The sequence below is a fragment of the Dromiciops gliroides genome, chromosome 1, assembly GCF_019393635.1.
Source record: "Dromiciops gliroides isolate mDroGli1 chromosome 1, mDroGli1.pri, whole genome shotgun sequence".
In the NCBI taxonomy this organism is placed as follows: Eukaryota; Metazoa; Chordata; class Mammalia; order Microbiotheria; family Microbiotheriidae; genus Dromiciops; species Dromiciops gliroides.
The window spans coordinates 537,086,969-537,231,147 of record NC_057861.1 but is presented as its reverse complement, the minus strand read 5'-3'; the positions used below and the strand labels follow the sequence as shown (position 1 = coordinate 537,231,147).

Here is a 144,179-nt window from a genome sequence, read left to right as displayed (position 1 = left end):
GTCAGTCATTCTAAATTTCCATTTGCTTTGAAGGAGCCACTCTCTACAAACCAGGACCTGACTAGAGATTGGTTCCCTTCAGCTAAACCTTCATATCCAGCCATCAGGATTGAAGAGATTACATGAAAGGTATACCCCTTTGTTTTTCATAAACGTTCCTGGATAATAGTATGTTAAGATATTAAATGATTTGAAAATATTGTATTTGCATATGGCAGAGAATCACTGCCAGATGGAAGCTGTTGTAGATTTCAGGGTTTGGGAGAAACATTCAAAAAAAAAAAGATGTGTAGGCCTTCCAGCTAAGTTAATATCATTCACCTGGTTTAATGGAACACAAAAGGGTGAGAGAGAAGAAAAACATATTAGACACAGATGGATTCCTAATCCGCACAGATATCCAGTCCAGGAAGTAAGGCAGTCAGTCATCTTTTGGAAATCACCTGAAATATTTACTATACAATCAGTATCTTTTGATCTATACCCTCTCTCAGAAAGTGTTGAGAACCCAACAATACCCGGGCTATTTTATCTAATGTGTTCATAATATATTTCTTCTGTAACTGACAACAAACTCATTTCCCTCACTGATTATAATCTAAGAATAATGGTCAAAGGAACAACAACAAAAAAGTCTCATCTCACAAACTATGAGCAACTAGAAGTCTGGGCCTGAACAAATAAGAATCTGTGTCATTTGTCTGAGAAATGACACCCTAGCAGAAGGTGTGCTGGAGTTGCTCAAACCAACAAGCTGATTATTACATTTTCACCTTAAGCACTCACATCTCAGACATAGGTAAATGCTACAAATCAGGGTTTGTCTCATTGTTTTGTTGATTGTCTGGACTTAAGAAAGTGAAGGAGAAAATGTTAATTTTGCAAATTAAGCTTAAAAGTGTGCTGAAGAGCTTGTTGATAAATGTTTGCTAACAGGCCACTGCCTTTGAAGCTTTTCCCTTAAGTAGCATGGTATGATGAAAAAGGGGCAACTAGGTGGCATGGTACTGGGCCTGGATTCAGGAAGACCCGAGTTCAAATTTGAACTCATACACATACTAGCTGTGTGACCCTGGGCAAGTCACTTCACCATTTACCTCAGTTTCCTCATCTGTGAAACAACCCGGAGAAGGAAATGACAAACCACTCCAGTTTCTTTGCCAAGAAAACCCCAAACGAAGTCATGAAGAGTCGGGAATGACTGAAAAACAACTAAACAGTGATGACTATAGAAAGAGCACTGGCTCTGGAGTAAGAGTGCCTGGGTTCGAATTCCTCCTCTTATTTCTACTACCCATGGCCAAGTAACCTAATGTACAGGACCTTAGCTTCCTGTAAATCCATAAAATAAGATTCTATTACATGGCTAGGTGGTGCAGGTGAAGTCAGGAAATCTTGAGTTCAAATCCAGCCTCAGACACTTACTACCTGTGTGACCCTGAGAAAGTCATTTAACCCTTATTTGCCTCAGTTCCTTATCTGTAAAATGGGGACACACTGGAGAAGAAAATGGCAAACCATTCCAGTATCTTTGCCAAGGAAAACATGGCTCCCAAAGTCCCTTCCAGCTCCAGAGCAGGATCCTATGTTTTTTTGTTTTGTTTGCAGGGCAATGAGGGTTAAGTGACTTGCCCAGGGTCACACAGCTAGTAAGTGTCAAGTGTCTGAGGCCAGATTTGAATCCAGGTCCTCCTGAATCCAAGGCTGGTGCTTTATCCACTGCGCCACCTAGCTGCCTCCAAGAGCAGGATCCTATGAAACTGACAGATACAAACTATGGAATCTGGGGGGGGGGTAATAAATTCATTACTTACCAGTTTATCATTTATTAAAAAGAAAAAAATTCTACTCCTCCATGTCTGATCATAGGACCATGCCTCTAAAGCTGCTTAGTATTTTAGCTTGTTTGGCTTCTATTATGCCCATCTATGCTATACCTAAGGAAATCCAGTCTTAGGAGTAATCCAATTAGAGCTGTCATAAATTGTACTTATTTTTTTTAAGCTACAGACCTAATAATCTATAAATTCTATGTAAATTTCACAAGTCTATACAATTAGTAAACACCTGCCCTGCCCACAAGTTTTGACTTTATCTTTTAAAATTGTTCTTTTTTTCTTTAAATGTACATTAACTATTCCCAGTAATTCAATTGCAAAACTAGCCTTTACATTTTAAATCCGTATGCTGCCAAATCATTCTGTCTGAAATCAGACAAAACAAATAAGGAGTCATAAGATCTGTGAACCTGCTTCATGAATCTTACTGAAATCTTAGCCATGGAATAGGCACCAGACATTGTCAGGCCTGGGTGATAGAGGCACCTGGTTTGATGGGGCTCTTTTTTTTCTTTAAATGCCCCTAAGTAAAAATTAAGTGAAGACTGTTCAATCAGTAAATTCTCTCAGCCAAAAAAAAAAACCTTCAAAATGTAGACAGATTTGAATTCTAAGGAATTAATTTAACTGTTATAATTTTGCCAATCAGAGAAATTTTACTTTCCAACCAGCAGGCAAGAGCTAGTTTCCTAGTCTTAGCTTTGCCATTGATTGACTGGGTGACCTTGGGCATGCCTCTCTGGGCCTCAGTTTCCTTATCTGTAAAATGAAAGAACTAGACTATTAGTTCGCTATGGTTCCTTCTGGCTCTAATTATTTGTATCTGTCCAGATTACCATAAAGGGTTGGGAGGATTAAGAATGTAAAATGCTATATACATAGGAGGATTCATTATTTGGAGGGTGTGAGAGCCTTCCCTTTTGTAGCTGTATTAATAAGAATTCACATTTATATAGTACTGTTGTTTTTATAAGGCCCCTTATATATACAGTCTCATTTGATCCTCACAACAACACTGTGAGGTAAGTAGTTCAACTCTTTACTTTTTTAAAATTTGGGCTTTACCCATAAAATTACTTCTTTCTTTTTTCTTTCTTGGTGAGGCAATTGGGGTTAAGTGACTTGCCCAGGGTCACACAGCTAGTAAGTGTCAAGTGTCTGAGGCCGCATTTGAACTCAGGTACTCCTGAATCCAGGGCTGGTGCTCTATCCACTGCGCCATCTAGTTGCCCCTCCAATACAAATTAATATCCACATTAGAGCCCACCGAGTTGAAGGGTTTTTTGCCTAAGGTTCCATAGATCACATAAGCAACTGAGACAGGATTCAATACTAGGTTTTCTGTTTCTAAATACAGTGATCTTTCTGCTAGACCACATTGGCTCAGCATAGCATTGCCCCCCAGATTGGCTCCTCTGCCTCCATTTCAGATGAGGAATTCCAGATACCTTGATATGAGCCCACCCTACCCATAAGGCTTCCCACTCACAAGGGCATTTTCAACAACTGAAATGTGAGATGGTGAAAAGAGATGATGAGGGCCAGTCTGGATAGGGCTTATGAGCCACAATCATACCATAATCAAACACAAGGCATAGCTGAAAAAGACAGAAGCCTGCCTGTGACTGAAACCAGCTAGACAAAGAGATGCTCATCCTATCCAATTTTTTTTTATAAAAACAAAAGAACCGGAGGCCAGTTTTTCCACAGGACAGAGCTAGAAGTGACCTTAGGGATCACTTTGTCCAATTCCCTCATTTCACAGTTGAGGTAAATGAGCCACAGAACAGATTAAGTGGCTTGCTAAATGTGGCAGATTCTGGTCTAGCATTTACTTGGATTTCCTGACTCCTAATCCAATGTTCTTTCAGCCAGGCTGATTCAAGTTTTCTTCCCTCAACCCCTCCTCCTTTGTTTAAAATCCAGTGGGGGAAAAAAGAAACTCCTTTTTACAATCTAAATCTCCTAATATCATTGTTCTTCAAATTAGTTCCTAGAATGGGAAAATATGGGGCGCCCACTGCTCTGCTTAGCTTTTCTTCCTCCCCTCCTGCATACACATACACACACACACACACACACAACTAACCAGAAAAAAACAAGATCATTATCTCCCCAGCAGGGACAAAGTGAGACAAATAAGTGAAAGCAGCATTCTTTACCATTTGACGTCATTTGATACGCACATTGGGTGAATGTGAGCAGCTGTTGCCTAGGCTACGGGACCTGTGGTTCGTTCTCTAGATAAGGGCATCTATCCAATCTAAGCCTCCTGAGACAATTGAAAGTCAGTAGCACTAAATATTCACATCTGATCATCCTGCCTTGCTGGTAGGATTTTTAAAAGAGGGCTAAAAGCTGGGGGGAAATAAGGTTTCTTTTCTCAGCCTATTATCACATCATTCAAATACTGACCAACACCTGCTTCATTCCGGATCTGTCAAGATTTGAGGATTAAAGGTTTTGCAACCAGTAAGGAGAGGATGAAATGTATGTACAAAACAAATTTCCTGGCATAAAAATGAAGCCCAGCTTGGAACAAACTGTGGCGGAAAACAAGCCACTTAGGTGCATTCTTAGTCATCACTGAAATAATCATAAGATTGAAAACAGGAACAGTGACAGGTTTCTGAATAGTGCCAGAAGGGCTTTTGTAATGTTAAATTAAAATCTCCAAGGTGGATTAGTTGTTAACACAGTTGTTTTTCACTCCCCAAAGGTCTAATTAAATGCCAGTTTGAAGATAAGGTGAAATTGACAAATCCTCTCCAAATTAAACTGATTCTCCCATACTGCATTTTAAAAAAATAACTATAAAAGTTAACTGCACCGAATCATGTGATTTGGGGAAAAAGATTAGGAAATTGGAAGGGCAGGGGCAAACCTGAAAGGAGTGAGGAGAGAGATGGTTCCAAGGCATTGACATTTAGATGGCAGCAAAAATTTAACATATCCACTCTTTTAAATCATTTAAGTTCAGTACCAAATAAGCAAGAATAATTAGTTTAAAAAGAAACTATCAGATCGAATGCTTTGCTCAAATACCCATAAGTGAGCCACTCAGGTAACTAATCCCTCCTTCTACTCAATTGAATTTGTCACAATCACCTTGCATTAATTTCCCAAAGATGTTCTGAAGGGACCTAGCAGCTAGCTCTCAGGAACATTTTGTGCTATTCTCCAGATGCCAAAATTACTCATTACAACTCTAGGCAAGGGTTAACACATCTACTTCCTTGAGCTGAGGGACTGGCTTTTGCCTCTTCTGGTATTCCCAGTGCAAAGCATAGTGCCTAGCATACCATTTATCAACTGAATACCAGGCATATACATTCATATATTTTTCCAGATGATTTACAGAGCACCTGTCTCTATGGAGCCTAGAATTCTTTCCACCTAGTCATTATACAAAAATATTAATTCATCAATTTTCCTTGCACACAGAAATGGTGGAGTCTCAGATCAAAATTAAATCTGCTTCTTTTCCTTGAGTCCCTTTAAATTTAGCAAGTGGCAATGGATGAAAAGTGGGGTGTATCTGCTTTACTTTTTAAATGAAGGATAGGAGGGAAGTAGAATAGAGAATGTTGTCGATGGCAATAGCAATTGATTAATAAGCTCCTAGAAACAGAGATTACACTAGCTATAAAATGAAGACCAAAATTGTTTTAAGGTAAAAAGCTTCTGGAATATTCCCACATTAAGAATCTCCAATGAAAGGGGACTTTATGAAGGTTTTGCCATGTGAGGGAAGTTCAATTAAAGGGATAAATGATTATTTGTTTTATGTGGTAAATTTAATCTTACAAGTAGATTCTTATGGATCAAGGGTTCCTAACTTATTTTTGTGTTATAAATCCCTTTGTAAGTCTGCTGGACTTCTATCTTGGAATAATAATGTTGCAGGGGAGGGGGAAGGTTTAAAATTCATAATTGAAAGAAATTCTAAATTTCAGTTAGAGGCTGGTAAAAAAAAAATGTAATTATTTTTCCCATTCAACTTCAAAGCCCCCTTGAAATCTATCCACAGATGCCACATTAAGAATCCCCATTATACTGTTTTCTTGTTGGAAACAAGTAATGAAGGAATTTGGAGGCCATTTTATAAAGATCTTGCAAATAACTAAAATATAAAAGTCAGGTTAACACCAAGAGATCCCCCATATCCTTGTGTAGTAATCCAAAAAGTGATTTTTTTTTTTTTGGTCTTGTCCACTATTAAAATTGTCTCTCTCCCCCCGACAACCTCTCTTGTAGCCTTTTCTTGTGATTTCTGGAAGCTTCCGAAAGGAGGCTATCCAATCTCTGTGCCTGTGACATCATGGAAAACCAATCAGATTGTGCCTGAACTAGAACTGGGTGGTCCTTTTCCTCCTCAAACTGCCCTGACTGTATATGTTCTGGGTCTGGTGTGGAGGTGGAGCCCTGCTACAGTTATGTAGTTCCTTGGCTGCTCCTGCTCCTAAATTTATATCTCTATGTTCAGCCTTTAAACGTCCCCTTATGCAAATTATTATAGACCCATAATAAGAGCCTATTGCTTTAATCATTTAAAGGACGGATTCTTTTGCAAAACTTCCTTTCAATCTCAAAATGGTTGGAAAGAACTGTGACTTCTTGATGGAAGAGACTGCCTTTTCTCTATTTTCCCCAAATAATTCCAAATTATTCTCCAAATTACTTTCTTTTCTATTTTCCCCAAATGTTCTGAATCCAGTTTTACCATTCCTGGGAGGAATAGTATTCTTTAGGGTCAGGATAGGATCCAGACCTGTAATTTCAGTGATAAAGGGGATTCCTGAAGGAAGAAATTCTCTCTACAAATACAGGTACAAATAGCTTCTTTACAATTTATAGTCTTAGGGGCAGCTGGATGGCGCAGTTCAAATCTGACCTCAGACACTTGACAATTACCAGCTATGTGACCCTGAGCAAGTCACTTAACTCCAATTGCCTCACCAAAGAAAAAAATAGTCTTAAGAGGGGTTGCCTAGAACACTGAAAACTTAAATGACTTGCCTAGGGCCACAGAGCCAATCATCATGAGAGGTTTTCCTGATTATGGGACCAGTTCTATACCACAAAGGCCTCAAATTCCACTTGGCATCTACTTCAAAAAGCCATAACAAGTCACTTAACCCCAATTGCCTCACTTAAAAAAAATTAAGGTACAGGGGGCAGCTAGGTGGCACAGTGGATAAAGCACCGGACCTGGATTCAGGAGGGCCTGAGTTCAAATTCAGCCTCAGACCCTTGACACTTAACTAGCTGTGTGACCCTGGGCAAGTCACTTAACCCTCACTGCCCCACAAAAAAATAAAATAAAGAGGTGGTAAAAAAAAATTAAGGTACAAAAGTTATCTTTTGGCTTTTCGGGAATCTCAAACCTTTTTCATCTAAAAATTGCTTTTGCTGACCATGTGTCTGTTAAAACAAATCTTAATATAGGTCCCAGAAAAAGAAGGAATTCTAAATATAGCATTTGTCCCAACATTTAATACTAAATAGCTCCTGAATCATACCATGAGCAAAGTCATTTTCAAAACTCCTTTCATGATTAAGTTATATACAAGCAAGCTGAGAAAGGGGGAGAAAGAATGATAATATGCTAGCCAAACAACTGAATAAGAGGGATCTCCTCTCCAAATTGAACAAATCCTCATGAAAATTTTTCTAAAGATTCATTTCTTTGGAAAGATCATTTTTCTACTACATGTAAAATGTTGACTAGCTGAGCATAAGAAGAGTATGGGGAGATCCTAAAGGAAGGTTTTCATTCAACTTAATCTAGTATCTCCATGTTTCACGGAAGAACAATTAGCATTTATATAGCAATTTAAGGTTTTCAAAGCACTGTACATGTGACCTCATTTAATCCCCACAACAACTCTGTCTAGTATGCTATTATTACCCTCATTTTACACATAAAGAGACTGAGGCTGAGGAAGACCAAGTAACTTGCCCAAGGTTACAGAGATCTTGAATCTACCACCACTCTGTCAGAAGGTAGGTAAGTAGTATGCTTCATCATTGGTCCTTTGGAATTGCGGTTGTGGTAGTTATTAAATTGATCAGTTCTTAAGCCTTTTTTTTTCTTCTTAAGCCTTTTGTTTTGTTTGGGTTTTTTTTTTAGTGAGGCAATTGGGGTTAAGTGACTTGCCCAGGGTCACACAGCTAGTAAGTGTTAAGTGTCTGAGGCCAGATTTGAACCCAGGTACTCCTGACCCCAGGGCCGGTGCTCTATCCACTGCGCCACCTAGCTGCCCCTGTCTTCTTAAGCCTTTTAAAGTTGATTTGTGTCTCCCATGGATTTTTTCAAACCTCCCAATAAGCATCTTCCTCACTCCAAGGTCAGTATTCATACCTATTGAGGCACCTAGATAGACAGTTGCTTAAAATTTTTAATAAAGCTATTCCTAGAATGTTGTCTTTTTAGAAAACTGATAGTAGGGGCATAACAGATTATCATCAAGGAAACAAATAATTATGGACATATAGCTACAACTGATAGAAATAAATAAAAATGAGGTGGCCAAATAAAGATGTAAGAACAAAGAACAGATGGACAGCCGGAGTGCTACACTGTTGGAGTGCTACACTGTTACCTATAAATTTTTAGGAAAAAGATCTCGTAGAAGGCTTTGACAACCACTGGGCAGATCTTCTATGAAAAAGCTATGGGAGACACAACTTTGAAAGGCTTAAGAACTCTGATTGATATAATAACCAAGCATGATTCTTTTTTTTTTTTTTTTTTGGTGAGGCAATTGGGGTTAAGTGACTTGCCCAGGGTCACACAGCTAGTAAGTGTTAAGTGTCTGAGACCGGATTTGAACTCAGGTACTCCTGACTCCAGGGCCAGTGCTTTATCCACTGCGCCACCTAGCCACCCCCAAGCATGATTCTTAAAGTACCAATGATGAAGCATACTAGCTACCATTTTCTAACAGAGCAGTAATAGATTCAAGAAGCAAAACAAAGCATGGCTGATGAGAGAATTTGTTTTGCTTAACTATGCATATTTATTAGGAGGATTTTATTTTCTTTTTCAATGGGAGGAAAGTAGGAGATAGAGAAAACACTTGCTAAATACTTGTTCATGGAAAAAAATATTTCTTAAATCTGTGGGAAAATATGGACAAGTATCAGTCATACAGAATGAGAAGACATGAATGGATTGTCATCTACCCAAATGGAGAGAATACACAAATCAATGGGATCAGAGAAAAATTACATCAATTCATCAACTAATTCATACACAGCTACACTTTCATTAATGAAGCAGTTCTAATTAGAAACTGGTTGCCATCAGTGAAGTGAGTTTCTCCAAGAAGATGCTTACCTGAGTGAAGAACAGCCAACCAAATAATCTTCTTAAAAAAAAAAAAAGCAAAATCCTTTCCCTATGAATTAGTTAGGGTAAATTATCCAATATAATTTGTCATTTTCTGACTGTCACTTGTAAAGGTATATTCAACACCAATCATTAGAAAACCCACACATGCAACACTGGCCATTGATATAGTATAGGGCTCCATGTCTAACCAAGAACCTTTCAAAAATGGCCTTGGTTCTTGGAACAGCATAGTATTTTTATAAAAATCTATCCATTTGAGGCGTGGGGTTGCACTTCATTAGGATGGATGCAAGGAGGCATATTCATGCCACAAAATCAGCAAATAGTCATGCAACTGGTCAGATTGGAAAATCACACTGAAACAAAGAACTGATAGAATGAGATCTACAATCTTCTCAAAGACAAATCTCAATAGGAAAAATTGCCTTTGTCCCTAGTCATGTTATTAGGTCCCAACAAATGACTAATGCAACAGTCTCAACCATTTCCATTTAGAAGACTAGCCAAAAGCTAGTTACCTTCATCTAGCTTCGGTTCATATAAATTTGACAGAAATGAAGTGTTCCAACTGAGTCTCCCAAAAGTCTTCCCTACTGCACCTTCTACCTTGGTTTTACAAGCAGTTATCCTAGTCTCTAAAGGAAAAAAAAAATCCCAACTCACCCATTTGTGTGCCACTGCCCCACCATTAATATAACTCCTCTGACCAAAGCTAAATAGTTTTCATAAACCTTAACTCTTACCATTAGGGTACTTCTTAAGAAGTCTTCTTCACGGCAGGCAAAGTATGACTGATAAGACTACTCTACTCTGCTATGGTTACATGCCTTACCCATGAAACCTGACACCGGCTCTAAAATGGACTCGAAAGTAGGTAAACTTTTCCTGATTCTAATACAGCAAATGTTTCATATATCCACTTTAGAATATAGTACACAGATTTCAATATGTAAATAATGGAATTCTTTAAGGACCTTAATGATCTCCTAGTTCAAGTCAGGCAGTGAATACATAACAGAACATTATGCAAAGCTAATTTAATTAGTATTGGGGTTTATGCATAAATCAGTTTAATGAACTTCAATCTCTGTGCTATTGTGATTTGAGATGGGAAATGCTTAATGGTGATAGGCTTGTAACATTACCTACCTGTCTCTCCTTTTCTGGTTCTGCAGGGCATGACAACATACCATACAAAAACCTAGAGTGGAAAAACGCCTTCTTCCATTCACCTTCTTGACTAGATTTCAGAAGAGAATCTTTGAGCCACAGCTAGCTCCATATACACAGCAGCTTGCAGATTTGGTTTTAAATATAAGCAGTCACCTACCTGGTGTGATTTACAGAGTCATTGGAAAGCCCTCCCACCCCCATTCCAAAATATCTCCTCCAATGGCTCACCAAAAAGGCTGAAAGTATTTCATTCTTCATTTAACTCAAAGCATTTTTTGTTAAGTCTAGAGACAAAAAATGAAAATACTAACAAAACAGTCAATGACCTTGATTAACAGTTAGGACTGGATCTATTTATCAGATAGACTAGAAAGGCTTCTGAGGCCCTAAGAGCATGGAACCTAGAACAAATTTTTATGGTAGGATGTAAAGGAAAAGAGGAATTTGGACCATGGGCTCTGCCTGGGAAAAGGTTTGGGACCGTAGTAGGGGACCCTAACAACTAGGGGATTATGAGAACACTATGTAATGAGGCCTGGCTGCCTATCATCATACTTGTAAGTGAAGAGTATATAAGTGACTGAGTAAAGACGTTGAGGGCACATTCTTCATTCCCAAAAAAGAATGCCTAGGGATATATAGTTCCTTCATCACTTCCCACCCACTATGAATTGAGGGGGCAGGATCCTCATTCTCCTGGAGAAAGAGGGAAATCCTGGGGGGATTCAAGTAGGGTATGAACCTAGAGTAGGCACCCTTAACTTCTACTGCATACATATGCAAGGGATTCAATTCACTAGGCATTTATTAGCCAATTGCAGTTTGCTAACAAACAAGATAGATAAGATAGAGCATAAATACAATGATAAGCATATAAGATGTGTTCTGAAAGATCCTTTTTAAAATTTCAACTTTATGTATTTAAAGAATTACTTTCTTCTATTTATTTATGCAACCTTTGTCTTGATGAAGACTCAGACTCCATGTACCTAAAACCATGTTTGGGACTAGGGAAAAGAAAGAGGAGTATTCAAATCAATTTTCTTGAACAAAAAGATTTCTTGCTGTATCAATGGCCACAAATTCCTAAAGGACTGAAATCCAGCCATTTTAACAACACACTTGCATGAACCACTAGCTGTCTCTGAAAATGGCTGAAAGAAAAAAATCCAAAGGTAATGAACCAAATAATGGTCAATTCAACAGCCATTGTGGCCATTGCTTTAAAATGCATGATGGTTTGTCAAAGTTCTGCACTTAATTGTCCAGCTTCCTCATGGAACCATTGAAAATTCACAAACAAAAAAAATAAATCTTTGGGCATTTAAAGCTAAATACCACTTGAACTGCAGAATGGAAAGAAAGGTTAACTCAATATTTTATATGAGTACATTTGTAAATGGAAAATAACAGTCAGTTCAGGCTACTGACCTTTTCTAATTTTTCAAAATGCTCCCGAAGAAATTTCATGGGACGGTCAGGTTTGGAGATGCAAAGGTTTACAATGCACTCTTTCAGAAGCTGTTGAATGTTATGCTTCTGGACATAGAGTTCACATCCTTTCAGACTCTCATCTTCTTCTAGGTTATAGGAGGAAGAAGAAGCCATCTTCAAACCTTGATGAAAGAAAAAAAAAGGAAAGGAAAGAGGGAGGAAGGCAGAAAGTAAGGGAAGGAGGGGAAAAAGAAGGAAAGGAGGCAGTGAGGGAGAGGGGAAGGTAGGGAGAGAAACAGGGAGGGAGGAAAAGAGGAGAGGGAGGAAAGAAAGGAATGATGGAGGAAGGGAAAAGGAAGGAAATGATAAGAAGGGGGAAGAAAGAGAAGGAAGGAAAGGAGAAAGGGAGGAAAGGGAGGGAGTCAGTTAATGAGGGAGGGAAGGAAGGAGGGAGGGGAAAAGAAATGGTACAAGATATGCTTTTTGAATTTTCTACTTGGGGATTTGACACTGCATTTAAAATATTTTAAACAATTGTTTTTAACAGCTGTGGTCATTAGAAATAGATACCATCAAAATCAAACAGCATTTTCTTCCAAATAATTTAGCATTTAGTAATTCCCAAGAGGTTAATATTAATGATTTCTGTGGACTCAAAAATAACTTGCTTTTTCTTACCTCTAATCAGATTCCTATGGGAAGACAAGAGATTATTATATTCTCGTTAGTTCCTAAATCAGATAAATAGAAGGAATATTCTTTCGAACCAAAAAGAAAATGTTGAGGTTGCGATAGAAGGAAGCAGTGATACCTCCAATGGACTATGGCAGATGCAACGAAGATCACACAAATACTTGCTTTGCACATATGCAACCCTTAGTTTTTAAAAGGACTGTTGTGAGAGATGATTAAATATAGTCACAACCCACAGCTTATTGTATCAAGCTGTGACAATTCTAAGGAGGAGAAAAGAGGGAGGTCTGAGATTTCTTTTTTAATTTTTTAATGCTCAATAGTAACCTATTGAATAAACAGACATGTCTTCTTTGTGTAATAATCTACATTGTACACTGTGAATAATGAGGACAAAGGGATCTGTGGGGAGGTCATTTTATCCATCCCCCTGCCAGAGAACAGGAAGAAATTAAGACGCTATCTTATTTTTTTCAAACGTTCCAGAATTCGATTTAACAAGCTTCCATTCCAATGTTTAACAACTCTCCGTGAGGTTTCAGAAAACTCTAGTTTCCCACCAACATAGCTTCAGGTTATGAAGACTGAGAGAAATTTGGCTCCCTGTGGGCAATATACAAGGATTAAACCTTAACGCTGCAAGAATTCCCAGCAAAAAATCATTTCCATTTCCATCTGTTTCAACATCAAGACTAGTCCCCTACACTCCTTATAATATCCGCCGGGGAAGGTACAGAGAGAGAGCAAAAGACACTCTCATTAAGAACTGTATAGTGGCTCACTTCCTCCCCGAGGGACAAAATGGGGAAAGCCTTCAGTGGCCTTTAGGTCCCACAAGGATTGAAATATCCTGTTAAATGTCTCATCCGCTGAGTGTGGGGGGTGGGGGTGATCTGAAAGGTATGTTTTCATACGTCCACAAAAGATCTCCAGCATTTGTTTTATCTCTTATATTGGGGGGAGGGGGGAAGGCGGAGAGGAAAAGGGAGCTTCTTCGTGGCCTGGAGCAAACTGAATTCCCCACTCCTTAGGGCATCCCTCAAACTGGAAGTGGAGGGGGTGGGGGGGAAGCAAGAGACTCAAGTCCAGTCTGGGGAAGCGCCTAGGACAGCAGCTCCCCACGCCTGGGAAGGTGGGGGGGGGGGAAGAGCTGCGGGGCAAGGACTGCGGTTTCTGTCCGAATCCAACGTCCTATCCGCAGTGATGAGGCTGGGATTGGGGGCGGGGAGGGGGGGGTGCAGTGGGCGGTGGTGAGAAAGCAAGCAAAAGGGATGGGAGTGGGGGGCTGGGGGGATCAGATTCCCCAGCTTCGATGGGCAGCCGTGAGGCGGAGGGGCAGAAAGCCGGGTTAAGGGGCTGTCAGAGGGGCAAAGAGAGCAGCCCCAGGGAAAATACCTGGATGCGATGCAGCGAGAGGGTGAGCTCAGCGGCGGCAGCAGCAACCAGAGGAGCAGTAGCGACGACAGCAGCAGCAGCAGCAGCGACGGCAGCGGCGGCAGCTCCTGAGCTTCGGGTCTCCGCACTGCAGCCGGCTTCCAGCCCCTCCTCCCTACAGCCGCAGAGGTTGTAAGGCGGACAGCAGGGCGGGCTCCAGCAGACTGTCCGCAATGGGAGGCCCCCTCTCTCGCTCCCTCCCCGCCCACGGCCCCCACCCCCGCTCCGCCCCTCCCCTCCTGGCTGCAGGTTAACGGCCCCTGCGACGTACCCCAGTCACCCCCCCCAATTAATCGCCCCGAAAGTCTCGGGCAAGTCATTCACCAAGGCAAGCCCTCCTTCCCATTGTCCCCCCCTTTCATCACAGCCATTTCGATACCACCCACCCACCCAGAAAATGTCGCATCCAATTATTCCCCTTTTCTCTGCCTCTGAACCAAAGAATCGTGCTGAAGCCATTTCCCTAGACACTGAGAGGGACTGATGGCCAGGGACGGGCATAGACCCAAGGGCTGCGTTCTGACTGTCACCCATCCCATTCCACATCTTTTAGACAGATACACCTGTGGCCAGCTTAGGCCAGGTTCTGCCCATCTTTCTTTCAGACAACATCCTCACCTTCGAGTTTAAGATTGAAAGGAAGAGTACTAGGCTGTGAACTGAGAAACCAAGAACCTAGAACAGGTTTCAACACCAATGACCAAGTCTTTAGAACTCTCGGGGGTCTCAATTTCCTCAGCTCTAAAACAAGAGGATGAGGCTAGAAGATCCATGAAGATACTTTCCAACTCCACCATTCTAGGAGTTGAGTCGTTGACCCTAGGTCTTAGCTCCGACTACTCCACCCTCCTCCATCTTTTAGAAAGAGACGGAACTGTAACATCTAAAAGCACCCACACCCACACAAATGCTGGCCCTGGGCTACATTGTGAAATGGGTAGTCTGTGTTCTCAGAAAACGCTACCAACAACCCCTTTTAGCATCTCCCTGTCCACTCGTGCTGTCTAGGTTTCTTCTGTCATAGAAGAAATAAATCTCATAAATTCATCAAAGGCCATCTCTGAACCTTACTATGTGACTACTGACAAAGTCATAGAAAAATAATTATAGGGGCAGCTAGATGGCGCAGTGGATAGAGCACCAGCCCTGGATTCAGGAGGACCTGAGTTCAAATCCGACCTCAGGCACTTGACACTTACTAGCTGTGTGACCCTGGGCAAGTCACTTAACCCCAATTGCCTCACTAAAAATAAAAAATAAAAAAAATAATTATAGCTAGCATTTATATAGCACTAAAGTGCTATCAAATATAATAAATAATAGTAAAATATAATAATAAAAATAAATATATAATAAATATGTAAAATATAACTATAAAGCTATATAAACTTTGCAAAATGCTTTACCAAATATTACCTCATTTGATCACCACCTTGGGAGATAGCTATTATTGTCCACCTTTTACTGACAAGGATGAAACCTATACAGAAGGAGATTAAGTGACTTGCCCAGGGTCATACAGCTAGTAAGTGTCCAAAGTCAAATTTGAATTTGGGACTTCCTGGTCTAGCTTTCCATTCACTATATCACCTAGCTGTCTCAGAATTTAAAGATGCCAGTGGTCACCTGGTACCTCTGCACCATGTCTGAAAAATGACAGTGAAGTCTCTGCTTGAAAACCTCAGATGGAGAACTCACCAGTCCTAATTTTCTCATCTGCAGAATAAAGAAAATAAGACCAGTGATCAACCTAGGGGTTATTTGGGGAATTTCAATCTCCCTCCAGACCCCCACCCCTAGCTGCTAAGGCCTTCCCCTTTCAGATTACCCTTAGGACAGCCTTTGTATTGTCAGTTTTTCCATTTAAATATACATTCCTGGGGGCAGGTAGGTAGCACAGAGATAAAGCACAGGCCCTGGATTCAGGGAGAACTGAGTTCAAATCCAACCTCAGGCACTTGACACTTACTAGTTGTGTGACCCTGGGCAAGTCACTTAACTCTCAGTTGCTCTGCTTTAAAAAAAAAAAAAAAAACGGGGGGGGGGGGGACGGGAAGCAAGATGGTGCAGTGGATAGAGCACCGGCCTTGGATTCTGGAATACCTGAGTTCAAATCTGGCATCAGACACTTAATACTTACTAGCTGTGTGACCCTGGACAAGCCGCTTAACCCTAATTGCCTCACTAAAAAAAAAAAAAAGAAAAAAAAACTTGATGGCAGGGACTTTTTTTGCCTTTGTTTCTGTCCCCAGTCTTTAGTACGATCCCTGGCAAATGATGTTGTTTAGTCATTTTTTCAGTGGTGTCCAACTCTTTATGACCCAATTTGGGGTTTTCTTGGCTAAGATATTGGAGTGGTTTGCCATTTCCTTCTCAAGCTCATTTTATGGATGAGGAAACTGAGGCATGCAGGGTTAAGTGACTTGCCCGAAGTCACACAGCTAGTTAGAGTCTAAGGCCAGTTTGGAATTCAGGAAGAAGAAAGAGGCTTCCTGACTCTAGGCTGGGCACTCCATTCACTTTACCAACCAGCTGCCTGGGCCGTAGCTAGTGATGCAGACATCATCAGAGGCAGTATATCTGAAAACTCAGATTATCATGAGATATCAATGAAAATATTGTACAGTCTCAATCTAAACATGTATCTTGGGTGAATATCCTCAAAACCCCATACAACCCTCACTCCGGATTGTAAAGAATGTGACTATTTGTTCTTCCTTATTTATGTTTCTTTCAATGTTTCTTATTCAAGGACATAAAAAATCCCTGAACTGGTTACATATATCAGATATGTCTTAGACTGTTAACCCCTGGTGAGCTGGAATTCAATTCAACATTTATTGAGGCCTCCTCCCAGCTTCAAAATACAACACTTGGGGTGCTCAAGGAGATAAAGTGATGAGTATGTCCTTGTCCTTGAGAATCTTCTGAAAACTGCCATCCCAGCTGACTCCTTTTACTGGCTATCCCAGATCCTTGTCTAGGCCATAGGACCCTAAATTTAGACTTAAAAGTCCACAGTTGTTTCCTTGTGGTCTCACCATTAGAATGTGAGCTCCCAATTTGGAATTATGCCCAAAGGGCAATAAAGCTGTGCATACCCTTTGACCCAGCAATACCACTTTTGGGTCTTTTTCCCAAACAGATCATGGAAGGGGGAAAGGGACCCATATGTACAAAAATATTTATAGCTGCTCTTTAAGTGGTGGCAAAGAATTGGAAGTTGAGGGGGTGCCCATCAATTGGGGAATGGCTGGACAAGTTGTGGTATATGAATACAATGGAATACTATTGTGCTATAAGAAACGATGAGCAGGAGGAGTTCAGAGAAACCTGGAGGGTCTTGCGTGGGCTGATGATGAGTGAGATGAGCAGAACTAGAAGAACATTGTACACAGTAACATCAACATTGAGTGTTGATCTACTGTGATGGACTATATTCTTCTCACCAATGCAATGGCACAGAAGAGTTCCAGGGAACTCGTGATGGAAGAGGATCTCCAAATCCAGGAAAAAAAAAAAAAGAACTGCGTAGTATAGATGCTAAATGAACCATACTATTTCTTTTGTTTTTGATGCTGTTGTTTTTTTTTCTATTTTGAGGTTTTCCATCATTGCTCTGATTTTTTTCTCTTATAACATGACTAATGCAGAAATAGGATTAATGTTATTATGTGTGTGTGTGTGTGTATATATATATATATATAACCTATATCAGATTACCTGCTGTCTAGGGGAGGGGGGAGGGAGGGGAGGGAGGGAGAAAAATCTGAAATTGTAAAGCTTGTATAAACAAAGGTTGAGAACTATCTTTACATGTAACGGAAAAAAAATAAAATACTTTATTAATTAAAAAAAAAAAAGAATGTTAGCTCCCTGAGGTAAGGGAACTGTTTGTGCCTTTCTTTGTATCCCCAGCACTTGGTACAATGCCTGTAAGTGATTAATAAATTATTGTAACTTGGAAAGGTATTTAGAGGTCATCTAGTCAAAACCCTCATTTAACAGATGAGAAAACTGAGGTCCAGAGACATCATTTGTCAGTCCAAGGCCACATAGGTAATGGTAGAGCCTGGATATAAACTTGAATCCTGGAGCAGCTAGGTGGCTCAGTGGATAAAGCACCAGCCCTGGATTCAGGAGAACCTGAGTTCAAGTCTGGCCTCAGACACAACACTTACTTAGCTGTGTGACCTTGGGCAAGTCACTTAACCCTCATTGACCCATAAAATAAAATAAACAATTGGGTTTAAAAAAAAAAAACTTGCATCCTGTGACTCCAAAGCCAGCACCCATTAATTAAGAGTAATTCTTCTCCCACCCCTGGCTTGGCCTTAATAGTATTTTCCCCCAATTACATGTAAAGGTAGTTTTCAACATTCATTTTTGTAAGATTTTGAGTTCCAAATTTTTCCCTTGCTTTCCCTTTCTTCCCCTCTCCCCAAGACAGCATGCAATCTGATATCCATTATACATTACAATTGTGTTAAACTTCTTTCCACATTAGGCATGTTGTAAAAATGATGTGGGATGGAATTAAGGTGATCAAATTGACTGTGAGTCGTCCCAAAAGAATTACAAGATTCAGTGACTCAGTTTTCCTAAGTTTTATTGAAAGACTGCTGACCACAGGGATAGTACCAGAAAAATAAAAAGGTATCTCTCAAATAGGGGGGGAAAAGACACATATTTATTGTATTGATAAATTGATTATGAGTCTCATTATAATAATCTCCAGTTTAGGGAGGTACAGGGGAGAGCCTATCCTAATTTGGATAAGCCAAAGGTACCCTGAGGGGGGTACCTTTTACAGAGGAGGTGTGTTTTGGGGGTTTATGTGTCATAAAGTGAGCTGGGGACAAATTTGGCCTTTTCTGCACATGATACCTCAACTTGCCAAGGCCAGAGTGTCCTTTTGTTTTTCATTCCCAGGCCTAGTTTCTAGGTATTAACATTTATCAGTTAGGATTTCTATAGCCTGTCTCTGTTTTTGTTGTAGTTAGGGTCTCTGTGACCTGCCTCTTTATGTTCTTGTTATGAGTGTTGATTAATGGGGATAATTAATAGGACCCAGATCTCCAGGTACTAGTTAACAAGAACCTAGGCCCTGACTTTGATGAGGGCCCAAGTCTTAAATTATCCATTAATCCCTTTCAGAACTGGGGTCTGAATCCCTCTTAGAGCTCGGGTCTTAGCTTTGTCTGTTAACCCCTTCTTTACCTCATACATCAAAAGGACAATCAGAACAAAAGAGAAAAACCATGAGAAAGAAAAAGCAAAAGATGAAACAAGAAAAGTGAAAATAGTATCCCTCCATCTGCATTCAGACTCTATATTTCATTCTGTGGATGTGGAGAGCATTTTCCTTTATAAGTCTTTTGGAATTTTCTTGGATCATTATATTGCTGAGAGGAGCCAAGCCTATCATACTTAATCATCACACCATGTTGTTGATACTGTGTACAATGTTTTTGTGGTTCTGCTCACTTCACTCAGCTTCAGTTCATGTAAGTCTTTCCAGATTTTTCTGAAATCCACCTGCTCAATCATAAAATTTATTCCTCAGTTTTCTGCTTTCCTTCTAATATGGGTTGCATTGGTTTTAGTTATGAGATGTTGGTTTATGCCCAGTTTCTCACATACTATTTTCCAATTTTCCCAGAAATTTTTGTCAAATAGTAAGTTCTTCTTCCAGAAGCTGGAGTCTGGGTTTATCAAATAGTAGATTACTATAGTCATTTACTGCTGTCTTGTGTACCTAATCTATTCCACTGATCCACCACTCTATTTCTTAGCCAGTATCAAATAGTTTTGATGATTGCTGCTTCATAATATAGTTTTAGATCTGATACAGCTTAGGATACCTTCCTTTTTTCATTAATTCCCTTGATATTCTTGACCTTTTGTTCTTCCAGATAAATTTTGTTATTCTTTTTCTAGCTCAAGAAAACATTTTTTGGTAGTTTGGTATGGCACTGAATAAGTAAATTAATTTAGGTAGAATTGTCATTCTTATTATATTATCATGGCCTACACATGAACAATTATTATTTTTCCAATTGTTTAGATAAGAGTTATTCTTTTTTTTTCTTTTTTTCTTTTTTTTGGTGGGGCAATGGGGGGTTAAGTGACTTGCCCAGGGTCACACAACTAGTGAGTGTCAAGTGTCTGAGGCCGGATTTGAACTCAGGTACTCCTGCATCCAGGGCCAGTGCTCTATCCTCTGCGCCACCTAGCTGCCCCCAAGAGTTATTCTTAATAAGTATTTGAGGATGCAATTATGATTAGGAGCAGAAGTAAGGAAGACCTGAATTCAAATTCAGCTTCAGACACTTAAAAGTTGTATGACTCTGGACAAGTCGATTAACTCTCTAGTTTCTCACTCTTAAAAGAAGATAATAATATCACTGTACTCTCAGGGTTATTGGGAGGATCAAATGAATAATATTTATAAAGTTCTTTGCCAACTTTAAAGTGCTTTATGAATGCTAGGTATTACTTGTGTGTGTATGTGTGTGTGTGTGTGTGTGTGTGTGTGTGTGTGTGTGTGTGTTTTGGTAAGGCAATTGGGGTTAAGTGACTTGCCTAGGGTCACAGAGCTAGTAAGTGTTAAGTATCTGAGGTCAGATTAGGGCCGGTGCTCTATCCACTGCACCACCTAGCTGCCCCAGGTATTACTTTTAAAATACAGATTTGTTTCTGTCAATAGTCCTCAAAGAACTGTTTATAAATTAATAGTGGATAAATAGATAGAACAGGAAGATATCCCTCTCAAAGGAAAATGGCTTTTCAGACTTCTTGTTCCCTAGAGAACTCTTTTACCTCTACTCCAATGGCCTTCTCATATTGGAGATGTCCTCAAAGTTGTGGCCTTTTCCTTCAGTTGGTGAGTTCCTCTCCCCAAACACCATTCGAGAAAGTACCTACACCAACCATGCTCATTTCTAAATAGGTTTATCCCTGTGATTCTCTGTATTATTTTTCCACTTTGCCCCCTGAGAATGCCTTTTCACCTCTCCCCTTACTTTCCATTTCCCTTTTTATGTGTTGCTTTTCCCATTAGAATGTAAGCTTCGGGGGCAGCTAGATGGCACAGTGGTAAAGTGCCAGCCCTGGATTCAGGAGTACCTGAGTTCAAATCCGGCCTCAGGCACTTGACACTTACTAGCTGTGTGACCCTGGGCAAGTCACTTAACCTTCATTGCCCCACCAAAAAAAAAAAAAAAGCAGTCCAGAATGTAAGCTTCTTGAGGGCAGGGATTAGCTTTTGTTTTATTTCTATTTATAGTCCCTACTCTTAAACAATGTATAGCCCACTGTAAGTATTTAATAAATTATATATTTAATATAATTTATTCAATTTATTGGACAACTCCACCTTTCCTTTCTAGAAAAATATAAATAAGCTAATTAGCTCAGTTCCTATCAATCACTATCCATCTCTCCACTCTTCATCTAGAATAGGTATATTACTATTTTATATTATCTTAATTCCTCATATATCTCATAAGGAGAGACAAAAGTACATAACTTTGGTTCCCATCACCTTAACCAGGAACAGACTAATAGGGAAGAACTCCTTAGCCTTTTTTGTTGTTGTTCAGTCATTTCAGTCATGCCCACCCTTCCTGACCCCATTTGGGGTTTTCTTGACAAAGATACTTGAATGGTTTGCCATTTTCTTTTCCAGTGCATTTTTGCAAAAGAGGAAACTTAAGGCAAATAGGGATAAGTGACTTGCCCAGGGTCACACACCTAGTGAGTGTCTAACCCTAGAAGTCTCTTTAAAAGTAAAATTATCCCATACCATATTGGTTAGGAGGTTGGTGGAGCCAGATAGAGAAAGACAATTTGGAACTTAAAATAATAAAAAATGAATGTAAAAAACGGTTTGAGATCAGGTACTGCTAGGCCACCTTCCTTCTCAATGTGTGTGTATGTGTTCATTTTTAAGAATTACAAAGAGCTTTATTCATATGGTCCTATGAGGTAACTGGTATAAATATTAATCCTAGATGAGGAAAATTAATTTTTCATTTTCTAATTTATTTTTTTTTTTTAGGCAATGGGGGTTAAGTGACTTGCCCATGGTCACACAGCTAGTAAGTATCAAGTGTCTGAGGCCGGATTTGAACTCAGGTACTCCTGAATCCAGGGCCAGTGCTTTAACCACTAGGAAAATTAATTTTAACGGTTAAAAAAATAAAGTAGACTTACCCTAGACTAGACACTGAGATTGGGGTTGGGGAAGGGGGAGAGGGGTGGGGAGGGAGGTCAGAAAAACTGACTACTCGGGGCAGCTAAGGTGGCGCAGTGGATAGAGCACTGGCCCTGGAGTCAGGAGGACCTGAGTTCAAATCCGGCCTCAGACACTTGATACTTACTAGCTGTGTGATGTTGGGCAAGTCACTGAACCCCAATTGCCTCACCAAAAAAAAAAAAACCAACAAAAAAACCCCCAAAAAACTGCCTACTCAATCCTTGGTTCTGCCACTAACAAGCTATATGACCTTGGCCACATTGCTTCAATCCATCAACAAGTATTAAGTACTAAACCTTTGAGATTCAAGATAAATGAAAACAATCTTTGACATGAAGATGCTTAAATTTTTTTTTTTAGTGAGGCAATTGGGGTTAAGTGACTTGCCCAGGGGGTGCTTAAATTTTAATGTAGGAAACATCATATACATAAATAGGCACTTACAAGATAGATATCTATAACACCTTCACCCATGTAGTGATTGGCACCCTAAGGAGTTGATGTTACAACATGGTATGTTTTGCATGATTGCACATGTATAATCTATATCGAAGTGCTTTCCTTCTCAAGGAGGGGGGAAAGAAGGGAGAGAAGAAATTTGGAATTCAAAAATTATTTAAAAAAATGTTAAATTTTGTTTTTACATATAACCGAGAAAAATAAAATAAAAACATTCTTTAGTTTTACATTTTTAATTAAAAACATTCTTTAATTAAAAAAAAAAGATGTAGTGCTCCATGTATAAAAGGAGATGACTCCTGATTGATTAAAAGAATTCTGAGCCCTGATACTGAGTAAGTGGGGAAAAATTAATTACTTCCGTTTGTTAAAGATGTCCTACAAAAAAGAACACAGAGATGGATAAAAAGAAACAAGACACAGATTTTTGAATAGAGGGTTGGATCCCTAGAGACACAAATGTGTGGGGGAAACCAGTCCTCTATCATGTCCCTTAACTGCCAATGCTTGAAGCCCTAGAGATTACTGATAGTACTCCTGATTTAAACTGAGATCTTATCTTGCTTTGAGCTAAAGACCACATTTATTCTTGTATGTTTTTTGTATACTCTAATATATATATATACATATATAATTTCTCTGATTTCTGCTTGCTGCTTTCTTTTATAAAAAAGGTACACAAGCTATTCATGAGGGTCTTTTGTATAACCTACATTTGGTAGAAAGGGACTAAGCTGAGGTGGCTAGGTGGCGCAATGGATAAAGCACTGGCCCTGGAGTCAGAAGGACCTGAGTTCAAATACGACCTCAGATACTTGACACTTACTAGCTGTGTGACCCTGGGCAAGTCACTTAACCCTCATTGCCCAGCCCCCCCCCCAAAAAAAAACCCTAAACAGAAAGGGACTAAGATGGCAACAATATGCTAAGGAAGGAGTTGGGGGAGATATCCTCTCCTATGAAAGCAAGCTGAGAAGCAAATTTGGTCTGAAGCCCTTAGAATCATACCCTTAGACTAGATGTAATGGAGAAGTAGCAAACATAAAATTCTGGTCGAAAATCACTCTTGGAGACAGAAGAAAAAATCATCCTCATCAGTCCTGGATCCTGCCCACCCCTCCCTTCCAGCTAGGCTGCTGGAAATTGCAGCACAGCCCTTCTCTTACTCTTTGCAAAAGTAGGCCAGATCCCAGATACATCCCTGTCATCCACCAGCCATGTTTATAAATTAATGAGCAACTATATCTGTGTATGTATGTATTTATGTATGTATGTGTGTATGCGTTGGATTTAACTTTTCACATAGAATAAATGGAAGACAACCTTAGAGGAAGATGTACTAATAGCTAGAAGGGCTGAGAAAGGCTTCCTGCAGAAAATTTCATTTGAGATGAATCTTGGAGGAAGCCAGGGATTGGAAGAGGCAGAAGTGAGGAGAAAAAGCCTTCCAGGCACAGAGCTTAGCCAGTGCAAAAGGACAAAGACAGGAAATGGAGCATTATGTATACATGGATACATATAACTATGCATATATCTATATCTAGACATGCCCATATACACATACAAATACATGTGTTGCACATTCATATATGTGTATATGCACTCCACTTAAGTCTTACTCTGAGCCACATCTTGGCACCAAGGTGATCCTAGGTTGATGAAGACTCTATCAGCCAAGTATGAGCTCTGGCAGATCCTAGAATGCTGAAAAGTCTTTAAAAGTGAACCCAATGCCAGAGTGTATATCTATTAGTAGACTAGCCCAGCTAAGCTTGGTGCAGCCCTTACCACCAGTTAGCTGCACCATAATGATTGTTTTGGCCCGAGCAGTTCTCAAAGACCACTCTCAAAAGTGTAGAGATTGTATACTGCATCTGAAGAAGCAGTACCCACAGAGATGAAATAAATCACAGATCCTGGAAGAATCAAAGCTTATCTAGAGAGACATATAAATTAACATATATTATTAAATTTAGATATATACATATAAATCAACATAATATATAACTTAATACAACATATAAGAATATACAATATGTAAAATGATATATTTATATATCTAAATTAATATAATGTATAAATTAATATAACCTATAATATATAAAGTAATATAATATATAAATAAATAGAAAATAAAATTTTTTTAATCTACTAAAGCTTAAAAGTACACTTAAGGGCAGCTATGTGGCACAGTGGATAAAACACTGCCCCTGGATTCAGGAGGACCTGAGTTCAAATCCGGCCTCAGACACTTGACACCAGCTGTGAGACCCTGGGCAAGTCACTTAACTCCAATTGCTTCACCAAAAAAAAAAAAGTACACTAAGTATACTAAGTATACTAAGATTTTGGAGACACACTATATATACACATATAACTAAATATGTATATATTTAATATATTCCTAAAAAAAAATTATTTTTTGGTCTTTGTTATCCTGATGTGATTAAAAAAAAACCTTAGACACTATTTCCCTTACTTCACAGTTGAGGAATCTGAGGCCCAGAAACACTAAATGACTTTTCCAAGATTGTTCAGGTGGTAAGGGACATAGGTAGGATTCAAACCCAGGTCCTCTGATTCCAAATCCATGGCCACTATCCCAACACCAGTCAACCTTCTCTCAGCACATGATTCTTTACTTTAATAATATCTGGCAGATATATTGCATTTTCAGGTTTTTTAAGTTCCTTTATATACATTATTTTATGTGCTCCTCTCATAAATCCTGAGGGCAGCCTACAGCTATTATTATGCCCATGTTACAAATGAGGACACTAAGACTTAAACAGGGTTAGAGTGACCCAGCTATTAAGTGTCAGAACCAGTATTCAAATCCAACTTTTCCTGATTCCAAAACTAGAGTTCCTTCTACTACCCCACGCTTTCTCTTATGAATTACTTATTTATAACTTAATTATTCTTGTGGAGAAATCAAAAGTAGATCACTTCAATTAAAGCTATTACTATGTCTACTATGAATAATACTACATTTTATTTTAAGAAACTGTAGTAAAGTACTTTTGCCCCTTTCAAGATGCCACATAAGGTGGTACAGTAGATGGAACATCAATCCTGAGGTCAGGAGGACCTGGGGTTCAAATCTGGCCTCAGACACTTAGTATCTGTATGACCCAGGGAAAGTCACTTGATCTTAATTGCCTCTCCCCTGCCCCCCAAAAAAGAGATGCCATTGAAGGTCTATCCATGATTTCTCAAAATACTCTTGTCTATTGCATCAGCAGCCTGAGATGTTGAAATATCTAGAATACGTCTATTAAGGTAGAGGTACTACTATTACCTACTACAAAATAATTCTAGTAAGAGATTTTAAACTCTGCTGTATGGGGCTATACAAAATTTTTTTAGTTTTAGCCAAACATATAAAATTTAAATATCCACAAGAAATAAACATGCCCTCTCCCACCTCTTGCATTCTTCCATGTAAGAAATGCCCTCTTTTCTCACCTTCCTCTTTCAGAATTCTGCTTTTTTCTGGCCTCAGCTCAGGGACTACCAAATCCAAGAAGCCTTCTCTGACCACCCCCACCCTTACCTCCACCACAATCTTTTTTTTTTTTTTTTGTGAGGCAATTGGGATTAAGTGACTTGCCCAGGGTCACACAGCTAGTAAGTGTCAAGTGTCTGATTCTGGATTTGAACTCAAGTCCTCCTGAATCCTGGGCCAGTGCTTTATGCACTGAGCCACCTAGCTTCCTCCAAGACTAACTCTTAAAGGTATGTTTAGTATCCATTTTGATTAAGGTGTAGGTTCATGATCAAGATTAGCAAGTTGGCCTGGCTTTATCTATGGACCAGAGCACAGGCCAGGCAAGTGAACAACCTGCCTCTCCTTAAACTGTACCACCTGGGACTCCCTAAAGCTTGGGACAGTGCAGCCTGGAAATAGTGCCCCATTTTAAGAAGGAATTAAAAGTTAAGTAAAAGATAGGCAAGATGAACAGACAGAGAAAGATGCAGACCATAGAAAGTTTCTTTAGCAACAAAGAAGATCAAGATGTACCCTCAGAAGAGGATAGCAACGTCAGGGCTCCTACATCCAAAGCTTCCAAGAAAAATATGAATTGATCTCAGGCCATAGAGGTGCTCAAAAAGGACTTTGAAGATAAAGTAAGAGAGGTAGAGGAAAAAATGGAAAGAGAAATGAGAGCGATGCAGGAGGGTCATGAAAAAAAAGTCAACAGCTTGAAAAGCCAAATTGGCCAAATGGAAAAAAAGTACAAAAGCTCTCTGAAGAAAATCATTGCTTAAAAATTAGGATTGAGCAAATGGAAGCTAATGACTTTATGAGAAATCAAGGCATAATAAAGGAAATCCCAATGAATAAAAAAATAGAGGGCAATGTGAAATATCTTCTTGGAAAAACAGGTGACCTGGAAAATAGATCCAGGAGAGATAATTTAAAGTATTTTATTATTTTCCAGTTACATATAAGGATAGTTTTCAACATTTGTTTTCATAGGATTTTTAGTTCCAAATTTTTCTCCCACACTTCCTTCCCTCCCCCCTCCCCAAGATGGAAAGCAATCTGATATAGATTATATATTGTACAATCACATTAAACATATTTCTGAATTAGTAATATTGTGAAAGGAGAATCAGAGCACAAGGGAAAAACCTCAAAAAAGATGGGTAAAAACCAGCCCAAAAGTAGAAACAGTATGTTTGCTGTTTTTTAAAAAAAAAAAAACATTTTATTTTACACTATTTTTTAAAGACATGCCTTGTCTTATTACAAACAAGTCCAGCTGAGCAATGGAACAGTTTGTTCAATGCCCTATCTCACAGTGAACTTCATTAGGACTCTCTAGAAATGGGACAACGAGACCCCACAGTTCAGAATCGAGAGTTGCTTTGTCCATGTGTGTTCTCTATGTATCTTTTTTAAAGGATCACAATTCAGGAAGCTTACACTCACAGGCAAGCATATAGCTAGCTCCCTAGCCCAGTGCTCCTGGTAGTACAGGTGCACTGTGGGATGCAGTCCCCTATTAAGAGCCCAGATCTCTGGGTCTCTGCCCTTATTTCCGATTGTTGTTGCTGGACAGACTCACAAGGACCCAGTTTCCCTAATTGTTTGCTACAGTACCATTATACTTTAAAATTGTGCCTACTCTCCTCCCACAGATTCTGTATGGATTTATCGAAGAGAGTACCCCTGGGTTTTGGAATGGACATGCTTAATAACTACTGTTCTTATATGCTCTTTGGATAAATGTCTTTTCTAAAAGTTAATTTAGCACGCTGGTTGATTATTAATGTGAAATACACCAATGAGACCTTGTGAGCAACAGTGTTAGGAGTAGTAATCAATATGGTTACCCCTAGAATCTGAGGTATGAGTTGGCCCTCTGAGGACCCCTGCCATCTACTTCATAACTTCTGAAAAAGTGCATGCTGAAACCTTTAACTCTACAAAAAAGTGAAATATTATCATTTTACTTTCCAAAATGAATGCTGTTAAAATAAAATAAATTTAATTTTTAAAATGTTTAAAAATGAATGTTGTTCAGGGCAGCTAGGTGGCACAGTGGATAAAGAAAGCACCAGCCCTGGATTTAGGAGTACCTGAGTTCAAATCCAGCCTCAGACACTTGACACATACTAGCTGTGTGACCCCGCCAAAAAAAAAAAATGAATGTTGTTCCCTTCAAAATAGATATCCTGGTTCATTATACACTTAATGTAAAAATGCTGCTGTTTCTTTGAACATTTCAGGGAACTACTCTTTGGAATTAATTGCCTTCAGCACCCATAGCACCTAGTTTTGACTATTGAAATAGAGGCAAAGATTCAGTCTTTGAGGAGAGTTTCATTTCTGGAAATACTCAAAAGTAATTCAGAGTCAAGTCTGGTGAATAAGGAGACTAATTAAACTGGGTAATTGTGTTTTGCTTTTTTAAAAAATGAAGTATTGGGGAACTTCCAGAAAGATGGCTAAGTGAAAGCTAGTACCTGGGTTTTGCTTCCCCTCATCACTTCAAAACAGTCAGAAATGCACCAAATAAAGTAAAATAACAATAACAAAAATAAGGAGGAAGAAAAGAAATCCTTACAAGAAAATCACTATGTAAAAACTAGGAGAATGGAGAAATGAGTAAGGTCTTTCCTCTTCCCTCCCCCCCCTTAAAGGGGAAAAAAGCTCCTACTACAATTAAGGAAAATTATTGGGTAAAGAATATGGAGGGGAAATCTCCAGAAGAAGAGAATAATACTTTAATGACTATGACTATGCAGTTGGGGTGAGAAGGGTTAGATTGAAGCAATACCCATAGAAGTAAGCCCTTCCAGCTATAGGGGTGCTTACTCCTTACTAAAGGGTACCTGGGACTGATAAGAGACTCCTGTGTCCAAAATGTTTGGCAAATGGATTATAGAGGGGATAAACTGGAGGAAGCTAGGTGGTATACTGGATAGAGTCCTGAGCTTGAAGTCAGCAAAACTCATCTTCCTGAGTTCAAATCTGGCCTCAGACACTTACTAGCTGTGTGACTCTAGGTAAGTCACTTCACCCTATTTGCCTCAGTTTCCTCATCTGTAAAATGAGCCAGAGAAGGAAATGGTAAACCATTCCAGTATCTCTGCCAAGAAAACCTCAAATGGGGTCATGAAGAATCAGACACCATTAAACAAACTGGAGGCAAGAAGACCAGTTTAGGTGAGAAGAGATGAGGGCCTGAATGTTAGTGTTTACAGTGAGAGGAGAAAATAGAGCACATACTGTAATTAAAAAGAAAAACAAACTGTACAACAGGTTTTCAATTTCATGCACAATCATCTTTTTTTTTTCTTCTGCTCTACTTACAGGCAACTAGTGCCTATAATGATCTAATGAATATAGCAATGAACTTGGAATGAGGAAGACCTTAGAGTTCACAATCTGGCCTCAGGCTCTTACTAGCTATAAGTAGTACAAATCCCTTAAACTCTCTTGCCCTCAGTTTCTTCATCTGTAAAATGGAGATAATAACAACACGTACTTCCCAAGGTTGTTGTGAAAATCAAATGAGATAACATTTATAAAGTACTTTGCAAACGTTAAAGACATATATGCAAACACACACATATACATATTAAAAAATACTCACACATATGCATAGATGTGTATATCTATATATGTGTGTATGTGTATGATATTGTTGTTGTTTGGTTGTTCCAGTCTTCTTGACTCCATTTGGGATTCTCTTTGCAAAGATACTAGAGTAGTTTGCCATTTCTTTCTCCAGTTCCATTTTACATGTGAGGAACTAAGGCAAACAAAGTTAAGTGATTTTCCCAGGGTCACACAGCTAATGTATCTGAGGCCAGATTTGAACTCAGGAAGACTTCAGGGCCAGGCCTCTAGCCAGCATGCCACCTATCTGACCACATACATATATAATAGTCATTATTATTTCTTCCTATATGAAAATGCTCATTTTATTTGGTGTGTCTGTTAAATTGAGCATTTTTTTAGAGAGGCAGAGAGAAGAAGCAAAAGTTATTATTAAATAGAATCAGTAGATTATGGGGAGAAAGAGGAAAAAGTCAGAAACAATTCCAAGTTTTCAGGCCTAGGAAGATGATGATTTGAACAAGAATAGAAAAGTTAGAGGGAGGAGTAAGTTTGGGGGAAATGATAAATAGTGTGGCTTGGATATGCTGAGTCTGTGGAAATAATCTAGTAGGCAGAAGAGAAAACAAGGCCAACACTCTAGGGAGCATTTGTGGTAGAGTTACAGATATGGAAGCCCTCTGTATAGAAGCACTAATTGAAGCCGTGGGAATGGATGAGATCACCAAGGGCAAACAGGCAAGAAGAGGGCCAATGATGGGACCTCTGGGAAATAGCTCAAAATTGAAATTAGCTTTATTGCTCAAGAATTCCTTCATTATACCTGAACCTTGAGAGGCAACTATGGTGTAAAGCAGAAAGAGGTGTCAAACATGAAGCCCACTGGCTGTGCACTGGGGCCTGCAACATTCCCCAGTGCAGGATGAAACAGATTAAAATGTAATTGCAAAATAATTTAACAAAATAAATAAAAATACAACAGAACATAGACAATGTTCATGCAGTTTTCTATGTCAAAAGTGAATTCTCAGGGATTCTTATGTACAACTTCTCTTGTATTCCAGTTTGACATTATTTATACAGTGGATAGAGAAAGGCTTTGATATCAGGAAGACCCAGGCTTAATTATGTCTTAACTATAGGGGGCAGTTAGGTGGCACAGTGGATAAATCACCGCCCTTGGATTCAGGAGGACCTGAGTTCAAATCCAACCTCAGACACTTGACACTGACTAGCTGTGTAATGCCAGGCAAGTCACTTAACCCTCATTGTCCCACAAAAACAAACAAACAAAAAGTCTTAACTATAATACGTAAGATCATAGATTCAAAGCTTGAACCTTGGTCTTCCTACCAAATTTTTTTTTTTTTGGTGAGGCAATTGGGGTTAAGTGACTTGCCCAGGGTCACACAGCTAGTAAGTGTCAAGTGCCTGAGGCTGGATTTGAACTCAGGTCCTCCTGAATCCAGGTCCCCTGCTGTATCCACTCCTCCACCTAGCTGCCCCCTTTCCTACCAAATTTTAAGGTTGTTTTTGCTCTCCAAAACTCAGAAATGTTTCCAAGGTAGTTCTCAAATGAAAATGATGGGATTCTGTTGGGATAATGTCTACATTACAAATTACATATTCTTCCTGATTATATTTTTAGATGATTTACTTTTTCTTTTATCTTTTTTTTTTTTTTTGCAGGGCAATAGGGGTTAAGTGACTTGCCCAGGGTCACACACCTAGTAAGTGTCAAGTGTCTGAGGTCGGATTTGAACCCAGGTACTCCTGACTCCAGGGCCGGTGCTCTATCCACTGCGCCACCTAGCTGCCCCCAATATAACTTTATTTTAAAAGTAAATCATTGGAGCGGCTAAGTGGTGCAGTGGATAGAGCACCGGCCCTGGAGTCAGGAGTACCTGGGTTCAAATCTGGTCTCAGACACTTGACACTTACTAGGTGTGTGACCCTGGGCAAGTCACTTAACCCCTAATTGCCTCACTAAAAATAAATAAATAAATAAATAAATAAAGTTATATTTAATAGTAATTAAAAATAAAATAAAGTTATTTTCTGAAAATCTAAGTAAGCTCAGTTTGGGTCTTGCCCCTTGCTTCTCACTCCCACCTCCTCAACCCAGCCCAGTCATACCACCAAAGCCAGGTAAATACAAGGAGACCACAAAAAACAAAAACAAAAACAAAAAAAAAGTCCGGGCAGCCAGGCAGCACAGTGGATAAAGCACCAACCAGCCCTGGATTCAGGAGGACCTGAGTTCAAATACGGCTTCAGATACTTGACACTTACTAGCTATGTGACCCTGGGCACTTAACCCCCATTGTCCCACAAAAAACCAAACAAACAAAACCCAATAAAGACAAGGAGAACAGGAGCAGCTAAAAGGAAGAAGCCAAACCTGACCGGTATTTTTGAGTGCCAAAGCCAATCAAAGAGCCTGCCCTTCACCACTAAGTTAGTCAGCTAAGTCAATTACCAAATGGCCATCCATACTCCAGTGCTTCCAAGGTGCTTTTTTTTCCTAATCCTCCTAGAAGTTAGTGTTGTTCAAATGGAGAGATACCATCTGCTCTCTAGCTCCTTCATATTAAGACAGGTAGTCTGCACATAACCCAGAACCCCCATGACAAATGGCTTATAGAGGAAGAATAGTCTGCTTTTCCCCTTTGTCTACACCTGACCTGATTCCAAACTATAAGTTATGGTTCTGTCACAGTATCTGACATATTATGTGTTACACAGTAGGCCCTTAGGAGATAATTGGTGAATGAATGACCCAGGTGTTATAAATCTTCAAAAGGTACACGGTTCCATTTTTCTAGCAATTTTTATCTAATAGTGAGTCCTTATTTCAGTAGATATGGTTCTTGCTTGTATCTTGGAAATAGATTCCCAAGTGTTTTACACGTTTTGTAATCATTTTAAATGGAATTTCTATTTCTATCTTTTCCTGCTGATTTGTACTGGTATTATATCAAAATCATCACAGAAATCCCAAAATGAAAACTGATAATGAGAGTATTTAGACCAATACTTCACACCTTATGTAAAGATATTCTCTAAATGGGTATGTGACCTAGATATAAAAGGTCACATCATAAATAAATGAAACATTTGAAAAAATTACATACGAGATCTATAGATTAGAGGAAAGTTTGGGAACAAAGAACAGAGAGGATTACAGAAAATCAAATGGATAATTTTGATTATACAAAGTGAAAATGGTTTTGCATAAACAAATCTAATAATGCTAAGATTGAAAGGGAAACAGTTAACGTGTGGGGGGGGGATCTTTGCAGTTAGTTTCTTTGATAAAGGTCTCATTTCTAAGATATATAAGAAAAGTATTCAAATTTATAAGAAATAGAGCCATTCCCCAGTTATAAATGGTCTAACAATAAAAAGAGAGGGTTCTCAGGGAAGAAACCCAGGCTATGTGTAGCCAAATGAAAAAAATTTTCCAAATCACTGCTCATTAGAGAAATGCAAATTAAAACAATTCTGAGATTCTATTGTATACTATACTATTGTATACAGTCATCAAGGGAATTTTTTTGGCTTCACTATGCATATTTGTTTCAATAAATTTATTTTTCTTCTTTTCCAATGGAGTTGGAACTGAGAGGGAGGAAAAAAGGTTGGGGTTTTTTTTCCTTTTTTTTCTTATTTTTTTTTTTTAGTGAGGCAATTGGGGTTAAGTGACTTGCCCAGGGTCACACACCTAGTAAGTGTTAAGTGTCTGAGGTCAGATTTGAACTCAGGCACTCCTGACTCCAGGGCCAGTGTTCTATCCACTGCGCCACCTAGCTGCCCCTGTTTTTTTTTTTTTAATAGACAAGTGAGGGAGGCATTGTAAATTTAAAATGTTGTATTCCAGATAAAGTCACTGTATTATTAGTTTTACTTTACTGTTTTACATAGTAATGAAACCTGTCGCAAAGTGAGAGTAATCTTTTAATATGTATAATATAAAAACAAAGCACATCAATCAATTTTTTTAAACCCAAAAGGTTCATAGTCTTTGGTTTCTCGAAGATGATTAAAGATGGTTAATCAGTTGGTGTGCTTTGCTTAGCTGTGCTTCTCTCTTACAAGTGAGTGTTCTATTTGGAGTGAAATGGAAGGAGTTGTGGGGAAATAATCGAAATGTTTTTCAAAGATGTCAATAAAACTTATTTTTTTTTAAAGAAGCCATACACTATGTTGTAAACAGTATATATTCTCTTATCATAGGAGCCGTGTTGCTGTTCAGAGGTGAAATGCATTACTCTCTGCTTTCTTCTTAAATGGCTACTACTTAATAATTCCTGCTTCCTTTCGTTGATATATTTTTAACACTGTCACTGTGGTCAGGAGTAAAAATAATTCTGCCTTTCCTGAATATTACTGGTAGGTCTCCCAATTTTTTTAAAGCAATGAAAACTTTTGAAGAAACTTAATTTTGCTGGACTTTTCAAATTAAAAGCCCACAGAATACTTGGTAAATAATACTCCATATCTGTATAACCTATAATAGGTTATTATAAAATTATAAGAGAATATTATCCATAAATTTCATGTTAAAATTATAAATGTTATAAATAGGCTAATTGACATTTATGTTATACAATATAATAAGAGTGAATACTTGATGTGTTTGTTGTTCAGTTGTTTTCATTTGTGTCCAAATCTTCATGATTCCTTTTGGGATTGTGGTAAAAATTATTTGTGGTAAAGATTAATATCACAGTTTTAGCTGAATCATTTGGGAGGGGCCACACCTGGCCCACCCTGAAGTTGCTACTCAGTATGCTACTGAGGTAAGAAGGAGAACTCTCCATAGGCAGCTTTTGAAGGACCTCCCCTTTTGGGGGAGGGAGATTGAACGCTCCCTGAAGGGAGGCAGGATGCTTCCAAAATGCTAGGCATCTTCCGGAACTCGGCCCTTTCCTTCTTGGTCCTTGTGCTGGTGGCATGTTCACTCTCTGTTCTGGCGGCGTGAACAACTGTAGATGTTGAGGTTTAGTGAGTTAATTACGGAAAACCCTAAATTCCTCTGAACTAGCTTAATTGGAAACAGTCTGGGCAGTGAATAGGTTAAGCTTAGAGTTAAGAATATTTATCTGTATTTCTATTTTCCTAGTTCCTTATCTTTGATTTTTATAAGTTTCACCTTTGTTGTCTAATTAATTCCCAAGTAATAAAATCTGATTCTTTTGTGAACTAAAGCTTAGAGGCTCCTTTCTTATTGGCCTGGGAAAAATATCTAAAAAGGGCAGTTCAGAGCAGAGGGAGAACCTAAAAGGTCCCTCAAATTTCCAGGACCCCAGTATTAAGGCAAGTCACTCAAATAATGCTCTGTATATCAAATTTTGGCCCTCACAGGATTTTCTTGGCGAAGATAACGGAATGGTTTGCCATTTCCTTCTCCAGCTCATTTTACAGATAAGGAAACTGAGGCAAGCGGGGTTAGGTGACTTGCCCAGGGTCACACAACTAGTAAGTGTCTGAGGCCATACTTGAAAAATTCAGATTCTTTTTCCACATGGAAGCCTTTCAAAGACAACAATCACATTTTCCCCACCCCACCTCCCAAGTCTCTTCTGTTTCAGGGTAACAACTGAGTATCTTCTAATCATATGCTATGATCTTACCCTCCTCTGGACACTCTCCAGCTTATCAATGTCCTTTCTTTGTGACCCCTAAAGTCACTAAATTGTGTATACCCTTTGACCCCAGTAGGCCACTACTAGTCCTAGATCCCAAAGAGGACAAAGAAATGGGCCTGTATGCAAAAATATCTACAGTGACTCTTTGTAGTGGCAAAGAACTAGTAAGTAGGGGGATGCCTACCTACTGAGCATGGCTAAACAAATTTGTGGTGTATGGATATAAATGGAATATTATTGTGCAATGAAAAATAGTTTCAGAGGAAACTGGCAATGCCTCTGAGAACTGATAGAGAATGAAGTGAGCAGAATTAGAGAAATTTAAACAATGGCAACACCTTTATAAGAAAAATAACTGAAAAACTTTAGAATTCTGATCAATGATAAACTACAATCCTATAGAAGCAAAGATGAAGCAGCCTACCTATCTCCTGACAGAGAGACAGTGGACTCCAAATGAAGAAAGAAACCTACATTTTTGGACATGTACAAGGGGGTAATTTGCTTTGCTCAATTAGACATATTTGTTAAAGGGTTTTCCTTTCTTTTTCTTTTTTTCCTTTCTTATCCCCCCACCTTCCTTCTTTCTTTCCTTTGTTTGGTTCAGCTATGGGGTGGGAAATGGGAAGAAGAGAAAAATAAATGCTTGCTAACTGAATAAAATAAATGTTTAAAAAAATCAATCTTCCTGACAGGTGATATTTGGAACTAAACACAATGCTCTAAAACAGAGGGGTTCTTAATAAAACCCCTGGGATTTAATAAAACCTGGGGTCTTTAAACTTCTTTTTCAGTATTTTGATGGTTTTCAATATAGTTGGTTTCCTATGTATTTTATTTTACACATTTAAAAGCATTCTCCTGAGAAGGGCTCCATAGGCTTCACGAGATTGCCCAAGGGGTCCAGGACACACAAAAAAAGATTAAAAAGCCAGTCAGCCAAAATACATTTATTAAGTACCTACTATGTGCCAGGCACTGTTCTAAGCTCTGGGAACACAGGAGGAGGCAAAAGGTGGTTTTTCCCCTCAGGGAACTCACAATCCAATAGGGGAGACTACAAGTAAACAACTTTGTACAAACAAGCTATTATATGGGAAAAAATTAAGAAAGGAAAGGATCTCAAATGAGGAGAGTTTGGGAAAAGTTTCCTATAGAAAATGGGAAATTCTGTAGAACTCCTATTCTAGATGTAGTCTGACCAAGGAAGACTACAGTGGAACTATTACCTACCTCCTTCTGGATACTATGGAACCTAAGATAGTATCCACCTTTTTTTGATATTTTGTTATGTGGTTGATTCATATTGGATGTGAGGTCCACTCAGACCTCTAGATCTTCTTCTGACATACTACTATGTATTCACACTGTGGGATTTGGGGATTATTTTATCTATTCCTGGGACTAAAAGGGGTTTTATTGAAGAATTCAATGAGCTGTCAAAGCTGAAGGCAATATGTCATTTTATTTAGTATGCTCAATTTAAGACCACAAACTGAAGAGAGGGAGGGAAGAGAAAGGAGACATATCAGGGCAGCCCACCAACTCTCTATTAACAGAAATTAGAATTGATATTTAAAACATGCAACAGAAGAATAAAATAACTAGCATTTTATATAGTGTTAAAAGGTTTGAGTAGTGCTTTACAAATATTATTTCATTTAATCCTCACAATAGTCTTATTTTTTTTTTTGTGGGGCAATGGGGGTTAAGTGACTTACCCAGGGTCACACAGCTAGTAAGTGACTGAGGCCAGATTTGAACTCAGGTACTCCTGGCTCCAGGGCCAGTGCTTTATCCACTGCGCCACCTAGCTGCCCCCTCACAATAGTCTTATAAACTAGGTGCCATAATCATCCCCATTTTAGAGAAGAGGGAACTGGGGGAGTTAGAGGTAAAGTGAGTTGCTCAGCATCACACAATCATAAGTGTCTCTGGCTGGATTTGAGCTCAGGTCTTCCTGACTCCAAGTCCAGTGCTCTATCCACTTCCCCATCTAGCTGCCTGATCCCTCCACATGCCTGGATTAACATCCAAAGAAGGATTGAGGATGATCAGGATGAACATCAAACCTGGGCAGGAAGAGAGAGTTCACACTGGTCTTATAGCCTTGGATTATTCTTACCACCTTTCTTCATGGCAACTGGGACAGCTCCTGGCTCAGGACAACTTCCATGTGGAGAAATCCATGAGTTTTATTTGGAGAGGGGGGCGGTCCCTTGGTTCTGATAGGTTTCTCATCCCAGGAGGTTACAATTCAGGGAAACAGCAATTAACTAGGAAAAGAAAAGTATATCAGAGCAGAAAGAAGCAAGTACCAGGAAAGAAAAAGGAAGTTGGATAAGGCCTAAGTAGCTTGTTGCACCAGTAAGACTAGGCCCTGTAACAATTGGAATGACGCCACCTGCTGGATACTTACTGTAGAAGAGTTCTGCCCATGAAGCAAAGGTCTTTGAGGGCAAGACCAGGCTTCAGGAAGTGACGCGGACTAGTGGGAGGAGGAAGGAAGAGGCTGGCGCTCAGGCTCGCTCTTCTTTCCTCTGGACTCTGGCGGAGAAGGGAGCTAGAAATGCGCTCTCCCTTTAATAGATAGGAATCTAGGCCTTTCTCTCTCTCTTTACCAAATTCTTATTCTCCTTAATAAATGCTTAAAAGTCTAACTCTTGCTAAAGCTTATAATTTATTGGCGACCACTCATTAGATATTTTAGACAGTTTAGCTAGAATTTTAGCCCTTAACAGATGGCTGACCACGAAGAGGAAAGCTGAACCTCACTTCTGATCTTCCGGTTGGGTAAGAAATTTCTCCTACCCTTTAAACTGCTAAGTACTGGCGCACTGACTGTGTTTTCCCTTTAAATTTTTTCGAATGGACCTTTTAAACTCCCTAATTACCCTATTTTTGATTTTAGTCTGTTTAACCAGACAAATGGGAGATAAGATCATGTTAATGCTTTGTTTTTGTGGATTTTCTATTTTTCTTTTTATTTTTGTTAAAAGAGCCAGCAACTTACTCACACAAGGAAATATCTCTCCCTCTCCCAAGCATGCTTTTCAGAAAAAACCTGAAGAGATTCCCACAGCTTTTCCCAGTTCTAACAGTAATTGTTGCTTTAATTTTGCATGCCTGGAGGCAATGACCCACCCTCTAGAAGCTTTTAATCCCCTAGCACCTGGAGGCAAAGTGGGGGAAGAGGAATACAGGCCTGAGTTCAAAATCAAGTCTGATTCAAATTGCTCTGGTCCCTCCCCTCCTCTCCAGACCCCACCCTCTACTCCTATGGCCAAGCCCATAGCTTCCCCTGCCTGGGAAGTCCAGAGATCTGATGCACATGCTCAACTTTCTCTAACTACATTTGCAGCTTCAGGCTCAGCCCTTTCCCAGCCTGGCTGTGCTTTTGAGACAATCTTAGAAAACTCTTTAAATTCCAGATATGCTCGTTTTGTTCATAATTTTGCTAACCTGCTTTTGTCTTTAATTAGTAATCTTATAAAGCATTTGTATGGTGAAAAGCCTGACAGACAATATAGAGGGGTTAAAGAAGAAAAACTTAAGCTGAATAAGAATGACAATCAACATAGTTCAAGACTCTGCTTCTTTTGCCATGGAAGGGTATATATTTTACAGAAATGTAGAAGTAAGCAGCAAGGTATTGATATGAGTATTGGGGATTTTAGATACCGGAATCAAAAGTGTTCTGAATTCACTCAGAGTAATAGTATCAGTTCAGAGGTTACATAGGATTTCTATGCTATTATATATACATTTTGAAATTAATGGTATGGGTTTATTTTCATAGAGATTTTCATACTTTTGAGATTGTGTTTTATACTTAGTTTTTAAAACAAGGAGAATATTTGTAAAAGCTTTTTATAGTCATGTGATCAAGTTTATATTTTATAATACTCTTGTTAATATTAAGTTCATATTCATTTAGATTTCCCTAGTTTGAATTTCATTGTCTTTTATTATTCCACGTGTATTTTCTTCTATTCATTCATCTATCTAATTTTGAAACATGGTTTTGATTTCATAATACAATGTTAATTCTAGGAGTATTGTGCTCCCATATTCTGAGTTATTTGTTTTTGCTATTTTTTCTCAACTGATTATTTGATCAAACTCTTTAAAGCATTTCCTTGGCAAATTGGTTGCCAAGGCAAGTGTAAATTGATTCTAGAAGTATTATTTTTGATAAGCATATTCCAAAAAAAAAAAAAAAAGAGGGGAACATTTGTAAAAGTTGTCTTTGAGATTGTGTTGTGCTTTAACTTGTATTTAAATATGTTCAGATTTTTCAAAAAAGTAATTGTATGCTAAGTAAAAAAAAGGTATTATTTGAAATTGTTGCATAATTATATATTATATTCTGAGTCAAGATGTATTCACATTTTTTGCAATCATTTATTATCCTCAATTTTTAAATCCATATGAGACTTGGATTATGGGAACTTATCATTTAAGACATTAATTGCCTTTATTCTGAGTTATCAGATGCCAGTTGGCCAAGATGCCATCCAATCACAAGAGGAATACATGCAAAGAGCAGACATTGAACTGTTACATGAGGGGAGACATGCACGAAGTTAAGGTATGGCCGAGGGAACGGCTTTTGACAAATGTTGAGGTTGGATTCTCTTGGTTTAATATTTATTTTATTTTTCCCCACAATATTGTACAGATGGCTGGAAGTATTCATCCCACCCATCTCACTTCTACACCTGGCTTCTATGCTCCCTCCTATATGCCTGATGCCATGGACATCTCAATCCCATGCATCTGATTAAGTCTGACTCAGTTTCTTCCAATATGTTCGGTGGCTTGGACATATATTCCATCCACCTATTTTAAGCCTGGCATACTGTATGAGCAGTACATATTGCTCAAGTGTGGGAATGCTCATATCCCATCATTTCTCTGTTCTTTTATGGTAACCCCCATAATTATCTCAGGTGTCATGATAAATACAGTGTTGAATTTGGCCTTGACACCTGTTACCAATTATATTAGATTTTTTAATTTCTCATAATGGCATGAGGATAATTAGGCAGATGATGCAAAAAGTGATGAAACAAAGATAAAAAAAATATTTTTAATAATTAATATCGCAGCAATTATCTTCTCAATTACCCTCCATAAGGGGGGGACTATAGTAATATTATAATTTTAAAGAATGGTTCAATTTTTGTTTTATTATATGTTTCATGTGTAACAACTAAGATTCTGAATTCCCTTAGACATGTTTTTGAGAACTTTCATTGTTTGATTTGATTATTGACAAAGCTATTTTAAAGTTGTGTTAAGCTCAATTTTGTAGGAAATTTCCTGGCTGATTACCAGCATCCATACCTCAACCCCTGAAAAGACTTCCATTCCACGACTACACCTAGAGGACATCTGAGAAAAGACTTTCAGAGACTTTAAATGAACAGTTTTGATTTGTTTTTGTTGTTTTTTTTTCTCTTTCTGTTATAATATACACCATCTGTAACATGTATTCTCTGCAGAGGCCCTCCCTTTGCAAGACCAATGTCAAAGCGTCGGTTCATGAGGACAAAAAAAAAAAAAAATCGCCCCTCTGGACAAAACTTTCCTCTCTTCCTTTTCTATATTGTTGTTCACATATTATTAGTTAGCAATAGTTATTATATTGTTTTTACTGTTCCGTCAAGGAAACATTTTGTTTCTTGAGGAACAACAGGGGGGACTGTAACGATTGGAATGACGCCACCTGCTGGATACTTACTGTAGAAGAGTTCTGCCCATGAAGCAAAGGTCTTTGAGGGCAAGACCAGGCTTCAGGAAGTGACGCGGACTAGTGGGAGGAGGAAGGAAGAGACTGGCGCTCAGGCTCGCTCTTCTTTCCTCTGGACTCTGGCGGAGAAGGGAGCTAGAAATGCGCTCTCCCTTTAATAGATAGGAATCTAGGCCTTTCTCTCTCTCTTTACCAAATTCTTATTCTCCTTAATAAATGCTTAAAAGTCTAACTCTTGCTAAAGCTTATAATTTATTGGCGACCACTCATTAGATATTTTAGACAGTTTAGCTAGAATTTTAGCCCTTAACAGCCCAATAAACCAGATTTTTAAAAATTAATTGTAAAAATTTACATTAGTTCTTATTAAATCTAATCTTATTAAATTTGACTTAATGTCTTACACTGTTGTGACATTTTGGGCTCTTAATTCTATTATACAATAAGTTATCAATGCGTACTACCTGGATCATCTCCAAACTTGATAAGCTTTCCAACTATACTTTTATCTAAGTTATAGCTAAAAATGTTAAACAGCACACACTTCTGGAGCATTCCATTTGAAACCTCTTTCCAAGTACATGCAGAACTCTTTGGATTTAGCCAATCAACCAGCTCTGAATTCATCTAATTGTACTATTATCTGGTCCCTGTCTATTTCTTTTGCCCATAATAATAGCATGAGAGGCAGCTAGGTGGTGAAGTGGATAAAGCACTGGATTCAGGAGGACCTGAATTCAAATCTGGCCTCAGACATTTGACACTAACTGTGTGACCCTAGGCAAGTCACTTAATGCTCATTGCCCTGCAAAAAAAAAAATTTTTTTTTGAAAAGAACAGCATGAGACTGACAGATGCTTGACTGAAAAAAACTATGCAAACTATTGATTGTGGCATCCTCTGACCCACCAAGTCATGCGATCATAAAATCAGTTAGTATCACCATTAAAAGAAATTAGAATAGGGGCAGCTAGGTGGCACAGTGGATAGAGCACCGGCCCTGGAGTCAGGAGTACCTGAGTTCAAATCCAGCCTCAGACACTTAATACTTATCAGCTCTGCGACCCTGGGCAAGTCACTTAACCCCAATTGCCTCACCAAAAAAAAAAAAAAAAAAGAAAGAAAAAGAAATTAGGATAGTCTGTCATGACCTATTCTTAATTATCATTATTTTATTAATATCAATAAGTTGACATCAATATTTAGTGTTTTACTAAATATTAATGTGTTAGTATTACTATGAGTATAATGAACTAACCATGAATAGAATGCATTTGAGGTATGGATTTGCATATACATAGTAGAACCAAAAAAAGGATTGTACATAAAACTGCAGATCTCTGGTATATACAGATTGCTTTTCTTTTTAAGTATATAATAAAATCAATCTATAGTTTTTAGACTCTCCTGCTTATTTGGTCTTCCTTCTGTTCTTTTCTCTACAGTTAAAAAACAAGATGTCTCAGTAATCTTTTCCTTCTTTTCTCTTTGTTATCTTATCTCTATTCCCCTTGCCTTCCCACCTTCCTCATTAAAAAAAAGAAAAGAAAAAGAAAAATGAAGCCCTTGTTAGAAATATTCATATTAAAACAAAACAAATTCTCACATTAATTGTGACCAAAAATGTATGTCTTATTTTTGGATGTGGCCAATATGGGAATTTGTTTTACATGGTTATGTATATTTGCAATGAGGGTTTAAAAATTTTTTTCTTTACTAAATGCACCCCCAGTATATGTATATTTATTTATAAACTACATATTTACTACTATACTAATATATTGTTTACATAATAAAATGGGGAAATTAAAGGTTGAGACAAAGATGAAAAACAATGTTTTAATGATTTTATTTACTAATGATACAAATACTTTTTGGTCTCACTAAAATATTATTGACAATATTTTTTAATGAAAGAAATGTGAATGAATATGCTTTTTAAAAAAAATCCTGGTGTGTGTCCTTAAGGATAGAATAGATTTGTAAATAATAATTTGTTAGTTAATTGTTCATTTAAACTAATAGATGTCTTTAGCCAAGGATGTTAATTCCTTTTTTAAAGCTACTTTTAAAATCAAAAGATAGACAATGCAACAGCCAAATAATCAGTCATAACAGTCAGAGAACATAACAGCTTTTCAGGATGAGTCATGTTTTTTCTGAGTGTAAATATTCAGCAAATGTTTGAAAAACAACAAGCAAGGAATCATCAGATCTCAATGCAGCAGAGGTTTTCAATATAGATCTCTTCTTCTTTCTTCATGCACCTAATTGGCAATATTATAACTTAATTTCCTCTTCATGTTTGGATACTTTAGCTTAGTGAAATGTGAGGGGCAGCTGGAAAGGTCAGTTTGTCTGGACCAGTAGAGTGCAGGAAGAGGACTAAAATATAACAAGGCTGGAAAGGAAGGTTGAGTCAGGTTGTAAAGAGCTTTCTTTCTTCCTTCCTTCCTTCCTTCCTTCCTTCCTTCCTTCCTTCCTTCCTTCCTTCCTTCCTTCCTTCCTTCCTTCCTTCCTTTCTTTCTTTCTTTCTTTCTTTCTTTCTTTCTTCATTCATTCATTTATTTAATTATTTATTTATCTATCTGATTAATTAATTAATTGGGGCGGGGCAATAAGGGTTAAGTGACTTGCCCAGAGTCACACAGCTAGTGTCTAGTGTCTGAGGCCAGATTTGAATTCAGGCCCTCCTGATTCCAAGTCCGATATTTATCCACTGTGCAACCTAGCTGCTCCCTAGTAAAGAGTTTTAAATGTCAAATAGAAGTCTTTATATTTGCTTCTCCAGTTGAAGGGAGCTGTTAGAGTTTATTGAGTAAGGAGGGTGTGGCACAGTCACATTCATGCTTCAAGGGAAAAAAATTGTCACATGTTTGGAAGTTGGATTGGAGGCAGAAAGATCATTTGGAAGCAATCTAGGGGACAATAAGCTGGGATAGGAGCAGGGGCTCCCAAAGGTACCTCCATAAGATGCTCTCAGGTCACAGTTAGTTATATAGGTGTTTAAGGGATGCTTAGGAAGAACTAGCACCTCTGGTATGAGAGTTTGCCAAGCCCTTCTCAGGACTCAGGACCTTTGCTCATCCACCTTTGGTGTCTACCTCTCACCCAACTCTCACCTGTGGCTCTAAGAAGCAGTAGCATGTACAGTGGTCATACCCAAATAACTGTTTCAGCAAATGGCTAAACCAGGTTGAGGGTAACTGAAGGGGTCTCAAACCCTTCAGTGAGGTAGGAAAATGTCTACCCAAGCATGTGAAGGCTCCCTATCCCACCATGGGCAGATTCATTCCAACAGTGGACTGAAGCAGGCACTGTGGAAGCCTTAGAACTTGGTCAGGCCTGAAGATCCCAAGGTCATTTACTTCATTCCAGACGATCATCACACATCTTGACCTTTGTCTTGTCTGTGGACTTTGAGGACCCTTGAAGAGAAGGTGAGGCTGATGACTTTGTGCAATTCTGCCTCATTTAAATCCAATTCATGCAAGTCATCACCCTGTGATGTCACTGTTTCTCTTTGAAAACAAAGGACAAACAACAACAAGGTTAGAACTAGTCTGAAGGGCTAACACCCTGCACGGAAGTGGAGAGGTTGGGAGGATAGGCAATTGGAAAGTCGCTTTGGAGGATAATGGGTGCAGGGGTAGGTGTGATCATTTGTCTGTTATTGCAAAGAAGGTGAGATGTATTCTTACCAAAAAAAGAAGTGTGAAGTTGAGGTTTAACTTGACTCATTGGATAACCTTCACCGTACAGAAGCATTTTTTTTTTAAGATTAGCCATTAATTACAAATTCTGGTCAAGTCAATCTCACAAATATCTATCAAACAAAATTATTCAAGTCAAGTACTAGCATTTGTTAAGCACCTACTATGTTCCAGAAACGGTGGTAATTCCATGTATTTTGTTTATTAAGAATTATTAAAATGAATTTTTATACGAGAATCAGTGTCTGGGCATCTTAGCTTGTTGGCTACCCCCCCCCCCCCCGAAAAATAGTCAATCCTGGATCAATTTACCCATTAGTATCTTTATTATTGTAAAATGACAGCTTTTCTTATGGATTAATCTGCAGTGTTATCATTAAATAGCTTTAAGAGGAAACTTCTGCTCTCCTCTTGACATTGAACAGAGTATAAGTTAGAGTTGTATTACTATAACATGAAAGAATTAAACCGCACTATTTAGTGATTATAAATAATAATAATATGGAGATTATTTGATATGTATAAAACTAGCAGGCACATATTGTTCATTGAGATTGCCTTACTAAAGAATAATGTATATACTAATAGAAGAGATACCCAAAAATATGCAATAAATTGAAAATATACAGTAGTTTGAGCACAGAAAATATCTAGTGGTTTGGCTGCCTACTGGGAAAGGTTGGTGATGGTACATCGCTTGAGTATGGCAGTTCTGAGCTGCAGTAGGGCAAAAGCCCTACAGGGTATTGGTACTGAATCCAGCACAACTGTGGTAAGCTTCAGGACAGAAGACCACCAGACCACCTAAAGACAGGTGAACCAGCCCAGATCAGAGAAACAGAATAGAGAAGATTAAATTTTCCACACTGATGACAGCTAGGTAGAACTGGGCCTGGAGTCAGGAAGACCTGAAATCAAAGCCAGCCTCAGACATCACTAACTCTATGACCTTGGGCAAGTCATTTAACCTCTGCTTGCCTTAAGGCAGGGAAAAAAAATCTTTTGTTGTTACCCACATGGAAAAATAGGGAATGCTATCCAATTTTCCACAATGACCAATATTAGGACTGGGTTCATGAATGAGTCTGGGTGAAATAGGAAGACCTAGTCTCAAAAAAAAAAAAATGGATGGAAAAACCTTAAGCTTTTGAAGTAAGGAATATTACTCTTAAATGCCACATATTTTTAAATGAATTAAATGAATCTCCATAATGATTTTTGACAATTCTGTATTCAAATTCCACATACAGGTTCATTTAAATAGGATTCATCAGAAAGGGCTTAGAGGAATAAATGAGTCTGGTTAGTACATAGCTGACATTTTTCCCTTCAATTTAATAGATTCGGAGCACTATTCACTTGCTAATTCATTATAGAAACTCTACCTCCTGTAGACTGGGAATGTGATTTCTAGCAGCAGCTTGACAGATAATTAGGGCACTGATGTGTGTGTTCTCTTCCCACGTGAGCCAATCAGTTTCAGTCTGTTCAATACTCCCATCTATACACCTAATCCCCATCAACCTTTGAAAAGGCTGGATAAGAAATCATGCTTGCGTCAGTACAAATCCAATCCTGGAAAAATGACTCACGTTCAATTTAACAAATATTTATTAAGGATGTACTAAGGCCCTGTTCTAGAGCTGGGATGAAATGATGAAAGGAGACACAGTCCTTGCTTACAATCTAATAAAGGGGATTAGATGTGTACATGCATATTGCATGAAATGCTAGCAGGCAGATGCTATTGTCTGATGCAAAAAGGCTAACAGAATAAAAACACATATCAAATTGCTTACCTTCTCAGGGAGGGTAGAGGAGGGAGAGAAAGACAGAATATGGAACTCGTAAGTTAAAAAAAACACGGAATGTTAAACATTTTTACATGTAATTGGTGGGGAAATATTTTATTTTATTTTATTTTTGCAGGGCAATGAGGGTTAAGTGACTTGCCCAGTGTCAAACAGGGGAAATATTTTCAAAAAAGAAAAAGAACAAAGGTAACAGCACAACGGGGAAATATGGATTGTTGGAGACACACATGGGCCAATGGGCAGCAGCCAACATCTTTCAAATCCATCTCTTTCTTTCTATCCATACACCACCACCCTGGTTCAGGCTCCTGATTGTATTTACAATCTCTCTCCTCTCCAATCCATCTTGCACACAACTGCCAAATTAACATTCCTAAGGCAGCATCCTGACCCTACCATTGTCTTGCTTAAATAATTTCCAGTGACTTCCTATTTCATCAAGGATAAAACACAAAAAGTCTCAACTTAGTATTTAAGGCCCTTTATGACCTGGTTCCCAACTATCCTGACAAATTTATTTTATATTTTTTCTCTTGCGGAATTGAACTGAATTGAATTCCTACACTCTACTTTGCTGCCAAACTGGCCTATTATCTATTCATCATCATGTTTTTGTTTGTTTTTTTTTTCAGCAGGGCAATGAGGGTTAAGTGACTTGCCCAGGGTCACATAGCTAATAAGTGTCAAATTTGAACTCACATTCTCCTGAATCCAGGGCCGGTGTTTTATCCACTGCGCCACCTAGCTGCCCCTCGTCATGTATTCTTTAGGATATTCTACAGGCTGTCTCTTATCTTTGTATGTTGCTGTTCACTTAAGATCTGAAATAACCTGATTTTCTTTTCTGTGTACATGTTATATTCCTCCAGTAGAATGAGTACTTTTAAAGTAAGGGCTATTTTGGTTTTTGCTTTTGTATCCCGTTACTACCCACCCCTGTTCTACTCCCCTCTAACCACATTGCCTCTCATAAAGCCTCATACAGAATTCAATACTAAATATTGAATATATGCCACGCCCTCAGGTTTATGGAACATTTATTGAATTGAACAAAATACGTATCTGTAATACAAGGATGAATATTAAAAGTGTGAGAGGCCCAAGAAACAGTCCTTAAAATTTTTTAGGAGAGAAAACACATCAAATTGGAAGAATCAGGAAAGACTGCATAAAGGAGATGTCTTCTTAAGGATTTCTTTATTGTTCTTTGCATCCCTACCATATATGAGCCTCAAGAAGTATACAGAAGGCTGACCTTGGAGTCAGAAAAACTTGGGTTCAAGACCTACCCTGAACTCATAATGGTTCTTAACTTACATATGACTCTTTAAGACAAGAAGTCTTAACCTAGGGTCTACTGATTCCTTGAATGACAAATTTCAGTGTTCACAAACTTGGGTAGAAAAAAGTGACATCTTTTTTTCATAAACCCCTAACTGAAATTTAGCATTTCCTCCAATTACTTAAAAAGCTATTATTCTGTGGAATCCAAATGCAGACTGAACCATACTATTTTTATTTTTTTGTTGTTGTTTTTCTTTTTTGAGGTTTTCCCCTTTTGCTCTGATTCTTCTTTCACAGCATGACTAATGCAGAAATACATTTAATGTGATTGTAAATTTATAACCTATAGCAGATTACTTGCTGTCTTGGGGAGGGAGGAGGGAGGGGAGAGAGGGAGAAAAATTTGAAACTAGAAATCTTATGAAAACAAATGTTGAACACTATCTCTACATGTAACTGGAAAATAATAAAATATTTTATGGAAAAAAAGCTATTATTCTGAGAAATGGTTTAGAGGCTTCTCCAGACTGTCAAAGGGGTCCATGACACAAAATAAATTTAAAAGGCCTGCCAGCTAACCAGGGTGGTGCTGGAGCTAGTGCCTGCCCACTCAAGAGAGCCAGTTGTCAAACTTTCGGTGCGAGCATTTGCACCAGGGAAATCAGATACAAATCAGCACTTAATATATTGTTTTGCTGATTATCTAGAGTTAAGAAAGTAGGGGCAGCTAGGTGGCATGGTGGATAAAGCACTGGTCCTGGATTCAGGAGGACCTGAGTTCAAATCCGACCTCAGACTCTTGACACTTACTAGCTGTATGACTCTGGGCAAGTCACTTAACCCTCATTGCCCCACCAAAAAAAAAAATTAATTAATTAATTTTTTAAAAAAACAGTTTGCAAAACACTCTACAAATGTCAGTAGGTAATTGGCTCAGGAAAGCCCACTTCTCTCTATAGAAATCTGGCTTTCTGAACTTTCAAACTCCAGGTTATTCATAAAGTAATCCATGAGATAATCCTCAAGACTGATACAGACCAAGAAATGCCTCTTCTCTGACTAGAAGGCTAGGTTCCAGGACTATGCCATCTAGCTCCTCCAAATAGGAAGTGTTATGGGGAAAATCTCTGGAGGTTTAGGGTAAAGGTTCTTAGGAATTCCTCTTTAAAGAATTACACCCGGGGGCAGCTAGGTGGCGCAGTGGATAGAGCACCGGCCCTGGAGTCAGGAGGACCTGAGTTCAAAATCTGGCCTCAGACACTCTACCACTGCCCTGGCTGCTGCCATCTATGAGACTGGGAAAATCTACTCAGGTCTATAGAACAGGGGGAGGGGTAAGAGTTGGGGGCGGGGAACCAATAGGTAACCAGGAATTCTCCTTTCAGGTTATGGGGGCTTTAGCAAACACATGAGACTTCCATGTTCTTATATCCCAAGGCTTCTAGGGGGTGGAGTTTTGGCTTTATGGCTCCTATGGGGGGGGGGGGCGGCGCAGATTTCATCTCTGCTTCTTCCTGTTCCCACATCTCCGGGAAGATGTCACTTAGACATCCCCCACTAACTTCTCCTTCATCTTTGTTTCACAAGTAGACCCTTTTCTCCTTTCCAAAGGAAAGGGAAGAGAAAATAACAAATATTTAATTTTTTATTTTAAATTTTAAAATTTTAAATCATAAAAGTATTTTATTATTTTCTAGTTACACATGGAGAGCATTTCCATTAGGAGTCCTTTGGAATTATATTGGATCATTGAATTGCTGAAAAGAGTCAAGTCTATCACAGTTGATCATACAATGTTGTTGATACTATGTACAATGTTTTCCTGGCTCTGCTCATTTCACTCAGCATCAATTCATGTAAGTCTTTCCAGGTTTTTCTGAAATCCTCCTGCTCATAATTTTTTACAGCACAATAGTATTCTATCACATTCATATACCACAACTTGTTCAGCCATTCCCCAATTGGTGGGCAACCCCTCAATTTCCAATTCCTTGCTACCATAAAAAGAGCAGCCATGAATATTTTTGTACATGTAGGTCTTTTCCCCTTTTTTATGATCTCTTTGGAGTAAGGTAATAGTGATATTCCTGGGTCAAAGAGTATACACAGCTTTTTATGCCTTTGGGCATTGTTCCAAATTGCTCTTCAGAATGGTTGGATCAATGAACAAATAATTATTGAGCAGCTACTATGTGCCAGGCACATAAAAAGCTAAACATTTTTTACAGACATTATCTCATTCGATCTTCACAACAAACCTGTGAGGTAGGTACTGTTGTGATCCCCATTTTACAGTTGAGGAAACTGAGGCAGACAGAAGGTAAGTGACTTGCTTTGGATCACACAGCTAATGAGTGTATGAAGACACATTTGAATTCAAGTCTTGCAGATCAGTGCTCTATCCATTGCCTCACCTAATTGCAACCCCCTTAACATGCAGCCTTGATTCCAAACATCCAGTTAGATGGCCCCACATCATCCCCACTCTCTCTTCAATCTCTGTCTTCTGACTCTTTCCCTGATGCCTCCACCAACTCATGTCTCCCCCTTAAAAAAAACAAAAACCTACTTAATCCTACCTTCCCTAATAAACTCTGTTCTATATTTCTCTTCTCAGCTAAACTCCTTGAGAAAGCTGACAATACTAGGTGTCTTCACTTCCTCTGCTGTCAATTGCTTCTACATTTTCTGTCATCTAGCTTTCAACCTCATCATTAAACTGAAATTGCCCCCTCCAAAGTTACTAATGATTTAAAAAAATTTTTTTTTGGTGAGGCAATTGGGGCTGAGTGACTTGCCCAGAGTCACACAGCTAGTAAGTGTCAAGTGTCCAAGTCTGGATTTGAGCTCAGGTCCTCCTGACTCCAGGGCTGGTGCTTTATCCACTGCACCACCTAGCTGCCCCCAATGATTTCTTTTTTTCTTTTTTAGTGAGGCAATTGGGGTTAAGTGACTTGCCCAGGGTCACACAGCAAGTAAGTGTTAAGTATCTGAGGTCAGATTTGAACTCAGGTCCTCCTGAATCCAGGGCCAGTGCTCTGTCCACTGTGACACCTAGCTGCCCCTCCAATGATTTCTTAATTGTTGATTCCAATGGCCTTATCCTTTTTGACCTATCCGCAGCCTTTGACACAATACCCTGCTCCTGGATCATCTTTTCTTTTTAAATTATGAAAGTATTTTATTATTTTATTATTTTCCAGTTACATGTAGAGATAGTTTTCAACATTTGTTTTTATAAGATTACTAGTTTCAAATTTTTTTTCCCTCCCTCTTCTCCCTCCTCCCCTCCCCAAGACAGCAAGCAATCTGATATGGGTTATATATGTACAATTACATTAAACATATTTCTGCATTAGTCATGTTATAAGAGAAGAATCAGAGCAAAAAGAAATAATCTCAAAGAAGAAAATCAACACCAAAACCAAAATAAATACTATGGTTCAATCTGCATCTATATTACACAGTTCTTTTTTTCTGGATTTGGAGAGCCTTTTCCATCATGAGTCCTTTGGAACTATCTTGTACCATTGTATTGCTGAGAAGAATCAAGTCTATCACAGTCGATCAACACATAATGCTGATGATACTGTGTACAATGTTCTCCTGGTTCTGCTCAGCTCACTCATTATCAGTTCATGCAAGTCCTTCCAGGTTTCTCTGAACTCCTCCTGCTCATCATTTCTTACAGCACAGTAGAATTACATTCATATACCACAACTTGTTCAGCCATGACCCAATTGATGGGCAACCCCTCAATTTCCAATTCCTTGCCACCACAAAAAGAGCAGCTATGAATATTTTTGTACATGTGGGTCCTTTTCCATTTTTTATGATCTCTTTGGGAAAGAGATCCAATAGTGGTATTGCTGGGTCAAAGGGTATGCACAGCTTTATGGCCCTTTGGGCATAATTCCAAATTGCTCTCCAAGGATAATCTTTTCTAATTGTTTATGATCCTACTTTCTTCCTACTCTCCTTCCATCTGGCTGTTCTTTTTTCTAGTCTCCTTTTCTGGATCTTCATCTGGGTCACACCTACTAACCATGAATGTCTCCAAGTATCTCTTCTCTTCTCCTGCTATGTTAGTTCACTTGGTGATCTCATCAGCTCCAACAGGTTCAATCACCTCTCTGGATGATTCTTAGATTTATAAGTTCAGCCCTTGTCTCTTTCCTGATATCCAGACCTATAGCTGTCTTCCGGATATTTCAAACTAGATATCCTATAAAAATATAGATATCTAAGAGTCAACATGCACAAAACAGAACCCACTATCTTTTCCCCAAAATTATCCCCACTTTCCCATTACGGTCAGAGGCACCATCATGTTTCTAGTTATCCAGGCTTATAACCCATATATTATCTTTGGCTCTTCATTTATACTTACTCTGTATAACCAACCTGTGGCCAAATCCTTGTCATTTCTACTATTTCTAGAATTATCTTAAGAGTCATGACTAAGGGGCAGCTCAGTTGCCCAGAGGATAAAGCACCAGCCCTGGAGTCAGGAGGACCTGAGTTCAAATCCAGACTTGGACACTTGACACTTACTAGCTGTGTGACCCTGGGCAAGTCACTCAGCCCCAGTTGCCTCCCAAAAGCAAACAGAGTCATGACTAGCAACTAAGCCAACACAGGATACAGACATAGGAAAACTGCAGTTTATTCACTCAGAGTGTGATACACTCTACCATTAGAGGATAGACTGTGTGTGATAATTTGCAGATGACATTTACATATTCTTCCCTCCAAAGCTACTAAGCGGAGAGAAAAACCTAAGAGAAGCTGTGCTTATTACAACAAAAGATGCTTACCACTTGTTGCATAGCCATTCACACTAGACCAAGGAACCTCCTTCTTTATAAATCAGTCAATCCAAAAGTATTTGCTAAGTGTCTACTATGTGCTTTATCAGATAAAGGAGACAACTTTCTTGAACTATCAAAGTCCTAAGAATCCTCTTTTGTAGTCATAAAGCATATTAGGAGGGATATAAAGATAGATATAGATATATAGATATAGATATAGATATATTTGGGTTTTTTTTGTCGGGCAATGAGGGTTAAGTGACTTGCCCAGGGTCACATAGCTAGTAAGTGTCAAGTGTCTGAGGCTGGATTTGAATTCAGATCCTCCTGAATCCAGGGCTGGTGCTTTATCCACTGCTCCACCTAGCTGCCACTCCCCCCCAGTACATGTTTTACAGATACATAGTTATTTGCATGTTGTTTCCCTCTTTAGAATGTAAGTTCCTTAAGGGTAGCTTGAAGCTTGTTGTTGTTTGTCTTTCTTTGTATTACCTGTTCTCTGAACATTGCCTGACACAGAATAAGAATTTAATAATCCCTTGCTGGTTGAGTGGTTGATTGAGTGATGATTGCCATTTGTCCTCTTAACTAGCAATCTAATGAGTGTGTCCCTCACAAAATTTAGTATCTTCTAAGATTCAGGTGAATGGAAATACTCTTTTTTAAAAAAAAGTTATTGATTTATTTAGAATTTCATTTTATTTTCCCCCAATTACATGAAAAACAGTTTTAAACACCCATTTTTAAAACTTTGTGCTCCAAATTCTCTTCTTTCCTCTCTCCACCCCCTTAAGAAGGCAAACTATTCAACATAAGTTATACATGTGTCATCATGCAAAACATTTCCATATTAGTCAGGTTGTAAAAGAAAACAGACCCCAAAATCAAGAAAAATAAACTAAAAAATTTTTTTGCTTCAATCTGTATTCAGACACCATCAGTTCTTTCTTTGGAGATGGACCATATTTTTCATCATAAGTCCTTCAGAGTTGTCTTCGATCATTGTATTGCTGATGACATGGCGCTAAATTAGGATATTAAGATAACTCAGAAGTTTCTCCTTTGAGAAGCAAAACCAAGGGTGACCAAATAACAGGACAGACATATCAAAGAATCAAGGAACTATTAAAGTTTAGCTTGGCCAAATAGATATCAGGATAGACAAAGGTAAGAAGTAAGGAGATATAAAATTCTTTTTTTTTTTAGGCAATGGGGGTTAAGTGACTTGCCCAGGGTCACACAGCTAGTAAGTGTCAAGTGTCTGAGGCCGGATTTGAACCCAGGTACTCCTGAATCCAGGGTCGGTGCTTTAACCACTGCGCCATCTAGCTGCCCCCGAGATATAAAATTCTATAGTTGCAATGTCAGTTAGGTGTGGCTACTAGTTGAGCTAGGAGACAGATAACTCTTCTGACCTCTGGGTCAGAACTATCATTCCAAAAGAAAAATCACTCTGACTCTCAGGAATCTTTCCTCATTCCACCCCCAAAAGAACTTTTCATTTGTCAGGTGGTCACCCCATCTATCCTCTATAAAAGCTCAGACCTTCCTTCTGTTCGGGGAAGAGAATGTCTCTAAGCCATCTCCTCCCCTTGACTCCCCTCAGTCACTTTCTCTAATGCCCAATAAAGGACCATTTTAATTCTAATTGGACTATGTGAGAGAGTGTAATTCTTTACAGAGCAATACCTAAGGACCCCCACCACCTTTTCCTGTGACACTGAGAATAGTCAAATCATTTATATCTGATTATCTTACAATATTGCCGTTACTTTCTATGAGTACATTTCACTTCACATCAGCTCATGTAAGTCTTTCCAGGTTTTTCTGAGAGCATCTTGCTCATCATTTCTTATAGCACAATAGTATTCTATCATAATCATATACCACAATTTGTTCAACCATTCCCCAATTGATGGGCATCCCCATAACTTCTAATTCTTTGCCACCAAAAAAGAGCTATATGTTTTTTGTACATGTAGGTCCTTTAACTTTTTGGGTTTTATCTCTTTTTGGATACCGACCTGGTAGTGGTATTACTAGGTTAAAGAGTATGTATGGTTTTATAACCCTTTGACCATAGTTCCAAATTGCTCTACAGAATGTTTGAATCAGTTGAAAATTCCACCAACAGTATGCTAATGTCTCATTTTCCCTATATCACCTACAATATTTGTCATTTTCCTCTGCTGTCCTATTATCTAAACCAATAGGTAGGAGGTAATACCCCCAAATTGTTTTGACTTGCATCTTTCTAATCAGTAGTGAGTTAGAATATTTTTTTCATATTGATGTAGGAGGCAAAAAGGGGTTAATAGAAAAACCTAAGACCCAAGGTCTAATTCAGATGTGAGCTCTAAGAGGGATTCAGACCCCAGTTAATGGATAACTTACAAGTCAGGATGCTAAGTTCTCTTACACACATAAATCAGTACCCATAACAGGAACAGAGAGATAGAGGCCATGAAGACCTTAGAATAAATAACAGACTATAGAAACTCAGACTAGGAATAAATTATAAATGAAGATGTTTTGAAACTAAGCATGGGAACCAGAAAGAGACATGTGCAGAAAAAGCCAAATTTGTCCCCAGATTCACCTTATGATGTGTAAACCCCCAAAAACACACACCTCCACTGAAAAAGGTACCTGCCTCGAGGGTTAGCTAGGACCCCAGGAACTCCAAATTAGGATAAACCCTCCCCTGTACCTCCCAAAGGTGGGGATTATTATAATGAGACTGATAATCAATTTATCCATACTATAAATACAACTGTCTTTTCTTTCACTATTTGAGAGATACCTTTCCACTATTCTGGTTCTCCCCCTGTGATCACTCACAGTATTGCAATAAAACTTGGGAAACTGAGTCACTGAGTCTTGTAATTCTTTTGGGACGACTCACGATCAATTTGACCCCAAATTCCAGCCTAATCAATATAACTATAGATAGCTTTGATTATTTCATCTGAAAACTTCTCATATCTTTTGATCATTTATCAATTGGGGAATGGCTCTTATTTGAATAAATTTGACTCAGTTCCCTATGTTTGAGAAGTGAGGTCTTTGTCAGACAAAGTTGCTTCAAATTTTTTTCACAGTTACTATTGCTAACTGTATTTCCCTCCATCCTATTCCCTCCCCACAACATTTACTCTATTTTCTATTTCCTTTCACCCTGTGCTTCCTCAAAAGTGTTTTGCTTCTGACTATCCCCTCCCCCAATCTGCCCTCCCTTCTTTCACACATATCCCCTCCTACTTTCCTGTAGGGTAAGATAGATTTCCATACCTAATTGAGTGTGTATGTTATTTCTGATGAGAGTAAGGTTCACTCACTTCCCAGTACTTCCCCCATCTTCCCCTCCACTGTATAAGCTTTCTCTTGCTTTTTTTTATGTGAGATACTTTACCCCATTCCAACTCTCCCTTTCCCTTTCTCTCAGTGTATCCCTCTCTTACCCTTGATTTTATTTTTTAAAAGATATCATCCCTTCATATTCAACTCATACCTGTTCCCTCTGTTTAAATATACTCCATCTAGCTGTTCTAATAATAAGAAAGTTCTTATGAGTTACAAGTATCATCTTCCCATGTAAGAATGTGAACAGTTAAACCTTTTAATATGTCTTATTTCTTTTTCCTGTTTACCTTTTCATGCTTCTCTTGAGTCTTGTATTTGAAAGTCAAATTCTCTATTCAGTTCAGGTCTTTTCATCAAGAATGCCTGAAAGTCCTCTCTTTCATTGAATTCCTATTTTTTCCTCTGAAGAATTACGATTAACTCCTTATATTTAAAAATAAATCTGAGTTTTCACTAAGGTGAAAAGTCCATCTAAGCACAGAAGACTTTGGAATGACTTGATCAGTTGGAGTTGAACACTTTTTTTTTTTTTTTTTGGTGAGGCAATTGGGGTTAAGTTACTTGCCCAGGGTCACACAGCTAGTAAGTGTTAAGTGTTTGAGGCCAGATTTGAACTCAGGTACTCCTGACTCCAGGGCGGGTGCTTTATCCACTACACCATCTAGCTGCCCCGAGTTGAACACTTTTTAATATCAAGTGAACATGGGGCTGCTATATGGTGTAATGGAGAGAGTGCTGGGCCTGCATTAAGGAAGACTCAACTTCATGAGTTCAAATTTGGCTTCAGATACTTGCTAGCTGGGTGACTCTGAGCAAGTCACTTAACCTTATTTACCTCAATTTCCTTATCTGTAAAATGAATGAAGGAAATGGCAAACCATTCCAGTATCTTTGCCAAGAAAACCCCAAATGGAGCCATATAGTGTTGGACAGGAGCAAAAATAAATAAACAACAACAATGAATCTGTCTCAGGAAACCAAGGAAAAGGCATATATTTATATATTTGACAGAGAATTCTTTTAAGGATGAGGAATTCCAGTGTCAAAACTGGAAGACCTTAGGCAAATGGGACAGTCACTTACCTCAGTCCACTCCTGTACAAAGTGAAATGTTTAAACCTCAAATTATTGACAATATTTTTATTTGCCGATCATAATAAGTATACTGATAATTTGGCAGTTCATTAAGCACCCATCTGTTTACAGAGAATTGAGCCAGATGGAGGGAGATAGAAATAGCGAAGACAAGACCTTTTGGTATGTAGGAATTATGTATCTGGTGCTGCATAGACATTCAATAAGTAATTTATTCTTTCATTGTTTGATCTGAGAGGTAGGTAAGATAAAATAGGAAAACTTTAGCTAGCAGACACAAGTAGACTAAACTTCAGGTGAAATGCCAATACAGAACACAGTGGAAAGGGGGTATTTAAAAAGCACTGACCTTGGGCAAGTTCCTTTACCTCTTTTAGGTTTTAGTTTCCTTTTTTATAAAATTAGGGCATATAATCTCTAAAATTCCTTCTAGCTCTGTTGATACTAATCAGATTCCTGAGTCAGTCAGTCAGTCAGTCAGTCAACTAGTTTTTATTTAAAGCATGTACTAAGTGCCAGGCATTTTGCTATAAGTACAGAAGATACAGTTCTTTTAATGGTTTAGTTGTTCTCAGATACCTTTGAATCCAAGGCAATTCTTCCCTTTTGTGCATGAGGTGCCACACTCAAATCTCATTCCCACTTATTACCAATCAATCAAAAAGCATTTATTACGCAATGATTTAGTGCACTGTGCTAGGTGCTCAGAATACAAAGACAAAAATAAAAGCTTTATATTTCAAGAACTTATATCCTCTCTAGCACTAGGTGTCAAGAGTAAGACTTTTTCCTTAAGATGTATTGGACATAAAAAACTTACTTATGGCATTTTACAGGCAGCCTTGGGGCAAAGGGTTTTTTTCACCTTTTTTTCTTTTTAAATGTCACAGACCCCTTTGGCTCATACAATGCAATACAATAAATACTTATTAAGTGCCTACTATGTGCCAGGCACAGAGCTAAGTCCTGGTAATACCAAAAAAAAAAAAAAAAAAAAAAGGGCAGTTCCTGCCCTCAAGGAGTTTACAATCTGTGATAATTTGCAGATGACATTTACATGTTCTTCCCTCCAAAGCTACAGAGCCAGAGAGAATAACCTAAGAGAAGCTGTGCTTATTACATCAAAAGATGGTGCTTACCACTTCTTACTTAGCCATTCACACTAGACCAAGGAACCACCTTCTTTATAAATCAATCAACAAGTATTTGTTAAATGCCTACCAAGTACTTTATCAGATAAAGGGGACAACTTTCTTGAACTATCAGTCCTAAGAATCCTCAATTGTAGTCATAAAGGGGAGGAGAACAACATGCAAACAAATATATACAAAATAAGCTCTATACAAGTCAAATAGGAAAAACTAACTAGAGAGAAGAGCATTGGAATCGTTCCCTATGCCCCCCAAATCTATCACCCATAAACTCCTTCTTTCCCCACCTTATACAATTCCCCTCTCCCCCCCACCCCCGCCCCTCCTTTTAAAGAACCCTGGCTTTGGATAATGGTGATGATGGCGATGATGATGACATTTCTATGGCATTTTAAGGTTTGTAAAGCATTGCACAAGCGTTATTTCATTTGCTACCACAGTCAGCCTGCTAATCCCTCCGCCTTCACAGAGCGCTAAATAGGCTCTGGCTGAAGTATCTCAGCTTTGTGTAATGTTCCTTTCAAAAATAAACTCAATAAAGTTTTTTTTGTTCTCGTGTGGTATGTGAAGTTTTTTTCCCCTCGTTACCACCCGTAGTGCCGTATTCCGTCCTGCGGGCCGTCGTAAAAGTTTGGTTCTCCTTAGTAACCAACAACGCTGAAGGCATGGCGGCGTTGGTGACGGAGGCTCATGTGCTGAGGGTCCAGGCGCGCGGGGATAGGCGCCCGGCCCAGGAGTTGAGCCAGGCGGTGAGCCGTCTGCTTCCGGGCCTGGAAGCCGAGAGCAAGCTGAGCCGGCGCCGGGCCTTGGAGGGCCTCCAGCGGGAGCTCGAAGGGGCCCCGCTGCCTCCAAGTGCCGACTTCCAGGAGCTTTTCAGCCGCCTGCTCCTGCCGCGGCTGCTCCGCTGCCTGGGAGACCCCGCCGAGAAATGCCGGGCCCTGGCCGTGCATCTCCTCCGCCTGGGCCTGAGCCACGGGGCCCGACCCCAGGACGCGCTCCCGCAGCTCATACCCGCCCTCACGCAGCGCCTGGCCGGCCTGGGCTCAGGGCAGCTGGTGGAGCCGTGCGAGGAGCTGCGTTCTGGCACTCGTGGAGCTGCTGAGCCTCGTGGTCCAGTTGTGCGGCCGCAGCCTGGCCCCCTACCTGGACGAGATGGTGCGCATCCTACAGAGGACCATCGTGGACCCCTTCCCCCGACGTCAAGAGGGAGAGCTGCAAGCTCGCGGGGGACTACGCGCAGAGCATCCCAGGTAACGGGGGAGCCCCTGGCCGCTTCCGCCAGACAAGGTGGAAGAGTTTTCGCTCAAGCGATTTCTCTATTTTTCTTTGCAGATCATTTCCATATGCAGTCGGAATCCTTAATCGCTCCTCTGATGCAAACGATTTCACACCAGCATTCCAAAGTCCGTGTGGCGGTGATTCAGGCCACAGGGTTGGTAATACAGTTTGGCAATGCCAAGTCAGTGGATGATGTTATTTCTCATTTTGCACAAAGACTGTTTGATGATGTCTCCCAGGTAACTTTCTGCCTTTTTTTTTCCCCTTCGTATTCTATACACTTCATTTTTCTAATGATCAGGACACATACTTAGGTGATGGTAACAATTCACTTTATTGGAAAGGAGGATCTATTTTACAGGTATTGAACTGGACAGTCAGGCGGCTCTCTCCTTCACAAGATAATCCTCAATAAATTGGAAAAAAATAGAAGATAATTGTTCTTCAGAGTCTCTAGGACCCTATAGAGCAGGAGTTCTTAACCTTTTTTTATATCATGGATCCCTTTGACAGTCTTTCACAGTGTAAGACATTAAATTTTTTTTTTTATTTGGACACATTGAGTTGAAGTGCCCGAGGATGCTAGTTTGAAATCCAGTAGGCAATTGGTAATGAGGGACTGGGAGCTCAGGACAGAAACTTGGGATGGATTTAGGAATTTGGAAGTCATCTGTATAGAAACAGTAGTTGGACACCTGAGAACTGATGAGATCATCAAGAGAGATTTAGAGAAGAAGAGGACCCAAGAGAACTCTGTAGGGTGCCCTCCCACATGTATGGGGTGACATTTAGATGATAACCCGGAAAGGAGACTGAAAAACCATTAGTACAGTGAGGAGTATACAAGAAGAGGGCAGTTCCAGAACAACCCAGGGAGTAGAAGAGTATCTAGGAGGTGGGGTTGTCAGTGATGTCAGTGGCCAATAAAGATAGGACTGAGAAGAGGACATTGGATTTGGTATTCGTTGTTGTTCTGAGAGAAGTGATATTAATAACCAATCTATTGGGGAGATCCAGAGTTCTCCCCCTTCTTCCAAAAATCACTATTTTAAAAGTTCAGTCTCTTGAAGGACATTGCCTGATAATGAGATTAGGATTAATATTCTTATTAAAGACCGCACCCTGGTGGAAGCTATTGTGTTCTACTGTGGCAGTGGTGTATACATTGTGGCTGGGTTTACCTTCTTTGAATAGATAGCACAACGCTGTGGTAGTCTGGTATAAAAATAGTTTCTCTGTCCAAAGGTGACTTGATGTCACTCTTAGCCATCATTTTAGTATATCTCACATTCCATTGTGTTATATAAACTGTGAGCCCACCCACCATGATGTCTTTGGCCTAAGAAAGAAGGCCCAGTTGCATCCTTTTATTAATTACTTACTGGCCTTAATAGAATGATTAAATTACCCAGAAACTGTCTCTTGAACCTTTTTAATTGTCACAGTTCAGTTGCCTTTGACCTCATTGGAATTTCTTAGAGTGGTTTCCTGCTCCAGCCCATTTTACAGATTGAAGAAACTGAGTTAAATAGGGTTAAGTGACTTGGCCAGCATTATACAACTAGTGTCTGAGGCCAGATTTGAACTCAGGAAGATGAGTCTTCCTGATTCCAGGTCTGGTACTCTTTCCACTGTGCTACCTGGTTGCCCACAATTTGATACTTAAGATATCACTAATAATCTTGGAGACAGTAGTTTTAGTTGAGTGATGAGGCCAGAAACCATATTAAAAGGAATTGAAGTTAGTGAAAGGAAAAGGAAGTGCATGTAAAATGTATAAACAGATTTGTCTAGAAGTTTAGCTATGAAAGAGAGATGTCTTTTTTTAAAATAATAAACATTTTAGTTTAAAATTTTGAGTTCCAAATTTTATCCCTTCTTCCCTTCCTTTTCTCCCCTGCCTCCCTGAGGTGGTAAGCAATCAGATACAGGTTATACATGTACAATTATGTAAAACATTTACTTATTTGTCATATTGTATAAGAAAACTTGAGTAAAAGAAAAAATGAAAGAAAGTGAAAAAATAGCATGCTTCAGTCTGTTCAGTCAATATCCGTTCTTTCTTTGGAGGTGGATAGTATACTTCATCATTAGTCCTTTGGTATTGTTTTGGATCATGTATTGTTGAGAATAGTTAAGTCATTCATAGTTCTTCATCAAATTGCTGTTTCTGTGTACAGCGTTCTCTTGGTCCTCAATCTTGAAGATTGTAGGATCAAGGGAAAAGATTTTTAAGGATGGGAAGACTTAGGTATGTTTGTAGGGAGTAGGGAAAGTGTTAGTAGATAAGGAGAGATTGAAAATTAGAATGATTGTGGGGGCAAACTAGTAGAGGGGATTTGATAGAATGAATCAAGAATGCAAATATAAAGGGTCTTGGAGAGGAGAAGGACCAGTTTTTTGGAGACTAGATCTGAGGAATGGAAATTGGAGCATGATGTCAAGGTATTTTGAAATAGAGAATAGCGGACACAGTGCCCACGGTAAATAAGGGGATGAAGTGGTGAGGGAAGCTTAAAGAGAGAAGAAAAGGTTAGGAACAGCTCCTCTGAGAAGAATAGGGAAGAAGAATAGAATTGCCTTGCTCCAGTGAAGACTCAGGAAAGATTAGATAGCAAAATTTGTAGTAGATCCAATCAGCACAGTTATGTGACATCCTTCAGCACATTGCTTAGCAGCCTGTGAGGAAAAGCTGAAGAGGCAGATGGGAGGAGTAATCCAAGGCTGGGATTTAGCAAGGCATGAATGAAGACAAGACCAGGTCAGGGATTCTAGAATGGAGGATGATATGTACGTAACTGCACTGGTTAACTATAGGAAGTGAGGAAAATGAAATCTGAATAGGGAGAACAGTGAAAGAGAAATGAGAAGTCATTACTTTAACTGGAATGTTTGGGGAAAAGTGAGAGCAAGATTTGATACTTGCTTCCTTTTTTAAAATCTTTATAGTATTTTCTTTTTTCAAGTTACATGGAAAGATAGTTTTCAACATTTGTTTTTATATGATTTTGAGTTCCAAATTTTTCTCCCTCCCTCCCTTTCTTTCCCCCTCCCCAAGACAGAAAGCAGTCTAATATGATATATATGTACAATCACATTAAATATTTCTGCAGTAGTCATATGAAAAAAGAATCAGAACAAAAAGGAAAAATCTCAAAAAAGAAAAACAGAAAAAGTAGAAGTGGTATGGTTCTGCATTCAGATTCCACAGTTCTTTTTTTCCAAATGTGGAGAGCATTTTCCATTTTGAGTCCTTTGGAATTGTCTTGAATCATTGTATTGCTGAGAGAAGCTAAGTCTATTACAGTTGATCATAGCACAATGTTGCTGTTACTGTGGCACTTGTTTCTTTACATGCATATTGAAACAAATTGGTGGTGGAAGTTCCTTTTTAAAAAAATCTGCCTTTTAGTTTTACTGCCTTAAAACTCTCCCAGATTTTCTTGACAGAAAGTACCAAGTCTGAATTTCAGGAAGAGTAAAACTTTGTCCTACAAAAGCAATGAAACTTGGCCTTTCCTCCCTGCCCCATGCCCCCATTTTCATTTCATTAGAGGGGAAAGAATAAAAAACTGTCTATAAAAAGGTTTTGACCTTGAAAACGTGAGTAGAGTTTTTAGAGTTTATAGCGCCTAAGAGTAGTCTTTGGTTGTATACAACATGGTGATATACTGAATATTCCAGTTATATAATGTAAATGCTAAAAATAAGGATTTCTGAAATTGCTCTCTGTTTTCTGCGTTGGAATAGATACCAAAGGAGATAAACAGAAATTATGAAAACATTTTGGAAGGCATAGTAGATTCAGTTTGTAAAGCATATGAAAACTACCAGGAGGGAACAGTGTAATAGCATCTATGGAAATAATGTTACAAGATTCTGTAACACTTCCAGTATGATGGAAAAGATAGGCCAAAGGAAAAGACAAAGCCAGTGACAACTAGGAAAAATACAACTTGATTTATAGACAGAATCTTTGAGATGACTTCTCATTTAAACTTTTGAACCTAGTTGATGAAAATACTTTGGGACTTATTTGGCAACATAATGATTTATATCCCCAGTATTAAAGGGTGTGTGGAGAAATTGAACTTATTTTATGGCCAAAAATAGGTGGGTTTGCTCTATATGATACTTCTGACACATAATTTAACAATTCACAGTAGATTAGAATTGAAAATGACTTTATATGTAATGGTATATATATCTTTGTACATTTAGTCTCTATACTTTTACACATGTCCTAACTTCTCACCTTCCAATTTGACAAATGAGAAACTGAGGTCTGGAGAGTTTAAGGTGGACCTACTCAAGGCAAATCTCTCACTTGTTCAATAAAAAAGTACTTATAATATAAAAGTACTTATATATAATATAATAATCGAAGACTACATGTTTTAAAAATAGGAAAAACATCTGAGATAAAAATGTCATGAAAATATAAGATTCAAAGAACGCCTTCTCAAGACATAGAAAGGCATGAAGGAATCTAAGTAAATGACATGCTTTTGGAAAATATACTAGCCCTCAGACCATCAGGATTCATTTATTAAATTATTTTTTCCCATTCCTTTCTCACTAATAATATCAGTTGCAGTATTTTGTTTTCTTTAGTAACTAAGTCTTCAAGATGACATAGATTGAAGATATATATGTGCCATTATGCACCACATATATAGTACCATTACCAAAAACCATTCAAGATTACAGCTGTTTTTATCTTTACCCTCTCTTTCCCTACCTCCTTCTATCTACTGTGATGTTTAAAATCTATCTTGTGGTCACATTAAATATAAGCTTCAGCACCAGTCTTTGGGCATTAAACATTTATTAAAGCATACAGGTATTAACATGGAGTTCAGAAAGTTAAGGAAAGGCCTATCTCCAATAGAGTTCTAGCCTGGTTGGGTTCTTCCTCAAGTCCTCCTCCACGAGCCTGCTTTAATCAGGAACTCTTTAGCAAACTGATTGTGGAAGCTTTTTATAGGTCTGGAGCAGAAGCGGTCCTTACATACTGCTTCAAGCTGATTGGTTGGCATCCTCCAAATCCATTAAGGGCTAGCCAGGTGTGATTACAATCCAGTTAACTTTGAAGTAGGCTAATCAGCAGCCAATCACTCTCACTTGATTCAATCAGTTTAGATTAATCTCCAGGTGGGTCTTTGAGTATCTGCTAAAATCCCATTATTTCATCACATTCCCCCCTTTGTTCTTCTAGGAACAGGTGTTCCTTGATGAAACAGTAAAAAATAATTAAGTCTTTGGAAGTCTTTTCTCAGTTCTTTTGTCTTCTTGGAGTGATAAGATGTCATCAGGAGGAAGCTGGATTCTGGTCTGGAAAACGGCTCTGTACTCTGGACTGGAAAGCTGGATTCTCTTCTTTAAACTGTTTCAGTTGCTGGATTTTTTACTAAACTTAGCATAGCATTGTCAATGATCAAATTTAATACAATGAAAGTTCTTAAAAACATGAATTTAGAAGACAAGAATTATGGGGAATCACCGTAAAAGAATAGAGAATGAAGGGATATGAGCATTCCCCACTTGAGCAATATATACAGCCCATGCAGTATGTCAGGCTTAAAATAGGTGTATGGGATATACGTCATGCCACCAAACATATTGGAGGAAACTGAGTCAGGCATAATCAGATGCATGGGATTGAGACGTCCATGCATCAGGCATATTGTAGGGGTATAGAAGCCAGGTGTAGAATGAGATGGGTAGGATGAAAACTTCCAGCCATCTGTGCAGTACCTGGACTTCATAAGTGTCTCCCCTTCTGTGAGAGTTCAATGCCTGCTCTTGTATGTATTCCTCTCATGGGTAAAGGCAATTAATGTCTTAAATGGTAAATTCTCATAATTCAAGTCTCATATGAATTTAAAATTTGAGGATAATAATGCTCGCAAAAAAATGTGAAATGATCACAAAACTGTGAATTTGCTTTGACTCAGAATATAAGTTACAATGTATAATGATTCCAAATAATACTTTTTGTAAAAATAATATCTCTAGAATTAACTTACACTTGTCATGGTAATCAATTTACCAAGGAAATACTTTATATAATTTGATCAAATAATCAGTTGGAAAAACAAAACACAATCTTAAAAGAATGAAAATCTCTATGAAAACAAACTTATACTATTAATTTCAAAATGGAGATACAAAGGCATGAAAAGAATCATTTATGTAACATGGAGTTCAGAAAGTTAAGAAAAGGCCTATCTCCAATGGAGTTCTAGCCTGGTTGGGTTCTTCCTCAAGTCCTCCTCCGAGCCTGCTTTAATCAGGATCTCTTTAGCAAACTGATTGTGGAAGCTTTTTATAGGTCTGGAACAGAGGCGGTCCTTACACACCTGCTCAAGCTGATTGGTTTGGCATCCTCCAAATCCATTAAGGGCTAGCCAGGTGAGATTACAATCTATTAACCTGAAGTGGGCTAATCAGCAGCCAATCACTCTCACTTGATTCAATCAGTTAGATTAACCTCCAGGTGGGTCTTGAGTATCTGCTAAATCCCATTATTTCATCATACTACCAATTTTTAAGATACTTTTGACACTCTAAGAAACATTTTTATGGTGGGTGGTAGGTGAGTTAGGGTTCACTGACCTTTTACTATCAGTGATTTAGACCCTTTCTCACTTTATAGAAGCAGCATATAGTGGACAAAGCAGTGGGTTTAGAGTCAGGAAGACCTGGGTTCAAATCGTTTTTCAGACAATAACTAGCTGTTACCTTGACCCATAGTGACATGCATCTCACAAAGTTCTTGTGAGAATCAACCAATCAGCAAGCATTTATTGAATATCTCCTATGCCCCAGGCACTTTGCTGGTACTAAAAGTACAGAGACAAAAATTTAGCCTTCTCTTCCTGCAGGTAGCTTAAATGATCTCTGGGAAGACAACATGTACTTGTGTGTAACTATTTGCAAAATACAAGGTAATTTTATGAGAGAGAGGCACTAGTGAGGAGAGAGTATATTCTAGGGATGGGGGACAGCCTTTTGCAAAGAACTGATGAGATGGAGTGGTCTGCTTGAGGCCAGTATGTGTGGAGGAGTCAGTCCAGGCTGGCTGGATTGCAGAGGGATACTGTTGATTAATGAGTGAAAAGGCAGGTTAGAGCCAGGTTGTGAAGGGCTTTTTTTTTTTTTTTTTTGCTTGGGGCATTGAAGGTTAAGTGACTTGCCCAGGGTCACACAGCTGGTAAGTGTCAAGTATCTGAGGCTGGATTCGAACTCAGCTACTCCTGAATCCAGGGCCAGTGCTTTATCCACTGTGCCACCTAGCTGCCCCTGTGAAGGGCTTTTAAAGCCAAATTAGAGAAATTCATATTTGACCCCAAAGGCAATTAGAAGGTGCCAGAGTTTATTGAGTAGGGAAATAATATGGTCAGACCTGCACTGTAGGAAAAAATCACTTTAGCAGCCATGTGGAGACCGTAGTAAAATGATGAAAGTTTTTGAGGCAGGGAGAACACTGGGAAGCAAGACTTCAGGTCAGAAGTCCAAGTTAAGAGGTGAGGTGTGTCATATAAAAATTTATGGGGTGCCCTATCTTATGTCCCAAGTTTTAGGAAATTTAGCTGGGGTTTCTAATATATTGCTTACTTATAAATTAGAGGCTTTAGCATCAGTTTGGGGCATTGAGTATTTATTAAAGCATATAAATACTAGTAAAGAGATAGCATGTTCTGAAAGTTAAGATAGGGGAGCTAGTAAAAGCTCCTCTGCTCCCTCCAGCATTTCCAGGCCAAGAGAGCATAAGCTTCCTGTGCTCCGGAGGAGAGGTGGCCCTTCCACACTGCTCAAGCTAATTGGCTAGCATCATTCAAATCTACTGGTTTATTGGACTTGAGGGTGGTCCATCAGCAGAACTTGCTGAGCTCAGAGTTCAAGAACACATCCTCTGAGGCCAGGCTTTCAGGTAGGTGTGGTTTTAATCTCTGATTGTCTCTGTTCACAGTCCAAGGTCCAACTACATTTCCTTTGGAATTCTACTCTGGCTGTCCTTAAGGAAGGTCAGGCAGGCTCTCTGGGTCTCATAGAACCCCATTATTATTTTCTCACAGCGGGCTGGAGCTGGGTGTTGGGAGTGTGAGTCAAGATAAGAGGCTGGTTTTATAAGAGATGTAGTTTAGTATAGGAATAAAATATTTGGCAGCAAATTGATTATGTGGGGTGAGGGAGAGTGAAGAGTTGAAGATGACGTCAAGGTTTGCAAACTTGGGTCACTTTAAGGTACTAGAGGCACTTGACAAATATAGGCAAGTTTGGTAAAGGGTTGAGTTTGTAGGAAACATAATACCTTCTATTTTGATATGTTAAGCTTAGGGTGCCTAGGGGACATCCAGTTTTGAAATGTCTGGTAGGCAACTGAAAATGTGACAGCAAACTAGGGCTGGGTATATATATAGATCTCGGAGTCATCATATAAATGATAATTTAAACCCCAAGAGCAGGCCCTCATCACATCACACTTGGACTTTGGCAGTAGCCTGATGATTGGTCTAGTCTCTTTTTTTTTTAAGTGAGGGTAATTGGGGTTAAGTGACTTGCTCAGGGTCACACCAGCTAGTAAGTGTTAAGTGTCTGAGGCTAGATTTGAACTCAGGTACTCTAACTCCAGGGCCAGTGCTCTCTCCACTGCACCACCTAGCTGACCCATGGTCTAGTCTCTTGTCCACTCCATTCTCCACTCAGCTGTCAAAATGGTCTTACTAAAGTACAGATCTGAACCGTGACATGAACTCAGTAAACTCCACTGGCTCCCTATCATCAAAGGATCAAATATAAATCTTCTGGTATTCCCCTTCATAACATCACCCCCCCCCCCCAAACTCTACATCCCCTCACCTTCCCATGTATTCTGTGATTCCGGTGGCACTAGTCTCCCAGTTCCTTAAACACGGGACACTATCCACCAACTTTGTGCATCTTGCCAGGAATGCTCCCTCTCATCATCCCCATGTCCTTACTCCTTAACGTCCCAGCTAAAAACTTGGTTTTCTACAAGAAGCCATGCCCTATCCCTCTAATTGTACTGCAAGTGCCTTCCCTCTCATGATTATTTCCAATTTATTCTGTCTGTATCTTATTTGCACGTAATTGTATCGTTGCCTTCCCCTTTAGATTGTAAAGCTTCTTGAGAACAGGGACTGTCTTATTACTTTTTGTCTTTATCTCCAGTTCTTAATATAGTCCATTTTATATTGTAAGTTTTCCTTAGGTTATTGGTTGTTTGACTCATTCACAAGGGGAAGTTATCAGAGTTAAAGAAAGAGAGGAAGAATTGGAGATGATATCAAGAGGTATTTGAGATGAAGAGAAGGGGGAAAAGTGGAGCTCACAGCAAATGTCTGTCTTTTTTCATAAAGCATGAGAAGTCCTCAGCTCAGCTTCCTCCCCAGGGGTAATCTTCTGGAGGAGATAAGGGATGGGGGTCAAGGGTACATGTAGAAGGGTTTGACCTTAGTTAGTGAGGAGATGGTATGAGAGGCTTGAAAATATTGGAGAAGGTTGGGGAGTAGCTTCAGTGAGAATTGGCGACAGATCTATTAGAGAGGAGGTAAAAAGACTGCATTGCTCTGAGGGTTTGACTGAGGTTAGATTCACATAAATCAAGGGGCTTGGAGGGAAGGAGCTAGTTTTTGGCCATAGGAAGCAGTATGAGATCAGTAGTAAAGAAGGTAGTTAAATACCCTAGTGGCCAGAGGTATTACTGCATTTCCTAAGGTTAAGGATCATGCTTCCTGGGAACAGTTTGCTTATTATTATTATTATCTATATCAGTGAAGATAGGTGTCCTTATTAAATAAAGATGAAATAGTTGAATGGAAGATGTACATAAAATAGCAGCTCCCCCCCCCCCCTTTTTTTTGGCAGGGCACTTGGGTTAGGTGACTTGCCCAGGGTCACACAGCTAGTGTTTAAGTGGCTGAAGCCTGATTTGAACTCAGGTCCCTCATGAATCCAGGGCCAGTGCTCTATCCACGAGCCACCTAGCTGCCCCTGCAGCTTTCTTATTAAAATTGTTTGGTTCTTTATTTCAACAGAAGCAGACAACAGGTGCTGTTCCATTTGTAAAGATATGAAAAAAGCAACAAGAAATTAATATTTCTGGTTATAGGAATTCTAGCGAACATTTATATCTTAATCATATTATCTACTTGATCGTACTGCTTCCATTGCTGGCCATGCACATATGTTTTCCCAAAATTCAGTTACAGTTACTTTTCCTAAAAGGTTTTGTTTGTTTTTTTCCGTTAACCTGGACTGATTCAAACTTGGGGGATCTTGAATTTCTCTGTTTTAGTAGGGCACACTTTACTTTTCTGTAGCCCCTCTCAGTGTATCTCTATTTTAAAATCTGTGAGAAAATGTTGGCCATTTTGTATAAATTGTTTCATTTAAGTTATTTGGCATGATCTCGTCTGAGCTTGGAAACTAAGCAGAATTGGGCCTGGTTGATCCTGGAATAAGTGACTTCCTTGGGGATGCAGAATATTGTACAGGCTTTGGCTTATAAGAGAGCATGGCAGAAAGCTGTTCCTGGACCTCTCTTCCCTAGAAGCAACATATTTCAGTGGCTAGAGTGCTGGAAGAACAGGGTTCAGCATTTACCTTTGCCACTGACAGCTGTGTGATACTGGTCAAGTCATTGAACCTGGCAGACTAGACCTTTGCTTCCCAATTTGTAAAGTTAAGGGTAATCTCCAAGGCCTCTTATGAGCAGCTAGTTGGGGCAGTGGATGGAGTACTAGACCTGGAATCAGGAAGACCTGAGTTCAAATGTGGCCTTTAACACTTACTGACTGGGTGACCCAGGGCAAGTCACTTCATCCTGTTTGCCTCAGTTTCCTTATCTGCAAAATGAGCTGGAAAAGGAAATGGCAGGTCACTCCAGTGTCTCTGCCAAGAAAACCCCAAATGGGGTCATGAAGAATTGGACATGACTGAAACGACTGAACAACAAGAGGCTCCTTTTCTGATCTGAATCTACAATCATGCCATGATCCTTCTTGGTCCAGAATTTATTTTCCAGTACCTGCAGACAGAAGAGTTTTAGTAGCAATGCAGAAAAAAGTGAGGGCACCTGGTGGCCATAGTAGTGTGTTGAACACATCTCCTCTGAGACTGACTGAAACCAAGAAGACATCCTGAAAGGAGTGAGGCCCAAACCCCGGCCCTGTAGAAATGGAACTTACTCATCATATGAAGTTGGAGAAAGAGAGTAAAGGATAGAAAATAGTTTGATGTGCCCCTAAAGGACTGCAGTTGCTTTGAGATTTTTGGAAGGTGAGATGCTGTATAAATAGGAGCCTCCTTTTAGGTAGAAGGCTGCTTTTTTGGGGGGGAGGGGACAGTGAGGGTTAAGTGACTTGCCCAGGGTCACACAGCTAGTAAGTGTCAAGTATCTGAGGTCCGATTTGAACTCAGGTTCTCCTGAATCCAGGGCCTGTGCTTTATCCACTGTGCTACCTAGCTGCCCCTAAAGCTGCTTTTCTAAGCCAGAAGGGGCATTACATGACTACGTTGTAGGGAAACTTATTGCTGCTATACAAAGAAGGGATACAGTGATTGGTTTATATTTTTTATTATTGCTTATGTAAAGCAGATATCAGAGGTGTCTACTACATTTGTAAATAATACTTAAATTTGGAGTAAGAACATGTTACACAAAAAAGAAAGATACTGCTAGTTCTTAAGCAGTAACACCTGATGAGGCAGGAGCTGCTTTGCCAATTTTCTATATCTGTTTGAATTCATTATAAGAAATTTAAAGGGGCAGCTAGGTGGCACAGTGGATAGAGCACCGGCCCTGGAGTCAGGAGTACCTGAGTTCAAATCTGGCCTCAGACACTTAACACTTACTAGCTGTGTGACCCTGGGCAAGTCACTTAATCCCAATTGCCTCACTAAGAAGAAGGAGGAGGAGGAGGAGGAGAAGAAGGAGAAGAAAAAGAAATAATTAGGGCCGCTAGGTGGCGCAATGGATGAAGCACCAGCCCTGGAGTCAGTCACCCTGGGCAAGTCACTTAACCCTCATTGCCCTGCTGGAAAAAAGAAAAAAAGATTTTAAAATTAGATTTGACAAGTTTTCTGGATGTTGTGTTTGGTAGTATTTTGGCATTTTTTGAATCTCTTTACAAGGCAGTTTTGCTTCGGCTTATTTGGGGCTTTTGTAAAATGTTTAGACTCTGAGCAACACAAGGTTCACAAACTGAAGAGCCACTAAAATGATTGATCATGATAAAGGGAAGGGAATAAGCATTTCTAGAGCAACTACTGTGTGCCAGGCACCATGGTAAACATTATTAATTTATTTTAAAATTTTTCTAATTACATGGTTGATAGATTCAGATAAGAGAAGGGGCCTCTTGTTGTTCAGTTGTTTGTCATGCCAACCCTTCATGTAAAGAACCTTTTTTGAGTTCCAAATTTTCTTCTGCCCTCCCTTCCCTCCACCCTCCGAGGACAGCAAGCAATTTGATGAAAGTTATCCATTACAATCATGTTAAACATATTTCCACATTAGAGAAGAATCAGAACAAAAGGGGGAAAAATGCAAGTAAAAAAGAAGAACAATAACAAAAAAGCAACAACAAAAATGAAAGTAGTATGCTTCAGTCTACATTCTGACTCAGTTCTTTTTCTGAATGTGGAGAGCATTTTCCACCATAAATCTTTTGGCATTGTCTTGGATCATTGTATTGCTGAGAAGAGTTAAGTCTATTACAGTTGATCATTACACCGTGTTGTTCATTACACAGTGTTGTTCATTACACAATGTGGTTGTGAAAATCAAGGGGATGCTCATCAATTGGGGAATTGCTAAACAAGTTGTGGCATATGAATGTAGTGTGATACTATTGCATTGTAAACATTTTTAAAAAAAGGAATATCTCACTTCATCCTCACAAGGACATTGAGAGGCAGGTGCTGTTATGATCCTCATTTCACAGTTGAGGAAACTAAGGCAAACAGATTCAGTAACTTGCCCAGGGCCCCAGAGCTACTTAGTGTCTGAGACTGGATTTGAATTTGAGTCTTTCTGACTCTAGGCCCAGCTCTCTATGCACTGATCCACAAGCTTCCTCTAAAGTTATTCCTATGACATACTGTGTATAAGTACCTTACCAAAACAGGATGGCATTTAAAAAAGTAGATTGATTTTTGTTCCTTACTACCTCTTCAACTTTGGGCAAGTTACATGGCCTTTTAGAGCCTCAGTCCCTCATTCCTGAAAGATAAGGGCTTTGGATTAGATGACCCAGGTTCCCTTCTTTTTTTCTTTTTGTGGGGCAGTGAGGGTTAAGTGACTTGCCCAGGGTCACACAACTAGTGTCAAGTGTCTGAGGCTGGATTTGAACTCAGGTCCTCTTGACTCCAGGGCCAGTGCTTTATCCACTGTGCCACCTAGCTGCCCCCCAGGGTCCCTTCTAACCCTCAGTGTATGATTATATGGTTTTAGAACCATGTACTTGATGCAAATATAGGATATGAATTGACTATCTCCATCCATGCTAGCAAAGGAGAATGTTCTCATGGAGTGCTGACTAGACTGTAGGAATAGCCTTGTTTGCATTAGAAGTGAACATTTTCATGACATCATAATAGCATTCTAGTTGTATTTGGGCTTCTTTAATTCAGAATGATTTTTATCAAAAGAGACCTGCAATGGTAATTGGTTGTCATGTACGCCTGTCATTGACTTGCTTTTTATTTAGGTTTTTTGCATTTTGTATCTCTCCCCCTTCCCCCAGGGCTTGGAGTCTATGTGTAGATATTGTCAGTGACATGAAAGGTTAAGGAGATAGTTTTCTGTTTTGAGCAACTCTCTAAGCAATTGAATTTTTATTTTTATTTTTTTAAACTGAAATGTCATTTTCTGCTTAGGAAAGCTATTACCTGGCAACACAATGTTTATGCTATATGAACAAAAAAATTAAATAAATACCTTTTCATTAAGTTGAATTTGCAAGATTCCTTAGCACACTGGTAAAACCTAGATAGAAAAGATTGACGAGGCTCTCATTAAGGGAGAGAGGGGAGGCCAGATGCCTATAATCCTCCTTTCCCCCTTTTTTTTTCTTCCCAGCTATTTCAGTTCATAAAGTGAGACATTTAAAAATTCTTCTTTACAAATAGATCTACTCTTTCTTGTTTCTAGATGTGAATGCCCATTGTATAGGTACTGATTGCCTTGTTCCTGGACAACTGTGCCAGTTGTCATAATTCAAGTAGAGGCAGAAGCAGAGCCTTGTTCTAACAAGTTTATACAGTATTCTTGAATATTGGCCTCAGGGAGTGTTTGTTGTTGTTGTTGTTTTTTAATCATAAAACTCTAAAGAGCATATTTAAACTCTGCCAGATTGGCACAGTATGAGTCTCTAATTATTCTTCTGAATGCCTTTGCTGTCATTTTCATCAAAGTACTGTATATTCTTACATATGTTTTGGCACTACCTGTGCTGAATTTGGGATTTTTTTTTGGTCATACAGTTGTCATTGACAGCCTTTCTAGTATTATCAGCAAATAGTACTGAATGAACTTTATGTTTGCCATCTTGTCTTGAATAACATTATAAGAAATAAGAATATAGGTTATTGCCTTTTAGCCTTATTAAATCCCAGCAGTTCAATTTGTAGCCTATGTCTCTATGACCTACCTACTGTTGTCAGTAGATGGAATTTAAAAGTATAATTTATAACAATTCTTTAATTAGATTATAGATTTAGAATTTACTTGGAGCCATTTTGGGTTCCTTTTGATTTTCTTCTAGATATATACATTCTTTCCACTGAGAAAAATGCTTTTTAAATGTTTTATTGGCATTAAAAAAAATTGCACTTTTCTTCCCAATAATCCCTTCCCACTTAGGAACTGATTCTGCAACATAGTATAAAAGCAAAACAAATCAATCCATAAACTAAGTACAACATTATATGCGTCATTCTATTCCCAGAGTTTGCTATCTTTCTACTAAGAGCAGGAAGGCATGTTTCACCATCATTTCTGTGGAACCAAGATTAGTCACTGCAGTGACAATAATTTTGGTGCTGTTTGGTTTTTATTTTCCTTTGTGTTATTTTGATCATTATGAAACATTTTTCCTTAAAGCTTTCTTTCTATTTTTAATTGTTAATAAATTCCTGTGTCATTCTATTTTTTCATTGTATGACTTCATGTTTTAGGAGGGATTTAACTACTGAACTAAGGACTAGGAAAACTTGATAGCTACTTGTTTTGCTCCTAGAGAGTAAGCTCTGAGATCAAGGATTATTCATTTTTGTTTCTGAATCTCCAGTGCTTAGTATATAATAGGCCCTTGATAAATGCTTGTTGATTATTTATTCATTCCAAAAAACTATTAACTAAATCATTGTTTAGATTGTGCTTAAACCTAACAATCTCCAACAGATATTTAAATCCCTTAGTATAAAGAAAGTAGGCAGTTAGGCACAGTTAACTTTTTTGGTCTCTTAGGAGTACATTTACATTTAATAATGCCTCAAAGTAGCCTGCTACTAACAACCAAGGTTTTACTTGGGCATTAAGAAGTGAATCCTATGAAGTGCTGTATCTACAAAGTCAGTGTTTCTGAAAATGTAAGAGTCTATTCAAGTACCTGTTTTGAAATGCAAAACCTGAAAATGGTTCCCAAGGTGGGTTCCAGCAAATGTGATGATAGCAGTGGAATTCACCTTCCCAGATGATCAAGAATCAAAGCTGTTCTACTTGATTTTTTTTTCTATTTAGGACCGGTCATATGAAAAGTAGAAGAATTATGAATATGATTAAAGAACCAGAAATCCTTATATTGGGTGGGGGAAAGTCTATATTTGCCTAGTACTGCATTTTAGTGTGTTTAGATCAGCATGCCTGTGTATAAATTCTTGCTAAAATTAATGTTCAGGACTATTTGGAGGGATTGTAAGAGAGTGACTGATAATTTTAAAAAAATGAAAATTTACCTTGCTGTTCTTTTTGAAAGGAATAGAACTCTTCATTTCTTTTATAAATAGGTTCGACAAGCTGTGACTTCTGTTGTTGGAAATTGGCTGTTACATTTGAGAGACAGATATTCATTCTTTCATAAGCTGATTCCTTTGTTATTAAGCAGTTTTGACGATGAAATACCAGAAGTCATGTAAGTAGGATATAATATTGAAGTTTAATGTTAAAATGTCCTCTTTATTAATTTTTAAAAAATATATTACCATATTTTGTGCCCTGCCCTCCTCAGAGAGCTATCCCCTGGAATAGAAGAGAAAGAAAAAAAATTAGCCAACACATCGATCAGGATATGCAATATTACATGCATACCCCACTTCTTCAAGAATGAGTGAAGGGGTATAAAATGTCTTTATTTTCAGTATGCTTTCTGAGAGTGAATTTAAAACAACCTATAAAACTCTTAACATGTTATTTTTGCCATAGGAAGTAGTACTGTTTTCTGGGGGGGTGACAGGATTTTTTCCTATATATTCTAAAATTTTAATTTTTTTGAATTCTGGCTATAAGTCTATTTGAACTTAGTTAGCCTGGTCTTCAGATAATAAACATATAGCCTCTTATTAGGGCCATACCGTGACGGTATTGAATGTTTTATATGTATATGTATGTATGTATGTATGTGTTTATAGTTGTGGTTATATATATATATATATGTATGTATGTATGTATATATATGTATGTATAGCACAGATATAGTTATATATGGTTATATATTATATTGTTATGCTATATATGTCATATTCATATATTTTTAAAGTTTCTGTTTCTATATATATATAGATTACATTAATATAATTATATATAATATTATATATATATTTAAAGTTTGTTTCTGTGTATATATAGATGTGTGTGTATCTATTATGCATATACACACAGAAACGTAAACTTTAAAAATAATTTATAAATATTCCTTTGCTTCAGGTTCACCTATAAGAGACTCCACACTGGTCCATTGGATTTCAACTGTAATAAAATTATGTAACTTCATTCTTTCAACATTTGCTGTAAAAATGTCAGGCAAAAATGTATTTTACATCTTGATTGTACTTTCAGTGCCCCTTCCTTTCACAAATATGTAGTTGCCATTTTTTACTGTTTTTATTTGGATTTATGTTGTAGGGAATTGGCCATCAGCCTCTGGGAGAAGATAGGTCTACAGTGGCAAAAAGAAAATGAAGATGATCTGAAAGATAAGCTTGATTTTCCTTCTCCTCCACCATCCCATTATCCTAAAGGAGGTGAGTGTTATAAAATGGTAATTAGCCAGATTTCCAAAAGGCAATCCATAATTAGTAGTGATCTTTTTTGAATGACAAATGGAGGAAGGGAATAAATACTTATGTAGTGCCCAGAGTCACACTGCTAGAAAATGTCTGAAACTTGATTTGGCGTCAGGGGTCCAGTGCTCTATGTACTGATCTACTCAGTTGTCCAAATGTGGGGCAGACAAGATTTGTTACAGGAAAGGAGTTCTGAGATTTAAGAGAAGTCCTTCAGTGACTAGAGTTATATCACTGTCTGAGTTTAACTTGGAAGGCAATATTATATATCTTAAAACAATTGTTCTTGTCTTAAATTGAAAGTCTTACTCATTTATGGAAATGGGCATATGCCATATCAGCCAAGTAGATTTTCATACTATTTGAAAGAGAGGCAATAGAACCACCAAGTTGGAGTTAAGGAGAAAAATGATTTTTTTGTTCTAAAGAAGTCCTAGAACACTGCCTCTCAGGCAATCTTAAAGTCTTTTTTCCCTCTTGTTTTAAACATGGCAGTTCTAGTTAGGTGTTGGAATCACAAATGATTCTTTACAGCAGATTTCTTGGGAATTCCTGACGTTATCGCCTCTCTGATATTTCTTGAGTTAGATGTTAGGGAAATGTTTATGGTAAATATTGATAAAAAGTTGACCCTTAAACCACAAGTCAGATGATACTCATGATATTCCTGTGTCTTTAGATAGATGCTAAGAACAATTACCTCCCTGTTTCTCTCCTGAGTTTTTTGACTTGTTAATAGATTATGACAATATTATATTTATTTTTTCATTGTAATTAAATACTTTTTTTTTGGTCACGGGGCAATGAGGGTTAAGTGACTTGCCCAGGGTCACACAGCTAGTAAATGTCAAGTGTCTGAGGACAGATTTGAACTCAGGTCCACTACGCCACCTAGCTGCCCCTTGCTGAATTTCTGATGTTAAAATGGTCTTGAAGACAAATCTTTGCCCTCAAAGATAGTGTTGCTAAACTAAATACACCATTAAAATCAGTTATTGTCTTTTGTATAATGTTTGATGATAGATTTACTATCAAACTGCGATATTCCTTCTTACCAGGATCATTGTATCAAATAATGTTTTTTCATTCTGTCATTAGATCTTATCACTGTAGCTCAGCCTGCTGATATTGTGATAAAGAGCAGTAAATCTAGTGCAAAATAAAAGTATCGCATGTTTTAGAAACCAAGAATCAGAATTGTAACTTTACATTTCAAGGATCGTGATTTCGTCCATGTTGATACACCTTCTGCCAAGGCAGATAGCAACTCTTCTCTGTCTTAGTTTATAGTTTTTCAGAATACAAATGAAATTTCAGCACCCAAGCTGGTGGTTACCTCTCTAAATTTGCTTAGACTGGTCCATGGATTACATGCAAGTCCACCACCACAGCTGTCTTCAAAACCTGCTGTAGTTTGAGATTCTCTGGCATAGTCTTTGGAACCCCTGGGCACTAACACATTACAGTAAGATTAGTTCCATGAGAATGGGACTTTGGTAAAGAAAGCGATGCAAAAGGTTAAGGAAATTAGTATTAGTGATTTTTTTATCCTGATTTACAAATGGATTTGAAAAGGAGTTCTTCCTTCAAAAAAAAAAAGGTATCAAAATTCATATAAATTTTAAAGAACAATTATGCTTATTTTTTTAAAAAAATTATAAAAGTATTTTATTATTTTCCAGTTACATGTAGAGATAGTTTTCAACATTTGTTTTTATAAGATTACTAGTTTCAGGGGCTAGGTAGTGCAGTGGATAGAGCACCAGCCCTGGATTCAGGAGGACCTGAGTTTAAATCTGGCCTCAGCCACTTAACACTTACTAGTTGTGTGACCCTGGGCAAGTCACTTAAACCCAATTGCCTCACCAAAAAAAAAAAAATTAAAATTAAAATTACTAGTTTCAAATTTTTTCCCTCCCTCCCCTCTCTCCCCCCCTCCCAAGACATCAGGTAATCTGATATAGGTTTTATATGTACAATAACATTAAACATATTTCTGCATTAGTCATGTTATAAGAGAAGAATCAGAGCAAAAAGGAAAAACCTTAAAAAAGAAAACAGCACCGAAAACAAGAGAAATAGTATGGTTCAGTCTGCATCCATATTCCACAGTTCTTTTTTTTTTCTTTTTCTTTTCTGGATTTGGAGAGCATTTTCCATCATGAGTCCTTTGAGACTATCTTGGACCATTATATTGCTGAGAAGAGTCAAGTCTATCACAGTTGATCAACACATAATGTGGTTGATACTTTGTACATTGTTCCCCTGGTTCTGTTCATCTCACTCATCATCAGTTCATGCAAGTCCTTCCAGGTTTCTCTGAACTCCTCCTGCTCATTGTTTCTTACAGCACAATAGAATTCCATTACATTCATATACCACAACTTGTTCAGCCATTCCCCAGTTGATGAGCAACTCCTCAATTTCCAATTCCTTGCCACCACAAAAAGAGCAGCTATAAATATTTTTGTACATGTGGGTCCTTTTCCCTTTTTTATGATCTCTTTGGGAAAAAGACCCAAGAGTGGTATTGCTGGGTCAAGGGGTATGTACAACTTTATAGCCCTTTGGGCATAATTCCAGATTGCTCTTCAGAATGGTTGAATCAGTTCTCAGCTCCACCAACAATGCATTAGTGTTCCAATTTTTCCACAGCTTCTCCAACATTTATTATTTTCCTTTTTTGTCATATTAGCCAATCTGATAGGTGTTAGGTGGTACCTCAGAGTTGTTTTAATTTGCATTTCTCTAATTAATAGTGATTTAGAACATTTTTTCATATGGCAATAGATAGCTTTGATTTCTTCATCAGAAAACTGCCTGTTCATATCCTTTGCCCATTTTTCAACTGGGGAATGACTTGGATTCTTATAAATTTGATTTAGTTCCTTATATACTTTAGAAATGAGGCCTTTATCAGAAGTACTGGCTATAAAAATCATTTTCTGTCTCCCTTCTAATTTTGGATGCATTGCTTCTGTTTGTACAAAACCTTTTTAATGTAATTAAAATAATCCATTTTGCATTTCATAATTTTCTTTGTCTCTTGTTTGGTCATAAACTGTTCTCCTTTCCAAAGATCTGAAAGGTAGACTATTCCTTCCTCTCTTAATTTACCTATGGTATCACCTAAATTATGTATGTACCCATTTTAAATATATATATATATATATATATTTTTTTTTTTTTTTGGTGGGGCAATGAGGGTTAAGTGACTTGCCCAGGGTCACCCAGCTAGTGTCAAGTGTCTGAGGTGAGATTTGAACTCAGGTCCTCCAGAATCCAGGTCTGGTGCTTTATCCACTGCTCCACCTAGCTGCCCTGATTATGTACCCATTTTGACCTTATTTTAGTATAAGGTGTAAGATGTTGGTCTATGCTTAATTTCTGCCATACTCTCTTCCAGTTTTCCCAGAAGTTTTTGTCAAATACTGAGTTCCTATCCCAGAAGCTGGAGTCTTTGGGTTTATCAAACAGTACATTACTAAAGTAATTTACTACTGTGTCTCCTGTGCCTAGCCTATTCCATTGATCTTCCACTCTATTTCTTAGCCAGTACCAAATAGTTTTGTTTTTGTTTTTTTGTTTTAAATTTTGCAGGGCAATGAGGGTTAAGTGACTTGCCCAGGGTCACACAGCTAGTTGTGTCAAGTGTCTGAGGCTAGATTTGAACTCAGGTCCTCCTGAATCCAAGGCCAGTGCTTTAACACTGCGCCACCTAGCTGCCCCCATTTTTGTTGTTGTTGTTGTTGTTGTTGTTTTTAACCAAATAGTTTTGATGACTGCTGCTTTATAGTAGAGCTTCAGATTTGGTACAGCTAACCCACCTTCCTGTGCATTTTTTTTTCATTAGTTCTCTTGATATTCTTGACCTTTTGTTTTTCCAGATGAATTTTATTATTTTTTCTAGCTCTATAAAATAATTTTTAGGTAGTCTGATTGGTATGGCACTGAATAGGTAAATTAATTTAGGTAGAATTGTCATTTTTATTATATTAGCTTGGCCTATTCTTGAGCAATTGATTTTTTCCAATTATTTAGATCTGATTTGATTTGTGTGAAAAGTGTTTTGTAATTATGTTCATAGAGTTCCTGAATTTGTCTTGGCAAGTAGACTCCCAAGTATTTTATTGTCTACCATGAAATTTCTCTATCTCTTGCTGCTGGACTTTGTTGGTCATGTATAGGAATGCTGATGATTTATGTGGATTTATTTTATATCCTGCTACTTTGCTAAAAGTGTTAATTGTTTCAAGTAATTTTTTAGTGGATTCTCTAGGATTCTCTAAGTATAATTATGCTTATTCTTAAAATTATTTATTTCTCATAAAGGGACTTCTGGGTTTTTTTTTCTCTTCAAACCCTGGTCATCTTTTTTGTCTGTTGGTATTTAGAATTCACATTTATACTAGTTATTAGCACTGGTATAGTAACCATTGTTTGCATATAATATGACAGAATTGTATCTTGGTTTTGAATATTGTTAGGTGATTTTAAACTTTTTGAATGGGTTGGATGTGACTAATTCTTTGCAGAATATATTATTTCTGTAACACCTTTCTTTGGATTCTTAGTACTGTACTTTCACAAACCAATCAACAAATTTTTGAGTGCCTTCAGTGTGAAAGGCCCTATATGCAAATAACTGGCCCATACTTGCCACAAATAAATATGGGAATTGGGGTAAATCAGATCTGTAAAAATGGAGGTGTTTGGATTATGTCAGTGCTTTTTAACATAGCTTATACTGCAGATTGCTCTACAGTGTCTCATTTTTCTACCATGGATCATTTCAAATAGAAGGGCTTTCAGGAGGTTGAAGGTTCATCCCAGAGCTGCCTATCTTACATACAGGGTTATGGAATTCAAAGGTCATACCACAGGTGCAGCTAGGTGGCGCAGTGGATAGAACACCCACCCTGGAGTAAGTATCAAGTGTCTGAGTCCAGATTTGAACTCAAGTCCTCCTGAATCCAGGGCTGGTGCTTTATCCACTGCACCACCTAGCTGCCCCAGGTAGTTTTTTTTTTCCCCTGGTAATTGTGGTTTTTTGTTTTTTTTTTTTAGTGAGGCAATTGGGGTTAAGTGACTTGCCCAGGGTCACACAGCTAGTAAGTGTTAGGTGTCTGAGGTCAGATTTGAACTCAGGTACTCCTGACTCCAGGGCCAGCGGTCTATCCACTGCGCCACCTAGCTGCCCCGGTAATTGTTTTTAAAAGAATAAAATGTATTTCCCCAATGAAACAAACGTATCTAGTATAGACTAATGTGTTCATTTTGTTAGATGCTCCTTCAGAGTCTGAGGAGAGTCTTTAAGTTTTTCCAAGTGAGAGCACCAAGTAAAAACTGTTGGAAACATAAGGAATGTTTATAATCAGTAATTTGAAAAAGTTAGATGGATACATCCCGGGGACTAACATGTTTTTAGAGCAGTATGTTTGTTTTAACTATGACTTCACAGTTGAATTGAGTTAATTTTCTTGTTTTGCACAATACCCTTTCTCACTATCCATTTGTTATTGTTTGCAAGTACAATAGTGACCTTGTCTTTGCTTCTTTGTATGAGCAATTAAAAAATAAAACCAGCCACTGTAGAGTGTTTCTAGCCATAACAATGTTAGATTATGTTTGGGTTTTTTTTTTAAAGGTGATTGCAACGCTTGGGAACCTTTGCTTCAGTTCTCACAAAATCTAAACTTTATTAGATGTTCTGCATTTTCTCCTGGAATTTTTATTTTTTAATTATAAATCTACATTTTCAAATCTAATTTTTCATGACTAATTGTTTCTTACAATATCCCAGATCTGTGTTGACAGGCTTATGGAAATGACCTTTAAGTCACTGTTAATAAACTTTGTGTTCACATATAATTAATATCCTTTCAAATGAAGGTATGCCCAAATCTGAGGTTTAGACAATGTTAGAATTATAATTTGTTTATTTTTTAAGAAAACAAGGTGAAAAACACAACCACGAAATCTGTTGACCATATTGTTTCCAGATAGCTCCTTAATACTGCAAGTTTCCTATTATACACTATGCCGATGTCTTTGAAGCATTTAAGCCTTTGTGGGCCATTGCAATGATTAGAAGGTCATTTATGGTCTTCAAGACAGTTATTTACTAGAACATAATGCTGCAAAAAGAGCAAGTTCACGCTTGACGTGTATCTGACAATCACATTCAGGAATCCCCAGGAGCAAGATTACTTTGTGACAGTGGGTTCCGGAATGCTTCTTTGAAATTATTTTTCTGTCAAAATTGTTTTCCTTTCCAATGCTTGAGTGAAAGGGGAAGCACTTCTTCATAATGATGAGTGACCTGCCAGGTCTGTTTCATGCAAGAGAATAGAATCAAATCATTGCTTTTACTCTCTTTGGGATGCAAGTAGAATCCCCTTTTAATGCATGTCGTCTTCACGTTCAGTTTTTTATAATGGGACTTTGTGTAGTCTCACTCCATGACCGACAGCCCTGACTACCATTGCTTTTTTTTGATGTGTATTAATTCCAGCTTTGGAAAGGAGAAAGGTTCTAAGGTGTGATATATCTTAAATTGCAGACAGCAAAGGAATGTTGGATTTGGGGGGCAGCTTTAAAGTAGATTGTCAAGTTCTGTTGACTGCTTTTGAGTCTTGGCCACTGTGTTAGATTGGAACTGTTAATGAAGGAAGGGATAAAAGACTGTCCTCCACCCCTAACTTGACCTCCTGTTGCTGAGTCATCTTCTATACATTTATTCATATGCCCTTGCTTTGGAACCTTTCAAACATTTCTTTAACCCATCACTCTTCTGCCCACTAGTTAGTGTTTTCAAATGTGAAGAGACCTCATATGTATTCTTTTTTTAATTACTCACAATAGACAGTGCTTCAGTCCATAACAATGTTGGGCTATGTTTAAAAAAAGAATCCATTTCAGTGCTCAGAGCCCTTTGTCTCAATCCTCACAATGTCATTGATTCCTAATGACTTTCCTGGTAGGCATATGAAGAAAGAAGAAAACTGAAAGAATCATGGAGGTGTTACGGGATCTCATCTTTGAGTCTTACTGTCCTTCAACTTTAAGCATCACCAAATTGAATTAATGTTGGGCTTCCTCAGAATGATACTAATTGTATAATAAAGTAGATGGAAAGTAACAAATGACTTGAAAACATGACATCATAAAACTTTATGTGATCAGGATACATGAATATTCTTCAATACAGTTTAGACGTTGTTATGTACGTAATAAATACTGATCTGTAAAATAGTTTTCTAAAAGAAGAAAATTTTATTAGCCATGAAAATTAAATAACAGTACAATTATTACACTAAATCATTTGAAATAAGGAAGTCTTTTAAGGCATAGAATGTACTGTTTTTACATTGTCTTAAAATAGTAAATGAAAAGGTGTGGAGTGGGATGGAAAGAGGAATAGTAGGGAGTTATTTCCACATGAACGATGTTAGAAAAGGTCATTTGACCAAATAAGGTTGTTGCAAGGTTTTATGACTTTAAGATGGTTTTTGTTGTTCATTTGTTTCACTTGTGTCTGAATCTTTGTGACCCCATTTGAGGTTTTCTTGGCAAAGATACTGGAGTGGTTTGGTATTTCCTTCTCCATCTCATTTTTTTTTTTTTTTAGTGAGGCAATTGGGGTTAAGTGACTTGCCCAGGGTCACACAGCTAGTAAGTGTTAAGGGTCTGAGGCTGGATTTGAACTCAGGTACTCCTGATTCCAGGGCCATTGCTCTATCCACTGCCCCACCTAGCTGCCCCTTCTCCATCTCATTTTACAGATAACTGAGGCAAACAGTTAAGTGAACTGCTCAGGGTCACATAGTTAGTAGATGTCTGAGGCCAAATTTGAACTCAGGTCTTCCTGATTCCAAGTCCCAGCACTCTATCCACTGTGCCCCCCCCCATGTAGCTGCCAAGATGGTTTTGGTTATGCTGTATCATTTATGTATTGAAGAATGAATAGTGGTTTGGTTGTACCTTCTTTAGGTATTTATATACAACAGATTTTAGAAGAATTTTTAGAACTATTTCATATAAATCTCTTGAATTTCTGATTTCACAGTTGTTAACTATGTCTCTAGGCACTTAACGTCTCCCGACTTACAGTTAGAGAAATTGGGGCTTGGAGCAATGATTCTCCCAAAGGCACACAGTGAACCATTTTAGAGGAGTGAATTGATTTTGAATTTCTAATGTTGAATTCAGTTTTGTACCATATGAGTTTCTACATCGTTGAAGTATTCATTGCAAGTCTTAGATCATTAATGTGAGAAATGGTAGTTGTCTCCTCTCATTGAGGATATAACGGTCAATCATACTCCCTCCTGACCTGTTTATAGGACAAAGGTCTCAGATCCCCTCCTCCCCCTTTGGCTGGACAAAAACCCACATGTTGTTCAAGGAGACCTGGTCTCAGTAAGGTCCGCTCTGGAGTTGGTCCATATAAAGAAGAGGGATGGGAATACTGCGTTCCGATTAGCTAGTTTTTGCATGTAGATTGTAACCCTTGAGCTAATCAGACCAATGATGAAAGGGGAGGGTCCAATCACATTAGGATTAGGACCTTTCTTTGCACCCACTAGCTGCACACTAGGGTGCCTCCTCATGAGAAGGAAATAAAAGAGCCTTTGTTAATCACAGCTGAGTTCCTGAGAATTATTGAGAAGAGGATTAACTTTGATTCTGAGGATTTCACTGTTATTAAGTGGGGGAGCTCAGGAGGTTGTCTCACAGAGTTCTTTATGGCTTTAATTTAGACAAATTTTTATTGGTAGTTTTGTGATGAGAAAAAGCAGGAACTGGGAATAGACACGGCTAGATAGACAAAAATTTGTTTTTCCTTTTGCCCCTGAGCCAAAATTAGAACTTTGATCTTCAGGGGTGAGAGGTAATACCATTTTATTGCTTAGTAGGTGGTTTTCTTCTCCTACCTCTTAAGTTTTAGTTTATAGTCAAGATGTGAACTTTTTTTTTTTTGTGGGGGCAACTGCGGGATAAGTGATTTGCCCAGGGTCACACAGCTAATGTCAAGTATCTGAGGCTGCATTTGAATCCAGGGCTGGTGCATTATCCACTGTGCCACCTAGCTGCCCCCTGACTGTTACCTTTTGTTGGAGCTTTTTTTGGGGGGGGGGGACAGGGCAACGAGGGGTTAAGTGACTTGCCCAGGGTCACACAGCTACTAAGTGTCAAGTGTCAGAAGCCAGATTTGAACTAAGGACCTCCTGAATCCCTGAATCTAGAGCTGGTTGCTTTATTCACTGAGCCACCTAGCTGCCTGACCCTTCCCCCCCCTCCCCTGTTACATTTTGATTCCCTTTTGAATATCCCCTTTTTCACCCTTCCGGGCCTCCAGTGCATTTTATTTCTAGCATTGGATTTGTAACATCAATTATTTCTCCTTGGTATCATGTACATTCAGAAATTAAACCTGTTAACCATTTTATTTTGGTTCTGTAGTGAAAATAAAGCCATAGGAATTAGCTTTATAAACATTTGCATCACCTCATCTCTTGTTTACTTAAGATTGAATAAATCTTTTAAGCAGTTGTCAGCTGTATTACTTAAAAACTTAACCAGCACCGTTGTTCCCTTTGTACAGTTTTGCTGACTTATGCCTGCTTAAATTGTCTTTTTTCCATGCATTTTGCTTGCTAAAAGTGCTGCAATTATGTTTTCAAAGAAAAGATTAATAGGTGATTGCTGAGCTTTCTGGGCAATTGACCTGGTAGTTTTGAACTCGAGTCCTAAGAAGTTAATAATTGCTTTAGACCTGAGGGTAGGTTCATGTTGTTTACTTTTCCTGCCAAATTGCATCCAACTTTTTTTAAGCTACTATGTAAGAAAGAAAAGCCTGAACTTAAGGTTTCTTTTCTTTCACTTTAACGGCAAACAACAATGCCTGATTTTCTCTCAAAGTGAAATAAATTTAGCTTCTCTCTTTTATGTCATGGAACCCCAGAAGATTTTGGCCCCACTATCTTTTCCTACTTAAAAATGATGAACCCAACACTACAACCACCTTGTGCTTTGATCTCCCAGTGACAACCTTGGGGTCACTAGAAAAGTGAAGATGAAGAATGTTCCCTGCAACAACAGAACACTTGAATGACTTTCCATTGAACAACTATCATCATGCTTAGGAAACAGGTGCAGACAGTTTATTGTAGAAAGAAAAAAATCTTTGACAGTAGGTAGCTGGGGGATAAAATGTCTGAATCCCAAACATCTGAACTAAAGGAACTGTTGAAAGGGAATGGTCAAAAAGAATCCCCCTCCCCCCTTTAAAAAAAATGCTTCTGGTCACATAGGATTCTCCTCCATTATTTATCTTTGTAGAAAGTTAATTTTTTTGGACAGCTTTTTACCATTTGTTGTTACTTCTTATGATTCTAATGATTTTCTCCCGCAAATTGAAATTGGAGGTAATTTACTGTATTGGATATTTTATAAATTTTTACATAGATTTTGTAGCTCCAACACTCTGCTTAAGATATATGTGTGAGTATATGCATGTGCTTACAGACATATATTTATAAAGCAGATAGTTTCGACAGACGAAGGAGGGATGAAACAGGTGGCAAATCGATCAAGCTGGTTGTCAAAACAATCACTTTTGTGAACTTAAAAAAAAATTCAATCTGCTGTTTTTCAAATTGTCTTTTGTTATGTAAGCACAGCCTGAGATTGTCCAATGGGAAAAGGCAAATGGTGGATTTTAAAAAAGCAATACATTAATTTAAATAGTAAATAAGATGTGAATCATTTCAAAGAAACTCCTAACTTGCTATAAGTATTAAAAGGAGAAAAGTAGGAAATGGGGGAAATTGTTAGTAAATATTATTTTTAAGAGAAATACTTAAAAAATCTTCACTTTCTTGTTTTAGTTACTGTTTTTTGGAAATGTTGGGTTTTTTATGACCTCAAAAAGAAAACCTGTATGTTCAGCACTTATTGTTTAAAATATCTATATAATTGTCCTTTATGTCAATGGGAAAAATTTGCACACATACATCTTGAAGCAAAATTTGTCCTTTTGCCTTAATAGTATACTTATGAGAAAACCCATGGAAGAGCACACAGAAGTTAAAACAACATTTTTCTTTTCACCATCTCCATTGGTTTTTAGTTATCCTGTTCATATACACACTTATCCATGTTTCTTAAAATTGTAATTTTATCTATCCTCAACCGACATTTACTGTTCTATGGTTAGAAGATGATTAAAGAAGGAGTGGTATTGCTTATAAATCTAACCTATTATTAATATTTTAAAATATTGCATTGTTTCTCCTGAGTTTAGTTTATGGATAATTTTTTAAAATTGTTTTTTAATTGTATTTTTTTCCTTCCAGTGATTCGTCCAGTGTTGGGATGTCGGGAACTTGTTTTCAGAAACCTCTCCAAAATTCTCCCAGCCATATGTAATGATATAACAGACTGGGTAGTAGGAAATCGAGTAAAATCAGCTCAGCTTCTGACTGTCTTGTTACTCCATGCAGAAGATCATATTACACAGCACCTAGAAATAGTGCTCAGAACCCTTTACCAGGCTTGCTCAGATGATGAAAAGGCTGTGGTTAGCAATGTAAGTTAAATTTTTTTTATTATATACTTTTCCTTAAGCATAAAAATAAGTTTGGTTCCTCTAAGCAATAAATTTTTTAGAATAATATTATTTAGGCTTTAATTTCAGCACTCTACTAATATAAAAAGTATACATACACTCATGGAATTATTATATATTTTGAGATAACATTTAGTGATAGTGATTACACATCATTATCTGGGTTTGGCTGATAAGACCAATCTATATCCATTCATTGTTCTATATAGAATTTTTTTTTTTTAAGTGAGGCAATTGGGGTAAGTGACTTGCCCAGGGTCCACAGCCAGTAAGTGTTAAGTGTCCGAGGCCGAATATTGAACTCAGGTACTCCTGGCTCCAGGGCCGGTGCTCTATCCACTGCGCCACCTAGCTGCCCCTCTATATAGAATTTTAATGAGAAAATGAAGATTAACGCAAAGTGTATCACAGTGTCACAATGAAATTAACTTAAAGTATATTACAGAGATTATTTTCCTCCCTTTTCCTGGTCCTTTTGTGGTTTCATAGGTGATTAAGTACATTATTTTCTGAGTGTGTCGATAGATGTGAAATCAAATTAGTCACTTTTCCTTCCTGATAAAAACTATTTTGGTAAGGGACTTAGTAAAGTTGAAGATTGAATTACTATACGTGGATCTCAATTATGCATTATATTTTTGTCCTCCATTCTAGTATTAAGAATTGACTCATGAGCAGCTGGGTGGCACAGTGGATAAAGCAACAGCTCTGATTCAGAAGGATCTGAATTCAAATCTGGCCTCAGCCACTTGACACTTAATAGCTGTGTGACCCATGGCAAGTCACTTAACCCCTCATTGCCCAGCAAAAAAAAAAAAAAAAAAAGAAAGAATGGACTCTTTGGTGTTCCTAAAATTACCAGTATTGATGAAGTGTCCTGGCTATGACAGTTTTGTAGCTTGTGGTATATAGTAAAACTTATAAAAACTTCAATTTAAATTGTTGATTTTAGTGTTAGCTATCATATACACTGATGTCATATAACCTAAAATCATGATCTTTGTAGTGGAGTTTCTGATCTTACAGCTGACCATCTAGAACCAATTAGCTCAGTTAATAGGAATACCATGGGGAGCTCAATCACACATGGGACCAGTTGGTTCTACTATGTTCATAGACATAGTTAGCCACTGACTCTAGCCAGTCAGTTTATAAATTTGGAAACTATAAATGAATTGGTACCAATCAGTCAATCCCAGGGAGAAAAAAAATGTCAAAATATGATTACTGATAGTATACTATTATGGTATGGTGATTTTTAGTCAGTAAGTAAACATTAATTAAATACCTACTGTGTGCTATTTTTTGTGCTATGTGCTAGGGATAGAAAAAGAGACAAAAAACAGTTCCTATCTTCAAGGAACTTCCAATCTGCTGGGGATTAATCAATACCATCTTCCATGTATAAAGAATAATTGTAATTAAAATGAAAATATTTTATTTGCCTTCATCTGTAGTACACATCAGTGAATGCATATTTCTAAGTATACAGGTGAGTACCTATTTTTAAAGAAGCAGCATTTTTCAATTCCTTTCAAATTTTTATAGAGTCAGAATAACTTGGATTGAAGCTTACTTTGTCTTTCTAAAAATCTTCCACTAAGGAGAACTCCAGAATTCCTAATGTTTTTCTTTTGTCATTCTCAAGAAAGATTACACTTAATAATGTTGGTAAGGACTATGTCATTCATTCCATCTGTACTATATTAAAGATAAATGATAAATAGATTTTCATTATTTATGTAATATACATAATCTTCAAAATATCAAAAATTGTAGATACAGGGTGAGAAGAGGATAGATAGTAGGTATAAATAGACTGTAATGGTGTCATTATAAAAGTGTATCAGAAAGAATTTGATTGGTTGTGAAGGAAGAGTTGGGGATGTTGGTAGACAGCTTGAATGCTGTCTTACCAGCCATAGAATAAATGCACAATCTAGAACAAGGATTCTTAACCTTTTTTTGTATCATCACCACCCACCCTGTCGCAGTCTGGTAAAGTCTGTGGGCTCCATCTCAGAATAATAATATAAATAAATAAAATAAAACACAGAGTATTCCAGCAAACCAATTATATTGGAAATATATTATTATAGTGGTGAGGATTTTGTTGTTGTTGTTGGTTTTTGGTTTTTTTTTTTTGCAGGCAATGAGGGTTAAGTGACTTGCCCAGGGTCACACAGCTAGTAGTGTCAAGTGTCTGAGGCCCGGATTTGAACCAGGTACTCCCTGAATCCAGGGCCGGTGCTCTATCCACTACGCCACCTAGCCACCCCCTGTGTGTTTTTTTTTTTTTAAATAAGTTCAGAGACCCTAGGTTAATTGCCCACCTTAGGGGAAGGTCTTCAAAATGTTGAGGAGACAGAAATTCTTTGGTGGCTTTTGGAAGAGCATAGACAAGAAGTTCTCAGAATGGGAAATCATAGAAGTTTTGCAGTCTCTACCAGGAGAGTGAGTAACCACATTAGTAAGCTCACAGGTTCATTCCAGTAAATTACATCTGTAGATTTGTTATATAAAGAAAGTTTGTGGCAATCCACTTTGACAGGGTATTTTAATAGTTTAGCCTTAAATGCTTTCTAACTGAAGCATTACCGATAGTTTAAAAACAATATATATCTCTCTCTGTCTCAGTCTCCATCTCTATATATATCTTGTCTCAGAATCACCAGATTTAAGTGTATTGAAGCAGCAAGTTTTATGTTTAAAAAATTATTATAATTGTGTACCCCTTTTTGGTTAATTTCACTTTTTGTTAAAGAGAAAACTTAAAAAAAAAATTTTTTTTAGAAGGGCAATGAGGTTTAAGTGACTTGCCCAGGGTCACATAGCCAGTAAGTGTCAAGTGTCTAAGGTCGGATTTGAACTCAGGTCCTCCTGACTCCAAGGCCGGTACTCTATCCACTGCACCTCCTAGCTGCCCAAGAGAAAACTTTTAAATGAAGTATAATGTCATTCATTAATTTGGTGGTCAGAGTTAGGGAGTAGTCTAGACCTGTCATTTCATAGATGGAGCAAATTGCTTTGTGTAGATACTCCCTCTCTTAAGCAGTTCAACAACTTGTAACATCATTTTAGAGGGTTTTCTAGAGCATTGAGATGTTATGTGAAATGCTCATGATAATGCATGTAATCTGTGTCAGAGACAAGACTCATAAAAAGGTCTTCTAACTTTCAGGTTAGTGTTCTATCCACTATGCCATGTAGCCTTTGTCTATCTCATGAAGTACAGTATTAATGTTTAGATTGATTTATAATTAAAATAGTTTTTCAAACATGTAAACTTAATGAATTTAACTGGTGTCCTTAATTCAACAAATTTATTAAGTATCTCTTACAGGTAGGCATTGTGCTAAGGATACAAAGAAGAAAAAAAATTATAAATTCCTTTCCTTCAAGAAATTTATATTCTCCTAGAAGGAATACGGAATATGTTTCACAAAGCTTTTAAATTTTATGTAATTAAAATTGGACCGTGTCCCCCTCTATGATCCTCTCTATCCCTTCTTTGGTCATGAACTCTTCCCATGTCCATAGATCAGAAAGGTAATTTCTTCATTGCCCTTCAGATTTATGATGTTGCCCTATATGTCTACATCATGTACCATTTGGAGTAAGGAATATAGCATGTAAAAATATTATATCATAAATTATGATGTGATATGGTCAAGGTAGAGAACCAAACAAAATGGTGGAGAAAAATGTGAGGAAGGCGAGAATATTTTTAGTTGAGATGTGGAATTAAGGATATTTTACCTGAGCCACACCATGAAGGAGAAAAAGGATTAAGAAAGGTGGAAATAGGGGCAGCTAGGTGGCGCAGTGGATACAGCACTGGCCCTGGATTCAGGAGGACCTGAGTTCAAATCTGACCTCAGACACTTAACATTACTTGCTGTGTGACCCTGGGCAAGTCACTTACCCTACATTACCCTGAAAAAAAAAACAAAACGAAAAACAAACAAACAAAAAGAAAGGTAGAAATAATAGAGAACAGTCTACATATTCTGTTGACTTCTGTAAGGGCATGAAAGGGAGCAAATGGCCTGCCAATTTTAGAGAAAATAGCAATGTAGTTTAACTAGCATAAAGGATACAAGAAGAGGAACTATAGGAAATAAGGCTCTTACAGGAGCTTCTAAATGCTTCCGCAGTTTTCCCTTCCTCATGCTCTCCGCTGAGAGCCTTGCCTCTTACTTTATTGAGAAAATTGAAGCTATTTGTTGTCATGGGCTTCCTTTCCTCTCCATCTCTTCATCTCAAAAGCCCTTAACATTATCCCCTCTTCTCTCCTACTTTTTTCCAGTCTCTGATAATACAGTGGACCTCCTTAACAAGGTGAACCTCATTATGCACATGTACTTTTGATCCCATATTACAGCAGATTGCCTTATCAATTATCCCCTTCCCCCACTTATTATTCAACCTCTCCCTATTTGTTCTTTTTCCTGCTACCTCTAAACATGCCCAGGTCTCCTAATCCTTTAAAAAAAAATCACTTTCACTAAAAACCTACCATTCCTTCAAGCTATCAATTTTTTATCTTTCTTACTCTTTTTCAGCCAAACCTTATAGTCTTTTGTTTCTTATCATCTCATTCACTTCTCATACCTTTGTAATTTGGCTTCTGACCTCATCATTCAACTGAAACTGCTCTTTCCAAAGTTACCTTTTAATCACATCACCTTTTTTCACTCTTCATCCATCTTTTTTTTTTTTTTTTTAGTGAGGCAGTTGGGGTTAAGTGACTTGCCCAGGGTCACACAGCTAGAAGTGTCAAGTATCTGAGGCCGGATTGAACTCAGGTCCTCCTGGAATCCAGGGCCGGTGCTCTATCCACTGCACGCCACCTAGCTGCCCCTCTTCATCCATCTTACTTCTCTGCTCCATTGACACTTCTATTTTTCATTCAGCAAAATCCACCTTCTTATGTTCCACCTCCACCCAGCCCAAATTGAGGAGAAAAGAAAAAGAAAATCCATTACAAACATAGAGAGTCAATCAAAACCAATTTGCCACACTAGTTAAAGAATTTGTCTCCTTCTACATTCTTGAGTTCTTCAACCTCTCTCAGGAAGCAGGGGTTAGGTTTGATCATGAGTTTCTCTGGATAATGATCATTACACTGATAAGTGTTTCCTCATTCTTTTAAAGGACTTTGCTTTTACCCTATTGTCATTGTATAGATCTTCCTCCTGGTATGATGTTTCTTTTCTCTCTGCATCAATTCATACAAGGCTTCCCAAGTTCTCAGGATCCTCATCATTTCTTAATGCACACATACTATTCCATCATTATACTACTACCAATTGTTCATCTATTCTTCAGCTGATGGACACCTCCTCCGATTCTCTTTCTTTGCCACCTCAAAAATAGCTATACATGTTTCTGTATGTTCTTAAAAGGTTTGTTTTCCTTAGGACTAATTCTCCCTTAATTGGTCTTGCCTCTAAATCCCCTTTCTCTACTTCTTACCCTTTCTCTTCTATTTCAAGTTTTTCTGCGCTCTGGTCCCGTTATACTCAGTTTGTGCTGAGTAAGTTGTTCATAGTGGTAAGCTTGTGCCATTTGCCTTCTAGAATAATATTCCAAGCTCTCCATACCCCATGAGAGTGAGGGCTGCTGAATTGTGTTTAATGCCCAATTATGGTTCTTCAGTCTTTGAATTCTTTCTTCCTTTTGGCTACTTGAAATACTGCATTTTTTTTTCTTTGACCTAGAAGCTCTGGATTTTGGTCACAATGTTCTTGGAGTTTTCATTTTGGAGTCTCTTTCAGGGATAATTGTTAGATTCTTTTCATTTATGATTTGCCCTTTGGTTCTAAGAAATCTGGGCACTTTGAAGATTTCTTGAAATAGATATCTAACCCCTTTTTTTGTCTCAGTGTTTAATAGTCCCCAGTGATGTTTAAAGATCTTGTTCTTTTTTCCAGGTCAGTTGTTTTTGCTGTGATATATCTTATGTTTTCTTTGTTTTAAATAATTTTTGTTGTCTCATGGAATTATTGGTTTTCATTTGGTTCATTTTGATTTCAGGGAGTTTGTTGCTTGAGCATGGTTTTATACCTTTTGTTTGTACACGCTGTTAATTCTCTTTTTCAATACTTTCTTCCATAGTTCTCATTTGTTTTACATTTTGTTACTCAAGTTCTCCTCATTCCATTTATAAAAACTTTTTTTTAAACTCTTTGTCTCTTGCTTCATCTCTTCCAAGAATTCTTGTTGAGCACAAAGTGCTCATGGATTTGAGCTTGAGGGTCCTTCCCTCCCATAATATCTCTTTCTAGTAGGATTTTTTTTTTTGTTTGCTCATTCTTCCAGCATACTTCCTGACTGAAGACGTGATATTAGAGCTGGGCTCTGCCATACTTCTGGCGGGAAGGTTTGGGCTGGTCCTGTTGCTGCTTTTTTTTAAGGTTTTTTATTGAGTGTTATGTTTTATTTGAGGATCTCAGGGACAGGCTGGGGACCTGCAAGATTTCAGTGTTCCCAAAGTAGCCTGATCCTGAACAAAGTCTGCTGCCCCTCTGGGTCTTAGCTATGCAGGTTCTTGACCTGGAATTTGGCCTGCCAGAGTATATTATTGCTCAGGGACTTCACCTCTATCAGTCAGTCAAGTTCTGTTGGTTTAGAGGACGCAGAATTGTAAGCTTTCCTGGAGTCTGAGATTTCTACCCTGGTTATTCCTCGCAGGCTGGGCTAGCTCTTGGAACAGAGTTCTTGCTCTGCTCTTAGGACCTGAGCCATACTCCTAGCTGTTTGAACTTCCATTTTCTCAATACCTAGGCCTATGGCTTTCCCCCCCAGGGGAACATTACGTGTGCCCATGACCTCTTCTTCTATCTCTCATGTCAGGTCTATGTGTTCATTCATTTATTTCAGTTTAAAAAAATTTAGATTCAAACTCTCTCACTACCCTCTCCCTCCACCCACCCATTGGAAGGTAAGCAATGTGATATCAATTATGCATTAATGCAAAAGTTATTTCCATATTAGCCATATTGCAAAAGAAAAAAAGCAAGAAAAAGGGGGGGGAGGAAATATAAGTGAACAAAGTATGCTTAACTCAGCATTCAGAGTTCATCAGTTCTCTCTCTGTCTACATGTCATAGCATTTATAGCATTGTTCATCATGGGTCCTTTGGAATTGTTTGTAGATCATTGTGTTGATCAGAGCAGCTAAGTTTTTACTTTTGATCATCATTACACTATTGCTGTTACCATGTACACTGTTCTCTTAGTTCTGCTATTTTCACTTTGCTTCAGTTCATATGTTCTCCCATGTTTTACTGAAGCTATTCTGCTCATTATTTCTTATAGCACAATAGTTTTCCATCACAGTCATAGACTACAACTTGTTCAGCCACTCCCTATTTGATGGACAGCCCCATAGTTTCAAATTCTTTGCCATTGGGTCTCCTTCTCAATCCTCCTCCATCTTTGCTGGGAACTGATTAGTGGGCAAACAAAACTGCTGTGTGGCACTTGTCCTCACTGAGTACCCTATGATGGGTGTGGTGGTGCTCTGGTATGGGTCTGGGCTCTCCTCTTGTTCTGTTGTATAGCCTCTCTCTGGCATTGGAGTGCTCCCCATACCAGGTTTGCTCCTTTTCTGACTCTTCTCTAGTGGCCACATATCTATGCTGAACTGGTCTGGAAAAATGACTCACTCTAACATTTCTGGCTTGTCAGATCTGAATTCAGTCTGGTGTATTTTCTAGGTCTTCTTGGAGGAATTTTGTGGAAATGAACTCGACTGTACTATTTTCTACTACTCTACCATCTTGGCTCTGGCCTTCTCTCTGGTTTTTCATACGACTCTGATCTTCCTCCTAGCTAACCACTCCCTCGTTTTTCTTTCCTGTTTATCTTCCATATTGTGCCTCCTAACTACGGGTGTTCTGTAAGGTTTAATCTTAGGCCCTTTTCTGTCCCTACACCCTTTCTGTTGGTAACCTCATCAGATGCCATGGTTTTGATTATCTCAGTGTATTTATTAAGAGCTTACTATATGCCAAGTGCCGGTCTAAGAGGTAAGAGATTAAAAAAACAAAAAAAGATGGTTCGTAGCCCCAAGTGGCTTATATTCTAGCTATGGAAACAACCCGTACAAATGTAAGCATGTAGATAACACATCAGTAGGATATAGACACACAAAGCAAATGCAAGGTAACCTTAGAGGAGGGGAAGTTGCTAACAGAGATGGGGAAGAGGAAAAGCCTCATGCAGAAGGAACCTTGGAACTGAGTCTTGATGGAAACACGGGATTTTAGCAAGCAATGAGAACATTCCAAACTTTTGGGAACATCTAGTGCAAGGGCCTGTGGATGGAGATGGAGTGTCCCAGGGTGAGTGACAAGGAGGCCAGTGTGGCTAGATCATAGAGTGCATGGAGTAATATGTAAGAAGGCAGGGAAGGCAGGATGGTTTCCAGACTGTGGAAGAACTTTAAATTCCAGTTAGGAAAACCCCTTTGGCAGCTGTCCAGAAGAAGGAGCAGAGTGAAGAGAGGCTTGATTGAAGGGGAGCAACTCTAGCTAATGGCAATGAGTTGGTCCTTTTGAGAGACAACAATGGCCTAAACCAGGGTGATGGTCTCTGAGGAGAGAAAAAAGGACATGATAAATGAGAGATATTTGGAGATTAAAAACATCAAGATTTCAATGACTAATTGGAGCTGTGAAGTGAGAATGAAGTCAAGGAGGACACTAAAGTTGTGAATCTTGGTGGTTAGAAGGTGACAGTGCCCTGAATAGTCATTGGACAGTTCAGAAGAGGGATGGGTTTTGGAGGAACAGATATCAAGCTTTGTTTTGGACATGGAGTTTTAGATGCTTGCAGGATATCCAGTTTGAAATATCCAGTAGGTAATTGTTGGTGTAGGACTGGAACCAGTGAGAGAGACTAACAAGAGAGATCTGAGAAACATCTAGATAGAGATGAAGAATTAACCTGTGGGAGCTGATGTGGCAAATGGGAGATTGTACAGAGTCTTGAGGAACACCCCCAATGAGTGTACTTGGCATGGATGGTATGATGATTCTGCAAAGAAAATGGGGCTCTTCCTTCTTTTTTGCTGGTAGAAATAGTTAACTTTCTCTAAGATTATATTTTTTACTTCTACTCATTTCTTTCCCCTTAAAAAATTTGATCAATGACCACTCATCTTCTGAATTATTTATCCTGTGTGAAGATTTTTATTTCTTCTCTGGTATAATTATCTGCTTTTTAGCTGAAGAGTACTGGTCTCATTTATTCTCTTCTAAACCAACAGTTTACTTTCTCTTCTGAAAGACTGAGAATACTTTTGGTGCCCAGTAAGGAATAAATCTTAAGTATTATGTTACACAACTTTCTTTTCCTCTTGGAAAGGAGTTCCATCTACATCATTTTCTGCTAGTTGAAAGAATGGAAATATTAAGGAAGTGAATTGAGACCTCCCAAATAGCATAGCAGAAAACTACTACAAGACTAATTCTTGTTTATTATTATTATTTTTTTTTTTTGGTGAGGCAATTGGGGTTCAGTGACTTGCCCAAGGTCACACAGCTAGTCAAGTGTTAAGTGTCTGAGGCTGGATTTGAACTCAGGTACTCCTGACTCCAGGGCCAGTGCTCTATCCACTGCGCCACCTAGCTGCCACTTGTTTATTATTTTTTAATCTCAATTATGCTTACCCAGAGGCCATGTGTTTCATTGTGCTACTGAAAGTTTTATTTGGAATTTTAATTCAAAAGCTATCTTGACATTTGTAGGAAGATAGAATAAAAATTGGGTGATTACATAATAAGCTGTTTTCAGTCATTCATTATATTAATTTGAAGGTTGAAGGGAAGAAGAAGAGAAACAAGCACTAAATATAGGACATATAGTTGGTTTCTACTGCCCTAAAAATTATTTCCTTAATTGCTATGAATTAAACATTTTCATGAAAAATATCTGATATTGAGTAAAAACTTATTTGTCTTAGGAGCTTTATAATAACTCACATGCCATAGAGATTTTTTTTGGCATGTGTGCTTAATATATCAATACCTGATGAAAAGAAATGACTGGTAATTGCTGAAGCATTTCAAATATTCAGGATTAGAGCAGAGAGAACCCAGTTGAAAGAAGGAAAGGAAAACCTGTGGATAAGTTGTATGTTCTTTGTGTTTTCAAAATAATCCTTTTAGTTTTCACATATTTCTTTTCTCTTATAGTGTATAAAATCAGCAGAGTTGGTTGGAACATTTGTCAATCCTGAGGTGTTTCTGAAGTTAATCCTGGCAGCGTTGAAAAAATCACTTCGTCCATCTTGTCTCATGGTCCTAGCTGCAGTTACTAGAGGCTGTTCACAGCAATCCCTTAAACCTCATCTAAATAATGTTGCCAGCTACCTGTCACAGACACAGATTTGTCAAGGATCTGCAGATGTAAGAATATATAGAAAATGGTGGGAAATGGGAAAATGTCAGAGTTAAGCATTTGGTGGTGGTATAAATTTTGTCAATATTTTAGCCTTAACACTGGATCTATATCAGGCCATCAGTTCTCTCTGGCATTAATGAGCCTTTTCATTGGCATCACAGTGCTTTTTCACCAGAAGCATTGTGGTGTCATAGAAAGTGGAAAAGGTTTGGAGTCAGGTCTTCTTTTGAATTTGTGGGTTTGACAGATTTTGTCCAGTAATCATAGACAAGTCACATTATTTCTCTCAAACTCATTATCTGTCCCCTGTTAAAGGGGACAGTAATTCTTGTATACCCATCTTACTCAATTATTGTAGAGAAAACTTTTTTTTTAAATATCAGGTATTATTAAAATATGAGTTACCCTTGTTGATATATTGAAAGTTCCACGACTTTATCAGTATATCAATGATTCCGTCAGCATAAAATCTAATCTTATCCCTCCCATATGAATCATTATAGTACAAGGGAAAGAAACCTGGATTTGAAATCAGAGAATCTGTGTTTAAATCCTGATTCTGTTACTATCTATATTATTTGGGGCATTATCTTTCACATGCCTAGATGTGAAAGTTTGGTTTCCTTATCTGTGAAATGATCTCTGAGGTCCTTTCTGGCTAGATATCTGGGGATTCGGTTTTGTTTGTTTGTTTGTTTTTGTTTTGGTGAGGCAATTGGGGTTAAGTGACTTGCCCAGGGTCACACAGCTAGTAAGTGTTAAGTGTCACTGAGGCCGGATTTGAACTCAGGTACTCCCTGATTCCAGGGCCGGTGCTCTATCCACTGCGCCACCTAGCTGTCCCTTGGGGATTCAGTTTACGCCTGTCCACATTTTATGAATTGCTGTGTCCAAAAAGCTCCTCAACTGGTAGCCAGCTTTTTGGTTGGGAAGCTTCTTCTCAATAGCTAGTATTCAACATGACAGTCCATAATGAGTTTGGTAAACCTTCCAGGACCTTGTGTTCTGCTTACATAGCCTGCAGGAGCAGCCTACATTTGTACAATGAAGCATTGGGTGATATTTATTAAGGACCTCCCTATGTTTAAGTCATTGTAGTTGGCGCTTGGAATCCAGAAATAAGAAATGAGGCCTTCTCTGTTCTTAAAGAAAGTTCCTGGGGCAGCTAGGTGGCGCAGTGGATAAAGCACTGGCCCTGGATTCAGGAGGACCTGAGTTCAAAGCCAGCCTCAGACACGACACTTACTAGCTGTGTGACCCTGGGCAAGTCACTTAAACCCTCATGCCCGGCAAAAAACAACAAAAAAAAAGAAAGAAAAGTTCCTTTATCTCTACAATATCTGTATGAAAAACTTAAGACCCTACTTCCTTATGCATATTCTACATATGCAGAAACTTATACCTCCCGAATCTAAGTGACATGCTCAAACTTTCACACAGAGTGCCATAGGCATGACTAAACTCCAATCTGGACAACTAGTATAAGATGAGGTAACAAATCTTTGCCTGTACTTAGTTGCTCCAAATTGTATTTAATATAAATTAACAGTTAACTACCACTTTAACATTATTTCATTATCCAAATTAATATGCTACCCCAATGAAATGTTTAAAATGAGCAAGCCAGAGAAATTGATCAATTATTATAAAATTTGTAATTAGCTGTTGTGAATTTGCTTAATTTAAAAGTACATAGTTAATACATCATAACCAAAGCTGAAACAATTTAATTGTAATTTTTAGTTATTTTCATTTGGAAAAATTGCTTTGTTTTTTTCTTTTTTTGATGTATGATACACTTAATACCTGATAATCTATGCATGGAATCAGTTTTATAATATGCATTGGCTGTGTCTATTGAGGGAATGACCTAGACCAGCTTTTTCCTGATATATTAAAATTATGCCTTATGCCATTAGATTTGGCCATTTGTACCGGATTAGAAATCTGCTGTTGTTTTGAGATTATGTTTATAGACTACTGGTTAAAATGTAGTGACTCAATAATGCAAGGTACCATACCAGGAGATAAATTCGAAGGCCTTCAAATTTGTTAATCATTCTCAATTTCTGAAACATTAATACTGGAGTACATTTTAGTGATTTTTTTTAAACATGGAAAAAGAATTTATTTCAGCTATGTAATGCTATAGCATAAATTGTTAATTTTTTCAACTTTTCTCAGATTGTTTGTCCTGAACATAGACTAAGTAGTGCTCAAGTAGATCATATGATCACACTTTGTGGGTTGTCTTTTTGTTTGCTTTTAATCCTTTGATTCTCTTGTCTACATTTGAGAACTGGACATTCTTGCCCCTTTCTAAAATGTTCTGGAAGTGTACAGTTTAAAAATCTGAGTTGCCCCCAAAATATGCCTGGCATATCTAAAAACCTTTTTACTAAGAAAAATGTACTTTCTATGTCATGTTGGTTCTCTCCACCCCATTTCAGTCACTTAATCAGACATGGTAATCCTCAAGGTCAGAGAACATGTTCTGTCTTCAAGTCTAATGAATGTTTTGTCCACTAAAAGAAAAAATTTTGCAGACCTTTTTTTTTTTTTTTTTTGGTGGGGTAGTGAGGGTTAAGTGCCTTGCCCGGGGTCACACAGCTAGTAAGTGTTAAGTGTCTGAGGCCGGATTTGAACTCAGGTACTCCTGACTCGAGGGCCAGTGTTCTATCCACTGTGCCACTTAGCTGCCCTCCAGACCTTTTTTTTTTTTTGGTGAGGCAGTTGGGATTAAGTGATTTGCCCAGGGTTACACAGCTAGTAAGTGTTAAGTGTCTGAGGCCAGATTTGAACTCAGGTACTCCTGACTCCAGGGCCGGTGCTCTATCTGAGATTTTTTTTTTTTAAGGCAAACAGTTCTACCAGAAAGTTAATTTATTTCATATAAGTGAAGAAAAAAACTTTTTAGAGAAAACTGAAAAAAACAAAGTTCATATATAAAATGAAACCCTTATAATTCATAGAGGTACATTTTAAAAGGAAGGCCCAACCAGAGACCTCCTTTATTGTTGGCTGCAAACTCAAGTTTTGGGAAAAGGCAGTTTCCCAGGGGTCTTGAGCCAAGTCCTGCACCTGGGGCTTAGCTAAAAGAAAGGAATTTGATCCTTTTCTTTGAAATATGTTTATTTAGTGACAGGTAAGTGAAATAAGGAAATTGTATGATAACATAAAGTTAGGTCTTTTATTGCAGTTTAACTAAAAGAAAGCAATAGTGTTTTTTTAAATCACATTTGCCATTACTAAACTGTTAAAATCTCTCCTTTGTACATAGACACTGAATGTACAAGTCTTAAACAATTTCAAATATCTCAGTGAATATATAAATAGAATGGTAAATTCATACATTAAAACTGCATTATTACAACTAGAAAAAACTATATTTAAAAAAAAATAATTTTACCCAAAAGACATTTTTGGATTGATTCATTTTCTTTTCTCTCTTTTTTTCTTAGCGGGGCAATGCGTGTTAAGTGACTTACCAGGGTCACACAGCTAGTAATTGCCAAGTATCTGAGTCTGGATTTGAACTCAGGTCCTCTTGTATTCAGGGTCCAGTGCTTTATCCACTACGCCATCTGGCTGCCCCTCGATTTATTATTATTATTTTTTTTATTAATTATTATTTTTTTTTTAGTGAGGCAATTGGGGTTAAGTGACTTGCCCAGGGTTACACAGCTAGTAAGTGTTAAGTGTCTGAGGCCGGATTTGAACTCAGGTACTCCTGACTCCAGGGCCGGTGCTCTATCCACTGCGCCACCTAGCCGCCCCTCAATTTATTTTTAAATGATGATGTTCATCTATGGAAAACTCGCATGTATTTATGTTTGTGGGCATATATGTATTATTAGCATAGAGTATATATATTGTGTTTGTGGGCATATATGTATTATAGGCATATAGAATATATATATTTCAAAAGCTCTAATATTTGCATATGTATATTTGCACATGTAATAAGGCAGTGTAACTAAAGCTACCAGTGGCATCTCCTTTTTTAAAAACTGGATTCATTTTCTCTTGTTTATATTTTGCTAGCCAGTCAAATGAGCCAAACACTTTTACTTATGTCAGGAGCTGAAAGGCATTCTGAAGTGAAAGGAAATTGGGCAAAGTACTTTTGGGCAAATAACTCACATAAAAAGGGGGAAATAAAACTTAAAACAGAGAATAAAAACATGGGCACATTTTAGTATTTCCAGGACTTCATGGAAGGAAGTAGACCCTTGTCCAAACTTGCAGCCAGCTTCAAAGTTCCCTCTTCCATCATGTCTGCTCTGTTGGTTGTTGAAAGTTGATATTCTATTCAGATCCTGGCCCCATTACTGTGTTAGCCCTAATTTGATGTGGGCTGTCAACATTGATCTATTATTGTTTTGTTTTGGTTTTTTTTTTTAGTGAGGCAGTTGGGGTTAAGCAACTTGCCCAGGGTCACACAGCTAGTAAGTATTAAGTGTCTGAGGCTGGATTTGAACTCAGGTACTCCTGATTCCAGGGCCAGTGCTCTATCCACTGCACCACCTAGCTGCCCCTGATCTATTATTGTTTAATACAGGATGCTTTCATAGAGGGAAATGGGCAAAGCAAGTAATTTTGTGTCCTACTGGCTTTTTAAATTTAATCATCATGATTCTTATAGTTATTTTGAAGTCAGCTAAGTGGCAGAGTATATAGAATGTCAGATACGGAGTCAAGAAGACCTAAGTCTGAATCTTGCTTCAGATACTTACTGGCCATGTGACTTCTAGCAGGATACCTTCTGTCAGCCTCAGTTTCCTTATCTGGGTATATATATATATATATATATATATATATATATTTTTTTTTTTTCTTATCTGGGTATATTCCAGCACCTACTTCACAGCCTTGTTGGGAGGATCAGGTCATGTAAGGTAATGAATTTATAGTATTTTTTGATTGTTTGTTTGTTTTTGGTGAGGCAATGGGGGTTAAGTGACTTGCCCAGGGTCACGCAGCTAGTAAGTGTTAAGTGTCTGAGGTCAGATTTGAACTCAGGTCCTCTTGAATCCAGGGCCGGTGCTCTATCCACTGCACCACCTAGCTGCCCCTTACAGTATTTTTTGAACCATAAATCAACATGTACACGGTAGCTATTGATATTTATAGAATAGAGTTCTAGAGCAAGCTCAAATTATCGAGTCTCATTCCATGGAGGAAAAAACCGTTCCTTAATAAACTTTAGTAGCTTACCCAAAGCTAAAAAGGTAGGTAGTGAAAAAGCTGAAATTGAGAATCCCAAATCCCAAATCCTAGTCCAGCAGTTTTTTCCACTACTGTGCTGCCCTTCAGTCACTCAGTAGCATTTATTGAACCACGATGATAATAAGGATACTGATAACCTACAGTCATAGGATTTCAAGCTGGAAAGGGACCTTATCAACTGATATTACTTGATTCCCTCATTTTACTGATGAGGAATCACAGTCAGAGAGACTATATCTTGCCCAAGGTCATATGGCTTAAACTAAGATGTCATATATGATTTTGAGTGCCTAATTTTATTACTTTCACACTTTTCATAGAGCTGTTATATGGAGCAGTTGCTTTGTTGTATACAAGCGTTAATCCAGGTGGGTCAGGAAGACTGCAAAGAATCCAGTTTGCAGCTTATGAAAGTTTTGGTGACAGTCATGGCTGTCTCGGGCGCTGCAGGCCTTCAGGAAAAGGTGAGTGTAATAGAGAACTCCCTTCATTGCCTCTTGACAAGATGAACCTTACTACTAGAAAGATGATTATTACTCAAAATGAAATGGGACTATCTTCTATAAATCTTTCCTGATCTTGAATTTCAAGCCTTAGGCAATCATGACTCAAACTAGCAAAGATTAAAGAATTTAGAACATTTGGAATGAGTCACTCATGATGTGGCCTTAGGGTATACATAGAATTTTATATAGCCTCCAACTGCCAATTTATTTTAGTATCTAAGAGTGAAGACAATTAAATTGGAGTCTTAATTTTGGAGTCTTTTGCAAAAGAAGCATGCAAAAAAAAGCTGCTACAAACTTTATTCCATACATTTACATGTTCGTTAAAAAAAGCAAAAGTACTTAAATTTGTGGTTGAATGTCTAGACAGGAAAATGATACTATTATTTCCCCACTCAATTGTGACCTGGTTTTACAAAGTAATTTTTCCTCCATTTTTCACATTTCTGCATAGACACACACACACACACACACACACACACACACACACACACACACACACACTCACACACTCACTCACTCACTCACTTTCTCTCTTTCTCTCTCTCACCTCAGAACTTCCGCCAGACTTTCATTTATTGGAATGAGATGTCATTTTCCCTGTTTTAATCATATGTTGTTTTCAGACTGAAAAGCATATTTTTCCCTGCTGTCTTTGTTTCCTGACTGACCTTAGGCAATTTTTCTCTGAAACTTAGTTTGTTTTCCTATTAGCATGACAAAGCATGAGACCTTCCCTTAGAACTCCTTGTGCCCTACTTGGATCTTTGTATTTTAGGAATCTCACATTGCATTCTCTCACCTGTTTGGTGCCTGTTGAAACTGTTTCATTTCTGTTTTTATAAACAACCTTCCTAAGGGCATATATCTTAGGAGACAAGTTGTCACTGATAGGGCCATAAATACTGGCAAAATATAGGCCCAGGAAATATATGATGCCTAGGAGCAATAGAGAAGGAAGTAGAACAGCCCTCAAATTAAGAAGCAGGTTTTGAAAAACATACAAGGTGAGGCCACCAAAGAGTTGCCACAAGGGTGACTTGAATATTTCTTAATATTTTTTAAACCAGGAGGAAAAGAGGAAAAGGTATGGGTTAAAAGGAGGCATACTTTATCAATTGGACATCTTTAATGCATTGTCCCTGGCTTTAGAAACTGAGGAAAGTCCTTTTTACTTTAGAGTCCAGGAAGAGGTGAAAGAGCTTTATGGAGAAAAATCACTTTGGTGACTGTTGTTTAGTGTTATTCAGATGAAGGATTTAAAAAATAGTCTTCCCTTTTTCCTTAAATGTCTGAATTCTTGAGGATTGAAGGGTTTTTTGGTGGTGGGGACAACAGAGTTTTGTGCCCACATCTTTCAGAAATAACAGTTTTCTTCTTGTCATTCTGTGTTCCAAATTCTGAGTGAAAATGCTGCATAATACAATATCATTCCATGAAATACTTTGGATTTCTCTAGAATTGCTTTTTTCTTTATTGTTTTGTTCTTAATTGAAACAATAACAAAAGCATTTTCATACACATAGCAGAGAATATTGGTATGCAACTGAATCTATATTCAAACCACTTTTTTGAAAATCTTAAAAGTATTTTATTACTTTCCAGTTACATGTAAAGATGTTTTTAAACATTTGTTTTCATAAGATTTTTAGTTCCAGTTTTGTCTTCCTCCTTCTCTTCCCCCTCCACAAGACAGAAAGCAATCTCATATAGATTTTTTTTTAATAAAAGTATTTTATTTTTCAGTTACATGTAGAGAAAGCTTTCAGCATTTGTTTACATCAATTTCAAATTTTTCTCCCTCCCTCCCCTCCCCCCCAAGATAGCAGGCAATCTGATATAGGTTATATATATATCCTCATATAGATTATACATATAAAATCACATTAAACATATTTCTGCATTGTGAAAGAAGAACAAAAAGGGGAAAACCCCAAAAAATAAAAAACAAAAACAAAAGTAGAAACAGTATGGTTCATTCTGCATTCAGAATTTACAGTTCTTTTTTTCTGAATATGGAGAACATTTCCCATCATGAGTTCTTGGGAATTGTCTTGAATCATTGTATTGCTGAGAAGAGCTAAGTCTATCACAGTTGATCTGAATCACCATCACACAATGTTGCTGTTACTGTGTAAAACGTTCTCCTAGTTCTGCTTACTTTACTCAGCATCAGTCCACTTAAGTCTTTCCAGATTTTTCTGAAATCTACCTGCTCATCATTTCTTATAGCACAGTAGTATTCCATTACATTCATATACCACAACTTGTTCAGCCATTTCCCAATTGATGGGCCTTCCCTCGATTAGCAATTCTTTGCCACCACAAAGAGAGCTGCTATAAATATTTTTGTATATGTGGGTTCTTTTCCCTTTTTAATATTCTCTTTGGGATATAGACCTAGTAGTGGTATTACTGGGTCAAAGGTATGCACAGTCCCATAGCCCTTTGGACATAGTTCCAGATTGATCTCCATAATGGTTGGATCAGTTCACAGCTCCACCAACAATTCATTAGTGTTCCAATTTTTCCACAGCTTTTCCAACATTTATTATTTTCCCTTTTTTTGTCATTAGCCAATCTGATAGGTGTGAGGTGGTACCTCAGAGTTGTTTTAATTTGCATTTCTCTAATCAATAGTTTTTAGAGCATTTTTCACATGGCAATAGATAGCTTTGATTTCTTCATCTGAAAACTGCCTGTTCATATCCTTTGATCATTTCTCAATTGAAGAATGACTTGCATTCTTATAAATTTGATTTAGTTCCCTATAGATTTTTGAAATGAGGCCTTTATCAGAAACACTGGGTATAAAAATTGTTTTCCAGCTTCTGTTTCCCTTCAAATTTTGGCTGCATTGCTTCTGTTTGTACAAAACCCTTTTAATGTAATAAAAATCATCTATTTTGCATTTCATAATATTCTCTATGTCTTGTTTTGTCATAAATTCTTCTCTCCATAGATCTGAGAAATAAACTATTTTTCTCCCAATTTACCTCTGGTATCACCCTTAATGTCTAAATCATGTACCCATTTTGACTTTATTATACGCAAACCACTTTCATTTTTAAAACGTTTATAATACATTCAAGCAGCTAGGTGGTGTAGCAACAGGCCTGGAGTCAGGACGACTTGAGTTCAAATTTGATACTTCTTCAAATCAGATACTTCCTAGCTTTGTGAACCTGGGCAAGTGTCTTCACCTTGTTTTCCTCAGTTTCCTCATCTTTAAAATGACCTGGAGAAGGAAATGACAAACTGTCCCAATATCTTTGCCAAGAAGACCCAAATGGGATCATGAAAAGTTAGATACAACTGAAACTACTTAACAAATGCATTACTTTCAAAACTGTCCTGCTTGTCTGTGCTTCCTCCTGAATTTCTTTCCATTCTTTTCTTTACGTATTAAAAAATGTATCAGTCGCCCTCCTTTTTGGCATCACTCTTGCTAGCCTGTCCCTCTCCCTACTCTCCAGTTAACTAAGAAAAAGAAAGAAGAATGAAACCAAATTCACACAGTGACCATGCCCCAAAATGGATGTATCTTTCTGCTCTTTGTGTCTGTCACTTCTCTGTCAGAGGTCAGTAGTACGCTTCATTGTAGATCTTCTGAAGACCTTTGCTCATTGCTTTGATCAGAGTTCTTGAGATTTTGTCAAGGTGTTTGTTTCGACAGCATTGCTGTCCTTGCACATATTTTGTTCTGCTCTCTTCATTCTGTGACAGTTCTACACTACCCAGCATTCCCTGAAATTGTCTCTTCTGGTGAATAATATTCCTTGATTTAAAATACACTCTTAGATTTTTTATGCTTTTCTTTTCTTTTTTCTCCCTTTTCATCTCCCCTTTCAGGATCAGGAACTTTGTTTTCCTCATGACCATTGCCTCCCCCATATTATGTTTCCTATTAATCTATCCTCTTCTCCATGCCAGCATGCTTTTCTGTTTAGTTTTATGTATTTGTAGACCAGTGTAAGGGCCAAAATTTAATATATGAAGCATTAATTGGGTGACTCGCCAAAATATTGGGGTCCTGGAAATAATGAGGGACCTCTAGGTTCAAAGTTCCCTCCCCTTCGAACTGCCCTTTTAGATATTTCTCCCAGGCCAATAAGAAAGGAGCCTTACAGCTTCTGTTCCACAAAAGGAACAGATTTTATTACTTGTGAATTAATTAAACAACAAAGGTGAAATTAATAAAAAATCAAAGATAAGGAAATAGGGCAAAAGAAATACAGATAAATCCTCCTAACTCTAACCTAAGTCTATACAATCCTCAGATCGTTTCCAATTAAGCTAATTCAAAGAAATGCAGGGTTTTTTGTGTTCACTCACCACACCTGGAAAGTCTGCTAGCTTTCTCTCATCACCAGGAAACCGAGAAGAGAGAAAGAAAGAGGCCAGCACAAGCGTTCTCGAAGCGACTACAAACCTCCCCTCAGTGAGCATTCAATCTTCCTCCCCCAAAAGGAGAGGTCCTTCAAAAATTGCCTATAGAGAGTTCTCCTTCTGACCTCAGTAGCATACATAACTTCAGGGTGGGTCAGGTGTGGCCCCTCCCAAATGAGTCAGCTAAATTCCAATAATTTTTACCACACCAGACTATTTGTTTGAGTTTGTGTATATTCAGTCCCCTTTTGTCCCTTTCAAATAAAAGTGAGGTCCATCTGGTGCCTGCTCTCCCTACTCTTTCTTCCAAGTTTATATCCTCTTCTCACCCATCCTAGTTATGAGAAATAGCAAGTTTCATCCCTTTTGTCTTTGTTTCTACACTAGTACATTCCTCCTTTTACCTTGCCTTCTTTTTTCCCTCAAAACAGAACCAATCCACCACATAGGACCTCCATGTTTCTTTTTTAATTTCCTCAGTACCCTTCAAAGACAAGGGGAAACATTTTTACTTCCACTTTAAGAATATTAGCACTGCCTCATCATACAGTTCCTTCCAGTTACTCAAATCTATTTACGTTTCTGGGATTCTCTTGTGTTTATATTTCAAAGTTCCTACTCAATTTTGGTCTTCAGAAATGCTTGAAAGTTCTTTAGTCCATTAATAATACATTTTTTTCTTCCTGTTGGATTATGCTTAGCTTTACAGGATGAGATATTCTTGGTTGTAAGCTGGTATATTTTTCCTTTTGGAATATTGCATTCCAAGGTTTCTCATTTATAATAGAAGCTGCCAGGGCCTGTGTGATCCTGCCTTGTAGTTCCTTGGCACTTGAATTTCTTCTTTCTGGATGTTTGCAGTAGTTTTTCTTTTTTTAGAGGAGCTATGTTTTGGCTCTGGTATTCCTGTAACCTTTCCTTTTGGGGTTCCTAACTAATAGATCTAGGCAGTTCTTGTTTATTATTTATTAAAACATGATGTGCAGATCTTTTTTTTTCTTAGCACAATTTTTAGGGAATTCAGTGATTTTTAAATGATCTCTTTTTGACCTGTTTTTTAGGCCAATTGTTTTTGATATTAATTTTCTAATTTTTCCTATCTTTTAATTTTCTTCTAATATTTCTTGCTGTCTCATGAAAGTCATTGATTTCTCTTTGGTCTGTTCTGGTTTTCAGGGAGTTTATTTCTTGTATTACATTTACCACTTTCCTTTCTAAACTGTTTATTCTCATTCCTGTTCTTTCCTGCAGAGATTTCTTTCTTTTTTTAATCTCTTAATTTCTTTTAGATATTCATGTCATCCTTGTTGAAAATCCATTTTTATTTTTGATTTTATACTTGCTGCTGTGGAGTTAACTTTTATTTTTATTTTTTGGTGAGGCAATTGGGGTTAAGTGACTTGCCCAGGGTCACACAGCTAGTAAGTGTTAAGTGTCTGAGGCTGGATTCGAACTCAGGTACTCCTGAATCCAGGGCCAGTGCTCTATCCACTGTGCCATCTAGCTGCCCCCTAGTTAACTTGTTTTTTCTCTTGGGGAACTTTCTGTATTTACAGTAATACTTTATACTGGTCTTTGGTTTACTCATCGCTCCAGCTTCAATTCCCAATTATTGAGTGTGGTGATTGGCCCTTTTTAGTTTTGCCCTTCATGCCCTAGGTTCCTAATACTGACCTCCACATGTGGCAGTCTCCCCCGCTCCCCCCACTGAGTTTTTGAGCTTCAGAAGACTCATCTTCAGTACCTCCTCTGGTATCTCAGGACAGAGTGTTAGGGACCCCAGGGCAGCCAGGCTTGGGATATCAGATCTGAACACTCAAGTACCACACTAGTTGTTGTACCCCTAGGAATTCACAGGTCCTCATCCTGGATTTTCTGGCCACCCTGTGGCTGTCTCGAGACATCATTCCACTGTTGCTCCTTCTGGATACCACCTTTTCATGCTAGTTTTTTCCCATCTCTATTCATGTTGTAATTTGGTTTGTGGGAGGGATCACTTTTCTTCCATCCCTGGACTTCTAGCTGACCTTTTGCAAAGCACTAAGGTGGAAGAAGTCACTTAGTGTTGTTTCTTAATGAATATCTTGATAATTTTTTAATCTGTTGGAGACAGCATGGTTTTGCTGTAGTATATGTGTGGGAGCTGGGTCTGCCTTATCTTCAGGCAGCCATAGTGGCCAAAATCTTGGTCTATGTAAAATGGACAAGTAATAATTTTAAGATGTTAATATTGACCCTGATTATTCATTTTTTGGTTGTTTTTTGGTTTTGGTTTTTTTGCAGGGCAATGAGGGTTAAGTGACTTGCCCAGTGTCACACAGCTAGTAAATGTCAAGCGTCTGAGGCTGGATTTGAACTCGGGTCCTCCTGAATCCAGGGCAGGTGCTTTATCCACTGCACCACCTAGCTGCCCCCCTGATTATTCATTTTAAAAATAAATTTATATTGATATCTTTTTTGTTTGCTTCACTTTAATATCCCTGTATATTCATCCCTTTCTTCTCCCTCCAGGGGAGGCATCCCATATAACAAAGAATTTTCTTACTCCCCCCCAGTAAAAAAAAGGATAGAGGAAATAAAGAAAAAAATTCAACAAAACTAGTCCATACATCACAAAAATTATGCCATCTTCCATACTTGTAGACCTTCATCTCTGCAAAGGAATGGGGGAGAAAGTATCTTGCCTTAATTCTTCTACTGTGTTAAGCTTGTTCTTTGTAATTTTGCAACTTAAATCTTTAGCTTTTTTGTGCTGGTGGTTCTTTGCATCCACATTATCGTAGTCATTGTGTGTATTGGCTTTTTGTCTCTTCTTGCTTCACTGCATCTGTTTATGTAAGTCTTTCCATGCTCCTTTACTCATCATATTTGTTGTTTCTTTTTTGCTATTTCTTAGATCCCAGTAAGATTCCACTATATATAGGTACAAAACTCTGTTTAACCATTCTCCAGTTGATGGACATCTACTTTGTTTTTAGTTCTTTGCCACCACAAAAAGTATATAAGGCCTTTCTGTCAATGACCTCCTTGGAGTATGGGCCTAGCAGTGGAAGAGCATGATTATTCCTGAGAAGCCACATGATGAAGTGAATAGGGCACAAGACTTAGTGTCAGCAAGACCTAAGTTCAAACCCTGCCTCAGAAGCTTAAGAGCTGTGTAATCTTGATCAAATCACTTAACCTCTCTGGGATTCAGTTTCTACATCTGTTAAATGAGGGAATTGGACTTGATGGCCCCTGAGGGCCCTTTCAGCTCTAAATCTATGATCCTGCTGTCTTTTGGGTATCATCCTAATAGTTTTCTGTGTAATGTAATTTTTGTAAATGTGAATGCACCGTTGTACCTTTAATAAAGATGTGTCTGTACTGGAATGTTCCCTATTCTTAAAAATTGGAGATAATTTAACTTTTATATTTAACAGGTTCAGGACACAATGAACTTATTAGCTTTGATCCAGAAATGTGATGGGACTCTAGATCTCTATCAGCAGCATATGGACCATCTCATGGAATGGCTCACTTTATCACATCAGGATTGGAACTGTCATTCAGTAGAGCTACTGCAGTTTGAAGTAGTTGTTACTCAGTCAGGTAAGGCCCCCCCCCCCTTTGAAATGGAAATCGTATTTAGATAAGAATATAGGATGTCAAGCTGTACCTTAAATTATTATCCCTCTTTTTTTTTTTTTTTTAGTGAGGCAGTTGGGGTTAAGTGACTTGTCCAGGGTCACACAGCTAGTAAGTGTTAAGTGTCTGAGGCCAGATTTGAACTCAGGTACTCCTGAATCCAGGGCTGGTGCTCTATCCACTGCACCACCTAGCTGCCCCCTATTATCCCTTTGTTGTCTGTGTATGTGTGTGTCATATAAATTGTGTTTAACATTTGAGAATTTCTGAAGCACAAAAGAAACTTGTTCTTTTAACTTGTGTTGATTATCTAACCATTTTGTCAGGTAGAATTGTGTGATTTGTTCCTTTAAAAATGTCACCTGGGGGGCGGCTAGGTGGCACAGTGAATAAAGCACTGGCCCTGGAGTCAGGAGTACCTGAGTTCAAATCCGGCCTCAGATACTTGACACTTACTAGCTGTATGACCCTGGGCAAGTCACTTAACCCCAATTGCCTCACCCAAAAAAAAAAAAAATATATATATATATATATATACACACACACACACACACACATATATACACATACACACACATATCTATCTATCTATCTATCTATCTATCTATCTATCTATCTATCTATCTATCTATCTGTCTATCTATCTATCTATTTATCTATCTATATATCACCTGGGGGCAGCTAGGTGGTGAAGTGGATAAAGCACTGGCCTTGGATTCAGGAGGACCTAAGTTCAAATCCAGCCTCAGACACTTGACACTTAGTAGCTGGGTGACCCTGGGCAAGTCACTTAATCCTCATTCCCCACCCCCCCCCAAAAAATTGTAAAAATGTCACCTGTTGGGGCAGCTAGGTAGCGAAGTAAATAAAGCACCAGCCCTAGATTCAGGAGAACCTGAGTTCAGATCTGGCCTCAGACACTTGACTCTTACTGGCTGTGTGACCCTGGGCAAGTTACTTAACCCCATTGCCTAGCAAAAACAAAACAAAACAAAACAAAAATGTCACCTGTTTTGTGCTGCAGTTTTGATCCTGTATTCTGAAAAAGATCAAGAATGGAATAAATTTGGGGCAGCTAGGTGGCACAGTGGATAAAGCACTAGTCCTGGATTCAGGAGGACCTGACTTCAAATCTGGCCTCAAACATTTGACCCTTACTAGCTGTGTGACCCTGGGCAAGTCACTTAACCCTTGCTCCTCAAAAAAAAATTAAAATTTTTTTGGCACAGCATATAGCAAACAAAACACTTTATGGTTTGTGTTATCATGCATCGTTGCAATTCAAGTTTAGATACCAGAGATTATTTTATGACTATGAATTTCTAGATACCAAATATCATTCCTATTGTTTAGAATTGCAATAGCCTAGATCATTTTAATTCCATATTAGTGTCTGTGTACTGAAATTTGAGAAATGTTTGGGCAGTTGTAGTTAAATTTAGAAACCTAGATAATGTAGGTTGATCATTTAACTTTTGTTTGAAATTCTTATTAATTTGTTCTTTCAGAAAAAGTTTGAAAGCAAAAAAAATATTTAATGTAATGTATGAGTATAGTATTCTGTTTTAAATTGTCCTCAACTACTTTTTATTGGAATAATAATCACCCCAAAATCAGGGACTTATAAATGGAAAGTTTTAACTACTGACTTTCCTTGAATTAATCACCTTTTCTGTTGAAGCCCATTATGTACATGTCATGGAAAACATTCATTCCTCTTCCAGATTTCTTTATAAGTTTTATCATAAATAAAAATAGGTATAATTTGTAATAACAACATCTTCTGGACTCAGATCTTCTGGGTAATAATAGAGCAGGGCTTATTAAACTTTTTCCACTTTCTGCACAAGAAATTTCTGTGACCCCTGGTATATGAGCATATAAAATAGGCATATATAACCTTTTTTTTTTTCATAAACTTTTACTGTTGCCAAATATTTTTCAATCACCACATTCAGTTACTTACATGACCCCCCCATGAGATCTCAACCCAGAGTTTAAGAAGCTTTAATATAGAATATATGAATAAATTGCCAAGCTACTAAAGCAATTTTTCAATTTGTTTTCCAGGTCCTGTATTAGGTAAAGCTCTTAATTACTTTATTCCTATCATTAAGACTTGTCTTCAACCAACCAAAGATCCACAAATGCGCCTAAGGCTCTTCACAGTCTTATCCCAAGTGCTTTTAAAAGCAAACAGTACTGTCAATTCTCAACAGTAAGTATATTCTCACTTTCTGCAAATCACTACATAAATGTTTGGAAAATGTTTGATAGAGCAGTTCTGAAGTGTTTGTTGTGTCCCTGTCACATAGGTAAGAACAAACACTAGAGACAAATATAAGTAAGTAATATAGATATATGTCCCTTCCTTCAAAGAACTCACATTCTTCTGGGGGAAGACAGCACATTAACGACAGCTGGGGGTGGGTAGATGAAGGGGTTTGAGGTGCAGCAGTTTTGGAAATGTCCAGGAAGTGATGTCGAGGTCTGATTGCCCCAGACAAGGTAAATCTGAAGTTAGCAAAGCCTAGCATTGCATGGGAGAGGCCAGGATGCTTTTGGGAGGGGAGATGAGAAAAATGATCAGAGAGTAAGCAGTACATTATTATATGTCCTTGTGATTTATAAAAACTGAGATGAGAATTTCAAAAATATTATATGATCTTCTAAGTTATTACTTTTAGATTACTACTTTCCCTAATATATCTGTGGAAAGTGAACAATGAAATTGTTAGAGGTGAGTAAACTACTATTTTAAATAATGAGTCAGAGAAATGTTAAATCAGAATTATTTCAGTGTGGTTGTTAAAATTCCATTAAGCAAAAATTTTTTAGAATGTATTCATGGGGGGGGGCAATGAGGGGTTAAGTGACTTGCCCAAGGTCACACAGCTGGTAAGTGTCAAGTGTCTGAGGCTGGATTTGAACTCAGGTCCTCCTGAACCCAGGGCTGGTTCTTTATCCACTGTACTACCTAGCTGCCCCCTGTATTCATTTTAATGATGTATCTATTCAATGTTTTCATTTTGTAATGGCCTTGTGGTACAATTATAATCAAAGCAAATAATTAGTATTTTTTTAACTTTCCTTTACTATTATTGAGGTATTTGCATCTTTTAACATCTTTCTGCGGTAATCTTAAAAATCTCATTGATTTTTCAGTCAGTGAAAATAAAGATGTAATTTTTCTTCACCCAAGTTCATGGACCCCCTAACATCTGTTGGGTGAGGAAAAATTACAAATACATAGGGCATGGGGCAGCTAGGTGGCGAAGTGGATAAAGCACCAGCCCTGGATTCAAATCCGGCCTCAGACACCTGACACTTATTAGCTGCGTGACCCTGGGCAAGTCACTTAACCCTCATTGCTCGGCCCCAAACAAATAACAACAAAAAACCAGACAAACAAATACATAGGGCATGTACAGAGATTAAATAAATAAATTAGGATCTTATAAGTACTTAAGAAAAGTATAAAGTATTACAAAATTCAGTGAAGGAAGAATTCCTTCTGACTAGAGGGATCAGAGATGTCTTTGTGGAGGAGGTGATATTTCAGCTATTTTGTGAAGCTCAAGTAGGACAGGAATAAACAGATATGGTTCAGGTTGATCAGAGTGTAGGGTTTTTAGAGGAGTTTGAAATAAAGTTGCCTCTTTTTTCATGAAAAAAACAATCTCATTGATTTGAAGAATTTTCTTCAAATATGTTTTTTTTGGTGGGAAGTAATAAAACATGTGAAGAAAATTGAGACAGGTATAATAGAAAAAAGGGAAATGAAAAAGAAATAAGGGCATCTAGGTGCCACAAGTAGATAGAGCACCGGCCCTGGATTCAGGAGGACCTGAGTTCAAATTTGGCTTCAGACACTTGACACTTACTAGCTATGTGACCCTGGGCAAGTCACTTGACCCCAATTGCCTCACCAAAAAAAAAAAAGAAAGAAAGAAGCTTATGTTTTTGAGATGCATCAATCAAGGGCAATGAAAATATAAAATTATAAACAAAATAGAGTTTGGAACTGTTTTCCTGAGTTGGTTTGATATGGCTTGCAGAACCTCCTAAATGAGATCTGTAATTACTCAAAGGAGTTCAGCAAACAATGCATGATGTAAATACCAAGTGAAAGAAGGATAAAAAATAATAGCTACCATTTATCTAATACTTGAAGTCCTGGAAAGTGCTTTGGATAGAGTATTTCATTTGATGCTAACAGTACTACGAGAGAGGATCTGTTGTTGCCATTTTGAAGGTCACAGTTAAGAATGAAAGAAATGAAGTCACTTGTCTAGGATTACACAGCTAGTGCTTAAAGGCAGGATTTGAACTCAAGTCTTCCCTCCAAGTCCAACACTCTATCACTACCACAAGACTATTGTAACTATTGTACACTCTATGAAACAAATAGATAACTAATGTATATAGTCTATCATCAGTTCAGATAAGTTGGGACCAACACTCTACACAGACTGTTAAGCTCAGCCCAGAACAGCATAGGAGGCAGAATGGGAACTGGATTGCTTTCAGGAGATTGAAGTGATTTTAATGACCCCAAACTTCCCCAGGGAGCAAAGACTTATATTTATACCAGGAGTACCCTGACCGCTCAAGGTACAGATCTCTGAAAGCACTGCATTAAAAGGGAGTGAGACAACCTTGACCTGAAGTGGATGTTATGGGAAATGGGCATACTTTTTAATATACTACCTTATTGCCCTGTCAGGTATAGAGTAATGGACTGAAGAGACCCTGGATGAGATTTGTAGAATTACTGGGGTTTAAAAGTGGAGGAGGTCTTAAGGAACATCCAGGGCAATATACTTATTTCTTCAGATGAGGAACTCATACCCAAAGACTGTGAGTTATAAAGAGATACCTGTAACCAAGTGACAGAGCTGAGGCTGGAACTCAGATTTCCCAATATAAGTGGTGGGTTTTTTTTTCCCCTTCCTTACCTTCATGCTGCTTTGGCTCTCAAAATGTTTATTTTTTAATGTATTTTGTGGTTTTAGTTATTTATTTGCCTTTCTAAGTACTAGCTAAATGTATTCAGTCTTCACAGTCATATTTAGAAAGGTAGGTGAACGAGAGATATTTTTGTATGTAGCCATATTTGCTGATACTTTTGTTTCCATAAATCTGAAGTTCTGGTAAGTGATTTATGACTTAAAACAAGCAAAGATATTTTTCTCTTCAGAGATGAATAAATCTATCAAAGTAGAGTTGTTTCATTGTTGTTAACATATTACAAGTTTTCATTTGGAAATGATTTGGTCACTCAAACTTCTTTGATTTTAACATTATTCTCTTTTTTGCTGTTGGGCATCTAGCCAACCCAGTCATACTGTAGGAAATTTTGTTTCCTGCTTGACTGCAAAAATTTCAATGCTTAGAAGGGACCATAAAGAGATATTAACATGTAACTTTGGCGGGCATCCCATTAGTAAATAGGTATTCATATAGATAACATATCCTATAATGGGAAAGTTGAGTCGATGCTCTTTAGGACCCAATAATTATAATCGTATCATTAATATATTCAAATAGAGTATTACGTTGTAGTTTGTGTGCTTTTCTGAACTTCAACAAAGAAACAGTAAAGTCTTTTGAATTGTGCCATATAAAGAATTTTACTTGAAAACAGACTTAACTTATGCAAAGTAATCAATTTTAATGTTGAAGTAGCTTTCCACAAGAAGCCTTTTATAACAATTTCTTTTGGTGAGGAACTATCATGATTTTGAGTAATTTGAATTAGAGTTGTTTTAGAGAAATTGTCATTTGTATTTGAATTCAGGAAAGAAAAGCATTGTTAGTTTTATTTTGCCTTTTAAGATAGCAAAAATATAGATGCCTAGGAATTAATTGTAAATCAATGAAATTTTTTTGGAAAGCAAGCTGGCCATGAGCTACTGAAGCTTTGAAAGTAATACTCTTTGACCCAGTTATTGAGAATATCCTCTGAGAGTATTATTCAGAAAGAAAGCAAGCCTTTATTAGATGCCTAATATGTGCTGGATAGAGTTGTGAAGTACACAAGGACAGATGAAAGTGGTCGTGGCCCCACCTGCTGCTAGAGAATTTGAGGACATTCCCTTGAAGGAAGTGAGTTATTATAAGAGGCAAAAGTGAGGCAGAACCACATTCTAGGCCCAGGGGAGCAACAGCCTGTGTGAATGAGCAGAGATGGAAAATAGAATGCAGATTCAAGGAGTATAGTAGGCCAATCTAAATGAATCAGCTATTTTATGAAAAGTAGTCATTTGAACCTTGCTTTCTTCTTTTTTTTTTTTTTTGGCAGGGCAATGAGGGTTAAGTGACTTGCCCAGGGTCACACAGCTAGTAAGTGTTGTGTCTGAGGTGGGATTTGAACTCAGGTCCTCCTGAATCCAGGGCTAGTGCTCTATCCACTGCATCACCTATCTGCCCCCAAAAGTAGTCATTTGAAAAATCTGAAATTATAATTTCTGTAACTGTAAATATGAAATTGTAAAGGGGTTTAGGTGTCATGCTGAAGAGTTTGTGCTTTGTCCAGGTATCAGATAGTTAAAGAGCCAACTAAAGATTTTGGAATCTTAAGTGTTTTATGTTTAGACTTTACTCTAGAGATAACTTCCTATTCTAGAGTCATGGGATGCCAGAGAAGGTAAGGGAGCTAGAGATCATCTAGTTCAAATCTGTAATTTTGCAGATGAGAAAACTGTGGTCCAGTAAAGGGAAGTGACTTGCCTCTAGGTCACACACACACGCACGCACGCACGCACGCACATACTCTCTCTCTCTCCCTCCCTCCCTCCCTGCCTCCCTCTCCTCTAGAGCCATTTGGGTCCAGTGGCAAGATATATATCAGGATTACTGGGGATGGCTCTGGATATTTGAGGCAAACAGTTAAGTGACTTGCCCAGGGTCACAGAGCTATTGAATATCAAGTGTCTAAGATCAGATTTGAACTCCTGACTTCTGGGCCAGAGCTCTATCCATTGTACCACCTAGCCACCCCTTTATTTGGGTATGCTTTATGAGGACAGGATCTTATGTCTTATCTAAACATTTGTAAATCTTTCAACTCCTGCTACATAGTAACAGGTACTTTATAACATAGTAGTAGGTACTTTATAAATATCTGTGGAGGGGCGGCTAGGTGGCACAGTGGATAAAGCACCGGCCCTGGATTCAGGAGTACCTGAGTTCAAATCCGGCTTCAGACACTTAACACTTACTAGCTGTGTGACTCTGGGCAGGTCACTTAACCCCAATTGCCTCACTAAAAAAAAAAAAAAACAAACGGGGGAAAAAAAAATAAATAAATATCTGTGGAATCGAATTTGTGTATCTCTTCTCCAGAATTGATCTGGGTGAAATGAGATTCTGGAAATACTTTGTATTATAAATATACATATTTATATTTTTATATTTCATTTATTGTCCCTATCCCACTGGTCACTATGAACTTTCTACTTATGCGCCATCTTTCATTTAGAAACCCATCCACAGCACAGAAGAAACAATAGGAAAGGAACCAGGAACACAGATGACTCATTAGGGAATCACCATTGGTGACTTAACTCCATCTTAATCTTTGATGAAGAATTAAGAATTTATTATCAATCTCAACATTCAAAAATGCCTATAAGAAAGATTGCTTATCAGTGTGTGGTTTGAATGATTAAAGGAATGATAGGACTTTTTTCTTTTGACACAGAAAACCTGACAAAAACATAATGATTAATTTTAGAAAATACTGGTAGAAAATTTTACTGAGCATACTTTTTCATTTTAGGACAGGCCAAAGATACTCTAGAGTCACTAATTCTTCTTGTGAACAGATGTACATTTTTCTGTATACAATAGAATTCATTATTTGGAAGTAATTTGCTTTTGTCCTTGCCACATTTTAGCAGTTCAGGTTGACAGATTCTGATTTACCTTGTTGAAGCAGCTTCTTTGTGGTCCATTATCTTCCCTTTTTTGATGTTTTTATCATGCATGTTAGTTGGCTTAGTGTTTTCATGTTAGTTGAATTACTAGTTTGACTTACTGATATTAAATTTAAGGCATTTAGAAAAAGATAATTCCAAGAGAGTATGCCATTGTGACACAAAATCCTTCATAGGCTGACGTTAAACTTTGATGCATTTCTTCAGAATCACTTTATATAGACCATGTTACAGAAGTAAATTTTAATCAATACTAAAACCATTATTCCTTTAAATTTTTTATAGAATATGATAACAGCATAAAAATGAAAACGTATTGAAATATTTAATTGAAAATCTGTAAATCATGTTAAACCATAAAATCATTTTCAGAAGTTTTGTTATTTTATTATTAACTCTGAAATGCCATCTTCTGGGGAAGAGATATTCAAACCAAGAAAAGCAGTTTGATAATTTTATATATATGTTTTTAAATGTGGTAAATGGAAGCAAGAAATGAAGATTGATATCTTTTTTTTTAAATAAAGACATTTGTTTTATTTGATAACATTGGTTTTATGCCACAAGGACACAAGCTCTACCAACACCCTTAATCTTTTCCTCTGCTCTTCTGCTGAAGAATTTTGCCTTCATGATGACTGGCTGCTTGGGGAGTTTTCCTTTTCCTAGGACTTTGTAGTACCCTGACCGCACAACATCAATGATAGGGGCAAGCCCTTCCTTGCTTTTGGCAGCATTAATCCTGGTCTGCTCACTGACCAGTGTCCACAGCTTATCAAGGTTGACGGTTGGGCAGTAGCTTTGGTTCTTCTTCAAGTGGTAATGCCTCATACCCCCTTTCCCGAAGTAACCTGGATGATATTTGTTGAAGTTGATGTGGTGATAGCGCAACCCTCCTGCATTTCCGCGACCTCCGGGGTGCTTCTGGTGCTTGCCGATTTGCCCATGGCCATGGCTGACATGCCCACAGAGCTTCCGCGTCTTCCTTAGTCGGGAAGGCATGTCGCACGCGCTGCAAAAGAGAAAAGGAAGCTGCGCAGCAAGTCGATTGATATCTTTTTTTTTTTTTTTTTAAGAATAAGGTGATAGTTTATTTAGGAGCAAGGGAAAGAAAGGGTGGGGGGAGGGAAACCATGGAAGAAATCCTTGGACTTTTTCATGGGGAGATTGGCATAAAGCATATGGCTCAGAGGTACCAAATCTCCGATTGATATCTTAATAGAGAATTCATTTTCATTTGATAACTTCACAATATTTCTAGAGCTTTACTTGTATGTAAATTAATGATTTCTGAATTTTTTTATTCCATATTATCTTTTTTTTTTTTTTTTTAGTGAGGCAATTGGGGTTAAGTGACTTGCCCAGGGTCACACAGCTAATAAGTGTTAAGTGTCTGAGGCCGGATTTGAACCCAGGTACTCCTGACTCCAGGGCCGGTGCTCTATCCACTGTGCCACCTAGCTGCTCCTCCATATTATAATTCTTAAGAGAATATCTAGTTCACTACTGGGGATGGGAGGGGTTGGGAATTTATGTAATAGAAATAATCCTTAAGACAAATTAGTATAGGCATTCAAGGTATTTGATATGGAGAATTCTGTTGATGCTAGCAGATATAGGCTTTCATTAAAGAACATTTGCAAGTTGCTATATATGGTTTTGAACTTGGGAGTTTGGACTGTATGTGGTACATTGATTTTTCAACTAGTTCAAAATTGAAGAGTTTTTTTAGGGGCAGCTAGGTGGCGCAGTGGATAGAGCACCGGCCCTGGATTCAGGAGTACCTGAGTTCAAATCCGTCCTCAGACACTTAACACTTACTAGCTATGTGACCCTGGGCAAGTCACTTAACCCCAATTGCCCCGAAAAAAACAAAACAAAACAAAAACAACAAAAAAGTTTTTTTTAGAAACCTATGTCGTCAGGTATTTCTTGTGTTGACTAAATTGACCATCTTGTCATCTGCATTCCTATCTATTTTATATATTTGTACTTTGGGTGACTTAGACCCCATTTTACTTATTGGCAGTCCAGTGATTATGTAGTGTCTCTTTCTTTTTGAACCTAGTGTCTGAGATGCAACCTGTCAAAGTTTCCCCCCCTTTTTTGACAGTTATAATGTAGACGAATTATTATTGTCTGTTTCAATGAGTTTTTCTTTGTTTACAATGAGAACAATTGGCTAGCTAGCTAGCTAGCTAGATACATATATATATATAATTTTGATATAATCATTAATAAATTCCTTAGTTTACTGGGAGTAGGTGTTGGGGGAAACTCCTCTTTTGAGTGGGCTTCAGAATAGTCCTAGGCATATGAATGGATGGGCAAACAGTCCTGTCCTTCCTTAGAGTAGGCAGCCACAGAAGGACTAGGTTCACTTTCCTTCTTTATATCTGGTCAACGTAATATTAAAAATTCCATTCATTTACTCTGTTTTTGCTTTTCCTGAATATAAATTTTTTTAAATTAGGGGGTTTTCCCCTTTATAGAACAACTGTTTACTTCCTTTATTTGCTATGTCATTTTGTTTTAGGCAGTTTCATGACCACCTTGAGTCAGTGATAAAAGATATATTGGTTCCTAATCTGCAGTGGCATGCTGGGAGAACAGCAGCAGCCATTCGTACTACAGCTGTGTCCTGCCTTTGGGCTCTTCTTCACAGTGAAATACTTTCATCAGAACAGGTACAGTTCTCAAATTCTTTTATATAAAGCATATGTAAGAAAATTTGCAAAGTGCCAAAAATAAAATTTCCAAGCCTTATTAAAATGTAAGGGAATCCTGAGAGGAAGCTTTGAACAGATTTAGGTAATAAAAAATCTGGTTGCAGAAAGTAGCAGTATGTATAAGGAAGTATTAAGTCCATAAAAGTCAGCTATTACATTGTTTTTTTCAGCGATTACATTTTTTTTGTTGTTTGTTTTTGTGGGGCAATGAGGGTTAAGTGACTTGCCCAGGGTCACACAGTTAGTAAATGTCACGTGTCTGAGGCTGGATTTGAACTCAGGTCCTTCCTGAATCCAGGGCCGGTGCTTTATCCACTGTGCCACCTAGCTGCCCCTAGCTATTATATTTTAATCAACTAGAGTGTCTGTAGTTAAATTCAGAGATCTTCCTTATTGTAAAAATTTTTGGCAAGGAAAAAAATGGGTAGAGGGAATAAATATTGTTAATTTCTAGCTCTGTTAGAGAGCAAGAAGAAAACTTAGAGATGTAACAAAATATGGAAACAGGAAAGGCCTAGTCAATGAGCTCACAAAGTTAGTATCATTCACCTCATAAGCATATATTACCATTATCTTGGTAATCAAAGGTATTTTAAGGAGAATTACTCTATTTTTCTAAGGCTTCATATGTTAGACAACGGTTGCTTTCATAATAAAAATTTAACCATGGTATAAGTATCTTAGACTTTCATAGATTTGCCTTCCTGGGAAAATGTCTCTAATCAGTTATTAGTTGGGAAAAGAAAGCAAATAATTATTAAAGATCATAAACCTCTGCTATTGCTTTGAGTTCATAGCTTCTTCTGCAGAACAATAACAGAGCACATAAGGGGCAAAAAAGTTATTTCAAAATATCTATATAATGCATGAGCACCATCTTGTGGTACCCCAAAGAGATGACTTTTTTCTAAGTGAAAGTATTACTAAAATGCCAATTGGAAGAAAAAATCTATTCGTGAGTAATCCTGTCATGAATCCTTTCCATTGCTGCATGATTAATTATAGAAAGGGGGTGAACTACACTGTGGATAATAACTAGATTCAACAAAAATAGCTTTTTAATTTAAGTAAATATTTACTGCATGGTAGAGAATGACAGAAATGATCAACTATTCATTAAATTTTACATAAAAAACATGTCTCATTTTATATTCATAAGTGTACATAATGTATACCAGGTCTTAGATATAAAATTGTTGTCCAATTTTGAATTGGAAGTTAATCTTCATGTTTCTTGTTTTTCTTCTTAATTACAGATGACAGAAATACAAGAAGTATTGATGCCTCAAATTTTTAACACACTGGAAGAAGATTCTAAAATGACTCGATTAATGTCATGCCGTATTATTAACATATTTCTAAAGGCCTGTCCTGGCCCAAGTGATCCAGATAAATTCATCAAGATTTATCCTGGTAGGCCTCATTTCACCACCAAAGTATACTCATTTTGCAGTTGACCCTATTTTTATTGAATTCTAATGAAAACATGTTACCAATTTTCTTGTTATACTGATGCTTTTTGTTTCTAATATTGCTGTTGATTGCCAGCAGCCTCTTCTCCCCACATACACACACACACAGAATCCTCTCTTGCAACAAATAAAATAAACTAGTTAAGCAAAATCCATCAGAGTGACTCCATCTTATAGCTAATACATTATTCTATATGATTGCATACCATCTCTATCAAGAGGAAGGAAGTATGTTTGTTTTTTTTTAATCATCAGTCCACTCCAACTAAATTTAGTCATTGCATTTCATCTGAGTTCTGATAATTCAATGTGGTGTTTACATGATTTACATTATTATGATCATTGTATCCTTAGTTATTCTTATTTCACTCCATCAATTCATACATTTTCCTTACTCTTAATACAATTTAATATTTGAAACACACCTAGAGTTAAAATTTTAGAGATGGAATGAACTTTAAAGACCAGCTAGTCCAATTCCCTCCATTTATTGAGGGCCAGAAGGCATTATTAAGTGGGTAATATCTATTGTCAGTCTTCTAGAATCATGACTGGTCACTACACTGATCATAATTTTCAGAACGTTAAAGTTATTTTCTTTATATGTTATATAAATTCTTCTCCTGGTTCTGCTTACTTCATTCTACATCAGTTCATATGAGCCTTCCCAGGCTTCTCTCAAACTGTCTTTTAATTATTTTTAGGGTGCAGTAATATTCCTTTACATTTATATTCCATAATTTGTTTAGCATTTTCCAATAGATAGGCACCCCCCCTTTTCTTAGCTGTCTATGCATTAAGTATAAGCACCTGCCTTTTGACTTTTTTTCAGTATTTCCCTTAATATTTTGGATATTTTGTTTCTCTAGATGAATTTCATTATTGATTTTTCTAGTCATATAAAATAATACTTTTGCTGGTTTGATTGTTATGGAAATAAATAAGTCAAATAAATTAGGTGGTATTATAATTTCTTATATAACCATAAGAAATTAACATTTCTCCACTTTTCTAGGTCTGCATTTATTTATGTAAAAAATGTTTTATTACTATAGTCAGGTAGTTCTTGAGTGTATCTTGATAGATAGACTCCCATATATTTTTTGCAATCTATAATTATTTTAAATGGAATTAATTTTTTTATCTCTACTTGGTTTTGTTGGTAATTTTATGGAAATGCTGACATAATGGTATAATGATTTGTTAGTTTTACATATTGTAATATAATTTTCTGTATTATAATTTAATATTGGCATAATGGTAACAGGACATTGATATATTTCCTAGAATGCTTATTATTTATGTGGATTTATTTTATATACTGCAACATTGCTAAACTTATAGTTCCAGTTAAATTTTTAGTTGACTGTTTTCAGTTCTTTAGGTAGACCATCACATCATCTCCAAAAAAAACCAAAATGTGTTTCCTTATTGCCCATGTTTATTTTCTCTATTTCTTTTTTCTTATTTACTATCTATAACTATGCTAAATTGTAGTATTGATAATGGTCATCCTTGCTTTGCCCTTTGTCTTCTTGAAAAGGTCTCTCACTTTTCCTCGTCATGTAACAGAGATTATTTACTTTATTAAGGAAAGGTCCATTTATCCCAATGCTTTCAAGTGTTTTTAACAGGAATGGCTATGGATTTTGTAAAAACCAGCAAACCTTTTCGATGTCTGTTGATATAATCATGGTTTTTATTATTTTTGTTATTGATAGCATATATTATACGTATTGTTTTTCTTATATTGAGCCAACCCTGCATTTCTGGTAAAAAATACAACCAAGTAATAATGTATAATTTTTAAAAATATGTTATAATCTCTTTGCTGAGATGTTTTCAATACATTTCAGTACATTGTGTGGGGCTATAAGAGAGCCTCAGTTTCAGTTATAGACAGGCCCAGATTAGTGCCTAGCTCATACCCCAGCCACCTCAGAAGATAAATCCAGACTAGAGTCCAGGTAGACCATGCCTGAACTACAAGCAGGAGGCAACGTCAGATAATTTCTGAAGAATGTGGCATGTATTGGTCCTAGCCATCACATTCAGGAACAAGGAGGGACAGCTAACAACATTGGCTTTGAGAACTATACAGGGAAAGGGAAAGAAAACCAAAAACATATTTAATTACATCTGGGAAATTGTACAACATTTTCACTGACCTGAAGTTGCTCCCTGAAACAAATAAACCAACTTTTTTTTTCTGTTAAAAGTATTTTAGGGGCAGCTAGGTGGCGCAGTGGATAGAGCACCGGCCCTGGAGTCAGGAGGACCTGAGTTCAAATCCGGCCTCAGACACTTAACACTTACTAGCTGTGTGACCCTGGGCAAGTCACTTAACCCCCAATTGCCTCACCAAAAAAAAAAAAACCAAAAAAAAAGTATTTTATTTTTTTCCAGTTACATGTAAAATTAGTTCTCAACATTTGTTTATACAAGTTTTCCAATTTCAGATTTTTCTCTCTCCCTCCCCTCCCTCCCCCCTCTCCTAGACAGCAGGTAATCTGATATAGGTTATATATATACATAATAACATTAAATGTATTTCTGCATTAGTCATAATAAACCAACTTTTTAACACCAGTATCCTTGCTTTGATACTATATACTATTCTCTAATTCATAGGTGATAATAGTACATACCTTACAGTAGTTGTAAGGATCAAATAATCTTTGTTGTGAGGATTATGTAAAGTGTTTTGCAAAACCTTTGAGTGCTATATAAATGTTAACTATTACTGATTATTATTTTTAGGTTTATAATATATATAAAGAATAAAAATTTAACCCAAAAGGCAGGGAAGAGGTGTTTAGTGGGTATAAGTAGACTGCAGCATATGTCATGTAAAATATAAGATCCAGGAGCCAATGATCAGAAAAGGAGATGGGCTAGTCATGTATCACATACACAAGTATAAATCAGGGGAGAACAGATTGGCTGCCCCAGTGCTCTAATGGTAGCTGTAGAATCTTTTTTGGGTTTTTTTTCTTTTTGGTGAGGCAATTGGGGTTAAGTGACTTGCCCAGGGTCACACAACTAGTAGGTGGTGTGTCCTAGAGCTCATTTAGTCATCTTTCCATTTTATAGATGAGGAAACTAAGGCTAAGAGTTATATTTCCCTAAAAGTGGAAAACAAATGTAATTCTCTTTTCCCACTGTTTTCAGTCATCTCTGAAATTATAATGCATCTTCATTTTAAGAAGCCATTCTACTTTTAAATTTGATTATTTTTGTGTCATTTATTTCTGTCAGGTACTCAATCCTCTACAAAACTATCCACTGAAAGACTTACTAAAGGTGATAGATTATTAGTAACAGAGCTATCAGTAAAATTCAGGTCCCCTGACAACCCATCTAGGATTCTGCCTACTGGTCTTTCCTTTTTTCTTACCATTCCGTACATGAATCTCCTCCTTAGCCAAACTATTTCCAAACATGCTTTGTGGCTTTCCCATCTCTCACATCTACTTAACTCCTATTCCTCTTTGATGGACCATATCAAATTCTTTCTCCCCTGTTTGGGATCATCCTAGTTACATCACACTCATAGGTCTCACCAAATTGTTAGAGTCGTGTGTATGTGTGTGTGTGTGTGTGTGTGTGTGTGTGTGTGCGCGTGCGCGCGCGTGAGCGCATGCATGTGCATATGTGCATGCTCTCACACATGCTTGTATGTAATATGTGCATATATATATGTGTGTATTTTACACACGTGCACACACCACTTGTTTAGCATTTGCCACTTACTCCCTTGTGTTACCTCTTCATCATATGTGTGTTTTCTCTCCTCAATTAGATTATGAACTTTTTTTGTGTGTGTGAGGCAATTGGGGTTAAATGACTTGCCCAGGGTCACACAGCTAGTGAGTGTTAAGTGTCTGAGACTGGACTTGAACTCGGGTACTCCTGACTCCAGGGCCGGTGCTCTATCCACTGCGCCACCTAGCTGCCCCAGATTATGAACTTCTTGATGACAAAGACTAGGTCATATTTTTTTCTGTCTTCAATGAAACCTAAAAATGTCTTTAACTTAGGTGATGTTAAATAAATAAGTGGCTTTATTCATTTCAGGTCATTACTCATGGTGGTTTCAAATAAATAATTGCTTTAAATTTTTCATTGCTTCTATTAGAACTCTTGAAACGCCTGGATGATGCTTCAAATGAAGTACGAATAGCAGCTACAAGTTCCTTAATTAGCTGGCTTAAGTGTATCAAAAATGATGATGATGGAAAATCCTTTTTAAAAGGCAATATACAGTATCTCTATAAGGAGCTCTTGGTTCACCTTGATGATCCAGACAGCACAATTCAGGATGCAGTATTAGGTAAGTTTTTTTCAGTTAAGTGTCAAGTGTCTGAGGCCAAATTTGAACTAAGGTCCTCCTGAATCCAGGGTGAATCCAGGACCAGTGCTTTATCCACTGTACCACCTAGCTGCCATGGTGCATTTCTTTTCTTTCTTTCTTTTTTTTTTTTTTTTGTATACAGTACATTTCATTTTTGTGTCAGCTCATGTAGGTCTTTCCAGGTTTTTCTGATAGCATCCTGCTTATCATTTTTTTTGATAGTAAACTACATTTATATAGCACTTCATTTTTAAAATTTATTTATTTATGGAACAATGAGGGTTAAGTGACTTGTCCAGGGTCACACAGCTAGTAAGTGTCAAGTGTGCGAGGCCAAATTTGAACTCAGGTCCTCCTGAATCCAGGGCCCATACTTTATCCACTGCACCACCTAGCTGCTCCTATATAGTACTTTAAAGAGAGATTTCCTTACAATAAATCCATGAGGTTGATTTGGGGGTGTGTGTGTGTGAGGCAGTTGGGGTTAAGTGACTTGCCCAGGGTCACACAGTAAGTGTCAAGTGTCTGAGGTTGGATTTGACCTCAGGTCCTCCTGAATCCAAGGCCAGTGCTTTATCCACTGCGCCACCTAGCTGCCCCTCCATAATCTTTTTCTTGCTTCTTTTATATGAGATACTTTACCCCATTCCATCTCCTCCCTCCCTTTCTCCCAGTGTATTCCTCTCTCACCCCTCAACTCCCCTCCTTTAAAGATATCATTCCTTCATACTTAACTCACACCTGTTCCCCCTGTCTAAACACACTTCATCCACCTCATGCTTAGGCTTTTGCTTTCTGATGGAACTCTTGGGCCAGAGCAGGCAGCAATAATGAAGGTGACACAGTTATACAGGAAAATTAATATCAATAGGTAAAATCTGCTCTTCCCCTCAGGCTTCCCTTGTTCTTACCCTACAGAGAGACAGATTCTTTTTTTTATTGCTAAAAGATCTCTACCAACAACTTCTTTTATTTTTTTGTTTTATTTCCATTCTAAAAACAATTTGAAGTTTGGTTGTCATGATTGACTTTCTTTCCCTCCCTCTCTCCCTCCCTAAGTGACTTGCCCAGGGTCACACAGCTAGTATAAGTATCAAGTGACTGAGGCTGGATTTGAACTCAGGTCCTCCTGAATCCAGGGCCAGTGCTTTATCCACTGCACCACATAGCTTTCTGCACCATGGCTTTCTAATAAAATTTTTCCTGTCACTATTATGGTTAGACATATATAATAAATGAATAATTAATAAATTCTGAAATTTTTTTCCCTTTGAGTGTAAACATATGCAGCTTATGTTTGCTTAGGAAGCTGATGATTTCAAATTGAGGAGATGGTATATTTTAAATGTTTATTTATAATTTCTGGCCTTTTTTAAAAAACAGCATTTTTTCTTTTTTTTTAATAGGAGTCTTAAAGGAAGGAAGTATTCTATTCCCTGACATACTGGTGGAAGAAGTTGAAGCTGTTAAATATAAACATCGGTCTCTAATTTATTGTGAACAGCTTTTGCAGCACATCCAATCAACTAGAGGCATCCTCTAAATGCAAGATTCTGGGAATAGTCAAGTTTTTACAATTTTTGGAATTGTAGGATAGTATCAGACTTCTGCCTTTTTTTGGACAGTAATTGATGGTACTTAATTCTACAAGTATTGCTGTTTTTTATTAATAGTTTAGAGAAAGCAAGAAATGTGATAGTAAACAAATATTCTTTTTATTGCATATACAGCAGTCTAGGAAAACATTCTCTTGTGAACTTCTTTTATATCTAATAATTTTTAATAGCAGTATTAATGTCCATTAAATGGATTCTGTGCTAATATCTAATTTATTTAGTTCATTCACAGGTCTTCTAGTCTCTGAGTAATTTGAAATTTACAATTAAATGCAGTTTACTCATACTGAGAGTTAAACCAACATTATTTTTATATTAATGTGCATTGGATAGATTCGTGAGTTACTGGTATCATAGCAATTAGATATAAAATGACCTGGATTCTACTTATAATTAATTTTCAATTCTAATAATTTAAAAAAGTAGCAAAAGTAAGATTTTTATCCATTGTTTGAGTTCTGCATAGTGGAACTAATACCTAAGGCAACAGACTTTAAAATTCTCTTATATCAGAGAATTGTCACAAGTAAAATGCTCACCATTATCAGTAGATTATAATCTAATATGAAAATAGTCATTCTTGAAAAAAATTAATATTTATATTGACAGTGATGAAATACAGTTATAGGATCAGATAAAATTTTAGTTGATTTATTATAAAATTAATAAAACATATCTTTTCTTTTTAAAGCTGTCATATTTCACAATGATTATTTCTTAGCTCTTTCTTTTCCAAAGTGCCTTATAGATTTAAAATTTCAGGTATATATTGTCTCTATAGGCCAACATTTGTGTTGACCCAAGGAAAATTTATTTACATTTATTTGTTTTGCAATAATTGATTATATATCATTTAAATTTTGGCATTTTGTGTTTGAAAATAAAATTTTCTCTTTTATAGTATAGAGGAATGTGTATTTTTTTTAATACTTGGCAGACATTTTTAGAAACTACTGTTTTTTCCACTTTTCCTTTTTAAAGACCTAAAGCCAAAGGATTTAGTCCCTATATCCCTTATCCAGGCATAACTTTAAGGATAATAACTTACCATTACGTGGTTCTTCCAGGTTTCAAAAGCATTTCACCTTTGTTGTCTCATGTAATCTTCATGGAAACTCTGTGAAGTAAAGAGTGATATTCTAATTTTTTAGGTAAGCTCCCTACTGTAATCATAAGTAAAACAATTCTGAGGAGGAGAAGGTGGGGAGTAAGAGTGGGGGCAATAAACAGGTGAAAAATAGCATGAAGGGAAATAAAGTTAGTCATCATTACTATAAATGTGAATGGGAAGAACTCGCCCATTAAATGGAAGTAGATAGCAGAATGGATTAAAAACCACAATCCTACAATATGTTATTTACAAGAAATACATTTGAAGCAGAGAGATACACACAGGGTAAACATACGTTGCTGGAAAAGAATCTGTTATGCTTCACCTGAAACAAAGAAAGCAGTGGTAGCAATCAAGATTTCAGACAAAGTAAAAGTAGACCTAGTTAAAAGAAATAAAGAAGAAAGCTATATCTTGCTGAAAGGTACCACAGACAATGAAGTCATATCAATACTTAATATATATGCTCTGATGATACCATATGCAAATTAAGAGAATATGGAATCATTTATCTGTCAGATTTGTGGGCAGAGAAAGAATTTAGGACCAAAGAAGATAAAGAGAATAAAACAAAATGTAAAATATTATCATTTTGATTATATAAAATTAAAAAAGCTTTTGCACAAACAAAACTAATGTAACCAAGATTGCAAGTCAGACAGAAAACCGGGAAAGAATTTTTGAAACAAGTATCTCTGATAAAGGCCTCATTTCTCAAATATAGAAAGAACTGAGTCAAATTTATAAAAATACAAGTCATTCCCCAGTTCATAAATGGTCAAAGGATATGAACAGGCAGTTTTTAGACAAAGAAAGCTATCTATAATTATATGAAAAAATGTTCAAGATTACTATGGATCAGAGAAATGGAAATAGAAACAACTCTGAGGTATTACTTCACACCTATCAGAGTGGCAAAAATAACAAAAACAGAAAATATTGGATGTTGGAGGGGATGTGGGAAAACTGGGATGCTAATCCACTGTTGGTGGAGTTGTGAAAAGATACAACCATTCTGGAGAGCAATTTGGAACTATGTCCAAAGGGCTATAGAACTGCATATCCTTTGATGCAGCAGTACCACTGCTAGGTTTATGGCCCAAAGACATCCTCAAAAAGAAAAAAGACCTATTTGTACAAAAATATTTATAGCAGCTCTTTTTGTGGTAGCTAAGAATTGGAAATCAAAGGAATGCCCATCAATTGAGGAATGGCTAAACAAGCTTTAGTTTTTGGTGATGATGAAATATTATTTTGCTATGAGAAATGACAAGCAGGATGACTTCAGAAAAGCCTGGGAAGACATATATGAAATGATGTATAGTGAAGTGAGCAGAATCAAGAGAACTTTGTGTACAATCAAGCAATATTTTTTGATGAACTCTGAATGACTTGACTATTCTCAACAACACAATGATCCAAGACAATCCCAAAGACTATTGATGAAACATACAATTCACTTCCAAAGAAAGAACTGATATTGATGAAATGGACTGAAGCATGCTATTTTTTACTTTTTTTCTTTTAATCAAGTTTTCTTGTACAAAATAACAAATATGGTAATGTTTTACATAATCATACATGTATAATCCATATCTGATTGCTTGCTGCCTTGGGGAGGGGGAAGTGGAGGTAGGGAAAGAGGGATAAAAATTGGAACCCAAAACTATAAATAAAAATGTTTATTTTATTTAAAAAACATATGCTCTAAACGGTATAGCATTTAAATTTTTGAAGAAGTTGAGTTACGGGAGGAAATAGATATGAAAACTATACTAGTGGCAAACTTTAACCAAAAAATAAACAAGAATGAACTTAAGGAAATGAATGAAATTCTTGAAAAGTTAGATGTGATAGATCTCTGGAGAAAATTGAATGGGAATAGAAAGGAATACACCTGAGCAGTACATGGGCCCTACACAAAAATTGACCGTGAATTAGGGCACAAAAACCTCACAGCCAGATGCAGAAAAACAGAAATAGTAAATACTTCCTTTTCAGATAATAATGCAATAAAAATGACATTCAGTAATGGACAATTGATAGATTAAAAATCAATTGGAAATTAAACAATCTGATCCCAAAAAACAAGTGGGTCAAAGAACAAATCACGGAAACAATTGATGATTTCATTAAAGAAAATGACAGTGATGAGACAACATATCAAAATTTATGGGATGCCCCCAAAGTGATACGGGAAAATTTCTATCCCTAAATGCTTACATCAATAAAATAGAGAAAAAGCAGATTAATAACTCGGGTATGCAACTAAAAAAACTAGAAAACGAACAAATTAAAAATTCCAAACTAAACACCAAATTGGAAATCCTGAAAAATCAAAGGAGAGATTAATAAAATACTAGAAGCTGGTTTTATGAAAAAAAAAACCAATAAAATAGACAAACCATTGGTTAATTTGATTTTTTTTTTAAAAAAGGAAGAAAACCAAATTACTAGTATCAAAAATGAAAGAGGTAAACTCACCACCAATGAAGAGGAAATTAAGACAATTATTAGGAACTATTTTGTCCAATTATATGTCAATAAATTTGACAATCTAAAGGAAATGGATGAATATCTACAAAAATATAAATTACCCAGATTAACAGAAGAAGAAATAAAATACTGAACCCAATTTTTGAAAAAGATGAGCTAGGTAAGGCTGAGAGTGACCAGGTGATTTACCCAGGTTTATACAGCTAAATTCCCAAGTAAAGCATCAGATCCATATCTGTGTTCTTCCAATTGCTTTCTCTTGCATCCACACTCATGTTACCTTCACTTACTACAACAGATGTCAACTTTGTGGCACAATTAACTCCAGATCATCTAATCCCTAATCATTTCTATAAAATATCATGATTAAAAAACAGTAATGGTTTCATTTCCTTTTCTCAAATCTCATATTTCCAGGGAGTTAAGATCAAAGTTACCACATCATAACTATTTTTGATGAACACAGAAGAAAATGGTTAGAGCCTGGGAGAATGAAGGGACTTGTTCCTGTTCAGTTTACCATTAAGTAGTACACAGAAAAACATATAAATCTTAAATGAAGGGGCCTCTCAATGAAGTTTCAGAAAATCCGTTTTTAATTACTTAATAGCATTTTTCTCCCTCCCCCATTTCACTATTATGACTCATAAAGGAATTATCAAGTTTATTCTAGCTGGTATTGCTCCAAGGTCTGACCATATAGTATAGTTTACCTTTGAACTAAGTGCTGAGAATACAAAGAAAGGCAAAAACATTTTTCCTGCCCTCAAGGAGCTTCCATTCTATTGAAAGAGACAATATGTCAATTAACCATGGACATATAAGCTATATACAGAATAGTGGGGAAATCATCTCCAAAGGAAGCTAACAACACCTGGGGGTTGGGGGTTGGGGGTGGGGTGAAGCTGCTAGCAGGAGATGGAATTTGAATAGAGTCTTAAAGTGAGAAAATCAAATACTGATTTAATACTTTTTTTAAAAAATTGGGGGTGGGGCGGGGCAATGAGAGTTAAGTGACTTGCCCAGGGTCACACAGCTAGTAAGTGTCAAGTGTCTGAGGCCAGATTTGAACTCAGGTCCTCCTGAATCCGGGGCCAGCGCTTTATCCACTGCACCACCTAGCTGCCCCCTGATTTAGTATTTTATATTTGATTCCATTCTGTAATTGATTCTATTCTTTGTCTCTGAGCTAAGTTCAGAAGTTCATGAGTCTAGAAATTCAGTTTTCCTCTCCAAGTTAAATTTTAAAGTTAAGAAGAAGAAGAAGAAGAAGAAGAAGAAGAAGAAGAAGAAGAAGAAGAAGAAGAAGAAGAAGAAGAAGAAAGAAAAAAAGACTCTGTGAACATAGCAGTGTCCAGGGCCCTTCAGTTGAAGCTACTCTGCACCCTCCTCTTCCTCAGAAGGCAAACAGAGGCATATGTAGAGGCAAAAGAAGGTGTTGGGAAAGGTGATAAGTCAGGGAGATAATAGAATGATAGGAAGGCCTGTAAGTCCTGAAAAATCTGACAAAGGCATGGAGGTTCACTGGAATGACACATGAGGGATCCCTGTCACAGGGGTACTTATCCATAAATCAGAGTGGGATGTCCAGGCTTCTGTCTGAGCCAGAAGGAGGATAGATTCAGGAAGGTTGTAGCCTAATTGAACTAGGGGTCTGAGTAGGTGTGGGGTCACATGAGAGGGATTGATCACTGTCAAATGGGGGGACAATGCTAGTCATAAAGAAAGCCCCCACAAACCACCAGATACCAAATTCACTCCACCTGTAGGAGAATTCAAAACCATAGGGTGACCTGACCACATGGATAGGACATGGATAGTGAGGGTAAGGTTCAGAGTCCTTGGGATGCATACACTCAGCCCTCGTCCAGAGTCTTGGGAATGCCATCTCCTCTGGGTGCCATCTACTTCTTGTCTTTGGGTCCCAAGGGTAAATCGTCTGCAGCAGCTGTAAACTCAGTAGTAAACTGAGACAGATAGAACTTTCTTGGGGTCACACAACTAGTAGATTTCTTAATGCTAAATCTTTTTAATGTTAGGTCCTAATTTGCCATAATGATCCTGATATAAGAGCACACATTTAGACCATGTTATTTCCTTTAGGGCAGATTTTGGCTTAAATCAAATCAACAGTGGATTTATAATAACTAATGATAAAATTTTAATTTCTATGGCCTAGTACTCTGCATTTATAAAAGGAAATTTATCATTTATAAATTCATATAATACCTTTGTGAAAGGCACATAATGACAATTTCCCTGCTATGTAAAGATTTGTTTCATGCTTTTCTCTAAGGAGCTAGGACCTCCACCCCACCTTTGAAATTTATCACATTACAAGGTTGAAGTTAAAATGTGCAGGCTTTTTTTTTCCTTCCTTGCAGCAGTTTTTCTGTTCCAAGGTTTTTGTGGCCTGCAGGTAAAGGATTTGGCTAAATGCTGACAGGCTGTGGCCCATTTCTTTTCTTTTTTTTTTTGAGACAGTTGGGGTTAAGCGACTTGCCCAGGGTCACACAGCTAGTAAGTGTTAAGTGTCTGAGGCCAGATTTGAACTTAGGTCCTCCTGATTCCAGGGCCGGTGCTCTATCCACTGTGCCACCTAACTGCCCCTCTCTCTTTTAATGTAAGGTTTAAGATGCAACCTGTGAATGTTTTTCCTTTTTTTTAAAGAGTTATAATGTATAGGGATTTATATTGTCTGTTTCCATGAGTTTTGTTTTGTTTAAAATGAGAACAATTGTAAATATATATATAATTGTGATATAATTATTAATAAATTCCTTAGTTTATTGGGAGTGAGTGTTGGGGAACACTTCCTTTGAGCCTGCTTAGATTTTTCACTGTCACCTGAAAAGCAGCCATCTTCTGCCTTACAGCCACTTTGCCTGATTGCCACAGACCACATGGCTCTTGGTTCCTTCTACAGCCCAAGAATAAGAAGTCTGTGCTTGGTGGCTCCTTCCTTGTGCTGGCCATCTCCTCTTTTGAGTGGGCTTCAGAGTAGTCCTAGGCAATGGATGGGCAAACAGTCCTGTCATTCCCTAGAGTAGGTAGCCATAGAAGTAGTAGGATCAGTTTTTTTCTTTACATCTCGTCAATGTAATATTAAAAATTTCATTCATTTACTCTGTTTTTGCTTTTCCTGATATATGATATATATTTTTTTAAAATTAGCCCCCCTCTTTATAGAACAACTGTTTACCTCCTTTATTAACTTTCTCATAATTTTGTTTTAGGCAGTTTCATGACCACCTTGAGTCAGTGATAAAAGATAGATTAGTTCCTCATCTGCAGTGGCATGCTGGGATAACAGCAGCAGCCATTCATACTATAGCTGTGTCGTGCATTTGGGCTCTTCTTCACAGTGAAAGACAGTCATCAAAACAAGTACAAGTCTCAAATTCTTTTGTAAAGCATATGTAAGAAAACTTGCAAAGTGCCAAAAATAAAATTTCCAAGCCTTGTTAAAATGTAAAGGAATCCTGAGAAGAAGCTTTGAACAGATCTAGGTAATAAAAAAAATTTCTGGTTGCAGAAAGTATCAGTATTTATAATGAAGTATTAAATCCATAAAACTCAGCTATTACATTTTAATCAACTAAATTGTCTGTAGTTAAATTCAGAGATCTTCTTTATTGTAAAATGTTTTAGTAAGGAAAAAAAATGTTTAGAGGGAAAAAAAATATTGTTAGCCTGTAGCTCTGTTGGAGAACAAGAAGAAAACTTAGAGAAATAACAAAATATGGAAACAGGAAAGGTCTAGTCAATGAGCTCACAAAGTTAGTATCATTTATCTCATAAGCATATATTCTCATTATCTTGGTAATCACAGGTATTTTAAGGAGAATTACTCTATTTTTCTAACACTTTATGTGTTAGACAAAGGTTGCTTTCATAATAAAAATTTAACTATGGTGTATGTAATTCGTACCTTAGACTTTCATAGACTTGCCTTGCTGGGAAAATGTCTCTAATCAGTCATTAGTTGGGAAAAGAAAGCAAATAATTATTAAAGATAGTAAGCCTCTGCTGTTGCTTTGAGTTCATAGCTTCTTTTACAGAACAATAACAGAGCAAGTAAGGGGCCAAAAAAAGTTATTTCAAAATATCTATATAGTGCATGAGCACCATCTTGTGGTACCCCAAAGAGATGACTTTTCTAAGTGAAAGTATTACTAAAATGCCAATTGGAAGAAAAAAAATATATTCTTGAGTCATGAATCCTTTTCATTGCTACATGATTAATTATAGAAAGAGGGTGAACTGCACTGTGGATAATAACTAGATTCAACAAAAATATCTTTTTAAATTAAGTAAACATTTTCTTCATGGAGAGAATGTCAGAAGTGACCAAGTATTCATTAAACCATGTCTCATTTTATATTCACAAGTGTACATAATGTATACCATGTCTTTGATATAAAATTGTTATCAACAGGGTTAGTTTCAATTTTGAATTAGAAGTGAATCTTTGTTTCTTGTTTTTCTTATTAATTACAGATTATAGAAATACAAGAAGCATTGATGCCTCAAATGATTAACACACTGCAAGAAGATTCTAAAATAACTCAATAAATGTCATGTCACATTATTAACATATTTTTAAAGGCCTGTCCTGGCACAAGTGATACAGATAAATGCATCAAGATTTATCCTGGTAGGCTTTATTTTACCACCAAAGTATACTCATTTTGCAGTTGATCCTGTTTTTATTGAATTCTAATGAAAACATGTTACCAATTTTCTTGTTATACTGATAATTTTGGTTCTAGTATTGTTGATTGCCAACAGCCTCTTTTCCCACGTCACATACACACACATAGAATCCTCTCTTGTAACAAATAAAATAAACTAGTTAAGCAAAAACCATCAGAGTGATCCCATCCAATAGCTAATGCATTATTGTATATGACTGCATACCATCTCTCTATCAAAAGGAAGGATGTTTTTTTTTATCATCAATACACTCCAACTAAATTTAGTCATTGCATTTCATCTGAGTTTTGATCATTCAAAGTGGTCTTACATGATTTACATTATTATGGTCATTGCATCCTTAATTATTCTTATTTCACTCTATCAATTCATACATTTTCCTTACTCTTAATACAATTTAATATTTGAAACACACCTAGAGTTAAAATTTTTGAGATGGAATGAACTTTAAAGACCGTCTAGTCCAATTCCCTCCATTTATTGAAGGCCAGAGAACCAGTAATCAGAAGGCATTATTAAGTGGGTAATATCTGTTGTCAGTCTTCTAGAATCATGACTGGTGACTACCCTGATCATAATTTTCAGAACTTTAAAGTTTTTTTTTTTATATGTTGTTTTAATTCTCCTGGTTCTTCTTACTTCATTCTACATCAGTTCATATGAGCCTTTCCAGCTTTCTCTCAAACTGTCTTTTCATTTTTTCTTAGAGTGCAGTAATATTCCTTTACATTCCTATTCCATAGTTTGTTTAGCATTTTCCAATAGATAGGTACTCCCCAATTTCCAGTTCTTTGCTATATCAAAAAGAGCTGTTATAAATATGTTTGTATATTTAATCCCTTTGGGGTATAAGTCCAGTAGTGGTGTCACTGAGTCAAAAGGTAGGTGCTTTAGTAACTTTTGGAGCCTCCTTCCAGATAGCTTTCCAGAATGGCTGCACCATCTATGTTCATCTTTTAACCATTTATCTATTGGAAATGGTTCTAATTATAAACTTTTTTTTGTTTTGTTTTGGGTTTTTTTGGAAGGGCAATGAGGGTTAAGTGACTTGCCCAGGGTCGCATAGCCTAATTATAAGCTTAATCAGTATCTTTAAAAAGTACTTGGGAGGCAGCTAGGTGGCACAGTAGATAGAGCACCGGCCCTGGAGTTAGGAGGACCTGAGTTCAAATCCAGCCTCAGACACTTAACACTTACTAGCTGTGTTACCCTAGGCAAGTCACTTAACCCCAAATGCCCCTCCAAAACAAAACAAAACAAAAAACAAAGGAAAAGTGCTTGGAAATGACACTTTTATTTATTTATTTATTTTAGCAACAAACATTTATTTCATTTTTCCAGTTACGTAGTTTTCAACATTCATTTTCATAAGATTTAGAGTTCCATATTTTTCTCCCTCCTTCCGTCCCTTTCCTCCACCCTCCACAATATCGAAACCAGGTTATATATGTATAATCCACAAGTGTTCTTTTTATCAGTTCTTTCTATGGGGGTGGATAGTAAGCTTCCTCATTAGTTCCTTGGGATTATCTTGGATCATTGCATTGCTGAGAGTAGTTAAATCATTCACAATTGCTCATTGAACAATACTGCTGTCACTATGCACAATGTCCTCCCAGCGACATGAGACTTTTAATCCAAATTATCCATTTTATTTTCACGGATCCTATCTAATGCTTCTAAAATCATTAACTTTTCTCCTGTCCATTTTTCTTGCCCTCTTAATTTTTTTATGAGATAACTTTTATGTTTGTCAAGTATCCATCTGAAGCTTATCTTAGTATATATGTTGTGAGATATTGGCTTATACTCAATGCATAGGCAAGTAGATGACACAGATAAAGCACTGGCCCTGGAGCCCATCCAGCCTCTAAGTAAGTCAATTAACCTCTATTTGCCTCAGTTTCCTTATCTGTAAATTGGGCATAATAATAGCACCTACCTCTCAGGGTTGTTGTGAGGTTCAAATGGGATAATGATTGTAAAGCACTCAGCACACTGTCTGGCAATTTACCTCTCTATTTTTTAACCTAAATAGTTTTGGTGATTACTACTTTGGGTAGTGGGTAAACAATTCAGTTTGCTTTCAACTTTCAAGAGAACATACATATCTGCTAAGGTACATACAGCTGATTTCATGTGCCTGGCCACCAGAGGGCAAATAAGCCTTAGAATTTTTTTTCTGAGACTTCATTCCATTAGACTTGGCCAGTTAGGTCAATTATTAGAGAATGACACTTAGGACACCAACGTCATTGGTTTGATACATTTTATTTCACACAGAAGAAAAAAATCTTTCAAAACCATAGTCACACATGGGATCTTTTTTTTTTTTTTTTTAGTGAGGCAATTGGAGTTAAGTGACTTGCCCAGGGTCACACAGCTAGTAAGTGTTAAGTGTCTGAGGCTGTATTTGAACTCAGGTACTCCTGACTCCAGGGCCGGTGCTCTATCCACTGTGCCATCTAGCTGCCCCACACATGGGATCTTAAAGTCACAGATTAGTCTATCCTATTTTGTCCTTTCTAATTGCTTCATAGATCCCTTGTTTGTTTAAGAATTTTCCACCTAGTTGTAATTGTGAAAGGAGTCTGCTTTGGTACTTTTCCAATTTTCAACCTTTCATACTCAGGTCATGTATCTGTGTTAAATTTTTTGTGGTCTCTGCTATAAGATGTTGGTCTAACCCTGATTTTTACCAAATTTCTTTCCAGTTTTCCCAGTTCTTGTCAAATGGGCAGATCTCCCTTAAGTGATTTCTGTTTTGGGGCATATCAAATATTGGCTTATTAAGTTACATTGTTTCTCATTCTTCAGTTCCCTTGATCTGCTTTTCTGTTGTTTTTTTCACTATTACCAAATAGTGATAATTATTCTTTACAGTATAATTTGAAGTCTAGAACTGAATTACATTCATGTAAATTAAAAACAAAAAAACAAAAAAACAACAACACTGGGGGCAGCTAGGTGGCACAGTGGATAGAGCACCAGCCCTGGATTCAGGAGGACCTGATTTCAAATCTGGCCTCAGACACTTGACACTTCCTAGCTGTGTGACCCTGAGCAAGTCACTTAACCCTCATTGCCCTGCAAAACAAAACAAAACAAAAAACCCAGTAAAAGGAAAGCAAAGTCTTGTATTGGGTGATCTTGGTCACAGAGATCATATCCAGAGACAGGTTCCCCTTTTCCCAGCAGATACTACAGGCCAGAGCGCAGCACATCCAATCAGACTTTGACACTCTCTTGCTTGTTTTTACCTAAATGTTTTCTATTCTTTAGTGATGGGTAGGGAGAAGACTGTCTGGAGAGGGCTGTGAAGTAAAAACAAAAAGCATCAATAAAAATGTTTTTAAATACCACAGGGAGCATTCTAGTCATGGTAAATCAGTGGAATATGAGAACCCTCAGACATTTTTTTTATTTTAGTGAGGCAATTGGGGTTAAGTGACTTGCCCAGGGTCACACAGCTAGTAAGTGTTAAGTGTCTGATGCCAGATTTGAACTCAGGTACTCCTGACTCCAGGGCCGGTGCTCTATCCACTGCGCGCCACCTAGCTGCCCCACCCTCAGACATTTTTAAGCTGAAATGGATCCCAGAGCTCATTTAGTCGTCTTTCCATTTTATAGATGAGGAAACTAAGGCTAAGAGTTATATTTCCCTAAAAGTGGAAAACAAATGTAATTCTCTTTTCCTACTGTTTTCAGTCATCTCTGAAATTATAATGTATCTTCATTTTAAGAAGCCATTCTACATTTCATTTTGATTATTTTTGAGTCATTTATTTCCTGTCAGGCACTTAATCCTCTATAAAACTATCCACTGAAAGACTTACTAAAGATGATAGATTATTAATGACAGAGCTATCAGTGAAATTCAGGTCCCCTGACAACCTATCTTACATGCATCTCCTCCTTAGCCAAACTATTTCCAAACATGCTTTGTGGCTTTCCCATCTCTCACACCTACCTAACTCCTACTCCTCTTTGATGGACCATATCAAATTCTTTCTCCCCTGTCTGGGATCATCCTAGTTACATATGATTTCACACCCATAGGTCTAACCAAACTGTTAAGAGTCCTTACTGTGTGTGTGTGCATGCACGTGCATGTGCACGTACTTTCCACATGCCTGTATGTAATATTGCATACATATATGTCTATATTTTACACACATGCACACAACACTTGTTTAGCATTTGCCACTTACTCCCTTGTGTTACCTCTTCATCATATATATGTTTTCTCTCCTCAATTAGATTATGAACTTCTTGATGACAAAGATTGGGTCATATTTTTTTGTCTTCCATGAAATCTAAAAATGTCTTTAGAATAGGTGGTATTAAATAAATAGGTGGCTTAATTAATTTCAGGTCATTACTTATGGTGGTTTCAAATAAATAATTGCTTTAAATTTTTCATTGCTTCTTTTAAAACTCTTGAAACACCTGGACGATGCTTCAAATGAAGTACAAATAGCAGCTACAAGTTCCTTAATTAGCTGGCTTAAGTGTATTAAAAATGATGATTATGGAAAATCCTTTTTAAAAGGCAATATGCAGGGGCAGCTAGGTGGTGCAGTGGATAGAGCACTGGCCCTGGATTCAGGAGGACCTGAGTTCAAATCCGGCCTCAGACACTTGACACTTACTAGCTGTGTGACCCTGGGCAAGTCACTTAACCCCAAATGCCTCAAAAAAAAGGCAATATACAGTATCTCTACCAGGAGCTCTTGGTTCCCCTTGTTGACCCAGAAAGCACAATTCAGGATGCAGTGTTAGGTAAGGTTTTTTTCATTTAACTGTAATCCTGACCAGCTACAATTGCTAAAATGAAATTGGTAAGCAGTTGAGGAGATAACTGAGACTTTACTCCTCCTAGAATCAGGTAGGCCCCAGACAACCAGAACAACAAAGTTATTTATATGGAGGTCTTCTGCACTTGTGTGGTCCCAGACCATGTGATATGTAGAAAATGATTTGGAATATATAATTATC

General features: G+C 37.6%; 3 protein-coding genes across 3 annotated transcripts in view; 1 reads left to right on the top strand and 2 right to left on the bottom strand.

Annotated features, from left to right (window-relative positions):
* PRKAR1B (protein kinase cAMP-dependent type I regulatory subunit beta) overlaps window positions 1–14,114 on the bottom strand; it is a 267,398-nt gene extending 253,284 nt beyond the window's left edge. Inside the window, exons 1-2 of the mRNA XM_044000797.1 lie at window positions 13,891–14,114; window positions 11,800–11,984 (exon numbers count right to left, since the gene is read on the bottom strand). Of these exons, the coding sequence (XP_043856732.1) occupies window positions 11,800–11,976 (177 nt within the window). The 5' untranslated portion in view covers window positions 11,977–11,984; window positions 13,891–14,114. The remainder of the gene's footprint in view (window positions 1–11,799; window positions 11,985–13,890) is intronic.
* A 44,868-nt stretch (window positions 14,115–58,982) lies between these two features.
* On the top strand, window positions 58,983–131,840 carry DNAAF5 (dynein axonemal assembly factor 5). The gene is given in 15 exon segments (XM_043978530.1): window positions 58,983–59,439; window positions 59,441–59,557; window positions 59,559–59,610; window positions 59,693–59,877; window positions 75,677–75,801; window positions 76,791–76,909; window positions 88,312–88,544; window positions 98,789–99,001; window positions 104,546–104,689; window positions 112,543–112,711; window positions 114,818–114,965; window positions 123,224–123,374; window positions 124,673–124,829; window positions 129,027–129,221; window positions 130,649–131,840. Coding segments are annotated over 15 exon segments (2,559 nt in total). The 5' UTR covers window positions 58,983–59,025; the 3' UTR covers window positions 130,786–131,840.
* On the bottom strand, window positions 121,228–121,699 carry LOC122736358 (60S ribosomal protein L27a-like). The gene has a single exon (XM_043978531.1). It carries the CDS (start codon window positions 121,687–121,689, stop codon window positions 121,243–121,245), a length of 447 nt encoding a protein of 148 aa, XP_043834466.1. The 5' UTR covers window positions 121,690–121,699; the 3' UTR covers window positions 121,228–121,242.
* Window positions 131,841–144,179: the final 12,339 nt, after the last annotated feature.

Excerpts from the sequence above, each read along its gene's own strand:
- LOC122736358 (XM_043978531.1), bottom strand. The coding sequence starts at position 121,689 with ATGCCTTCCCGACTAAGGAAGACGCGGAAGCTCTGTGGGCATGTCAGC.